At 48.4% G+C, this 143537-nt stretch overlaps 1 protein-coding gene across 1 annotated transcript; it reads left to right on the top strand.

The window, feature by feature from the left end:
• Window positions 1-32746: 32746 nt before the first annotated feature.
• Window positions 32747-117567, top strand: EPAS1 (endothelial PAS domain protein 1). Its single transcript, XM_039245929.1, has 16 exons — window positions 32747-33307; window positions 81804-81994; window positions 90346-90497; window positions 90931-91015; window positions 94410-94528; window positions 94632-94837; window positions 103784-103890; window positions 108997-109144; window positions 109772-109986; window positions 111060-111253; window positions 111726-111836; window positions 112786-113276; window positions 114060-114186; window positions 114393-114516; window positions 114656-114823; window positions 115338-117567. The coding sequence occupies exons 1-16, from the start codon at window positions 33282-33284 to the stop codon at window positions 115487-115489; spliced, it is 2616 nt and encodes an 871-aa protein (XP_039101860.1). The 5' UTR covers window positions 32747-33281; the 3' UTR covers window positions 115490-117567.
• The last annotated feature ends 25970 nt before the right edge of the window (window positions 117568-143537 follow it).

The raw sequence follows: 143537 nt of genomic DNA, 5'->3' as shown, positions 1-143537 counted from the left end.
ATGGCACATCCATGAAATGGATGGACTACTGCTTAGCAATAAGACAGGAACAAAGAAGTGGTTCAAACAACACAGATGAATCGTCAGTGTATTTTATAAGTGAAAACAAGCCAGAGCCAAGAGGCTCCATATTGCATGAGTCTGTTTCCATGACATTCCGAAAAGAGCAAAAACCACACTTTGTGTTTTCCAAAACCCATAGAACTGAGCATAATAGCAAGTGAATTCTATGATATGTAAATTAAGAAAAAACCAACCAAGCTACAGGACTAAGTCAACATAGAATACTAATCATAACAAATGAACTTCAGTGTATTATAAATGAATAACATCACTACACTGAATGGGGTAGAAAAGAAAAGACCTCGCCTATGGAATTCCGGAAACCAATATTTTGACTGGATGTTGTCAGGCTAACGGGAAAATAGACTGTACACAAATACTGTGGTTAGTAAATTTGTTTCTCATGGGGATGTGCTTTAGCAATTCTGAAAATGGCTATACTTATGTTGGACGAGCACGTAAACACATTATAGATAAGGATAGCCCGATGTCTCCCTGTCAGAGAAAAAGTTACAAATAAGGAAACGGGGAAGGCCCGGACGAACGCTGTGGTGTTGGGTTAGATTCAGGGGTATCAGCACAAACTCATGTTTCTTTGTCTGCGTGGTACATTATGACATAACATTTACCATTTTGCCCATTGTTTTAGCTTATAAAATTTTAAACATTTACTTTTGAGAGAGAAAGAGAGAGTGAAGGAGGGGCAGAGAGAGGGGGACAGAGGATCCAAAGCAGTTCTGTGCTGATAGCGCAGAGCCCAGTGTGGGGCTCGGACTCACAGACTGTGAGATCATGACCTGAGCCGAAGTTGGATGTTCAACCAACTGAGCCACCCAAGAGCCCCACCATTTTAACCATTTTTAAGTTTTAAAACTCATTGGCATTAACTACGTTCATAACGCTATGCAGCCATTTCTACTGGCCATTGGCAGGACTTTTTCTTTACTCCAAACAGAAACCCTGTAAGCATGAAATACTAATTCTCCATTCTGCTCTCCCTCCATTCCCTGTTAACCTCTATTATACCATTTTTATAGATATTTCTATTATAGATACCTCATGTAAGTGAAATCATGTAATATTTGTTCTTCTCTCTTGCTTATTTCACTTAGCATACTACTTTTTAGGTTTATCCATATTGTAGCATGTATCAGCATTTCATTACTTTTTAAGAAAATATTTATTTATTTTTTGAGAGAGAGAGAGAGCAGAGGAGGGGCAGAGAGAGGGAGACAGAGAATTCCAAGCAGGCTCCACGCTGCCAGCTTTGAGCCCAACGTGGGGCTCGAACCCATAAACCATGAGATCATGATGTGAGCTGAAACCAAGAATCAGAAGCTTAACTGACTGACCCATCCAGGCACTGAAGCATTTCATCTCCCCTCCTTTTTTGAGAGAGAGAGAGAGAGAGAGAGAGACAGAGAGACAGAGCATGGGGGGGGGAAGGGCAGAGAGTAAGAGAGAGAGAGAGAGAGAGACAGAGAGAGGAAGACACAGAATCCAAAGAATGTTCCAGTCTCTGAGCTGTCAGCACAGAGCCCGATGCAGGGCTTGAACCCACAGACTGTGAGATCATGACCTGAAGTCCGACACTTAACTGACTGAGCCACCTAGGCACCCCAGCATTTCATTCCCTTTTTAAGAGTGAATAATATTCTACTGTATACCATAATGTCTACACCATGTTTTATTTATCCATTCATTAGTTGATGGACACTCATGACTTCTTAAATTTATATACAGATAGGTAGCTACAGACATAAATATGGGGACACGAGTGTCCATGTATTTGTACATAGACATATTTCCTGTCTCTGTCCACCGAGAGGGCCAAGAAGCCACTATACTCCAGGAGCAATGGACATACCTAGCATCCACATCTTGGTTTATAAATACCATTCTACAGTAAAAGGATCCAGGGCTCTTTGGAGAAGTGGTTGATTGCAGGCCTGGGGCAGAGAAAATGTGAGATGATTCTAAAGCATCCTGTGGACCCAGAGAATTAGGAAATGCTTTTAAAGGGTTGGGAACATGTCAGGGAGCCTGGGTGGCTCAGTCGGTTGAGTGCCTGATTTCGCCTCAGGATCTCATGGTTCGTGAGCTCGAGCCCCACATCGGGCTCACTACTGTCAGTGTGGAGCCTGCTTGGGATTCTCTCTCCCTCTCTCTGCTCCTCCCCTGTTCATGCCCTCTCTCTCTCAAAAAATGAATAAACGTTTAAAAAAATAATAAAATAAAAGGTTGGGAACATGTCAAAAAGGCACAGGAGCCAAACTGAAGGAGCTCCTGGTAGCCAAAGCTGGAACAATTAAAGGAATAAAATAAATAATAATCTTAGATTAAAACCATATCCATGAATTCATACCGGTATGAATAATTGAATAAATAAGTAAATGGCAGTGAAAGGACAGCTCCTCCTTTCAGAAGAATTCCAACTAATAAACGCAGAAAGAATGCAGAAATGTGGAAAGAATGAAGGACATAGAAAAACCACCATTAGAACACCACGGTCATAAATGTTACAGGCAAACGCATGCAGATGCTAAGGTTAGCGGGCAAAAGTCTGAGGAGAAAGTCCATCTTATGAGTTTGCATAATCTCAAAGCATCTCTCCCAAGATATTTGTCATGTACGAAGGGACAAACTACAGCGTGACAGTGCGGAAACCTAGTAGTCACCCCCGTAAGTAAGGCTTCGAGTAGACGTCACCAGTAAGGCTTCAGGCGGGCATCACGGAGACCCTGATACCATTCGCTGGCAAGAGCAATTTATTCTTGCTGAAAATGCAGAACCACAGGAAACATCGTACAAGTCCGAATGGGGGGAAAGTCTACAAAATGTCACAGGCAGGAAAGACCAGGAAAGGCAGAAGCGATCACAGAATGGATGCGGGCAACAAAGGCAACACGAGAAGGGAATGCAGTGTGGGATTCTGGACTAGCTCCCAGAACAGAAAACGCATATTAGTGGGAAAATGAGTGAAAATCCAAATAAAGTCTGTAGTTTGGTTAAAAGTATGGTACCCATGTTACTATCTTTGTTTTGATAATTGTCCTATGATTATGTAAGCTATTAACATTAGGAGAAACCGGGGAGAAGGGTGTGTGGGAACTCTCTGTACTATTTTTGCAACTTTTCTGGAAGTCTACATTTTTTTTAACATACAAAGTATTAAAAAAAGAAGGAATAAAAGCTTTACTGCTCTCACACATTTCAAAATGCACATAATGTGTTCCTATAGTGAGATATGTGCATTCATTTATAAATTAACAATTATAAGGGCACCTGGGTGGCTCAGTCAGTTGAGCCGCCAACTCCTGATTTCAGCTCAGGTCATGATCTCAAGCTTCATGAGATCTAGCCCCACGTCTGGCTCTGTGCTAACAGCGTACACCCTGCTGGGGATTCTCTCTCTCCCTCTCTCTCTGCCCCTCTCCTGCCCTTGCGCTCATGTACTCTCTCTTTCTCTCTCTGCTTGGGATTCTCTCTCTCTCTCTCTCTCTCTCTCTCTCAAAGTAAATAAATAAACATTTAGGAGCGCCTGGGTGGCTCAGTCAGTTAAGTGTCTGACTCTTGGTTTCAGCTCAGGTTATGATCTCACACTTTATGAGTTCAAGCCTCACATGGGACTCTTCGCTGACAGCTTGGAGTCTGCTTGGGATTTCTCTCTCCCTCTCTGTCTGCACCGCCCCCACTCACGTACGCTTGCTCTCTCTCTCTCTCAAAAAATAAATAAACATCTTTAAAACATTAACAATTATGGCTACAACGGTGTTGTGTACGCAAACTTATTTAGTTGATGGGAGTTCATGGTTGGAAAGATTTGGAGACCACTGTCCTTCAGCCTGAGCAGAAAGTACTGGAGATACCGAGTATTTCAACTCACAGAGACAAAAAGTAGGGGGTTGCCAGGCGCTGGGGAGGAGGAGGGAAGAGATGGGGAGTTCGTGCTTAACGGGTACAGTTTCAGTTTCACAAGATAAAAAGGTTCAGAGGTGGATGCTAGGGCTGGTGGCATAGCAGTGTGAATGTACTTAATGCCACGGAACCGTTGGCTTAAAAATAGCTATAATGGTGAATTCTATGGTATGTATGTTACCACATTTAAAAACAAAACGAAACGAAGGCTGTAGGGTTTATGGTCCGCTCTGCATTATCTGGCTTCTACATCTTTCTCGAAGGTTAGATTTTTCTTCCCAAGAGGGCTTCCCGTGAGCTGGGTCTAGAAGCCCACTTGTTTTGTGAGGCTGGGTATTAGTTTGTGTTTAATCCGTAGATAGGAATCGACAGGGGAGGGAGAAGTCAGAGTGCAAAAAGGAAGATTCTCTTGGGGGGGGGGGGCTCTGAAAGGAGGGACTGAAGGTTATCTTAATCTCCCAGAGACAAGACGAGCCTTCCCTCCATCCTCCTTCCCCGCCTCCCCGAGGGTCAGCCCAGGGTATGTGGGCTCTGTGGTTCTGTGGGATCTTCCTCCAGGATCTATGCGATATTTATGCACAAACCCATCTGTACAGGCAAGGTTATGTTGTGCTAATAAACAGCCCCCAAATCTCAGTAGTTTAAAACATTAGAAGTTTCTGTCTTGCTCATTCTGCACATCTTCCACAGGTTGGCCAGAGCCCTTCTCTGTGTCATGGCCCCCCTGGGATCCAGGATGATGTCATAGCCACTCTCGGAAACACAGTGGTAACTGTGGGTGCTGGTTCTCACGGCCTTTGCCTGGAAATGACCCAGGTTGCTTCTGCTCACATTTCATTGTCTAAAGCATGACTTAAAGTAGGTGGAAAATTATAATCCTCCTGCAAGGAGCGCACTGACTATTGGGGAAGAGGAGTACAGTCCACCACACTGACCCAGCCCCCCAACTCTTCCCCACCCCTGGGGTAAGAAATCCAGGGCTGGGGAGAGCGCCATTCCCACCCTACCCACCCCCCATGCACTCCGCCCCACCGAGAGAACTCTTAACGCCTCTACCTCCTGCAGCCGAGGACTCCAAGCCCAATCGGGGGAATCTGTTTTGGGTGTAGAGGTCTCAGTAGGTCCCCTCCATCTCTGTTCATTTCCTGTCCCATTCCCACACTCCAGCTGGGGCTGCCCAGATGGTTGTGAGGGTCCCGCCCTGCTCCTTCTGAGAGTAGACTCACGGTCCTTCTGGAGGAGCACATGTGGGCTACTCACAGGGGCCACCGTGTGACTCATGTGGCTTCCCAGAAGATAATCAACCAGCTGCTGATTAGTGATGCACCAGCCCGTTTTCCCCTCTGCATCTACTGGAAATCAGGGCCTGCAATCCTGGAAGATTAGGAGAATCCCTATCACTTATTTGCATTTTGAAGGGCAATAGCACTAGCAGTGAGTTTCTTCTCTCTTTCCCTTTCGGTAATGTGATATAATCTTTATGTAAGATGAGTCCCTTAGCAATAGGTAGAGATATCTGCAGGAGAGTGCAGCGAGTCTGTATCTGTGTCTGTGATTTATTGGATCACCTTACGCTAACTTAACAAATTACTCACTTTCTATACAAATTCACAGCATTCTTAAAATAGCCAGTTCCCATTGTGCATTTAAAATACTAAATTGTTTTCACAAAACTCTGATTTATACCCAACTTCTCGGGAGCATTGTTCCTTTATAAAGCAAAGCCTTTGCTGATGTTTCTCAGCAAATTCCTAGAACTACAGACAATATGGAAATGGAAGGTCCTGGATACAACAATTGTAATATTTATGACTCACCCAAACCTTGCTTCCCTTTTGGGACGGGGGATTTCTGGCAGGGAGGAAACAGATTTATTCATTTGTTCAACAAATACTTGTTTTGCTAAGTGGCTTCTAAGCGCTGAATGCTCTGATAAGGACTGTAGAATTTGCAAGGAAAGATTAGCACCCACTACCCCCTGGGCAGGGTTCACAACGTGGCAGTGTGATTGCACGTCATTTGCGTGACATCCTCCAGAGGTAGCTTCCGGCCCAGAGACCAGATGAAGAAACCGAGACCTGGATTGGCCAGGCCTCCAGCCCTGTCCCACACAGCCCCTCCTGATCCTCCTCTCCACGGCACACCTCCCCTCAGCAGCCCTTCCTGGCACGCGCAACTCCCTCGACCAACCCCGTGGCCTCCAGGACCCTGCACTGGGGCATTGGCCCCAAAGGAGGCAAATCAATCTGACATATGGAGCATTCAAACTTGGGCTTCTCTTTTTGCTTAAATGAACTCTTTGCTATTGTTGGGTATTACCGTCGAATTAAATCTGGGCCGGCCGTACGTGTGTGTGCTGGGAAGGGTAAAGGATTTGCAGCGCTGGGCAGAAGACTGCGCGAGCTCAGATGCCGGCGCTGTGGTTTGCATGGGGCCAGTGGCTGTCGCAGCAGCCGCGAGCTGTTCACCAGGATCTGGGAGACCCAGTCAGTCACACGGTCACACAGTCACACGGTCAGGCGGATGAGCCTGTGTGACTGAGAAAGGTCCCTGGAAAAGGTTGGCCCCTTCTCCAGGGTGAAAGCACTTGTTGCCCCGACAACAATGACCTCTAGGGCAGATGATTCTAATATTCATGGGGGGGCGGGGAGGGAACCTTCTCCTGACCTGCCATTGGTTGTGAGGCCTCCTCTGTGGAACAGTTTAACCAAAGAGTTAGGAAGCTGACCTTGGTTCCTTGGAGGCTGAACCGAGGCCCGCCATATTCTGCTGGCACTTGGGGACAAGGTTGTCTCAGAAAGCCAGTGAGAGCACCACATAGGCAAGGTGCAGCCATGCAGAAAGCAGTTGTGGCCAGTGCAGAGGTGCGGCCCAAAGCACACGGGCTGACTCAGGACCCATGCGGTACTATGGTTTCTCTCCCTGGGGGATTATTGCTCTAAACATAACACTCCTGCGGTTAGTTACAATTTGGGATTTTTTCCCCCCTAAAGTTTATTTATTTATTTGGAGGGGGAAAGGGCAGAGAGAGAGGGAGAAAGAAAATCACAAGCAGACTCCATGCTGTCAGCACAGAGCCCCACGCGGGGCTTGAACTCAGGAACCATGAGATCATGACCCAAGCCAAAACCAAGAGACGGATGCTTAACCGACTGAGCCACCCAGGCTCCCAGGTTGGGGCTTTTTAAGAGCTGATCTAACAAGCACAATCTTCTGCCTCTAGACAGGATGTTATTTAAGCTTCCTTCAATGCTTCCAAGCTTTGCCTCTGCCTCAGGGCTCCCTTGTATCTGCTCACCTTTAGAATGTCCCCTGTAGAAACGCTTCCCCTTCACTTTCAGCCCTTGATTCATACCTCGACTCCAGACAGCACAATGTGACCTGGCTCCAACTTTCATGGAGCAGAAATGGGAGGGCCGTGGTGGGGCGCGCAGAAGGCAGGAAACTGCCATTCTCACGGGGGAGCCCAGACCCTGGCATCCCAAGTGGAGACTCAGGCTGCTGTGGAATTGAGCTGAAGGCTTCCTCCCTGCCCCGCCCCGCTTCCCTCCGTGACTCCTTTCCAACATTCCCTGCCAATTCCTCACCAAAACTCTTTACCCCGAATCTCCAAACTTTTTTCTTGGAAATAAATTACTAGATAGGAGTTGGCTTCTTCCCCACTCTTGGGGTTTTTTATAGGAAGGAATTCTACGTCCCTTCCTGACTGCTTGCATCACCCAAGACCCCCCCCCCCACAGATGGGAGCGGGTTAGCCGAGCGAACAGTTAAGGAGGGAGAGCATTGTCCTGCCGGGAAATAGAGCTGACATTTTTACCTCTGTCTGCTGTTTCTGCATTTTGGAATTTGTGTGGGGAAAACATGGGGAGTCTATATTGACCTCCTCAAGCCCCCAGCAGGCCCAGAAAAAACCCACAGAGACATCTCCAAGAGCTGGCTTGTGCCCCAGAGGCATATGGTGAGCTGGGCGCCCAAGGCCTGGCGCTCCGTGTTACCAAGTACCTGTTTGGGTCTCTAACCCCATTTACTGTTGCACTATCTCCCCAGAGCTTCCTGACATGTATGGGTGCCTGGCTGGGTCCCAGGAGCTGCAGAGTGTTGATTATTACAGCCCTGTGTAATTATCCAGAGTCAAAATGAGTCAGCAGGCAACCCGGATTAAAAACTGTGGCTCCCCACTCAGGCCTCCTGAGTGCCCATAGCCTGCTGAAGGAAATCTCTGAAGGAAATCTGGGGTGGGGGGTGGGGGCAGATAAAGAGTAGCCACCAAGGACCCAGACTAGGGGTGAGGCAGGAAGGATGATGAGTGTCTCAGGAAGGAAGTCAGGACCCTCTAGCACCCATTCTGCCTTTGTAATTAAAACCCCCTCCCCCATTTCCTAACCCCCAATATCCTCGCCCCTGCCCACACACACACTGCAGCTCTCTGCTCCAGCCTGATTCCCTGGACATCAGAAGTACTGGTCAGTACCTCCTGTTCATAGCAAACATTTGCTGTGGATGAATTCGGTGCCCAACCCCAACCCCTGAAATGCTGTCATACACAGGGCCATGTGAATCTACATAAAACATGGGGTTTTTTAAGGATTTTAGGCCAGGCTACACAGCCTATTTTCTGAATTACTTGTGGAGGATCACTTAGCCTTCTATTGCCCAAAGGAGTTGACACTTGACAATGAAGCAGTAATCGAAAGAATATTCCTGTAAAAAAGTCCTGAAATTTCCGAGCCCCATGTGAGCCCAAATTAAACACTTTAGGAGTGTTTGACCAACTCTGTGACCCAGCTGACCAGGAAATCAAAAGAGCTGGGTGATTTTATAGCTTGGGTAATCCCAAACTGTCGTGCCCATGTCTAGTGGATTGATCCCTTATCCATCTTTAGGGGTTTCTCTAAGTCCCCTTGGGAGCATCATTGACATTGCTTGGACCTGTTCAATCAGAGAGTTCGATCAGGAGACCTATGGGAGGAGCCAGGGCATTTAGCCTAGAGAAAGGAATACTCAGTCTATTCATATGGGAAGAGTGCCTTGTGGACAAGAGCAGACTGTTTTCAGTGGATGGAGGTAGTGAGTTTCCTGTCACTGAGAAAGTTAAAAGGCTACGTGTGCATCAGCCAGAGGGGCTGTTTATGTCACCCATCAGGGCTGGTCCCTAAGACGCTTCCCACCTGTTATGGACTGAATGTGTCCCCCAAAATACATTTGTTGAAGCCCTAACCCCCAATGTAGTGGTATCACGAGGTGGGAACTTCATAGGGTAATGAGATTTAGATTAGATTTAGATGAAATCATGAAGGTGGAGCCCCACCCCACCCATGATAGAATTAGTGCCCTTATAAGAAAAGGAACAAACACGAGGGCATCTTTTCTCTGCCATGAAGTGAGAAGGTACTTGTCTGCAAGCCGGGAAGCAGGCCCTCACCAAGAAGTGAATTGGCAAGCACTAGATCTTGACCTTGGACTTCCCAGCCTCTAGAACTGTGAGAAACAGCGGCTGTCAGTTAAGGCACCTAATTTATGGTATTTTATTATAGCAGCCAGAGCTAAGACATTAGCAGAGTCATTGATTTCACGGAACTTCAAGAGATGAGGTGGAGTCTGCACTGACCTTATGAGATCCTTCGAGATGCCCAGAACATTATAAAGTAGAAAGAAAAGGCTTCTCCCTTGTCCCCTCACGGGAGCAGATAAAACTATGGTCTGTACTTGCGTTGCATTGTGGATAAACAGAATCTGCAAAACTTTCACGTGCTTTCCTGGGATCTGAAGGGTGCTATTTAGGGGTCCTGGGTTTCACTGCATGTTAGGAGTTTAGGAGCATCCTTAGAAAGCCCCCAATCACTTGGAAATTACAATGATAGATAGAGACCGGGGTTACCTGGACGCGACGATGGCTGGACTCCTCTTGCCAGAGACCACCTCTCAGATGCCATTTTCTGTCCATCCACCGCCTCCACCCTCTAATTCGCCAGGCGACAATCGAGTTCTAGCTCCAAGGCAGAAAATAAAACGCGCAGGAAGCCAGGGAAGCAGGACCCACTCTTTATGTGGAAAGGGCAGGTGACTCTCTGCCTGGTGAGACTTGAGAGACCCTTAGAGAGTGTCTCTGCCTCCCACCCCTCTCCCTACCACACCCGGAACCCTGGCAAACCCTTTCTGCCCACAGAATTGTTCTGGTGCCTCCCTCTCCCAAAGGGTTAAACAGCAGCACCCAGGCAGGAATCCAGGACCTTCACTAATTCAGCCAACCTCCAAGTGGTCATCACGAGAAAGAGAATATGAATCTGGTCCCTCTTCCTTTTGCTGATTTTATTTTGACTCGAGCTGTTTTAAAGTCACAGAATAATGTGACCAGCACCCAGCGCTTCACCACTTAAAATGTAAGCTAAGATTGGTTTCGCCTTTGCTTTCAATCATTTCATTTTGTAAGAAATAAACATCCCAGGTAAAGCGGAGTGCCCATGCAGTCAGGAAGCCAACCTTCTTACATCTCTGTTTGCGCAGCCCGCGTTCTGTTTGTGTAAATAAAAATAATGGGATTCTAAAATTACAAATGGGGACCTGGTCTCCATGAGATTTTCAGTGCTTGGGGCCGCTCGGGAGCGTCTGGGGCCCGCTGACCCCAGGTTCTCCCTGCCTCGACGGCGGGGCGGGGCGGGGCGAGAGCAGCCGGCGAAGGGGAGGGGGGCGCTTCCTAGAAAAACCCGCCCAGGCTTCCGCGGCCTTGGCCGCCCCGCGGCGAGCCATTGTGCGCGCGCCTGGGGACCGCGCCGCCGGCCGGGGGGAGGCGTTTCCGGGACGCGCGGCCGGGCAGCCTGGCAGGGCGGCCCCGCCGAGGAAGCGCTGGATTCTCTGAGTGGCACGTTCGCCTCGGGCCGTGCCAAATGCCCCGCTGGGCGGAGGTGAGGGGGGTGGCGCCACGCTAGGGTCCAGATCAGGCCGTGGGGTTTTGCAGGGGCAGCCCGGTGCGCTCACTTCTTGGCCCGTTTGTTCGTTCCTTCCTTCCCCTGATCATTACAGTACTTCCTTCTGCCAAGCTCTGTGTTGGCTGCTGGCGCTACAAAGACGGTTTCTGCTTCATTCATTCATTCATCCATTCATTCAATCATTCATTGGCTTATGCATTCGTTTCAGAAATAGTTACTGTTCTTGTAACTGGCCAGGCACTAATGGGTCAGGCACTGTTCTAGGCGCTGGGGATACAGCCAGGGATCTTTCCCCCACGAAAGCTTTCATTCTAGCAGAGAGACAGACCATGAATAAGTAATTCTATTATACAGGCAACAAGTGTTGCGGAGGGAAAGAAAGAGGAGGTGGGGAAATCAATAATGAGAGAAGGGGTCCAAGTTGCCAAACAGCTATCTGAAGGAAGAACATTCTAGGTAGAGGAAACAAGCAATGGAAAGCCCTGAAGTGGGAGCTTGCTTGGCAGAATGTGACTTATACAGAGACGGGGTTTTTTTTCCCTTAGCCACTGTGCCTCACCTGGACCCCCAGAGCTCAGCTGAAGGGGAAAAAACTCTCCTTGAGGCAGGGCCACCGTGAGTGGCCACGTCTGTGCTCCAGTGGCTGCCCTGGGGCTGCAGAATAACAGCGATATATCTTGGGATGCCCACCGGTACCCTCATTATCTGGGTCTTCTTTTTGTCTCCAGTCCCACGTCTGAGCCGTCTCCATTTGCACTGTGCCCAGCATGCCCAGTGACTTGTGGGAGGTGCTACACCGTGCTGCTTCAGGCCCGGGCACATGGCATCCCCAGGAATGCCACACACATTCCTCCTACCTGCATCCGCCTGACAAGCCCTTACTCTCCCTTCAAGAGTCAGTTCAACATCACATCCTCCATGCAGCACCCCTTTTCACTTCGCCTTGAATGTGCCAGCCCGTCCTCTGCGTATGTGATGCCTGGCACAGCTCTCGACAGGCGAGTGTCTGGCCACGGTGCAGTTACGTGTTGACTTGTCGGTGGCCCAGTGAGCCATGGCTCTCTCTCCCTCACCTCTGTATCCTCAGCATTCAGCCCCTGCCTGGCACGGAGTAGGGGCTCAGTAAAGGCAACTCTACCGAGTGAGTGAGCAGTTCTTGGCTGCTTTGGTTTCCTAAGTGCCCTGGGGCTTGAGTCAATCAGTCCCTGGCCTCCCTTGGATATTTAACAGACTGTATTCACAGCTGTGGACTCCCGGGTTCCGGATTTCCTGTGGGTGAGGGACTAGCCGGGAGAAAGGCCTTCATTTTAACAGAAAATGGCAGGCTCACACTGCATTGTTGTCCAAGAGAATAGGAGAGGCTGCCCCTCTCCCTGACTCCACCCCAGCCTTGGGTGCCAGTGTGTGGCTGGCCACACAACTCCTGGAAACCCTGGTCAGAAATGGGCTTCCTCTCCCTCCCACCGGGACTCTGAGCACTCCCAGGGCAGCGGCACTTACAAAGAGGGCAGTGGAGGGGCACCTGGGTGGCTCAGTCAGTTGGATGTCCAACTTTGGCTCAGGTCGTGATCTTGCAGTTCGTGGGTTCGAGCCTCGCATCGGGCTCTGTGCTGACTTAGAGCCTGGAGCCTGCTTTGGATTCTTTGTCTCCCTCTCTCTCTCTCTCTCTCTCTGCCCCTCCCCTGCTGGCACTCTGTCTCTCCCCCAAATAAATAAACATTTTAAAAAATTAAACAAAGAGTGCAGCGGACTGGCTGGCCGGCCACCCCTCAGCCCCCAAGACGTGCCAGCCTTCCCTTGAAAACTATTGTCCTTTTCTTCCTTTTCTGACATCCACAGTCCTAATCCATGTCCCTGTCTTCTCACGTGGATGGCCCAGAAGGCTTTCTGGCTCACCACCTTGTCTCCATCCCCTATCACTTCCAACCTTCTCCATCCAACGTTAGAAGTGTTTTCAGACACTTCTGTTTTCCAAGTCACCTCTCACCTCCACTGAGAGAGGTGACTCTCAGTGTCAAAAGACAAAATCTGGACATCCAAACCTGGTGTCCTGGGTCCTCTGAAGATTGACCCTAACTCCCCTGTGTCCCCCCCTTTTTTTTTTCCTCTTCCCCATCACCAAACTCTGTGCAACAGTCTACTTACTGCCTCTGAAGTACTGTCCCAGCTTTGGGCTTTACCCGTCCTTTCCTGTTCCTCACCACCTACCCAATCCTAACAAATGCTTCTCTATACAAACCTGTCCAGACAGCCCTGGGCCACCCATCTCTGAGCCCTGAATCACATATGCTTATTACTTCTGTCAGTCATTTAATAACTAGACAGTTGACCCTGAGAGCTTTTAGAGTCCCTTCCGTGCTGCACTTGTATTACGACCATGTGATTTTGCTGTCATTTTTTTTTTTACAAGTTTACTTCTCTACTCCTAGAGTAAGAGCCTTAGGGACCAGATCTTGCCTTTGTCAATTGGCATATTCTAGGCTATAGCAATGCCTGGTACACGGTAGCAGACTCAGTGTGGCTTTGCTGATGGGAAGTTTCCAGACTCCATCCCCAGCTATTCCTGTCTTCAGTCGTTCCCTGTGCAGCTGCCATGTGCCGAGGCTGCTTCCTACATGCTTCTGAAGGGGAGCTGATAACTACACGCATATTGAGGGATCAGGGATTTCGAACGTCTGTCCTCCAGGGGGATTCTGCATTGCCAAGAGGTGGCTGGAAAGAGCATTAGTGAACCGTCACTTAGCTTGTATGGAGAAATGCCAGCTATCAACAAGGGAGGAATGGTTGGCATGGGAACCGTTCTTGGAGCCATTCAGTCATATCCTCCTCTCCTTGCTTTCTTTGCCGCAGTGTGCTGCTGGTTCTAGACAGGGCACCGGGGCAGGGCCGAGGGGAGTAGGGTGGGAAGAAGAGGAGGGAACTTACAAGGAAACCCACCTCTCACTCCCTTACTGCACGCAGACCTTGCTTCCTTAGATCTCTCCCTGAGAAACCTTGTGGGTGGGTGGTCTGGGAGGAGGGAAGCTGGCGACATCCCTGCTCCTCTGTCCCTGGTCAGCCAGGCTGCCCAGGGCTCCTGCCAGTCCCCTGCCCAGAAGGAAGAGCTGTCTAAAGGAACTAACTCAGTTCTCTTGGACCCACAGATCCACCGGAGACACAAATGTTACTGGATTATAGGCGAGTGGGACAGGCTGCTAGTTGCGCCTAAGGATGAGAAAGGTGGGTGTGGGGACTGAGAGGGAGGGAAGGATGAGCTTGCCTTTACTAAGCACCTATTGTGTGCCAGGCACTGTGCTAATCGCATTCACATCTGTTACCTCACCTAATCTTCCCCCAAATCTTGGAAGATAATTGTCATTAGCTGCATTCCCCAACATAGTTTATTTCCTCTCACACCCTTTTACCATTGTTCTTTTTCCTGTTTTTTTTTTTTTCTTTTTTGGTCATAAAGTAATTCATAGTCATTATAAACATGGTATATGAAAATAACATAAAAGTGCAAGGGAGAGAAGAAAAATCATCTATAATCTCATAACAAAGATATAACTATTATTAGCACTTATATATGTGTATATTCCAATTTTTAAAACTCATTTTAAATATACATGATATTATCTTTTACCTACAATTTTCTATTCTTTTTTTTTTTTACTGAACTTTACCACAGAAATATTTTTATGTCATTAAAAATTCTAGAATAGCATCTGTAGTGCCTTCATAGTGGCCGTTCTGTGAATATACAACTAATTTTACTATTTCCCAACTACTGGGCATCTGTCTTTCTATCTTTTGAAATTATATATAATGGTTCAGTAGCATCTTGGTACCAACATCTTTCTATCAATTTCTGAGTTTGTTTTTGTTTTTGGTTTTTAGTGTGGGTTTTTTGGATTTGAAAAAGAATAATTAGGGGTCAAACAATGTAACTATGATTTTGAATAGTAGATTTACTTTCTGACTTCAAAAGTGAGAGTTGTTTTTTGTGAAAAATTTGGAACACATAAAGAAGAAAATATGTCATAACTTTTCAAATAGCTGTTATTAACATTTTGGGGGTGTTTATTTCTCAGTGTGTTTTCCAATGACAAACATACATAAGCATAAATAAATATAGTTGCAAAAAAATTGGTATTACATAGTATATACCATGCTCCAGACTGCTTACCAGCAAGCATTGTATTGTTAATTGTATTTAAATTATCTTTGGCAATATTGCTTTTAGTAGCAACCCAATTTCACTGTAAGGATACAACATGCAAATGGAAGCCTTCTTTTATTCGTGGTCACTTAGAGTTTTGTTTCCCAAAATTTTCTATTAGTAACTGTCTTATGAATATCTGAACATCTTGAACATCTGTAAATATTAATCTTTGACCTCATCTCTGATCATATCCTTCATACACATTCCTAGAAGTGAAATTACTAGGTCAAAGGATACAAGCCTTGTCAGAGCTGCTGGCACACATTGCCAAATTGCGTTCCAAAATGTATCCTTGTATCCAGAAATAATTGTAGTACTATTATCCATTTCTTTAACTTTCACTTTTCTTATTAATGATAATGTTTTGAAATGTTTATTAGCTACTGATAGTTCATATTTTGGGGTTATCTATTCATGACCCCTATTCGCCTTACTGTTTTTGTCTTAGTATATTTCTTTATGTTTTAGATGAACTCTATGTTTTAAAGATATCATCCCTATGTTTATCATACTCGTTCTTGGAGAATTTTCCAAGTAAAGAAGAAAATATCTCCATTTTGACAGATGACTAAGCCAAGAGTTAGTGATGAAGTGAATTATCCAAACCCAACTGGCAAATGGTCTAGCTGGGATTTGAGCCCAGGTCTTAGTGGCTGTAGAACTCTAAATCAGGAAGAAAAAAAAAGAAGAAGAAGAAGAGTAGAGGAAATGGCAGCGGTAGCTGCGGAAGCCTCCGCGGTGGGACTTGAGTATATTCTGTTAGGATGGGTAGAAGTCAGATGCTGGAAGAGTTGGAGATGTTTATGAAAGAGGAGAAGGAACACAGTACCGGGGGAGTTGGAAGACAGGAAGGGGTCTGGCCTGGTGCCAGCTGTGTGACTTTCTGATCATTGCTTCTAAGCTTCGGGACACCCTTCTGGCATCTTTTGTACTTTTGTGACCCTTCAGAGGACTGCCTCCAGCAATTACCCACATCCTCTCCAAATCTGTTTGCCGCACCACAACCTTTGGTTTGTCCTCACCCGTATGTTCCTGGGTCTTTGAAAGGCCCCTTGTTACCTCTTACACTGATCTTTAGAGATGAGATAGGCCCTGGAGGCCACATCCTCAGCAGAGTCCAGAATCAGAGGTCTTCTTTGGTCATCTTTTCTTACCCAGTTACACTTATTACAACCCTCAGTTCTATCTGCTAACTGCCAGGGAAAGAAAAGGGAAGAAGGCAGAGGGGAGAAGACTGGATTGTTGATTTCCTTACGATGGGTGCACATGGTCTCCTGACTAGCACGTAAGCTCCTTGACGTCCATGCAGTCTTCTCCACGTTTCCTGCACCAAGCACAGGGCATGTGCTGCGATGGGCTCAGTGAATGCCTGTGAATGACTGACAGGGGTCCACGCTATGCTGAAAGGCTGTCTGCTCTCCTTCCTCCTCCAGGAAAGAACATATAGGAGAAGAGTACATAAATGTAATAGTTTAATTTTTCATTCTGGGGCCAAGCAGATGCCCTTTAGAGTAAAGGCAGAGGCAGGGAAGGAGGAGGTGGCATAGGAAGAGGAAGGAAGAGAGGCCCCTTGTTACTTGCCCTCTCCTCTTTCATGCCTGCATCAGGACCCATCCTCAGGGAGCTTGGAAATGCTTAAAATTTCATCTTGGCAGTTGACTGCATGATGGGGAATGGACGGAAACTTGAAGATTTTGGAGCCTTTGTGGAAGCAGAGATGGAAAGACAAAAAGGCTTCAGTGTCCGTGAGGTGGGAAGAGAATCCCACCTCACCATGGTGGTATTCTGTAGGTTGAAGGGAAGCAGTCATGGAAGCTTAATCTACAGAAAAGGATAAAGAGCATCAGAAATTGTAACTATATGGGTAACTCTAAGAGAATCATCTTTCCATTCTGAATTTCTTTAAAAGGCCATTGTCAAGGGGCACCCGAGTGGCTCAGCTGGTTAAGTGTCCGACTCTTGGTTTCAGCTCAGGTCATGATCTCACGGTTCATGGGTTTGAGCCCCATGTCGGGCTCTGGGCTGCCAGCGCAGAGCCTGCTTGGGATTCTCTCTCCCCTCTCTCTCTCTGCCCTTCCCCCACTCATGAGCTCTCTCTCTTTCAAAATAAGTACTTAAAAAAAGTAAAAAGAAAAAGACAATTGTCAAAAGCAACAACAACAACAATGTACCCTGGGGCTTATATTCAAAGCATAACATATAAGACAACAGAACAAAGGGTGGGGGGTGGGAAAGGGATCTGTGCCGGTTTAAGTTCTCGGATGCAAATTCCAGGTAAAATGTGATAAGTTAAAGATGTATATGGCAATCCTTAGAACAAAAAGTTAAAACGTCTCAGGTTTATTTACAAATTCAAAAGGGGAGATAAAATGGAATATTAAGTTCTAATCCGCAGTTGATCCGAAAGACTGCAAGAAAAATGAGCAAAGAACCAATGGACAGATAGGAAAGCAATGATAGCATCTATTAATGGTAATATCATCCACACGGGAAAAAATGAGATAATCTCTAAGACCTTTAGCAGCTTTTGTTGTTCACACCCCCATGACAGCATCTCCCGAGGCCACGTTTGTTATGATGGGTCATGGCAGAGTCCAGACGAAAATGAGTCCGCCATTTCTGGGTCTGAGAGTAGCCCATTGAGACTATAGTTATGGGTCTGCCATGCAACTTGAGGTGATGATTCGGGGCAGGGGACGAAGTCAGGGAAGATGCCAGTGCTACCAGTCAGACCTAGGGTGAAGGCCCGATTTACAGTCAGCCTGCTTGGCATTATTGTTGGATATGGTCTGCTGGCGAGCTCCCTGTGGGGGCTCAGGAAGGCTCGGTTGAGTGGGACTGGGCTGGACTGACTGGGCGAGGCTCCTGTGGCCTCTCACAGCAGCTGTTCCCTCGGGGGAACTGAGGCCTTTGTTTCCCATTGTTAATAACCTCTCTCACCCAGGACTTTTCCCCTGTCTCTTAACAATGCAGTGCAATAGCCGTTCATTCAAAAACCTTTACTGATTGCCTGATCTTACCAGATTACCCACCCGGTGCTCTGCTAGATACTGGGGATACAGCACAAACAAGACAAAGCCCCCGAGCCCACGGTGCCGCTGTTCTGATGGTGGGAGATGGGAGCAAATGTGAATTCCGGGAGCAAAAATCCGGGGATGCATGGACATCAAGAAGCTTAAGAGCTAGTCCGGAGACCATGTGTACCCATCCTAAGGAAATCAACAATCCAGTCTTCTCCCTTCTGCCTTCTTCCCCCTTTCCTCCTGGCAATTAGCAAGGATCAGTGGGTGGAAATGGGGAAGCCCTGTGACTGGTGAGGAGAGGGCTGTGAAGGCCAGTGGGGAGCTCTAGCAGGAGGCCTGGAACCCTGAGCCTCGAGCGCAACACTGCCTGGGCGGTGGGGAGTGGTGAGCAAGATCAGAGCTCGGAGAAGGAGTAGCAGCTGTACCAGGAAGGGATTGTCTTCCATTTCGGATAGAAGCCAATAGAAGCCACGTGAGGGTGTAAAGAGAGGACTGACATGGCTTCAGCTGAGATTTCAAAGATGACTGGCTGCTGTGTGGAGAATAGCCTGGAGCAGTGACAAGAGAAAACCAAACAAAACAGGACAATGGGCAATGAGATAGGAGTCTTGGATTCCTCAGCGTGCTGTGTGTGATCTTGGATGCATCACTTAGCCTCTCTCCGGTCTTATCTGTCTGTCAAATGCCAATAGTAGTATCTAGGCTGTTTACGTCATAGAGACACAACGACAATCAGTGATAGACCATTTAAAACATTACCTTTAAAGGACAAAGGGCAGTACAAAACAAAGACTGTGGCATCTTCTTGCCCTTCAGTATGTTAGACATGCCTAAATGCAAGAGATGAAATGGGGTCTGCGTAGTAAGAACTTGAGTTCGTTTCCTCCATGAACATCATGGCGTCTGAGTTTTCACTGCCACAGGGGCTGGCCAGCTAATTTGGTTAATGAGGCCAAACTCAACCCCAGAGCCTGCCAGATTCTTTCCCTCCATCCCCCGGCCACGACCAGATCAGAGGGCTTTCAGCTGGATGTCACTGGTCACCACCGGCCCCACCAAAGCAGTGGCCACCCCCACCACGGAGACAGCCTCTGTGCAGGGGAATGAGCACCACCAGGGGACTGAAGATGAGTTTCAAACCAGCCATACGGCTGAATTGCTTCACTTCTCTTAAGAATGGGGAGTAGGGCCTTGTCCCGGTTTCTCCCGGGGTGGGGGTGGGGGGTGTTGTGTGTTGTGGGATCCACAGAAACCCCCGAGGAGGGGCTGGAGTGTGAGTCGTGTTGCTGCCGCCGCCAGGGGAACTGCCACTGTTGTCACTGGATTGGGAAAGAAAGCCTGTGACACATCAGGAAAGATTATTGTGTCGCTCCAGCCCTGCAGGCTGGATTCCAGCAGGAGGCCATTTTGTGAAACGCGTGCCCAAAGCAGAAAGCAAACAAACAAATCCCAAACCGTAAGAAGCTAGAGTCTAGAGGCACATACGCTTTGGGTGGAACTGAGGGGATGTTTGTGCCTCAGCACTGTGAGTGCCTTAATGCTCACTTCATCCTCACGGCATCCTTCCTAGTGGATATCACCATCCTCAATGTACGGACTGAGAAACTGGTAGTTCAGAGAAGGTAATGGATTTGTCCAAGGCTGTCAGGTGGGCTGCAGAGCTGGGAGTCAGGCCCCGTCAAGCCAATTCCAAGGCCTTGTGCACCCCAGCCCTTAGGCTCACAGTCCTAAAGCATTAGGGTACCTCTCCGTTGTTCTTTCCATGAAGGCCAGACATTCTGGGAACCCTTCGGGCCAGATATGATTGAGGACAAAGTCAGACCTCTTGGGGCTGGTTTGTCATTCAATCCATCGAAAGACAAATGATCAATCAGCCAGCAAATGTTAATGAAGGGTCTGGAGAAGAGGCCCGGCAGGCAGGCAGGCAGGCAGGCAGGCAGGCAGGAGGCGTGCAGATCCGAGAATAATTTCAGAACCAGATGGCACCATGTCTATGCCCAGAGGAGAGGCAGGGCTGGCCGCCGAGAAAGGAACTGACTAGGGGCTAACGGTGAGTCAGGGTCCACGCAATGCAGACAGGTGGAAGAGGGTGATGCTCTGGGCTCAGCTGCCATGATGGGAAAGCCTGGGACTCAGGTCCTGTATCTCTCTGGAGCACAGCAGAAAGCCGGGGCTGGGCCACGGGAGTGCCCAGCACAGACCACACGCACACCAAGGCTAGCCCAGGTGCCCCAGGCCCTGCTGTCCATTTTCCCTAGAGAGCCATTCTCTCAGAATCGCCAGCTCCTAGCTGCTGACTGGCTGAGAGACTGAGGCTGCCCAGGGCCCAGATGCAGGAACCGGAGAGCTAGGCGGAGAGATTTTTCTATGTCAGGGGAAGCCCCTGGGGAAAAGGGAAAATCAGTGGGAAGGACACATTCTTGTGGTAAGTCTGTGCGGGGCCAGTGTAGTGCCCTCTAATGTGTGAGATTGGGCCCATGCTCCTCCGGGGTGACAAGGTGACAGGGTGTGGGGCTCAGCTGCTTGGCCTGCTTTAGGACCTCAGGCAGGGAGAGAAGAAGACGAACCTGCCCTTCCTGTCATGTGGGCCTCCCTGCCTGCCTCCCTCCCCACCCCCCTCTCTCAACACTATTTTAAAAATGTGACTAGAGGCTTACCTGATCCCCACCCATCTGCTCAGGGAGAAGGGAAGGGAGTTCAGCTTGATGGCCCTACCTTAGTGGGTGGGGAGGGGGAAAAGTGGGGCCTCCCTTCTAGAAGTAGGCTAATTCAGCAATGGTGAAGAGCAGAGGCAGGGGTCTTTACCGACTCTTAAAACAATGCCTCTTAATTTTAAAATACATTGATTTAAAATCATATTGGATAAATACTAAGCTTTCAATGTATGGGATTTATGTTAGTATGCAAGATTCAGAGTTGTTTTGTTTTTAAGTTCATTCTGAGACGATTTCATCTCGCTAATGCATTCCCTTTGGAAGTCCGTAACGGTATGAGAAACTATGGTATTGATAGGACATTAATCATCACATACGTATCATAGTTTATAAGGTGCTTCTGGGCACAGTATTGCACCTGACCCTGTCCCTAAGTTTGTGAAGTAGGAACCCTTAGTATCCTTCTCTTCCACACGGGGACATTGGGACTCAGTTGAACGGATCAGTGACCACCTAAGAAGTGGAGACCAGAATCGGGGCTCCGGGCTTCAGACTCCCAGCCTGGCATGGGCCCTGCGCACAGCCTCTGGGCCCGCGGAAGCAAAGGGCGCCTTTGGATGTGCCTTCTGTTCTAGCCCTAGCCCAGAGCACTGAGCTCACACAGACCCGGTTCGGTCAGGTCAGCCCCTTATGGTTATAGAGGGCTTTAGATTTCCCTCATTCCGTGACTCATTAACTTCTTCACCATTCTTTTAATTTGGAAGAAAAATAAATGTAGGAACAAATGGGAAATGGGATATGTTTGTTCGTCATGCCTTCTCTTGAGGTCTCTCAGTCATACCGGTCCAGCACTGGCGGTCCCCATGCCCAGCCCAGTGCTGGGTCGTTCAGCACTGGCCTGAGTGACTTCAAGCCACAGAAGCCGGCTAGAGCATAACCTCCCACGTCTTTCCCACCAGTTCATCCTGAACAACCCAGGCCGCACTGCGCAGACGGCATCTCAACTGTGCTCTCTCTTATGCAGGTACGAATGGAAGTGGCCTCCTTATCGCTGTGATCATCACGGCTGGGAAAAAGCATGGTCACTGAACCCTCAAACTCAGTAGAAACTTCTGGAGAAAAAAAGGTGTATTCACTGGGAGAGTGGAGTGGAGAAAGAGAAAGGAAGCAGTAGGGAGAAGAAGACAAGCAACAGGCATGGGGAGCCGGTAGGGGGTGGGGTTGCCCATGGCAATGGAAGACATACAGTAGAAACTTGCAGGGCCTGTGTCACCCCTCCAGGGACCTCCTTCATGATGCTTACACATAAATATCCCCTGAGCTGGACTGTGGGGAGAGCTGGATTTGCCTTCGAACCTACTTAACACCCCCAAGATGCTATGGCCTCCACAGCCACCTGTCTACACTCCCAGGGCCATGCATACAGACCAGAGTCCCCTCAAATTTCCGGGCTGTATTAGTTGGCTCCTTGCTTAGAGCAGGTGTACCCGGGAGATTCTAGAGCATACAGGAAGTTTGCTCTGGTGTTAATGCCTTTTGTGCAAAACTCTAGTATAAACTGAGCATGAAGGTTTTGAAGAAAAAAGGGGGGGGGGGCGCTGAACAAGAATGATAAACTGTTCTTATGAAAGACTGGGAAAAGCTACCTGGTAACCTGAGCCAAGGGCTGCCCAGGTCAAGGACATCCCACTGCTTTCCACATGTGTTCCCAGAGTTTGCAGAGAAATAGTCACTACTTTTTTTTTTTTTAATGTTTTATTTATTTCTGAGAGAGAGAGAGACAGCGTGAGCAGGGAAGGGTCAGAGAGAGGAGACACAGAATCTGAAACAGGCTCCAGGCTCTGAACTGTCAGCACAGAGCCCGACACAGGGTTCGAACCCACAAATCATGAGATCATGACCTGAGCCAAAGTCGGACGCTTAACTGACTGAGCCACCCAGGCGCCCTGAGAAATACTCACTAATGTATAGTGGTGTCGTTACTGCCACGATGGCCACCAAATTATTGGGAGCAAATTCATGATGGGAAAACTGAAATGTCATGGCTAAAAGATGAGGGTCACGGTCTCTTCCTCAACAGCATAGGTGTCTCTGTCATCCTCCAAAGGCCCCATCAGGCATGAATACAGGTGGTCTAAGTGCCCTACAGAGCCAGTAATAGCTGATGATCTCAGATGACAATAATAACTAAACCCCACTGAAGGGTCTTTTGTGGTTTTTCTGTATGCCCTGCCCTTTGTTCTGAGAGGTATAAGAGAAGATTCGGTCCCTACTCCCAGACCAAAATGCTCTTCTACCACTTCTTTGACTGGCAAACTCCAGGTCACCCTTCCAGACCCAGCCAAAATGTCACCTTTCCTGCAGACTTTCACTGTCATCTTCCTCCACCCCCCTCCCCCACCAGGCTGACAGAATCATTCTCCATTCTGAATTCCCAGAAAAACAGAAACAGGTGTAAACTTACATGTAGGGTTTTGTCCATTTACGAGTTTGTCTCCAACAGTGGACTGTGAGTTTAGCGGGTAGGGCTGTGCTTTATTCATCTTTCTAAGGCGAATTTCAACCACATTGATGAGTGTCAGCTGGACACTCAACAAATGCTTAAGAATGAAAGGATGCACAACTAAAATTAATTAATTAAGCATAATCAGACTTTGCGCGAAGGGACGGATGCCTCGCGTGCGATGCGATATGAGGAGAGAATTTGGAAAAGGTACATTTTTAAACACTGTAGTTTTATTACTTTTAAAATGTGCTATCTGTTCTTAACTGGTAAAGTTACTATGGAATTGTCTTTAGGTCTTTCCAATACTCTTTTAAGTATGGCCTTAATTATTGAACATTGGGAATATGAGCTTCACTTTCATATGCAATGAACTCTGGGCTCTCTGCCTTGAAGTCATACACTTAGAGCTTTCCCACGGGCATGTTTTTATGTCAGAAGGCATCTCTCTACCTTAAATTCCTATCTGATCAAGGTTTACTTTAATTTAGCCTAAAAGAGAATAATCAGGAGGGCTAATCTGCTATAATTTCAAACTACCAAGATAAAGCATGCCAAGACCCATTGTCTAAAGGTTTTGAAATGTCTGTGCCTCCCCTTCCATCGGGGTACATCATTGAGCGTACTGGTCATAGCTGGGCTTGCAGTTGCAGCTGTCATGCACCAAAGTCTGCAACCCTCTGAAGCAGACCCAGAGAAAACCCTCAGAGTTTAAAATCTTAAGTATTTATAGGCACATTCTCAGCATTGCATCCTGGTTTTCTTCAAAGGACTAAGACAGAGGAATGCATTCAGAGAAAATCAAACATTTCAGTGAGGTTTGTGTGGGAACTTATTTCTGGGCTTGGCACCTGGGGAGATAACTGTGCATGTATGTGGGTGCGCTTTGGGCCATGTTGGTGTGCGCCCCTGACCCTCTCCTCTCTAACATCAGTGCTACAGAAGAACCCAGCTTCAGTCCCAGAATGATAGCAAAATGCTTTGCATAGTCATGGAAATCATAAAGGGGCAAATGTTTCTCATTCCCTGTACATTAATAAGTTTAAAAACCAACTCCTAGAGGGGCGCCTGGGTGGCTTAGTCGGTTAAGCGTCCGACTTTCGCTTAGGTCATGATCTCGCGGTTTGTGGGTTCGAGCCCCGCGTCGGGCTCTGTGCTGACTGCCAGCTCAGAGCCTGGAGCCTGTTTCAGTCTGTGACTCCCTCTCTCTCTGACCCTCCCCTGCTCACGCTGTCTCTCTTTCTCTCTCTCCTAGAAATAAATAAAACATTAAAAAAAAAAAAAAAACCTCCTAGAGTATCCAGACCCCCAAAATGCCATGTCACCATCCTTCTCAATTAAAAGTCTCAATGATGTCTTGCTATCTCTGACCATTTCTTGAATCTGCAGGTGCCGTGTTGGGGAGACAGGATGATGAGTTGCGGGGAAAGCCGTTTGGGAGGTCGTGAGGCTTTTTCCTCCCATTTTCCCTTGTGCTTCTCTTTGCTTCAATCTGAGATTTAAACCCGGAGAGAGTGGGCCAGACAACACTATGATTTTCTTTTAGTAGATAAGCTGTGCATAGGCGTTGCTGTCTGCCACAGGGATGGGCTCGGGCTGGCCAGAGAACTGCTCTAAATGAGATCAAAAGAAGGTGGGGCAAGAAGATGCTGGAAACCATCTCCTGCCTAGTCAAACGTTAGTCAAGCACTTGCCTAAATAAGAGGCCCAGAGTGGTTAGTTTCCCGTGTGGGAAATGGAAGCCCTAAAGACACAGTTTATGGCCTGGCCCTAAGTAATCCACAGATGGTGTCACATGTCAGCCAGCTGAAGCTCACGGGGTAAAGACTTCAGGTTAATTGAATGATGCATAGCCAATTCCAACATCAGAGCCCAAAGTATCTAAAGATCCAGCCCTCTCACTTTAAAGAAAAGGAACCTGAGGGCCAGAGATAGAAAATTCATTGTCCAAGTTATCTGCCTGTAAGTTCCTTGAGGAATGGAGCATGTCTCATTGATCTTGGTATCATATCACCAATGCCGAGCAGGGTACTTGGCATATCGTGAGCATTCAACAGGTGCTGGTTAAGTAGATACTGTATACAAATGAATGAGTGAATGAATGAATGAATATATCAGCCGAGGTTCTTAGCTGCAAGTAACAGAAATTCTCTCTAGCAATTTGAGAAGAAATGATTTATTAAGAAGGTTCTGGTTGGCTCACACAATCTTGGGGTAGGCGGTGGTAACTGAAGAGTCAGGGTCAGAGGTTGAGGCAACCAGGAACAAAGCCCCAAACTGGAACCACAACCGCACCACAGTTGCCACCGCAGGTGACTGCAGTTCGCATGGCCAACCTGCCAACTCATGACTCTGAACGCTGACGCCAGAACTGCTGGCACCAAGATGGCGGCCACTTTGCAAGGTGCCCGCTTCCCTCAGATTCAACTAGGTTTGAGGTCTGGGGAGACATGTCTGATTTAAAGAACCTGAGTCACATGTCCATGCCAAGGGTTCTAGGGGGCCTTGGAATTTTTTTTACTTTCTTTCGTGAAAGGCAGGCCTTACTCCATAAGGTGAGTAAGGAACTCCCCAGTCATGGCAAGGTACTAAGGTTTGGAAGTTAAGGAGCTAAGAAGAAAGAAAATATTCATTACCACAAATAAATTAAGAAAATGGAGGTGCGAGATGTAAATACATTGTGCATTTGGCCAACTCTTCTATTTCCTCAGTTTGACTGACGCTTGCTGCGGGATGCCCCCCCTCCCCCCAGCTTGCTCCTCAGTCTCCCTGTTACTCATTTTGGGGAGTCCCTGGAGCTTTTTTTCATAAGTTCTGCCTTTGCTGCCATTTCCGCCCCTAGCCTTTTACAACCCTTCCTGTGATTTCCATAGTTAAGGCCTTCTGCAAAATTAGGTCAGTACATTTGCCACTGCCTCCTGGGCCCACTTTTTTTCTGGGCCACCTCTTGTGCCCTTTCCAACGAGTCACTAGCATTACTGTGGCTTCTGACATTATCCACACGCATAGACCTGAAAGGGGCCTCAAGACCTCTGAAAGAGTTACACTGAACAAACAGGGTGCATATGACACGATCAGAAAGTAACATTATTGTCTTCTTCCATTAAACTTTTAAGTAGTCCATTTGATGGATTATTTAATTCCCACTTCGAAGAAAATCTCAATCAGGTCCCAAGACTTTTTAAATCACTCTTTAGTAGTAAAAATAGAAATTCCTTTGCTCAGACTAAATAAATATCTGAGTCCCAGTGGATAATGAAAATCCCAAACTTCACCCCAACTTCAAGCTCTGTGCTCCCCAATTCAGACTTCCTTGAACCCAGAAGCCTATGCAGACAGGAGGAAAGATGCTATCTGTTGCTTACACCTTAGAATCTTGACTGATCCATTCGTGTGTTCATTCATTTATACGTTTGCATATTTGTTTGGTCAGCATTTACTGGGTGCCCATTTTATGCCAGATGCCCCCTTAGGCACTGAGGATGCTCAGATATTTCCCTACCTAGCACCTTACACCTAACACCTCTACTAGCCTACGTTGGCTCCTCTAGGCTAGGGGAGAGGTAAAGTAGGAAGGAAAGGTCTTCTTCTTCCTCCTCCCCCTCCCCCTCCCCCTCTTCTCCTTCTCTTTCTCCTCCTCCTTTCCTGTTTCTTCTTCCATCTTCTTCTCCCCATTTTTCCTCTCCTCCCCCTTCTCCTCCTCCTTCACTAGCATGAGTGTAATTTCTCTTTGGTTTTCTCTGGCCATGGCAGCTATTTGCCTCGTTGGTATCTTTGTGGATTCCTTGGATATTCCCTCTTACAGTCTCCTCCGACTGCAACCCCCATGGCTCCAGAACGACCCTCACCAGTGGATCACTTGTGATCCTCCTCAGTTTCTGCCTCCAATGGTGTCCCCCATCTTTTTCTGTTGAGACCTTGAAGAAGTACATGTGGCAAGATGCTCTTAAAAATCCTCAGTGGATTCCACATCTGATCTGTAAACATCATGCTCTGTGTTGGGCCTCTGAATCCCTGCTCAGACCCCCCCTGCAGGAATGAAGGCCTTTCCCCTCTGGCTGCTATTGCCCAAGGCCACACCCCTTGGCTAATCAACACAGAGGTAGAAAGGCCTGGCCCCTTCACCTCACTTTGGGACTGTGTAGAGCCATTCCAGCTCCAGACCCCCCTGAGGGGTGGGATGAGGCCTCTGTTGAGGCTCCACTTCTCTCTCTGCCCAATCCTACGTCTGTCCCCCAAATGTGGATCCAAAGAGTGCTCCCTCATAAACCTGCTGAACAGTAACCTCCCCCGCCATTGGCTTCCAGGGAATCCGGACTGCAAAATACACCATTGCCACGACTAGGTGAGGGGGAGTAAGTCCCAAACCCAGCCCTCCACCTGGCTGCAACGGCAACTTAAGCCAGCTCTTCCCCGGGGGCAGTCTCCTGTGTCCCTCAAGCTACAGGGGACAGGCATCAAGCTCTCATGTGGTCTCCAGTAAGCCCCAGTCACAGGACTTGGAGATAGCTGAAGAGCATTCCTTTGTCCAAGGTGTAGGGAGGGGAAATTCCCTGATGTTGACAACTCTACCCCAGAAACTGAACTCTTGGTCTCTGTCCCTCTCAGTTCATGCGCTCTCTCAAGGCGGGCATCGACTAAAGCAGGCAAAGCCATTTTCAGAAGTTCTCTGCCCAGTTCTGTATTTCTGTTGTTTGAAACTGAGCTAGAAAAAAGGCCCCTTTTAACACCCTATCACAGGCCAAAGCCGCCCTGCAGGAGCGGGGAGGGTGTCTCTGCCCCCGACTCTGTGTCATTCTTAGTTCCCAGACTTCAGGGCAGTGCTGCGTGGGGCCCAAGGTCATCATTTTTATTGACAGAATCACCTTCATCTCTGCCTGTGCCCTTTCCACTCTAAGGTGGGGCCGGCACATCCTTCCCATAGGCCATTCCTCCCACGTGTGTGTGACTTTACCACCCCAGAGCTGGCACCCACCAGCCGGGCAGACGGGCCAGTCTGGGCAAGGCATCTCTGAGTCCTAGAAGTCAATATGGCTGGGACTCGAGCTTTACCTGCCTTCTTGTTCACTCTCCCCGCCCCCCCACCCACCATCACCAGATCCTCACAATACCTATTGCTTAGAGTATATGATTTTGCTCTCAATTTTTATATTTAAAATGTTTTAAGAATACATTAGTTATATACATGTATATGTGAATTTAAGAGTAGTTTGGGAGAGGAAGACTCCTTCACTGTTTGTTGAATGACAAAGTGATAAACACACAAGACCTTTCATGGGCAAAGACGTTAATCTCTAAATCACTGATAATCCACATGTGGGGGGAAAGGTGGGGAAACTGCTTCTTTTAAGACTGGATCCTTCTTCTTAGTAAGCACTGAGAATTCAAGTGGGGGCGGAAAAAGCTCTCCTTCTCCTCCCCCTTTCTCAATAAAGAGTCCCAGAACTCTTTGTGAAAGATGACAAATTCTGGATTTTGTCAAAAGTCACATTTCACCATAGATATAGCACGTGCCTGTGTGAAACAGCCCATGGCGCTGGCCTGAAGCCAGACACTAGGGGTGTGGTTTTCTGGTCATGGAGTTCATTGACGAGGGGTACAAGGATAGATTCGTTAAGTCACAATTTAAGAGTCAGTTTTGTTTGGAGAACTAACAGGCAAAATGTGAGGGAACCAGTGACTGCCCTTCCAACCAAATAAACGGCGAGACTACGCCAGATGGGTATGACGGGAGACGACGTATGTGGCGTGCCCAGGGCTGGTGCCACCCTGACCCTAAATGCCTCCTTAAATTTTGCACCCCAGCCCTGACCTGTGACAATACATTGAAAGTTGTAAAATACTAAAGAAACGGCCCAGCCTTCCAAGGTCTCTCTTGTTAGATACCACTCATCCCAAGCTACTTTCCAACCATATCCTGGGTCATCGTGTTACTTTAATAGGCTTTCTCTCTTCCACCTGCCCACTACCTCCCAGTGCCTGCTCTGTACCAAGTTGGTAAGTTCACTCTCTTACCTATCCCACCCTCCTACGGGTGTGCTCTCCAGAGGACGGAGGAAGCTAGAGACCCAGTCTTGTCTCATATTAAAACAAGCGGGTATTCGCCTGGGGTCCCGGGCTTTGTTGCCAAGAAGTCCAGGCTAGAGTTGGGGGACAGGTAGGGAGCTGTTCCCATTTTAAGCAGCTTGGGAGTTTCGCTTAGTGATGCCCTCTGCTGCCCTCTGTGGCCAAAACGTCAGTGTGTCTAGAAACACTCCTCCAAATCCTGAAACCCATCTCTCTCTGCCACCGTCTTATAAAGCTCTTCTCCTTCAGTGCTCCGTGGGCATTAAAAGCAAAGTGGGACACTCCAGCCACAAGCCAGTGTTGCGTTTACACGCTCGGGTCCTTCCTGCAAAGGCCGTTGAACTGAATCCTGGAGGAAATCTTAAAAGGTCATTGGGCTGCTCGGCCCCGCTCTAAGCAAGGCTGGGACCAATCCTTATATGTAGGGCTTCTGGGGAGTCTCTCAGATACTGCCCAAATCCCAGACTCTTCAGAGTTACTCACTGGGATTTCCACGAAATCCAGCCAGTTGTTTATCAGAGCTTGAGGACCTTTCACTTAGAGGGCAAAATCCCAATTAGAAAGACGGGCAGCCTGGCCTTGGGGAAGGAGTAATATTGACATGGTAGGTGTGTTCTTGAGTGACCCTTTACCTTTCCTCTTTCTTTCTTTCTTTTTTAACATCAAAAAATCTAATTTCAGGAGCTCAGCACTACTGGAATGTTCTGTGTAGGTTAGAGGTATTGCTCTGTGACTTGAGAGCGCAGCCCAGGACTCCAGAGGTTTCTCCTTGCTCTGGCAAGTGAACCACTCTGAGCGCCTGGAGGCTGCCAAAGCACCCGTTTCTACCCCCACTCCTGAGCCAGGTGAGATAAGGAGGCCCAGTGTTGATTAAGGGAGCATCGTGTCTTACCAATCTCCTTGTTAGGCTTAATAAACGTGTCCACCAGGACCGGGTGGCTAGAGAAGCCCAGTTTGAGATCACTCAGTTTCCGAAACCCAGCGGCCCCAAGAGAGGTTTGCAATCTTTGTTTGAACCCCTTCACTGTCAGGCGTGACGTTTGATTTCAAAGTCTGTGTACACGGTGCTCGGCGGCTCTAGGAAAGAGAGAAAATGTGCTCGGTTCTCCGGTTCTCAGCAGGTTTTCTTCTCACCCTAGTCTCCTTTCCGATGCCTTCCAAAGGCCCCTGAAAAGTATTGCCACCCCTGCAGATGTGCAAGGGGAAAATACGTTTGCTTTGTGTTTTGGTGATGATACAAACCTATGCCAGAAAAAGTTCCACTTATGATTTTTTTCTTTAATTTTAACGTTTATTTTTTGAGAAAGAGAGTGCAGACAAGGGAGGGACAGAGAGAGAGAGAGAGAGAGGGAGGGAGAATCTGCAGCAGGCTCCAGGCTCCAGTTGTCAGCACAGAGCCTGATGCGGGGCTCGAACTCACGACCCATGATATCATGACCTGAGCTAAAGTGGGACACTTAACTGACTGAGCCACCCGGGTGCCCCATGATTTTTTTCTTGTTATTTATTTTTGTGTTGTGGTAAAAAAGCATAGCATTACATTTGCCACCTTAACTATTTTTAAGTGTTAAGTTTGGTAGAGTTAAATATGTACACATTTTGTGCAACAGATTCTAGAGCGTTTCTATCATGCAAAAAAGCAAAACTGTACACCCAGGACACTAATTCCCATCCCATCCCCTCCCACACAACCACCTTTCTATTGTGTTCCTATGAATTTGATTACCTCAGATACTTCATGTAAGTGGAATCATACAGAATTTGTCCTTTTGCGACTGGCTTTTCTCACTTTGCATAAAGTCCTAGAGTTTCATTATGCAGATTATTTAATATAAAATATGGCAAAGCTTATGGGAAACCTAGAGCAAGGCTTTGGGTACCTGGCTACCAGTTCTGTGGGCCTTCCTCTTCTTTTCTATTCACACCTGTGAACCCCACAGGCTTTTCTCAAATCTTGGAAGACAGCCTCTCCTTCCCTTGCTGCTATCCTGATCAACCTAATGTAGGCAGACAAACTGGTGGGATTCTTGGGAGAGCAGATTGAGTTCACCAAGTCACATAGAACATTGGTGTCTGCGCCAGCACGGATTGAAGGCAGCATTTAATTTACTTTAATGTTTATTTATTGTTGAGAGAGAGCACCAGCGGGGGAGGGGCAGAAGGAGAGAGGGAGACGCAGGTTCCAGGCTCTTAGCTGTCAACAGAGTCCCTATGACCCTAGCAGAAGTCCGATGCTTAACCAACTGAGCCAGCCAGGTGTCCCAAAGGCAGCGTTTAAGGCACATTTGGAAAATCCCTGAGCTCTGACCGCTTGCCCCTTAGATCTCTGATCTCCCCACACTCAACACCTGCAGTTTTCATGTTCCTAGTGCTTCAATAAAACCTTGGAGACACATAGGGCAGGCCTGAGATCCTGTGATTTGACGACACGCTGTCAACTCTTAATCCCAAAATCACACTGGGACGCCGGACCGCCTTGGCCAATTCTGGAGTGGCCCAGGCCCATGCTGTGGTGGCCAGGTGTTGAGTGTACGGAGCAGCATGCAAGCCAGACAGCTGGAATGGAGGACCCTCCTCTGCTGCATCCTCATCAAGGTCACAGGGTCCAACGCAACCCCGCAAGCAAACCGGTGCATCAGTTGGAAGGGAAGAGCTGGCGAAGCCCTAACCCTGCTTCACCGAACTGTTGCCCCCAGACCCGACAGCTGCAGGTGATCGGTTTCCCCGCCTCTGCTTCCAGACGGCAAAGTCAGCTACGTTCTGCCTAGAAAAGTGCATCGCCGAGGCTGGGAGCGAGGCTGCCGGGGCCTGGGAGTTATCCCCATCGCGCGAGGGTACCGGGCAACAGGGAGAGGGACGCAGGGGCGCCGAACTTCGGAGCGGCTCTGCGAGGCCTGGCAGAGCGCGGGACCCTCCGAGCTCGCGGTCCTGCCCTTGTCCCAAAGGTATGGCGGAGGTGGAAGGACAGCGGGTGCAGAGGGGCGCTCCCGGCGCTCGCAGCGCTCCCGGGGACCGACTTCTCGCTGCCGGTTAGCTCCACTTAAGCTGCGCCTGCCCGGTCCCACCTTGCCACCCGCCACCCCGGCGACCTCATAAACAACTTCTGGAACTGCGAAGGGAGGAGGCGGGGCTGGCGGGCCGCGGCGGGGCCGAGCGCGGGGGCAGGGGGCGGGCCGGGGTCAGGGCAGAGGCTGCGGCCGCGCCTCCCCATTGGCCGGGACGCAGTGGGCTGCCCGGGCGCGCGGCGCGGCGCGGCGCGGCGCGGGCGGGGTGGGCGGGGGCGGGGCCTGCCGGCGCATGCCCGCCCCCGCCCCCGCCCCCCCCCGCGCGCCCGCGCCCCCGGCGCCCTCCCCCGCGCGGCCGCAGGAGTTTTTAAAGTGGGCTGGCGGCCCCGGGCGCCGGACATTCAAGAGCGGTCCGCGACACAGCCTCTGCTCCCAACACAGCGCTATCCTGAGGGGGCTGTACAATCCTCGGCAGTGTCCTGAGACTGTACGGTCATATCCACGGACGCGCCTGCCGGGCCCTGGGCCACTTTTTCTTCTCTTTCTCTCTCTCTCTCCCTTTTTTTTTTTTGTTTTGAAAACCCAGAAAAGTGACTCCTCTTCGTGAGAAAAAGGAACTTCGGTCCCACTCTCGCTGCCCTCCTTTTGGGTTTGACAGCCTCCTCCCAGTCCTTTTCCCGACCCCGCCTCCCCGTGCCGGTTCCTCCCCGTCACCTTTCTCCACCCTCCTCCCCCGCACCTACCCAGCCGCCCGCAAACTTCCACCTGACAGTGCGGGGCGCCCGGGACCTGTGATCACCTGGGACGTTTAACACCGGCCGGGGCCGCGAGGAATTGGCGAGGGCCACAGCGGAGGCGGCGCCTGCAACCCCCACCGGCCGGGGAGCCCAGGTGTCCGGCGTCTCGGAGCACCACGGCGACCATGACCACTGACAAGGAGAAGAAAAGGTAAGCGGGCGTCCGAGCCGGCGGAGGAGCTGGTTGGAGGGGGGTGGCCGGGCTGCGCGGGGTCGGCGCGACCAAGAGCGGCGAGGAGACGAGTGCGGAGAGGTCTCTGAGGCGGGAGGGTCGGTCTGGAGGCGTTCGAGACCGAGAGCAGGTGCCCGGTCTCTGGACGCGGGCGCGGGGCTGCGGCTTCGCGGGGAAGGGTTCCGTGGCCCCTGAGGAACTGCGAATCGGCGCGCGCGACGAAGCCAGGCGGCCCAGGGAGATGGCCCTGGAGGTCGGGGGGGCTCTGGCGCGGAGCACCTTCCCAGACCGCCGCCGCCCCAGCCCCCCGCACCAAACTCGTGTGGCCAGCATGTTGAAATGTTTCTGGCTTGACTCGACTCAGGTCAACTTTCGACCTTCTCGGGTCTTGCATGTGGGGCACCACCATCCACTCGTCTTCTTTTCCCTGGGACCCCTCGGGTCCTTCCAAATGAGCTATACTCGCCCTGCGCCCCGAAATTAGTCAGGGGCCAGAGGCGGAGCGCGGAAGGGCCAGAACGCAGCAAAGGGCCCCGCTCTGGGTTTGCAGACCTTAATGAAGCTTGGAGAAACCGCCTTCCTGACCCCGCGCCTTGACTCCGGAGGGTACTGGGTGGTGGGCCGGGTTGCCACCCAGGGGGCAGGTGTGTTGGTGTGCAGGGAGGGAAGGGCGACACCGGGTGACCCCGGCAGGTCCTGGTGTCTCTCCCGCAAGAGGACAGAGAAGGGCAGCCACGATCTGCCCGTCTGCCCTCGCTAGCTTCTCGGTTCTGGGTGAGAGGCAACTCCGGCCAACTCTCACTGCCTTCCCGCCCCCTCCCGGCCGCTCCCCGCCCGGCCCTCTCCGGGTGGGGGTGAGAGCGCATGGCGCGGCCGCACAGCGTGGGCACGGCCTCGCCTGCAGCAGTCGAGCGAGGCTGGCTGTCTAGACCCCAACTCGTCGGGTATCCCCTGGGGCTGCCCGGTGGGCCGGCGCTTTCAGCCTCGCCTCGGCGGCTTGGCGGGGCTGGGTTTCAGGGGAACCGAATCGAACTCGCGGCCCGAGCCGGGGCAGATAAGCTGCAGGCTGAGGGGCGGTGGGTGCAAGGATGGAGGACCGAGCCGGGAAGGCGGGAAGCGGGGGTGGGGGGGTGGGGGGGTGACTGACCCCGAACCGAGGCCGGGAGAGCTCCGTGCGGGGACTGATTTGCTCTTGTTCTGACTTCCACTGTGGGACCTGCGCCAGAAACAGTGTATCTTATGGTCGAAAGCGGCGGTTCCCACCTCGGGGCACCGATAAGGATTTGATAAACGCGAGCGAATCGCGCGCGTTCTGGCGGGGCGCCCGGCCGGCGCTCCGGGATCGCCGGGAGAGGGGACTGAGCCCGGCTCCCCTCCCGCGTCACTGCGGCGCCCCCGCCCCACCCGGCCTGATACGGGTGAGGGAGCGGGGGCCCGGCCACCCTGGGTCCTCGGGGCCTCGCAGCTTCTCTGGGGTCCTGTGCCTTTTGAGGGCCGCAAAGCAAGGAACCTCAAGATCCCAACACATTTTGTAAAACCAACACAGCCTGCATCATCATAATGCCAATAATAATGACTGATCAACCAAAAAACGAAGTTGTAGTCAGCTCTTATGAGCGCGCTCTGGGCTTCAGAGCCGGCGAGGGAACTTATGGTACATCTTACAACTGTGATGCCTATCGGTGAATGTCGCAATCGCGGAGGTGGGGCCTGATGGTAATCTTGACAGATGTGTGAAGTGTCGGCTTCTCCCCGCGGCTCAGCGCCCGGGTCCTTGTGTTACGTATTTTAATGTTTGCAAGAAATTTGGGAGCAGGGGAAATCATGACTTCGACAAGCCGGGCCGTTTTACCTCTTTCGTTAGTGACGGAGGGTGCTAGGAGGACAGAAAGTGGATAATCGGACTTGGAATTAACTCTCGAAAACGGCGGGTGTCAGAACTGCTGTGGGGACGGCCCGAAAGTCGCCTTGAAGGCCCCCGCGGGGCCGTGGCAGAACTGGTGATCCCCCCGAGTGTGTCTGAACCTCTGTGGCTTCCTTTGATTTTTGTGTCGCAGACTGACAGGATACACAGCATGCCCCCCACCTTCCAGAGCTCCGCTAAGGCTTGCCCAATTCCTGTTGGGTTAATTGTTTTGAGATGTATTTACTTTTCGCGCCCGGCTCTGTTTGTTCTCTGCAGGCTCCTTGCGGACCAAGGTGTAATTAAAGCTTGTGAACCAATGCATTTAAAGTTAGTGTGTCATCTCAGTGTCTGTCCTTGGCTTTACAGACGTGCCTCCCAAGTGATGCCTGCCCAGGGGGCTCTCAGGATGATGATTCTACACATGGGCTCTTAAGATGTGTAATTTTTCTGGTTCAGCAGAACCACTTCTTTCCCCCAAATTCAACATATCAGAACATTTGCAATGTTCCTTCTAACAGCAGCCCTTCTAGAAGTGGGCGGGATTATTTTGTTCCAAAAACGTTCATGCCTCCACAGATATGTTAATGTTTAATAGTAAAGAGTTTGCTTTCTAACCGTTGGCTGGCTGGCCTCCAGGGTGGGTATCAAACTGCGCTTTTTTCGTGGTAGTGGGTATTCCCATTGATTTCAGAAAAGGTCAGAAACGGAAGCTAGGTAGGGGTACTGCACTCGACCTTTCTGTATCAGTCTGTCTTGAGCAAGTGGGGGTCTCATTAAGTTTCCTGATTCTATGAAAAGATAGAAAGTGTCTCACCTCCTGATAAAACCATTCCTGAGCCCCTTCCCCGGGAGAGAAGAGTTTGGAAATTCTTAGCGATGTGGGGAGTGGAGAGTGGTTCAGGTAAATGTAAATGAGATCTTTGGATAATCAGGGAGCAAAGTCCACCCCAAAGCCAGACCCTGCTCAGAGCACCTTTCTGGAATGCATAGGTCACTTAGCACAGGGCCAGCAGTGGAACAGGAATTGGAGACATCTGGACCAGGAGTTTTCAGACTACCTCCCCTCCCCCTGCCAGGTGAACTCGGTTGTTCCTCTGGTAAAATAAACTCAAAGCCCATCTTTTCCCAATTCTGATGGGGAAATTATTGCTAGGCAGTTTTTCTCAATTTAAGTATACATCCTCTAAATATTTATCATTTGCCATCTCTGTCCACCGCATGACCAGAGATTACCAGACTGCGGAGATGATAAGGAGCTGGTTTAACTCAATAGGTTCAGGCATTTAAAGTTTAATTCATAGGGCTTTCACAAAGTTCAAAGGGAATGCCGTGGTTCAGGTTTTTTTCAGTGTCCCTGAAAAAGAGGAGCTTAAGGATCATTTTATAAGGGGTCATGGAAATCATCTAGTACGGAGGCCCAGAGTTAAGTAACTTTTCCAGTCCCGGGGAAAGTTAGTGCTGGTAAGAATCAGAACCCTGGTTCATTCCTTTCATTAATTATGTATTTTCCTATCGTTGACCAAATAGTATCCCCAGTCCTGAAACGCCTCTAAACAGTGAGGATGATTTCCAAAGGATTACAGTGCCCTCTCCCCCACCCCTGCCAAGTCACTGAACCTTGTAGAAAGGAGATTTGCTCTTCTAGATAATTATAAAAGACTCCAAGCTGCAGCAGGAGCGGTTCTGTTTGCTTTTTGCGAAATAGGAAGCAGGGTTGGGCCTGGTTCCATTGTCTATAAACTCAGGGAAGTATGAATTCAGTTGTTTTAGCGCTCTGCCTTTATTTCCCTTAGAAAAAAATTTACTCATGTGTGGACCTCATTAAACAAAACCAGTGCAAGGACTGTTGACAGATTGCTTTGTGAAGTAGTGAGCCCCCTGTCAGCAGAGATGTTCAAGCAGCTACTAGATTGATTCCTGTACGGAGGTGGCAGAACTAAACTGTTTAATTCACTTGGTATGTAAATCAGTCAGTCTGTGTGTGCGCGCATGTGGGTGCCCTCAACCTTGTAGGAATTTATTGTATAAAATGTTTACAGATAGAAGAAAACAATTAGATAATGCTTAGTGCTCCGGGATTTTAGCCCCATACATTTGAAAATACTTGCCATCATTACGTATCTCAAGATTCAGGTATTTTCACTTTTTAAGAAATCTATCCAGTCCTCTTTGCTTTTATTGTATTTTCCCCAGTTCTGTTTCATACCGACATGACTTTGCTTTTCATTTTAACCTAATGAATCCTCCCTTTTGCAATAGTACTGCCCATTACTATTAGTTCATCACTGACCGTTTGCTTGGTAGGGTGTTTGCCAATACTGTGAAGTTAGCAGCGTTGGCTCAGAGAGCCCACCCCCCTGTATCATGAGGTCAGCTCTCCCTATGGAAACCGGCTCTGCTGTTTACACTAGGATGTAAATCAGTAAGATGACAAATGCGTGTTGAACACCGGTACCTACTCTGGAGAAAAATGCGAAACAAGAGACTAAGAAATAGGGGACATGGTCCTTCTAGTTGTGGGGAGAGGAGGACACCTAAGGAAGTTTGTTTACCTAAAAATATAGTTAGGTAGCAACTCACATGTAATTTTTTTGTTGAGATCAAATCCTTCGAAGCTAATGAAAAGAAGCTCAGGCAATAACCATACACACAAGCACAATTATTGAAGAGTATTGTGTGGGTTTGTGGGTGAGAGAGTTGGTTCATAGCTTCTCCTGGAATCATATGTGCAGATGCTGACCACTGGCATGGAGACTGGCTCTGGTAGGGTCAAGTGGGGTGGTCAGTGTTGGGGGTAATGAGAGAAAAGATAAAACGGAGGATTCAGGGGTATTTCCTGTTGTGTACTTCCACACTATCGACAGAAAGGCCCCAAAGATGCATGTTTGCTGTTCTTGAAAACTTTCGGGTGAGGGGCATGGGAGGGGTGTCTAGTAGGGGCCTGGGAGTGATGGGGATAGAGGTTGTGGTCCCTGTCCCTCTGAGGATGACAGTGTAGACAGCTGTGACTTCAGGAAGTCCAAGAAGAGAGAGGGAGCTGCTGCTGCTGCCTATTTTTTTTTTTAATGTTTATTTATTTCTGAGAGACGGAGGACAAGTTGGGGAGGAACAGAGAGAGAGGGAGACACAGAATCCAAAGCAGGCTCCAGGCTCTGAGCTGTCAGCACAGAGCCCAACGTGGGGCTCGAACCTACACACTGAGAGATCATGACCTGAGCCGAAGTCAGACTCCTAACCTACTGAGCCACCCAGGTGCCCCTTGAGAGAGAGGGAACTTCTTAACCTGGGCTTTGTGAGTAGGCTTCAGGGGATGGTTTGTGAGCCTCTGAAATTGGGTGTAAGATATGTATATAAGCCTTCCCCCTACCGTCCCCCCCCCCCGGGGGGGTAGTCTGTTCTGCTCTCAATAGCCTTTAAAAGGTTCTATGATCTGAAAAAGGCAAGCCCTTGTTCTTCAGTGCCTGATTCGGTGACTGCCTTACATTTGAGGATCTTTCTGTTCGGTTCCCAGTTTCTACATTTACTGCCACTGTCTCTCACCATCTTGCAGATGCGAGAGGGGTTTGGTATGTGCATCTAGGAGAGATTTTGTGGCGCACCTCAACCTTTCCTGTCCCTGGCTGTCCTCTCTATCCACCTACATGTCCGCCTTCGGTGACGGAAGGAAGGGGTGCTGAGTGCACAGCACAGGGTTAGCTAGCTCTGGGGTGATTCATTTTCTTAATGCTTCTTAAAATAGCCGTGAAAATGTATCCTTACATTTTCCATCATCCTCAAACAGTTATTTGAAGACCCTTTTATGTAGTAAGAATGTGGTGTCCTTAATAGAAACCATATATGCAGTAGGACAAAACCATAAAACCTGAACATTTTAGTCTTATTAGGGAAGGCTGTGTTCTCAGAACTTTACACGGATTAACTCTTTTAATCCTCCTAACAACCCTGCGAAATAAGCCCTGTTATTATCCCCATTTCACCGATGGGAAAGCTGGAGTGTAGGAAGGTAACTGCCAGAGGTCACATGGGTGGGAGTGGGATTTGAACTGGGCAGATGATCTCCAGAGTCTATATTCTGAGCCGGGGTCCATTCCCCCTTACCTTTTCAAAGCCGTCTAATACCGTGCCTGATGAGTGGTGAGTACTCTTGTAAATGATAACTGCTTTTGCTGTTGTATTTACAATTATTACAGCTGCTTTTTTGTGACTCATCACTGGATTGAACCTCACACACAGGCAGGGATTGAGGATCTGAAGGGTAGACTTGGAAGTCCTGGAAATTCTTACTTTTCGTTCATTTTCCGTAGCTCTGATAGGAGGTGGTTCTCTACTGCCCCCGGCAAGTTCAAAGCTTTCCACCTCCCACCCTTCACTGGTGGCAAGACTTCAATAATTACTTTAGCCTTCAGACCCCATTGTGCAGAAGAACCTGTTAGAAGTTTTCCTCTGTGGCTTCTGAAGAACCATCTCCAAATCAAGATGCACAAGACTTCCTCTGGCTCTTTTGATCTTTTGAAACTGTGAGGACAGGAAGGAAAGAATGGATGGGGGGAATTAAGAATAGCTGTGACCGCTGCAATGATAATACTTCGCGTTTTTCTAGAGCCCTTTCTCTGAGGAGCCCCGAGCTTTTTCACAGCCATTGCACCATCGGCTTCTCGAGTTTCCCCCGTGCTGTAGACCATCAGTGCACCAACACATACCATCCCACGGAGAGAAGCGGATCCTACTGGCCAGTTGCACATCACCGTATGTGTGGTAGTCGTGTGTGGGCATGTGCTACTCACAGCATCTGTGATTTTCAAGCAGAGTCTGGGTGTGATTTGTTGCCAGTTGTCTGGTATTGAAAAGTTGCAGACTGATCAGCAAGTATGGACCCAGGAGAAGTGGTGGAGGCCCTTGGAGGTCTCTGGAGCCAAGGAGGCAGGTGCAGAATGGGTCAGAATGTCATCTATTTCTAGGTGGCCTTTTTCTTTCTTTTTTTTTTTTTTTCTAGTTTCTCTAGAAATACTGGTTTGTTTGACTGCCTTGGGCCCTTCCCAGGGGCCACTTGTACATCAGCAACACTCTGATTATGTGGCATGGCCACCAGAGGCTCCACGCATTTCCAGGAGGCACACATTTCCCCCTTCATTTGGAAAAATTCTTCCATTCGAAGGTTATGAGTCGCTTCTGTACAAGATAATGACTCTGGGAAATGGTTCCTTTTCTCACATGGGAGGGTATTTCAGAAAGGGTGATTCATGGGTAAGGAAAATGACCCCGTGAAAAGTGTGTATTGATCTGCCACACACCCATCTGGCATTTTCCCAATTCTACACAGCCGTGAAGTGGATTGTTAGGACTCTCCTCTTATATTCCTCTGGTCACTTCCCCTTTCCATGCCACCCTTCAATAAAAGAGGTCAAAGTTGAGAGGTTCTAGGAATCTTGGCAGATTGGTGATTTTAGTGGGTTAGGCTGTGTAATAAAACACACGAGTGGGGAAAATGACTCCCCTGTGCTATACTCACGCCATCCCTTGGTTGGCTTCCTACAACTGCCAAAGGTACAGGCAATATTATAGTCTGTGTAGAAGCTTGGCGACTCTGACAGCTGTAGTTGACTCTCTGGGTCTTATTTTCAGTCTAAGGCTCCTTTCTCTCATGGAGAGTCGGTGGTTTGCTGGGCATAAGAGACACTGGGTTCTAACTGAGACTGTTCAGAAGCCTTTTATAAATCCTTTAAAATACATCAGTTAAAGCGTATGGTCATTTTTGGTGGCAGTCATTTAAATCACTGTGCCGTGTGTCTTGCCACGCAGTGCTCTTTCTCTGTGTCTTGATATTGTCTTCACAAATACATGTATTTTACTCTTGATATAAAATTTTCAAAAAAAATTTTTTTTGGTATTGTAACCACCTTCTGTAGCACTGGTCCTGACCGCCCCTGAGTTGGGGGCAGAGGGAAGGAAGGGCAAAACGTTATCCTAATTTTATACTGGGAAATGGAGCTGCTAACAGAAGCAAACAACGCTGTCTGCAGTGAGATCTACCACTGGACCCAGGTACCCTTGGTGAGGCCGCACCCCTAGGGACCCCCTCAGGCTCCCTATCTAAGGTAATAAGAGCCAATAGCACAAAAGGGGTGACTCAAACTTTAGTGGTAACTATTCTCATTACTAATGAGTAATTATAGCAAATATTTACCGGCCTTCTTCCTACCTTTACAACTTCCTGTTGCTGAAGCACTTTGGAGTATTGAGAAAGATTGTGCTGGAAAAATACGTCATACATGGTTGCAGGAAAGAGTGGCTTTAAGCACACACCAAAAAATCGGTCACTTGGCTCTATTCATGAATTCCACGTGGAAACAACAGAAAAGCATGCTCATGAGGGGCAGTTTCAGGATCCATTCCTTGGAACTTTAAAACAAATTTTAAAAAAATCAACTCTGGATGATCAAATACATGGGGACATGGGAGGTTTTTTCAGAGTATTCTAGAAGGAAAACGACTTTGCAAAGAAAAAGTTTTGAGTTCAAGCACAGGTCGTTTGGTAAATATGCTTTCATGAACATGATGTCTGCAATATTTTTCTGAATGAAAACAGCTGTGCATAATGGGGTAATCAAGATGTATAAACCATGCCATGTGGGGATTTCAGGGAGCAAGAAGAATATCACCCACTTAATAAAGATTCCGGAGTCAAGCCTGATAGTGCTCATTTCCTACAATTGGTTTAAAGCGCACTTCACTGAAATTGCTCTCTTCAGTGTCTGCAAACCACTGTACCCTTGTGTTTCTCTCCCATGTTTCCAAGAGTCCTCAGATACTATTTTAGAATGGCAGCTTTCACTCCAGCACTGGCTAAGGTTGACGAAGCTAATTTTGGTGCCCAGGGTAAAGGGAAAGAGAAGTCCTCTGCAGAGTCAAAAGGGCTTTCTGGTGTCTGGGTTTGGGGCAGCATGGTGTTGCCAGACACCCCATGTTTCACCTTTAGAACCTTTATTTGTGTGCTTGCACAACAAATGTTTACCCAGATATTAAGATAAGAAAAGTATGAAGGTCACATTTTGCCAATGACAGGAGCTTCTATAAATGTAACCATATCGCCGTGCAGCAGTCGTCTTTTATTCTATACCAGGGACTTAGGGGAATTAATGGTGGGTGGGGCATGGGAACCAGGCCCTTCTTGGTTTTTTTGGCTTCCTTGCCTGTACTCAGCATGTCCTGGCTCAGCTGGCATGCCCCTCCCATTAGACGAGGCCCTGTGTGGTGGTCAAGAAGTCAGAGGAAATCGTGGTCCACTGTGGGGCCCTGCTCTCAGGAGTCTCAGGGTGTTCCATGGAAATTGGTGCCCCGTGCATTTACCTGCTATCTGACTGGCTGGAGGCAGCCTGGCTACTAAAATAGCTTTCCTAGCCTCTCCGAAGAGGTTTGCATGGTGCTGATACTGCCCCTATTTTAGGCAGGGTTGTCATGTCCTCAGAGCACAGGGAGTCTTCAGGGTGGGAAAAGGGTTTATTTTGTTGTGGATCCGACGGTTTCTCATAAAGATTTCGAAGGGTTAATTTTGCACAGCCCGAAAGAAGGCTTGGATGCTTGGCCTAATTTCCTTCCCAGGGGCAGCCTACATGGCAGTGGAAGTTCGTCTCACTGACAGTGAGGGACCCCATTCCAGTCCTCCCCCCTCCCCCCTCCCACCATCACCCAGTATGCCTTCTGAGCCCCAGCTGTGCAGACTCCTCCTCCCCCTGCCCCAGTGACTTGTTTGCCTGTGTCACAGGCTCCTTGGCACCTAGATTCCCTCACCCTAGTCCTGCTATCTTGGATGCTCTTTCTGCTCAAATATCTGCCATTTTCCTAGTGTGAGCCCAAGTTCTCGGGCTCCAGCAAAGCCAACTGTAGTAATTCCCATGCTGGCACCCCCCCCCGCCCCCCCCCCAACACACTGTAGCTCTTCCTTACGCTTACTAAAGAGGCTGCCCAATTCTGTTTCCTTGTTATCCAACGACATTTTACGGGGTCTCATCTTTCCAACGAGATTGTGTGTTGCCTAGGGGCCAGGGGGTCTAATTTTCTGCCATGTTCTGTAATACTTCCCATATTTTGAGTCCCTAAAATCATCCTTAACTTTAAAAAATCATAGAATTGCTTGGTTGCTGTCCCTTGGGTCCCTGGGAAAGCCCCCCTCTTGGGCTCTGCTTTTTTCAGTCCTGTAGATTTGAGCCCCGGATTCATTTTCCTGTAAAAAGATAGGAAAAGGAAAAGAAACACTTGGAGGAACCACACGCAGGTCTTGTTGATACCTGATTTTACATCGGGTGTAAACCTCAGGCTAGTACTAGGTCAGTGCCTCACTTCAGGAATGCCCAATACACCAGGGCAAGGGCCAGCCAAACAACAATGGACTCCAGTTTAGTCTCCATGTTTAAAAGGCCAGACTGGAAAGCGTGGGCAGAAGAGGACACTGCTCTCAGTTCAGAAAAATCACCTCCTCTGAGGAGCCTTCCCCGATCAGCAGCACATTGGTTACTTCTGTATTTAAATGGTTTTCAGTCTGTATTTTATTGGTATGATGCTTTCACAGCTTGCTATTGAGTGTGCGTATGTGTGTGCATGTGTGTGTCTATCTCTGAAAACATGTAGGTGGTAAGACCTTCATGAGCAGGGACCAGTCATCTTTTTTTCTTTTCTTTTCTTTCCTTCCTTCCTTCCTTCCTTCCTTCCTTCCTTCCTTCCTTCCTTCCTTCCTTCCTTCCTTCTTTTCTTCCTTCCTCTCATTAAACTTGTGGTTTTACTCAGATTTGATGTTAGCAGACATGTTGGGGAGAGAGCCCACAGGAAAGGGTTAAGCCGGTGGAGACAAGGCCCTCCCAAGTGCCTGAGGAGGGGGCAGATCCCCTGCCCTCTGTCCTCTTCCTTCCCCAGCTAAAGGGATTTGGGGAGAGACTTAGGGAGGGGAGGAAGCTGGTGCCCAGTCTGTGGAGTGGTGTTTGGGGTAAAGGGCCATGGGGAGCAAAGGGCAGTCACCTTTTTCTGTTCTTTCTTCCCACAGCACCCAGAGCAGAGGACCACATTTGGGTTCTTTGTAGACTCAGTAATTCTATGTCTGGAATTTGGGGGACTTACAGAAGGTTGGAGACACAGGCAGAAACCTTTGCTCAGATCAACTTTCCCATTCTCCTTGGCCACCCACGATGCATGTAGTGAGGTTTGTGTGTAAGCATTTATAGGTTCCCTACCACATTCAGGTGTCACGCCATGCGGTGAGGTTCCAAAGAACCATTAGATGGACCCTGCACTCAGGAGAATTACAGCCTAGTGTTGAGGTTAAAGAATCCCTAACATTGTTTGTTTAAAACATTGCAAGATGGTTATGTTGATGGGGATCCTAGGCCCCTTTTTAAGATTTATGATCTTATTTGGTGGTTGAAACTAGCTCAGATAAAAGATTGACCAAACAGTGAAATATTGGTAGTAATTAAATGAATGTGAATAAGGGTAAATAGGTCTTGTGTATTATGAACAGGTAGAAAGGGAGGTGGTCAGCATTGATTAGAGGGCCGTTTAACAGAGGAACGTTAAGATCTGGGTCTTGAATGTTGGGTAGAACTTGGGTAGGCATGTGAGTATGGGCCATTCCAGTTGAGGTGAACGGCTAAGTCAAGCCAGGAGGCGGGAAGAAACAAGGTGTGCATGCCAGGGCTGGTGAGCTGGCTCCTCACACAGCTGAATCCTGAGCACTGTTAACAGACAGGAGGTGAGGACCAGGCCTGGGCTGGTATAGGGAAGTTTAGGAACAGTTCTTCCTGAGTCATCTTGCAATGGAATCGTTGGACTACTTTGGGGCCCCAGGAGCAGCACATGTCTCTCTTGAGAATTAATGCAACATGAGAGAGCTGCTCAGGGCACCTCTTTTATCTTCCAACCAGGAGCCTGGCTCTTGTGTGAACACTGTAGGGTGGCTGGAAGAGGTTGTGATTGTTCTTTTTAAGAATGACCTCCAAGACTAAAAAGTCCCACCATATTGCTTAGGAAATCAGTCATTTGCCAGTGTGCCCAAATCACACTGGAATGTGTATATGTATACATTGGACTGTATCATCGCTCAGGGGCATAAATACCTCCCACTGTACAAAATGGGAGCTGGGAGGGGTCAGCTTATAATAGGCTACAATAGTCCCTTTAGGCTCTGAGGAGAGGTGCAATGACTCTTACGCTGTGTTCTCATTTTTGGTGGTAACGTCTTTGTCCCCTTAAATTTGATAAAGGCTGTCATTCTATCCACTCTTGCTCTTTCTCATTCCACATTCTAGGCCTTTGAGTCTGATTATTGTAAAGCCCCTTCAACACGTCCCTACTTACAGGGAGAGAGACAGCCAAATCCAAGTCAGACCACCCCTCTTGTCAGTCTCTACCGATTAATATCATTCCTTGTACAGAGAAGTACAGCCGAGCCGTTCCTTGACCTTCGTCTTTCCTGTTGTGTGGCTGCACCACTCCCTAAAGCCTGAGCTCTGATGTTCTTGGGCAGATGCTGCCAGCAGAGAAAGAGAAGTTCTCTTTCTAGAGTCACCTGGTGGGTAGGGTGGCTGGAGTTTTTTCACTCCCCCAGCAGGTATAACCTTTCCTTTGGAGGTATTAGAAACACTAGAGGTCATGGTTGGACACTTGTGAGCATAGCCATGATCAGAGAGCCCGAAGCACTGGAGATGCTCCCACACCAGGGACCAGCAGAGTCACTTCAGTGCACGCTGTCCAATGGCACTTTGAGGGAGCCGGTAGCTCCCGAATGTTCTTGGCTTGGAATTAATCTCATCATGACAACTGCATGTCTTCATCTCTTATTCCTTTTCTATCCCCTCAGTAATCAGCAAATGGTAGTCAAACTGGGAAACTGCTACCCAGTGCTAACATGAGAGCTTTATTCAGTGGTGTGCTCAGTAATCATGTCAATACCTACCCTGTGCGGGCTGCCGAACATTGGGCCTGAACCCAGAGAAGGGCCTCTGGAGACAGGTGGAAGGATGCTTTCTCACCTGGGACTGTAGGTGACAGACAAACATTGAGCCCTGTGCAGCACAGACATAGTGTTGTCTGGGGCCACGGGCAGTCCTCAGGAAGTTGCCCTGGGGACTTCCTAAGAGCCCCCATTGGCCAGAAAGTGGTGTTTACTCGAATCTGGCTAGCGCTAGAAGGTTGAGTTTGGCATGTACCTAACCACAGCTCCAGGTAGGCCTTCGGAAGGAAGAGGAAGGTGTCTTAAATGAGCTAATCTGTGACTGCACCACTGGGGTCTGAAACCTGTGAACATAGCATATCCATCCCTTTGTGTTTTTTCTCTTTTCTCTTCCATTCTAAAGTGAAAAATTCTTTTGAAAAATTTCAGCGTTGCTTCTGAGGAACTCCTAGCAAACTGTTCTCCCCAAGTAGGTCAGTGAGGACAGGGGGCCCAGGCAGTTGTAGTGGTGGTGAGGTCACTACAGCCTCCGGCCAGCTTCGGACCTTGGGAAATCCTGGTGACAAGAGAATGCAGGCAGAAAGGAGTCTGAGCTCACTATGAACATTGATCCCTTCTTTCCTGGGCCGTTCATTCAAGCACCTTTGAAACCATTAGCATAAGCCTTGTGATTCTGGTCCACCTGTACCTCCTTGTACGGATTCCAATTTTACAAGGGTTATGACGACAGCTATCATTCTCCTTGAGTTAGATCTTTTGGGATACAGCAGGGTACGTGTTTATTTTGGAAAGGGACACACTTTCACTCTCTTGAGTTTCTTTGCCTCCAAAATTAGTGTCAAGGAATGAGCACAAGAGTTACATATTTCTTTTTTAATGTTTGGAGAGAGAGAGAGAGACAGAGAGAGACAGAGAGAGAGAGCAGGGGAGGGGCAGAGAGAGAATCCCAAGCAGGCTCCAGTCTGTCAGTGCAGAGCCCAGTGTGGGGCTCTCCCAGTTCGTTAGATCATGAGCTGAAACCAAGAGACAGACGCTTAACTGACTGAGCCACCCGGGTGTCCCAGGAGTTCCATATTTCTTAGACATTGTTTTGCCAAACAGATTATAAATGCTCCAGGGCCACCTTCATTTGTTTCGTGTCCCTGGCAAAGCTTGCCTCCATGTGAAGGTCAGAGGAACTCTCAAAAGTCTTGAGGAGTCTGAAAGACCGTTCTAGATCCCTTTCTGACTTGTGTGATCAAAAACCAGTAATTTAACCTCTCTGCGTGTCTCTCACTCCTAAATGGGGATTAGACACACTGATTGCTTTCTATGAGTGCTGTCGTGAGGTTGAAATGAGCTGGAGTTTAAATAAAACCATCCATTTTAAAAGCATATTACACTTTAAAATAATTTCTGCAGCCATTATCTTGCTACAAAGACCTTTGAAAGTATAAAGTGCAGACTGTGAAGGCATCATGACTAACAAGCACAGCAGTGTAATCGTTCGGCACATTGTTACCTGTTGGCGTCATTTGACTGCAGTTGGAAGGGAGTCTCGGAAGAATCTAAAAGAAGATGCTTTTCAGGATTATGGGCTCCTGCCAATAGTGATTTCAGGGCATGAGTTATATTTTTCCCATAGTCTGAGATGCGAGGAAATCTGATAACCCCAAGAGACGAAGGAACCTTCCAGGACTCCTGAACAATGGTGTGACTTGAGACATGTCCCATGCCTGGCCTGTCTCCCGTTGCCTGTAGAGACAGAACGGCTATGCCAGTTGCCATCCTATTATGAGTGGGTATTTCCCTATGACTTAGAACCCCCCAGATCTCGTGATCTAAAGGGCTATCTCCACATCACATCTGCTCAGGACCTACCTGATGCTTTGCATCTTACAAGCAGAACCTAGTTATGGACTTTTGGTGGGAGAGAGTGCCTGGCCCAAGGTCTTTAAAATAAAGGTCGGGCAACTTCTTGGAAGATCCAGAAATGGGCGGCATACCACTGCCTGGATGATACCTGGGCCTCCGGATGTTACCAGAAGTGGGAAGAGGCTTGGGATGTGAGGACCCTGGCTCTGCCCACAGGGACCATGATACTTGGCCTCAGATCTGCAGCACTCCCGATCTCTCTTGTGCCTGAGCCTGCCCTTCCTGCCAGCCAGCTGACTTAGGTCTGAGGTCTCAGCTTAAGTATCATCTCCTTGGGAAGCCTTTCCTGACCTCCCTCAGTTAATTTCCATCCTTCTGTCCCTGTTCTATATATATATATATTTTAAACAATACTTCCACATGCTGTTCTTTTTTTTGTCTACCTATTCTCTGCTGCTCCCCTCTAGTTTCACGATCCTGGAGGGCAGGGATCATGGTGACGGGCTTACCATCATATCCTTAGTGTTTCGGGAAGTGCCAGGCACCTATTAGTAGCTCCTTAAATAATTGCTAAGTGAAATAATTAATCAAGGCTTGCTGGGTCCTCACCTCTACACTTTCATTTCTTATATTCGTTTGATTCTTAATTTTGCCCCCCAAAGCTCATGATATAAATTAATTGTCATTCTCATACAGCATAAAAATGTGATCACAAAAAGTGGTAGAGCCCATGTTAACAATCCCCCAGCCTCTGTTTACTGATTTTTGTGTTGTGGTGCTGTTATTGTTTGTTCTATTTGGCAATGTTTACACCGGAAGAGTAGGGGCCATTGTGTGTTGGTGGCGTCTGGAAATACACAACAGAGTCCCAGGAGACCTCCACTGTTGGTGCTTACTACAATCAGCAATTGTCAGGCCGGGAGCAGTGGCTGGGTGGGTGTTGTTCCCTATGTGGCTGGCTCTGCGTGTTGCAACACCATTGCCTGCACCCAACAGAAGCAAAGGGGAGTGGGAGTCCTAGGACCACAGCCCCATTGCTGCCTGGTCCTGTCTATCCCACCACTCCCATCTAGTCCCCTTCTGCTACCCAGATCCTGTCTGGGTAGCTAGTAGAATTTCTGTGGCCTGGTGGTGTTAACTGGCTGAGTGACCACTGGGCCTCAGTGTCTCCCCACCTTTAAAATGGGCCAGTAGGTGGCAACCAGGCACAAAGATGCCTTTTAGAGTTCTGATTCCCTTGTGACGTGAAGTCCAAGTGGAGCCTGGTTTCCAGGTGCTTCCTTAGGGAAGGGGGATGGACATTAAAGGTGATCAGTGGGAGCCTGGAGGAAGCCTCTCCAATTTCCCCGAACCGCTCCCTGCCCAAGAGGAGGTTCAAGTGGACAGGGGCAGAGGCTTGGCAGTCACTGTTGGGAATGGTGTGATGCAGAGAAGGGCTGGATCCACTTCCACGATAGCAGCAGGACTCCCTTAAGTAGGAGGGGGGTGAGATGTGACAGAATGTGCACTGTCCACTGGTTTCTACAGAGGGAGCAGCTGTGCTGCCAGGAGGGCCAGTGGCTCACCTCTTCATGCCAGAGAGGCAGGAGGTGGGCTGCTGGGGTGAGTGGGAGCACCTTAACTAGGAGACCGGGCTCCCAGCTGCCACAACCATGCTGCAGTCGGTCATGGACAACCTTGGAGCCTCAGTTTCCACATCTGTTAGATGGCCACTGTTTGTCTCTGCCTGGGCTGGGAAAACAGGAACTGCTGCAGGAGAGGGTATTATTACTGTCACGACTCCCATATATACAGAAATAGATATTTGTGTGTGTGTGTGTGTGTGTGTGTGTGAACACAACTGGGGTGCTCAGGCTCGACACTGTCAAGAGATGAGGGACACAAGCCCCTTGAAAGTACTGGTCTGAGGCAGTGAGCAGGTGGTCCGAGTCAGGAAGCAGTAGCCTTGAGAGGAACAGGCTCAAACATTACTGAATGGAGTCGTGTTGTACTGGGGGGAGGGGAGCACGGCTGTGGGACAGAGGTGAGTCACAGAGCATGAGTGTTGGGGAGTCACCTTGAACTTGGGCCAAAGAAGTAGAAATATTGGGATTTGGGTTTATCTGCCTTTAATCAGGTACATCAAGTTCTGGATGGCGGCCCACTGGCCGGAGACCTGAGGTGGACGGCTCTCCCTTGTCGCCCTGGGAAGGCTCTCCGATGGCCTCGGCCCCGCTGAGCAAAGTCCGCTTGTTCACTGGAGTTCACACAGACTCCTTGCCAGGCCTGCCCAGAATCCTGTCTCCTCTGACTTCCTGTGCTCTTGCATAATATTTCCTTGCTTCTTGAATGACTGCCCCCAGCGCAAGGGGCAGCCCAGTGACGCTGCTGCATGGAGGGCAGGATATGGAGGGAGGATGGGGATGTGTAAACATCACCCAGGAGTGCCCTGGGCCCGTGGGTCGTAGGCAGGAGGGATAGTGCTCCTCATACTGGTTGGTGGGAGATGTTAGCATAAGGGTAGCTGGGGGGGCTGTGGGAGTATGTTCATGTGTACACACACACACACACAGAGCAGCTCCCATAAGTTGTGTCTCCCGTAAGATTATTTTTAAACTAGCTAAGTTTTTTATTATAAAAAGTATCCACGCTCCCTATAAAAAGTCACAACACAGGAGGGCATCATGATTAAAACTGCAAGATTTTACCACCCAGAGGTAACACTGTTAACGTTTTCTTGAACATGCCTCTATATATTAAATATAGATATGTAACTGTAGAATGCTATTATATCTTGTTGTGAAAATGCATTTTCTATACAGCAGTCTATCAGGATTATCTCTGAGCTCTCATGGTACATAGATTTAATAAGTATTTGTATTAAGTCCCACTTACAGATGTATCATAATGCAACCCCTGTTCATTAACGTGTTTAGGCTCAGAAAACAAGCTGTAACCAGCCCAAACATCACTCTCAAACCTGAAAAACAGCACCTCTTCCATGTTCCCGACCAATGTATTAGCTCTGGTGTCCCAGAAATAACTACAAATTAAAAGGGTTTTTTTGGTTTTTTGTTTTTTTGGTTTTTAACCCATGTAAGCTTTTCTCTAGGCTTAGGATAATTCACATGATTGCATAGAGGAGGCTGAGGCCATAGTGCTGTCAGGGCTGGGCTTGGTCTCACTTTGGATGAGGTGATCTCCCAGTGTGGCCCATGTGTCTGCTTTGAGCAAGGAGCCACTAGCTGGGAGAACAAGTTTTTCTTCAGTGGCATTCCCGTGCCCAAGATTTCAAATAAGCCCCGTTTAAAATTTTAATTGGTTATTGCCTGTCTGAAATTTTGTGATACAATCTGTATCTTGTTAAAGGCAGCCTTTCCTCTTCATACAATAGTGTCTTCATGATATTGAAAACTTAAAAAAATTTTTTTTAATGTTTTATTTATTTCTGAGAAACAGACACAGCATGAGCAGGGGAGGGTCAGAGAGAGAGGGAGATACAGAATCCAAAGCAGGCTCCAGGCTCTGAGCTGGCTGTCACCACAGAGCCTGACGCAGGGCTTGAACCACGAGCCATGAGATCATGACCTGAGCCGAAGTCGGACGCCCAACCGACTGAGCCACCTAGGCTCCCTGAAAACTTTAATGTGTATACAGTATTATTCGGATATGTTAGAAGATTTTTTTTTTAATTAGCTGAAATAAATGGTATCAACACGATGTTTCTATCCCGGCCCTGAAAGCTATATGTTTTTAAGGGTGTGATAAGCTATTTTTCTTCCATTGCTGACGGCGGTTGGAAGTGTGACATAGATTTAGTCCACTTCGACATAAAGATGTTTCCTGTTCATTTGGGGGCCAGGTGTCTCCAGCATTTGCTTGTTTTCTTTGAATGACTTTAAGCTGGTTTGGCTCTTTCTTTGATTTCATCAGGAGTTTTAGTATGAGACTGGGGTTCATTACTTGTGGTTGGAAATTGCTTGTTAGGTTTACTCATGAGTCAAGACAAATTGTTTCCTAGAGCTTTCTGTTTCAGACTTTTCTTCCAAATCTAAACCTTCTGAAGAATGATAATGCTAGTCAATTGAAACACATTTATTTAAAACTTCTCAGGCATAATTTTAAAAACATTGCCATCGAAGTGAGCACCAATAGAATCCAAGTATCTTACCCATTTCGTTTATAGTTGTCTGCTCTCTGGGCAAATAATCTATTACAGCAAATTTGTGTAACTCTAGTTTCCCCTCCCATCTCTTCACCCTGGATTCATTTTTCTAGAATTACTGGCAAAATGGTTATTACATCAGATTCCCTGACTGTACTCCTGAGGAATTAGGATAGGGGTCAGAGATAGAGGAAATACTATATTGCCAGCTTTACAGCATTTTCAGTACGTAGACATTTAGCTGGTTAATTTTGTCATTGCTGTCTTTCTTGGTCATTTACCTGATTTCGGTGGGGTCTTTGCCCTGTGGGCACATTTCGGAAGTGGGGAGGGACAACAAGACTGAATTGGTCCTCAGAACTATGAAGCAGGACTTTGTTGAAATTGATACTTCTGTACACTGAACATGGAGCAGTGGTTGGCATGGCAACCCCTACGTGGAAAAGTGCACGCTGCTTGCAGATGACTTTTGCAGTACTCAGTGTTAATCTGATAAATGGCTTTTTTAATAGTAGTTTGTGGGCTAATGGAAAGGTCGAAGCAAACCTTCATTAACAGAAAGAAGGATGGGGATTTCGAAGCTACCGAGTGAACACATTGGAAAGCCACAGCCAAATCTCCATTTTCAGCTGAGTGTCTCTTTCTCACGTCGGATATGCTCAGAGTTTGCAAGCCACAGTGAATTGGGAATACTGTTTGTCTTGAAAAGGTGTAGCTGTCACTATCATTTTAGATTTCAAACATGGAGACACTGGGAGTCCTTTTTCTTCAAGACGTTTACTTTGAGACTTAAGACTACTGTGCAAGGTTGACATTGTGGCCTCTTTTCCCTTCGGTGACGGGGGTGGGGTGAGGGTGGTTAATGACTCTTTTTTATTGTGGTTTTATATGTGTATATATATATATATCTCCCCTAAAATTTACCATTTTAACCACCTTTAAGTGTATAATTCATTGGCATTAAGTGCATTCACACTGTTTTGCACCACCATCCATCTCAAGAACTTCATCTTCCCAAATTGAAAAGTCTACATGCATTGAACAATAACTTCCCATCCCCTACTCCCCCAATCCCCTAGTAACTCCTGTTCTACCTTGTCTATGCATTGGACTACTCTAGGTACCTCACGTAAGTGGAATCATACGAGATTTGTCCTTTTGTGCCTGGCTTATCTCACTTAACCAGAATGTGTCCAAGTCTCATTCATGTTGTAACACATGTCTGCATTGCATTCCAATTAAAGGCTGAATAATATTCCACTGTGTGCCTGTACTGCATTCTGTTTATTCTTCCACAAATGGGCATTTGGGCTGTTTACACCTTGGGCCATTGTGAATAATGCTGCTAGGACCATGGGTCTACAGATATCAGTTTGAGTCCCTGCTTTCACTTCCTTGGGGGTATAAACCTAGGAGTGGACTTGCTGGGTCATATGGTGATTCTATGTTTAAAGTTTTGAGGAACCCCCAAGTGTTTTCCACGGCCCCGGCACCACTGTACATTCCCACCGACCGTGCATAGGGACTCCGCAGTTTCTCCACATTCTCGCCAACACTTGCTGTTCTCTGGTTTTTTGTTTTTGATAAAAGCCATCCTAGCGCGTAGGAAAAGGCATTTCATTGTGGTTCTAGTTTGTACTTCCCTAACAGTTAGCAGTTTATTTGCCTTTGCGCATGTAGTTGACCCACGCACAATGGCTTGTGTGGCAACGGAAATCACGGCCTCATTGTTTATACCTGTGAGACGAATGAGACTCTCCGTGCAGTGACACTCGGAGTAGGAGGTGGAAGGGAAGGAGGCACCCACCGAGTGGTTATTGCCTGGGCGTGTCCGCAGACCACCTACCTACTCTCAGAGTCTGTACTGTGGAGCCAGTGAAACTGTTAAACTGGAGACCTTTGGGACTGAAGTAATGGCAGTTCTTTGGAGGAGATTTAACAAAGGCAAGCCCTCCATGGGCCGGATCTACCCTCTGTAAGCCCTCCTGCTTTAGCATGATGTATAGGCATACGTCTCTCTTCCCTGAGAATAATCATTGTTGGCACTGGCTACAGTAGCCTGGGCCCATCTTCCTTCCTTTTTCCGGGGGGGGGGGGTACGTCTCCCAGATGACTTGCCACAGGGATGTCGGTCTTTGAACCAACTGCTGTCTAATTCCTCCACCTCAAACAGTATACACGCTCCTCCTCTTACCTGCCCTCTGAGTTCTTGTGTTGGCAGCTTGTGTTTTGGCAAGAAAGGGATCAAAGTGAGAGCTGAGCACTCGTGGTAAGCCTGGCACTTTGCCGGTCACTTTGTAGCAGATGAAAAACATGACTTCTGTCCTTAAAAATAAGTTACTCTAGGACTTATAACTTAAGGAGTCAGGTGTCTCTTTACAGCGGGGGTTCCAAATGTTAGCATGCATCACAACCAGAATTCCCAGTCCTGGGCCTCCTCCCCAGAGTTTCTGATTCAGGATCTGGGGTGGGGCCCGAGACTTTGTCTTTCTAACACGTTCCCCGGCAATGCTGCTGCTGGTGGTCTGGGGACCGCACTTTGAGAACCAGTGTTTATATCAACCTTGTGAAATAGAGGTTATTTCCGTGTATGGATGAAGAGCTGAGTTGTAGAGAGGAAAACGACTTGCCCCAGGTCAGATAGAGCGCCGGACGCCCAGGTTTGAAGCTGGGGCCCTCACTCCAAAGCCTCTGTTGTTTCCATTGAGTCAGCAGTGGCAGGTGCACAGCCTTTGAGCACCCCTCATCCAGCCCACCCCCAGGACAGGCGGTATTAACCAAGCATAGCATATCAGAGCACAGAGGTGGGCTTGGAATCCTTCACACGCTGCTGCCCATAACCATACCTTGCCATCAGCGGGAGCTGAAATAAGTTAGCCCTATACCTAAAATAGAGACATTGCCAAAAAGCAGTGTGTTAACATCTGAAGAACCGTAGCTTGAGCTCCAGTCCCCACTGCTTCGGAGGGAAGTCATCGGTGGATTTGGAGCTGTGGGAAGCCCAGCCATCCCAAACAGTTGCTGGCACCTCACTGGTCACCAGTGAGAATCTTCATTCAGCACCCAGGCAGAGGCAGGATCCTTGGGTAGGGTCCCTCACCCATAACTTTTAAAATGTTGATGACATTAATAAGGAGATTTTTTTTAAAGCTGCATAATTCGTTTAATTCATCTCTACTATATTTTACTCAAAAATTAGGTATTCTGTTAAAGCAGAGTTTTACAAAAGTCAAGAGTGTTCTAAACTATATACGGGAACGATCAAAGTAAACTGATTATGTCAGGTGTGATTATCCTGTCTTTTTTTTTTTTCTTAAATAGTTTATTGTCAAGTTGTTTTTCATATAACACGCTCATCCCAACACTCATCCCAACAAGTGTACTCCTCCCTGCCCATCACCCCCCCTTCCCCTCTCCCCCACCCCCATCAGTCCTCAGTTTGTTCTCAGCATTCAAGAGTCTCTCATGGTTTTCCTCCCTCCCTCTGTTTTTCCCCTTCTTCTCCCCTATGGTCCTCCATTAAGTTCCTCCTATCCACCTATACATGCAAACATATGTGATTATCCTGTCTTCTGAAATAACCCCACCACCACCTCACATATGTTTCCACCAGCCCACACAATGTCTGGCCCTCATAACCACCACCAACAGATATTTAGTCTGTTGCTATTATGTGTATAGGAAGATCTTTTGGTCTTTTGGCTATTTGTTCACTGCCTAAAAGGAAGGGCAGGATGATGAATTATGATTTTATACATCTTGAGTGTCCCATAGTATTTAGCAAGACTTTGTGCAATACTCAATAAAAATTCATTATCTGAAAACACAGATCTTTTCTTTTTTAAATTTGAGGAAAAGATACAATGTAATGTCCATAAGCATACATATAATATGGGTGTATATATATACATCTACCTTGTATATCTAACGTGAGAGTAGGTGTGTGTGTGTGTGCGTGCGTATTCTTTTTAAGTGGATGGGTGACTTTGCATTTCAGATCTGAAATGGACATGTGATGGGGTTGGGGGGAAGAGTGGGGCTGAGGTCCCATGTACAGGGTTGAAAAGAGCATCAGTCAGGAGGGTGTATGTATGTTGGAGGTGGGGAAAAATAACTGTCCAAGGCTGTCTCTGGCATAAACCAAGCAGTTATGGAGAGCACTTCTGTTTATTACCTTGAAGGGCCTTCCTGGGTTTTGCCTTCTGGATTGTTTTAAAAGGAAGCACTCTGTGGTACTTGACCATCTCCATCTTGGAATCTCCTTTATAGAGAAAAAAGAAAACTCAAATTTCTCTTCCCATTCCTAATGCCAGTGTTGCTATATAAGCCTGCTTGTTGTCCTAGTATCTTTTTTTTTTTTTTTTTTTTTTTTTTTTAATACCACCTGTGTAGCACACTGGCAAAAGGAGAAAGAAGATTTCATCCAACAATCTGTCTGGAGATAAGAAAGCTTTCCAAGATGTTGAGTGGGTCTTCAATGAAACCGTATGGGTCGGAAGTCAGTTTCATGCAGATACACAGTGAAGACTCAGTTCGCCATTGAAAGGCATTGGCTATGGCTGAGCAGGTCAAATGAAGTAGATCAATAAGCACAGATGATTTAATGGTTAAAAACTTGAACATAGGACCTCTAGAGGAAAACAGAAAAGGCTCCTTCATGATGTCCCCTGTTCTGGCTAATTAGTATACATGCTTTGAGCCGTCCATCTTGGTCTGGGAATAGCATGTAGATATTGGAAGCACAGGAAAAGGAATGACATCATCTCTGTCCATTTTCGCTTGATGATGCCCCATGGTAGGCAAGACTGGGGCTGCTAGAATGAAAATTGGTCATCTTTGGGCAATTCCTAGATGCCAAGGTTTTTCCTTTCCACGGTAAGTTTTAAAGCCATGTATTAAAAGCAGCTACATAAGTGGGAAGCTGACTGCACCTAATAAAAGGCTTAACAGGAGAGGCAGAGTCCTCTCTTTGGAGTCTCTTTCGTTAAATGTCAAGGGTAGGGAAATTCAAAACCAGTGAATGTTCCTGCTCTGCACTGAAAATGGATTTGGCCGGAGTCGGGCTCACAGCCTGCACAAGCCATACTTTTGTCCTGCTTAGTGTGGGTACAGACTTCAGCTGTATTGCTAGATTGGGAATTTCCTCATCGACAGAGATTGCTTAATATTCAGTTATGTTCTGTAGTTCGAACACCAAAAGAAAAGAAAACAGATCCAGTTTATCTTTTGGGTGGATCTGAACTTCCCAGATGGAGCAGAGAAGCCCCCTAAGGACAGGCTGCTGGGAAGAGCCCACCTCCCTACTTAAGCCCAGAGAAGAAGGCTACCCAAGGCCAGATGGCCCACTGCACTCCACTGGGCAGCGGCTCTGGATGTGCAAAGGCCAGAAAAGGTGTTAAAAGTCATAATTGTGTTAGGTTATAGTGTTAATGTCCTTTGAAATGTTTTAGATAGTTATTCTTTGGAGGGAAAACTAGTTTGCCCCATCCACTGGAGATGGGAGAGGAGCATGTAAAACAGCATGTGAGCTTTACTGGTGTGTTTACGAAGGGCTGAGAGAGCGGGAGAGATACCAGGGGTGTGCGGCCTTAATGGTAAAATCTATGATAGTCTCTGTGTAAGAATGTCCGGTAAGCCGGTGGAGGATGGATGAGGTGAGACACTCTGGGGGTGACCTCCTGGCGGTTCAGCTAAGAGTCCAGGTGAATCGGGTCAGTAGAGGTTACTTGTATGGTAGCTGGTTGGCCTCTATGTTGCTCGGCAGGAGAATTCCAGTGTTTTCAGGCACGTGTTAGAGGACTCTGAGTTCTAGAACCAGTTTTCTCTGTTCCTGCCATCAGTTACATAAAACAGCACCCTCACTTCCAGTAGGTCTTATTTACGTTTAGCCGGAGCTGCTGTATAGATGAGGAATTTGGTGAAGAACTTGAAATTCCATTACCATGATGGTTTTCAGAATTCCTGTTAGGGCTCTTTGCTTTTAAAACAAGGATACAAAATATAGAAGAAACAGAACGCTATATATACAAGGTTAATGAAAACCCCTCATTCCTACAGCATTTAAACCCTTAACAGAGAAAATAGCTGTAGCGATCACTTCCTCCAAAGAAAACTGTTATCATGGGGCCCAGTGAGTCTTCATAAGGGGCAGCCTCAGAGTAGCAGGGACACTGTTTCAAATATCGAGAAAAGAGTGGGGTTCACTGTGAAAGGGAAATGACCCCATGCTGCTGAGATTGGGGCAGTTCCCTCCGGGCCTCAGTTGTCCATGGGGATAGCCCAGCTCCCTATCCTGTGTGGAGCTGGGAAACACCCAAATCCAGTAGTCACTGCTGACTGTCCCACTAGCAGGGGACCAACTTAAGTTCCTGGGAGAAGATGGGGGATGGCGGGGCTGCCTTCACGTTAGCTTCCTACTGAATATTAAGGGGAATAAAATGTCTTGGAGTAGTGAGTAGCTTCAGGATGTGGGCCAGGACGGAGTCTTCTGTACAGAGTGAAAGAATAAGGGAAGGAAAACCATGAATAAGCTGCAGAAAGGAGTGGCTGATCACCTGCCTGGAGGACGAGCCTCCCATGTGACTCCATGGTTGTGCAAGAGTTGTGCAATGTTTGGTGAGGGTGGAGAGGCCTTGGCAAAGGCGTTCACACTCCTAATAGATGCCTATACCCTCCATGGGGAAAGCTGGTATGAAAAGTTCTGCACAGGGGCACCTGGGTGGCTTCGTTGGTTAAGAGTCCAACTTTAGCTCAGGTCAAGGTCTCATGGTTTGTGGGTTTGAGCCCTGTATCCAGCCCTGTGCTGGCAGCTCAGAGCCTGGAGCCTGCTTTAGATTCTGTTTCTCCCTCTCTCTACCCCTCCCCCACTCACACTCTATCTCTCTTTCTCTCAAAAATAAACAGACATTAAAAAAATGTTTTTTAAGTTCTGCACAGCATTCTAGGAGGAAGAAATTTATTGCCTTATCTAGTCTAGCACATTTTATTTGTATTTTCTTGGAGTTTTTTCCCATAAACATCCACTCTAGGGAAGGCACTGAATGCAGAGACCTTGGAAGGTTCAAGGAGAAGACGACACCTTTCTTCCTGCCCACGAGAGCCGCGGTCTAGTGGGGGCTGGGTAGGGGAAGACAAGCATGCAGGTGGTCATAGTCAAGGCAGGAGATGGTAAATGCCCTGATGGGGAATGGGGAGGGGATGGTGGTGGCTCTAGGGGTTCTGGAGAGGAGAAATGGGATAGAGTGGTGGTAACCATGTAGGCCCTGGAGCCACATAGCCTGTGCTCAAGTCCTGGATCTGCTGTTTATTAGTGGAGGCATCTTGGATAAGTTGCCTAAGCACCCCCTACCTCTGTTTCCGCATCTGCAAAATGAGGGTCATTCTAGTAGTGTCTATGTCAGAGGGTGTGTCTTAATGGCTTGTAAAGTTGGTCTTAGCTCCAAGACATGAAAACGAGGGTTGTGCTGCCTGAGTCAGTGAATGACGACCTCCAGGCCTCAGTTTCTTCATCTGTCCATCAGAGGGACCTGATCGGACTAGATACGTGCTAACATTGTGTGTACTCTAAAATGCTGTTGTTGGGGCGCCTGGGTGGCTTAGTCGGTTAAGCGTCCGACTTTCGCTTAGGTCATGATCTCGCGGTTCGTGGGTTCGAGCCCCGCGTCGGGCTCTGTGCTGACTGCCAGCTCAGAGCCTGGAGCCTGTTTCAGAGTCTGTGACTCCCTCTCTCTCTGACCCTCCCCTGCTCACGCTGTCTCTCTCTCTCTCCTAGAAATAAATTAAAAAAAAAAACATTAAAATGCTGTTGTTCTGTGATTGAGTATGCATTCAGCGCTGATGGTACGCTGCTCCCAGTACTGGCTGAGCATGGTGGGAAAGAGAAAAAGTAGAATATATGACCCCAGCCCTCAAGGAGCTATAGTCTAAGACAAGAGAGGATATTAATATTCAGGAGAAAATTAGAGAATGAAAGAACATTAGAAATTTAAATCTTGGCGGTATGGATGGTAATGAGAATAGAGAATATCGAGGGGCCCAGAGCAGTCAGGAGATTTGTAGCAGCCACAAATCCAAGACAAAGACTGTAGACAGGAGCTCAGATCTGCTTCCCAAATCCCAGAATTCTTCAGTTTGGAACATTGCATTCATATTTAAAGGAGAACCATAGCAAAGCCACGATTACACATCAGGATGGAGACAGGAGAACATCTAGAAAACTCCTTGCACAAAGCACTAGTATGGACTGGAACTGTAGGGAGGCACACACTGGTTTTCCATATCTTCTTGGACAATCATTCCAGCAGAACACAGCGGCTGACACAATACAATCATGTGTTGCACGACTTGTGGGAGAGCCCAGTGCTGTGTCCTGGGAGGCTTCCACAGCCCGGGTGTGCTGGTGGTGTTCTCAGCCCCTCCTCTAGAGGGCAGCGCTCAGAGGCAGCCGTGTAGAACCTGCCAGCCCCAGCTTTGTCAGAGCTCGTATCGCCTCATGCCTGCCGAGCCATCCTTATCAGAGATGAGTCCACCTGTTTCCTGAGGGTCCCCCTTCCCCCCCACCTCCCACAGCAGCGTTGGAACTTAGGTTTTGAGGAAACTTGGCAAAAGCCTACCAAATTTCTCCTGCGCCTGACCATCCCATAGTTCCTCAAGGTTGATATGCAGACTGGGCCCTGATTTCCCCTGACCTACTGACACAGGTGACAAGAGACTTAACGATACTTGGCAGAGACCGCCACATGACAAGAGTGGTGTAAACAGTACACGATGTCAACCCAGCCAGGGAATGGGGGAATCTCCTCAGAGGGGTGAGCTGGGGGCTTAAGGAACAAGTAGAGGCCGGGTCAGCAGATGAGATGGGTAGAGGCATCAGGTATTTGTATGCCCCCTACTCACACTCCCATGCTTCCTCCTCACCAGCCAACCATGGGAGGTGGTAGGACCTGTTAGATCTGGCGCTTTATCCTGGGGGAGGGATATGAAATAGAAATGGCAGACGAATTTCAAGAATGAACTCCCTGGCCTCAATCGGTCACTGAGAACCCTTGCTCAGCCCCCAAGCCATCGGTGATGGCCTGGCTCAGTAGGCCAGTTGGTGACATCTTAGCTTCAGATGAACAGAGCATAAACCCTCACACCAGCTTTCTGCTGAATTCCCTTCACAGTAGAGAACCCGGAAACCTTGGCAATCCCTGTTGGTAAACTTTATTTATATAGCACCCTCTTTGAAGGCACATGCTTGTACATTTGCCATCAGAGCACACATTCACACAAGCACCCACAAAGATAGGGGGACAGATGGGGTCACAGAGGCTCAGAAGAGCCAAAGGTACAGTAAGTTGGCCTTAGAGGCCTTCAGAGAAAACCAGAGATGAAAAATGTTCAGAACTTGAGCCTGCCCTCCAGGCCAGTATTCTAAGTACCTTTCTTTTCTCCCAAATTTTACCCTCAGCTCATCCCCCGCCCCCTCCCTTCCTTTCATAAAAAAAAGTTATTTTTTTTCCCAAATAAGCAAGATGGAATCAAACTTTTCAACCCCAAATGTATGAAATAAACATTATTCCTAATGAGCCTCTGGGAAAGTGCTCACCTTTGAACTTGGCCAAGGATTATGGAGGAAAGGAAAAGTCTTAGGAACTTGATAGAGTGTTAGAGCTTCCTGGATTTTTTAAGTTAAGTTACATATTACATTTCCTTAATAAGGGCAGTCCCAGAAATCCTTCCTGGATGATTAGACCAGAGGCCCCAAACCAGAGACCTCTGGATGGTCCCCGATGCTGGTTTCGGGATTGTCATCTGGGTGCCAGGCAACAACAGGCCAGGAGGTGCTGTTTCTAGAATGCTCCTACTTTCCTAGGAGCCCCAACTCTCTGGATCCTTGCAAGGCAGGAGAGGAACATGTAGACTATCCTGCAGAATGGGAGGCTACTCAAGGGAAGCTGGCAGTGAAAAGCAATAGGACTGAGGAGCCCTCCCTCTACATGGCAAGTTTTTTTTTTTTCTTTTCCTGGAGACATGCCTGTTCCTTGGCCTGTGCTCATCCCCGTCCCTATTTCTATCTCTAAGAAAATTTTAAAAATAGTAAGATTTTTCATTAAAACACACACACACACACACACACACACACACAACCTTCCCTAAAGCTAAAAACACCACTGGCTATCCGGATAGCCTCTTCATGGAATATTACACATTTCAACTTCTCCAGCCATCCCCTCACAGCCAGGAAGTTCACTCATAGGCATCAAGATGAATCATTCACAATGACTTAAATCCAACTAAGAATGTATAACTGCTGACCATATTTTGATGGAGGACCCAGAACATATGTGCTGCCCTACTTGTTGTAACATGTAGAAAAAACAAGAATATTTTCATTGCTTCCCTTTTCTTGAAACTTTTCCTCCAACGTTTCATCTTCATGCTTTTGATCCCACAAGAGTCAAGCAAGCGCGGGGCTCCCCACTCCTTTGATGTGAGCTGCACTGGACATTCCTAGTCCACAGAAATCTGGGGCGAAATCCTTTATGGAATCCAGAAGTACAGATAACCATTTCTTTTATTTAAAAATTTTTAAAAATATTTTATTTTTGAGAGACAGAGAGCATGCACGTGTGGGAGAGTTGGGGAGAGGCAGAGAGAGAGGGAGACACAGAATCTGAAGCAGGTTCTAGGCTCTGAGCTGTCAGTGCAGAGTCAGAGGCTGGGCTCGAACCCATGAGCCATGAGATCACAACCTGAGCCAAAGTTGGATGCTTAACCAACTGAGCCACCCAGGTGCCCCCCCCCAACAGATGACCATTTCTGAGCAGTTACTGCCCCACGACAGAGGGTGCCTTTCTCTTCACTCAAATCCTTGCACACGAAGCTAGGCACAAGAAGACGTTAGTGTGCCACCCTGAGTTGAAACGTTCCCGTACACAGACTGTCTCCTACCCAGCACCTGTGCAGCATGGCTTATCTTTTAACATAAGCCATCCTGCAAAGAGCAGGTTCCCTGGTGGCCTTGGGGTTTGTTGGAGGCTCTCTAGAATTGGCAACTCAGCGGTGACCTCAGAAGTCTTGGCTCTGGCAAGGCGAAGTCTTTGCACTAAAACAGGCTCAGTGCCCATGGAGATAATCACCTCTTGTAATATCCACACAATCATCTCATTGTCAAAATGCAAGGAATGCAAAACTAGAAGAAATGCCGCAACAGGGTTGCCCCATGGTCCAGTGGAACCAGGGTTCTGCTTTTGGCTGAGGGCGCCTTGGGACACCTTGGGAGCGAGGGTCCCCAACATTGTTCTAGACACCAGCCCCAATTAGTAAGGCCCGTGCTTCTAAAACCTGAGCCAAGCACCTCCTCGTTAGACCTCACCCTGCCTAACTGTGCTCTACTTCTTTTTCAATTTTTTTTAATGTTTTATTTATTTCTGAGAGAGAAAGAGAGAGACAGCGTGAGCAGGGGAGGAGCAGAGAGAGAGGGGGAGACAGAGAATCCGAAACAGGCTCCAGGCTCTGAGCTGACTGTCAGCACCGAGTCTGAAGCGGGGCTTGAACCCACGAACCACGAGATCATGACCTGAGCCGAAGTCAACACTTAACCGACTGAGCCACCCAGGCGCCCCTGTGTTCTGTCTTCTTGAGACACTTTTACCATGTCTTTGTCCTGGCCAGCTCCTGTTTGTCCTCATGGTCTCACTGAGAAAGCCCTCCGTGAGGCCCCCCTTCTCCCTGCCTTGGGTCATGCACCCTCTGTGCTCCCAGAGCACACACTACTGACTTCTGCAGCAATGCCTTCAGCACCGCCGAGCACATGGCGTGTGACAGACATGGTTCTAAGCTACATGCATATGTGTTCTTCTGCACAAAAGCTCATGGAGGCCAGGCCTTTTAGAGTAACTTTTTTGTAGGACACTGAGGTTTAGAAAAACCTGAGGAACTCTCGCTGGGTCACAGAGAGGGTGTCTGAGCCCCAAAGCCCAGGCATTCCATCTGGCCATGTGCCCTGGTTTGTTTGTCTCCCTCCCTAGGCTGTCAGCTTGTCGAGGGCAGAGCCCTGTCTTTCCTTCTGTGTCCCCAGTGCCTTGCACTGGGCAGACACTCAGTAAATGTTCAGCTAATGAAAGCTAAAGTTCACCGAACATATAAGCCAGGTGGGATTTAATTTTCAAAGAGCCACACTCCTATCAAAAATGCTAAAATGCAAAGGAGTACTTGCCCTTTTAGCCAAGTAATAGTGGCTTTGTAGACCCCTGGCTGCTTTAGAACTTTCTTCTAGGTGCTACAGAGTTGTGGCGGGTGGCCTGCCGTAGTGTGGGACAAATGGGTTTGTTAACAATCTCTAAGCCAATCAGAAGGCACTCAAAGCTATATCTGGCATTTTAAAAAATAATTAGGAGAAACAAGCAAGCAGCAGTGCAGAAAAGAGCATTTCTTTAGTTGATTCGGGAGAAATGGGCCTCTTCCTTCCACACGCTGGCAGCCAGGTTGGGAGTGTCCCGGGCATAGCTGAGAGACACCCGGGAGTGTCACTGGGGCTACCCAACCACCCTCTGATCAGGTCTCCCCATACTAGGGCTAATCTTGTAAATCGTTTAATCGAAAACGGTCCAGCCTCTGAGGCTGCAGGGACTCAGGGGCTGTTTCTTCCCTGGGCTTAAGGTCTTTCTCTGCTGCTGACTCATATGTTAATTACCGCTTTCCGCAAAGTAGAATTAACAGTGCTGCTGCACTCGCCGCCTGGATGTCATACAATCGTTTCATCTGCCGGGGTGCAACTGAGCACGCGGGACGGCTGCGGCCCCGCCAGCAGGCCCTTCTGGAACATTCGGGGCGGCGGGCATCAGAAACACAAAAAAACCGCCTTGGCTCTGTAGCCACGACGGAAGAGGCTGCTGGGGTGCTCTGCTCCTCCCAGGAAACAGGGGGTTAACTGCCCAGTCTTCTGCCCAAAACTGTGGCCAAAGAGTTTCAGTTCGCTGTCACCTGTCAACATTAATGGCCAGAACTGGTGTTTCACAGAAAAAAATAGCAACTTGTGTTCTCTTTGACTGCTGGGCTGGATAATGAAGTAAAAATGACATTATCTCTAATAAAAGTGATCTGCAGAAATCACTGATAAAATATCAGTAGCAGAGATTTGCCATTAGCAGGTTAGCCAGATAAGGGGAGCAGCTGGATTCTATTAACCCCCTCCTGGTCTAGGGTGTGTGTGTGTGTGTGTGTGTGTGTGTGTGTGTGTGTGTGTGTGTGTGTGTTGAGCGGGTGGGATTGAGGTTTGGGGACTAGATTTTTAAACACTGAAATTTGGGCTAACACAGGTTGTTTATTCCAAAGTGTGGCTCGTTCTTGAACCCTACTTGTTGACCTCCAGGATATCCATTGGATTTTACATTTGTTTAGTTTTTGTCTCGTAGGATTTTTGCCTTTTGAAGCTTTTCTGTGTGTGGGGGGGGGTAGCGTGGCCCATTTTCTTACTCCAAGTGACATCACTAAAGGGGTGGAACCCTGCCCAAGCCCTGGCATCTTCCTCGTTGGAAGTCTGACTCCAAAGGCATCCACGCATGTGACGCGAAGGTTTTGGGCAATGGGTGGTGTTGGGCAGCAAACTGTTCTGTTGTGCCGAGGAGCTGGGCTCAGAGACAGAAACCTCCCCAGTCGCATCCGGTGGGGGGGAGGGGGCACCTCTGTCCAGGCTCGCACACTGTCAGTGAGAGCTGAGTGACATCTGGCTCACTGAACACCCCCTGTGATGTGGATAGCAGGCAGAGTCAGCACCTCCAGTATGAAGACGTCCCTAGCATATGGGTACCTGTTTCCTGGGGCAGGGAGGGATTCTCAGATGTTTGGTAATCTAGTGAGGAGGACAGTCGCCATCGCTCCTCGTTATTCACCCGCTTCTACTCACAAGGCACCAAAGCATTACAAATCTGCAGCCCTAATCCTGTAGCTGCGGGGTGGGGGGGCGTGGGGTGGTCCCGGCTGCTTTGGCCTTCACTCCAGCTCGCCATGCTGCATCTGAAAGAGATGGACCTCTTATTTCGGGAGTAAGGTACAGTGCCAGGCTGTGTGTACATAAGAACTTGCTCGTTTGCCTCTTCCCTCAGAGAAGGCCTATAAGATAAGGAACAATAAGGTGATGCTATCTTACGGGTAAGTGGTATTGATCAGCTCTCCACATGTTCAGGACAGGGCGGGGGATCAGTGTGGGCTGGGTACAGTGAGCAGAAAAATCTCCATGGAAGAAGTGGTTTCGAAGGTATAGATAGGGTTTGGAATAGGAGAGTAAAGATCCCATTTCAGGCGGAAAAAAATAACTGGGTAGCAGAGGGGGGTGCTCAGTGATAGGGGGCAGTATGGAGTGTGGTCTAGCTGGAGCAGGTAGGGTGCTGCTGGCTTCTGGGAATAAAGGCAAGAAGGCAAGGTCGTGGCTAGGTGACCTCAAGGGACGTCTTGAGCTGGGGATTCATCATGAGGGCAGTAGGGAGCCAGTCTTGTTTTTAAAAGGGACGGTAACATGCTAAAATGGTCTGGGGGCCAGAGGAGTGGACTGGCGAGCTGTTCCTTCTCCAGAGGTCTGATTGGAATTGTATTCTTCTCGATCAGGAGGCAAGGGGAAACAGCTAGAAGATGGGGGCTAACATCTTTGAAAAGAAACAAAACACCATGGAGCCAGAGGAGGCGTGTGCCCTCGGTGAAGTTTGTTTTTCGTCCCATGGGTAGCGTTTATGAGTTACTGTTTAGTAAGCATGCCTTGCTGAGGTCTCTGTGGGCTGAGCCAAGGCTCTAGCCTGTGGTGGCCCACAAGTTGCTGCCATATTTAGAGCTTTTAATAAAGGGACTCATGTCCTCTGAAAGAGGGGTTCTCATACTTGCTGTCCAGTGTGGCAAAAGCACACGCTTTTGGGGACCCAGGTTGGGTTCTGCCCTGCCCACTGCCTGGCACCTCAGACACTACCAGTCAGTGGGGTAGGCAGGTGTCTGACCGTCTGACTTTATTTCCCTGTCCTTTGGTTGCTGAAAGCCCTCCTCTGTGCTTGGCGCCTTGTGGATACTCGACGGTGTTTGTGGAATGAGTGCATCTCCCCACTCTGACTTCTCCAGCCTCGTGCCCTGCTCCAGCCTGTCTCCTGACCCCCAGCCTCCCCCTGCACTTCCCCAGCAGCATCTTTGTCCTTGTTGCCCCTGCTGCCCTCCGATCGCCTCCCTGTACCCCCTCCTGCTTCACATCCTCCTCCAGCACCAGCTTTCCCCGTATGTTCAGCCTGGCACACTTTGTCCTGGTGCACTCACGTCACGACGGCTGATGGCCCGCCCAGCCCTCGAGAACTGGACTCTGTGCTTCTCTGCAAGCTCCCGGAGGCCAGGAGTGGTCATTCCAGGTTTCATTCTACTGCTCTCAGCCTGAGCACACAAAGAGGGGTTCATAAATACTTGTGGAGTGAGTGGAGAGGAAAGGCTGTTGCCGGGGAGAAAACCCCATTTCCCAAATTGCTCAATATTCTCATCTGAGAGCATGATAGTAACTTGGGGAAGACTTTGGCATTTCCCGTGGCTTTTGATGACTTCTCTACAAAGGAATGGAATGTAGCTTCCGTTATGTGCATGAACATCTCCCTTATCATCATAGTATGGCGGGCAGAACTGGAAGAAAGCAAGGACTGGCACTTGGCCATGAATCAGATCCCAGAGCCTGGACATTTAACTGTGCAACAGTCTGAAAATAGGATGAAGCCCAGGACAGAAAGGGTCATCAGAGATTTTCTTTGGGTTCCTTTCTCTCTCCTTTTCTTTTTCCTTTGTCTTTGCTTGTGTTCTTCTTTTTTTTTTTTTTTTAATTTTTAATCTTTATCTGAGAGAGAGCAAGCGCATGTGTGTGAGCATGAGTGGGGGAGGGACAGAAAGAGAAGGAGACAGAATCCGAATCAGGCTCCAGGCTCTGAGCTGTCAGCACAGAGCCCGACGTGGGGCTCAAATCCATGAACCTTGAGATCGTGACCTGAGCCAAAGTCAGACGCTTAACCGACTGAGCCACCCAGGAGCACCGCATTCTTCTTTTTTCAAATAGGGAAGAGAGAGGGGGTTATGGGATTGGGGGAGAAAGTAAGAGATTCTGTCTCCCCACCACTGCTTTCTCCTTCTGTTTTGAAATACTTTAAATACCAGACACCAGAAATTCTGGCATCAAATTGGGATTAGTAAGGCAGAGCCTAAGATATTTCACTATTAGCATATGATAAGCGTCAGTCCCAATTCAAAGACTAAATGAATGCTATTTCCTTTGAAATTAAAGTGTCTGAAATAGGGGAGAACGGAGCCTTAAAATCATATTCTGTTCAGGAAGAGAGTTCTCTCTGACAACCATCTACTCTAGTTATAGCATTTTACTTTCTTTCACCCAGAATGTCTGATGACACTGCCAGGGAAGCTTCTGCCCCCTCCTTCCTGCATATGCCCGGCACTGGCCCCGGAGGCGGCCCAGTTCTGTTTTCTCATGACACGGTGATTATTTTTGGCACTGCACATATTTTCTCTAATGTTATTACTCATCCTCTCCCCTCCATTGCCTTTTTTTGGGGAGCAGTTGTAGGGGCAACTCCGTGCACATCGGGGGTTAATTTGGCTCAGCATGGTGAGGAGGGGGAGCGGGCAAGAGGAGGAGTTCTGCTTTTGCACCCACTGGGCAGCACCCAGCCCCTCTCCCCTGCTCATGAAAGAGCTTGCTTTCACTAGGCTCTGTGCTCCCCATTCATCCTTTGTGCCGGGGAGGGCCGAGGGGATATCTAGAGGTGAGGCTGGGGGCTGCGCCTCAGGGATGGCATTTTAATGGCTTGACTTGGCGGGCGTTAGAACAGCCCCATTCAGAGTGAGTTCACTCCCTGTGCAGTTGGCTCCCTCAGCCTCTGTCCATAGATGTTCTCTTGTTCACGCTGCATGAGGAAATGGAGGTTTCCAAGTGGGAAGCAGCCTTCCCAGTGCTTTAACTCTTCACTGAAGGGAAGAGGAGCTGCTGAGCACTACACAGTATCTAAGCGGGGCCCAGCCACTACTCCTGAGAGAGGCAGGGCCCCGGGACTGGGGACGAAGGCCAAGGCGGCTGTGATCACACTTGCTTTCGGCCCTGAGAGGGAAAGGAGAAGAGTAAAGGGCACATTTGAATTGTCCTTATAATCAGTTCACAAATATTTACCCAGTATGTCTGCCCTGGGCCAAGGTCCCGTGAAGGATGCACAGAAGTAAATGTTGTGTCTGCGCCCCTTCTCCGTGCCAAAGCACAAAAGTACTTACAGTCCCGTTATAGCAACGGGGCGCTGGCTTAGGAAAGCCAGCAAGACAGGGGGGCCTTTAATGAGGGCCAGTGAGTAATGCAGGCAGAAAGCGCCTTGGAAAAGGAAGTGAGGGTGGCTGGGGAAGCATCTGCGGAGAGTAGGGCTCAGACTGGCGCTGAAGGAAGCAGTTTTAAGAAATAAAAGGGGATGAGGTGATGGAGGGGAAGGGGTACTCAAAGGCAGGTGGGGATATCCAAGTGGAGCCAAGTGAAATATCCTATAAGAAAAGATAAAAAGAGAGGGAGATTCTTCCTGGCAGAAGAAAAGATCTGACTTGTTGGATTTTAGGTGGCTTTGGATAAGGATGGCATCAAGGGTAACACTGACCCTGTCAACATTGACATCTCCATTGTGTCCCTGGCTGTGGTTAGTGGAATCAGCAGCGTCTGGAAGGTTGTTAGAAATGCAGAGGTCCCAGCCTAGACCTCCTGAGTCAGAGGCTGTAACAAGATCCTGGAGTGACTTGTGTGCACAGTCAAGTTTGAGAAATGCTGGTCTATGGGACCCCATAGGCAGCTGTCAGCACTACTAGTTCAAACCCCAGATTTCATTCAAAGAGTTGGAAACACACACACACACACACACACACACACAAACATCTTGAAGTATCTCTGTGTTATGGCTTTTCTGGATGGAAATCTTTTATTCTAATTGAGAATTGGATTTGAATTCTTACAAAAGACCTAGAATAGTGAGAGACTTTGAGGAATTCACAGAACAGAGATTATTCCAGTGCTTTTTATCCAGTGTCTCCAGTTTGTACTGCTTTGTACTATTTATGCTTTAGAGGACACCAGCAGAAGAGGTGATGGGTCCCTTCCCTGGGGAATGTGTGGTCTAGAGGGAGAGACAAGTGCTACAGAAGTGATATAAAGAGAAAATAAACACCAGGGCTGGATCATGCCATGTAAATCTCTGATGCGGGATGTTCAGAAGTCTGCAGAGGTGAGGCCTTCCTGGAGGACATGGACTAGAGGAGGCCCTGAGAGATGGATATCGTTTAGCCAGGCCAGGTGGAGGAAGGGCATGTGTATCAGATGGGATGTGGGACAGGGAAGGCCAGGCGCTGGCCTTTAGAGGCTGGGGTCACTGAGGGTCAGCTGCCCCCAGCTCCCTCCAGAGAAAGTGCATGCTTCGTGCGTGGGAATCCATTCACATCCCATTTCGGGCACTTTTCCCTTTGTTTTTTTGCTCTGTCATTTCTTCAGTTTTCTTGGCTGCACGCAGCGGTGTAGGATTGGGATGGCTGCACATGCAGAATGGCTTGAGCAAATCACCAATCATGTGGTTGGAAGCCTGTGGGACCCAAGGGAAGAAGGCTACTGATGGATAGACACTTTAGAGAGAGACCCTTGAGTGCGGGCAAATGGTCTCAAGCACAGGGAAGTGGCACCAAGGAAAACCGTGTGGGGACTAGACGTCTTGCAGTGAACACTCTGCAGTGCGTGCAGATAGTGATTCATTCTGAAACAACAGGTCAGTTAGACCTCAATAAAAATGTTTAATGACAAAAAGTAGGATGAAACACTTTACCTGTGGTGTCTGCAGACTCTGCTAGCAAAGTAAGAACTTTTTTTTTTTTTTTTTTTTTTTGAACACAGACATCTCCAAGCAGAGAAAATCTATCCCACTGGGCCTGGTTTAAAAGGGGCTGACCTAGGGCAAGAGGGTGGCCAGGATGTCCCTTTTGGTGCTTCCCAGATCGAGAATTCACCTAATTAAGTATCCTTAGAGGGAAAGCTTCCCCCCCATCCCCCCCGTACACCCAGCTCAGCTAGCCCATTTGAACCTGCAAGAGGGATCTGCTTATGACCTTTCCCAGACAGTGACAATGCAATCAAGAGTGTAAGATTTATGCTTAAATGGCAGGTATGAGGGGCACCTGGGTGGCTCAGTCACTTAAGTGTCCGACTTTGGCTCAGCTCATGATTTCAAGCTTGTGAGTTCAAGCCCCACATTGGGCTCTGTGCTGACAGCTGAGAGCCTGGAGCCTGCTTCAGATTCTGTGTCTCCTCTTCTCTCTGCCCCTCCCCAACTCACACTCTATCCCTCTTCTGAAAAATAAACATTAAAAAGATGTGTTTTTTAAATGTTTTATTTATTTTTGAGAGAGAGATAGAGACAGCATGAGCAGAGGAGGGATAGAGAGAGGGAGACACAAAATCTGAAGAAAGGCTCTAGGCTCTGAGCTAGCTGTCAGCACAGAGCCCAGTGCGGGGCTCTTACTGTGAGATTGTGACTTGAGCTGAAGTCGGATGCTTAACCAACTGAGCCACGCAGGCACCCCTAAAAATGTTTTTAAATGACAGGTTTGAGTGCTGGCTCCATCACTGGGTGACACTGGGTACGTCACTTAACATCCTTGCAATCTATTTGCTTCTGTGTAAAACGGGATGACACCAGACCTATCTTACAGGACTGTTTCAGGATTAAATCGAAGGTAGTATGATGAGAGTCCTCACAACAGCAAATATCTCACGAGAGTCCTTTCTAGTGGTAGCACCAGCGGCAGCAGCATCTCAGCTCACAGAGGTTGATGAGTCCCTTGGCTGGAGTCTGTACAGTGTAGGGGGTCGGGCAGTAGCAGCATCAGAGGCCAGAGAGAGCCATGGAGATCCAGGCGGCTGCCCCTTGCAGCTGCTTGCTTTCCTCCCCTTCCCATGGGTACAGGTGCCCCGGAGCCTCCTCTGTCCATGCATTGGCTGTGCTGAGATCAGAGTAGATGGAAAGACACTTTGCTTTTACAATGGGGAAGGAGGTCCTGCTGACCAACAAGAGTGACCATCTTCCAGAACTGGAGTCCCCAGTCCCAAGTCAGGTGGCCATCTGTCTTCAGTTGCGTTAACATGAATATAGCCAGAGAAAGAGAAAGCCTAGGGGTGCTGGTGACCAGGCAGAGAAAGTGGCCGAGACCGTGTGCGCATCCTGCTTTCCCGCCCCTGATCCTTCCCTCTGCGGCACCGGTCCTGGGGGCCCTGCCTTTACTAGCAGCAGTCGCAGCCCCGGACACGCAGATGTTGTCCAGTCCTGAGCTTGCACAGGGAAGTGTGTGCACAGCTGTAGGGAGCTGGTGGCCAGCTGGACACATGTCCTCTTTTATCCCAAAAAATAAAGTAGAAAGCAACACCTGATACACAGTCACCACAGTATTGCATATAACACCTAGAAATTAGAAACCATAACTCAGCAATAGCTTCGTGCGTTTTGATATGTATGCCCCACATGATATGACTGCCGGTTGTGAATATCTTTAAAGAATTCTTTAAAATGTGATAAAATATTAAGAAGCCATAAATCCAATGAAATCTCAGTTTTATTTATACCTTTCTGTACTTTTAAAGTTGCCTACACCAAATGTGTATTACCCTTATCTTCACCAAAGCATTTTTTAAAAAGGAAATGATTTAAGATAAGCTGGGTTATAGAACGGTAATGAATAACGAAGGTCTATTTGCACTTGTGTGACAGGTCCTGTGCTGACTGGCAGTGGGCTCTCCATTCGTGCGTCCCTGAAAACCTCAGAGCTCAGGGCTTCTGTTCCAGCTCTGCACATTGCCATTACCTTTCTGAGCTTCAGTTTGCCTTCTCTCTCAAATGGGGATAACGGTCCCTGCTCCTTCTACCCTGCAGGGTGAGATTTACAGACTAGCTTATAAAGTGCTCTATAAACCATGGTGATTGGCACAAATGTAAAGTGGTATTCCTCCTAATATGTCGAATAAGGAAAACCCCACTGAGGATTGGGCTCGGCGAAGCTAGGCGTGGCAACAGGTCACCACTGTGACTCCTATACATGCCTGGCTTTCCCAGCTGGGCTGGGGACTGCACATGTCCTCAGATTATATAAGGAGCTGGGTCATCTGGAGCCCCGCCTGGGCTATACCTATGGGGCTGCTTGGTAATTGGGTCTGCTGCTCTTCTCCCAGGCTGCCTGGGGCCCAGAAGCCCACCAGATAAGCATCTCCAGCGGGCTGTAAGCAGAACTGAGCATTAGAGGGCCATGTTGGGTGGGCCCAGACATTAGTGTCAGCTCTAAATGCAGTCCAGGCCCGCTCTCCAGGGGCACAGACCATCAGCGTGGGTCAAGGAGTCAGGGGCTCAGCCCAGTGGAGGGGAGGTGGGGAGGGTGAGGTATGAGACACTTCCCAGGATTCCTCCTTCGGGGCAGGGATGAGTGGGAGCATCTTCTCACTCTAGCCCTCACCTCTTCTTTGTATTCCCTCTTTTAGGACTTTTGATATGCAAATCTATAGTATTAGTCTTCTCTCCAGGGAGGCTTGGTCTCTTTTGGGGCAGAGCCCATGCCCCTCACCAGGGGTGTGTACAGTGAAGCTATATTAATGCGGTTTTTCCCCTTGCAGAGTCTGTCTGATATGCCCAGCTCCTCCTGAGTTTGCAAGTTTAATTTCTTCTATTTTGACTGGTTGACATTGACGCCTTTACTCCCCTCTGTAATAGATTCATATACTAATCACTACTCCCTTTGGACACACATCCAAATACACCCAGAAAATTGGTCATGAGAATACCACCCTCTTTGCACATTTTTGCCACTCCTTTAGAATTGTCTGTAGAGGCAAAGACTATTCTTTTGAGTAACTTCAATTGTGGCAAGGCCTTATCTCAGAGGGCACATTTCATTCTTTCAAACAACCGACATCCATCCACAGCCAAATCTGGTGACTAAAGGGGGCGGGCAAACAGGATGACATTGTTTGGGGTTTAAAATGAAGTATGTTCTATGAAGTGTTACCACTGCTTTTCTTTTGTGGCTCTGAAATTGATGCTAAAAGGCCTCCCGAAATACTTAGAGCAATGGTTAATTTCAGAAATAGACCTGGGTCTATGGACAGTCCTTTGAGGACATGTGACCACAGGAGTTGAAGCCTGCGGTTTAGGGAGCCCTCCAGGTGATTCTGCTGGAGGCCAAAATTGACAATCACTGCTCTGCAAACACCAGGGCCAATATCGCCCCTTAGTTTAACCAAGGATCAGATGAGATTGTCCATGAAATGCACTTTGCCTCAGGGCACAATAAATATCAGTTTCCTTTTCTTCCACAAAAACCAAAACCAAAACACAAACCTCTTTATTTTAAGCTGAGTGCTTTGCTACAGTGGTTCCCAGACCTGGGTGCACATGGGAATCATGTGGGAAGCTTTAAAATCCCCGATACCCGGACTCCACACCATTAAATCAGTCTATTAAACCAGACTCTAGGGGGTAGGGGACCCAGGCATTAGTGTTTAAGTCTCCTCTGATGACTCAGGAGAGCAGCCAAGATTGAGAATCCCTCACTTTGACTCTGCTCTGCTTTCATCCGTGCAGTTATCAACCCCTGGGTGTGGGGTCCGTCCTGATCTCTGGGACCCGAGGCTATTCTTCTTCCCTTTGGGCAGTCCTTGTACAATGGTCACACAGCTTCACGGAAGGGTCACAAGAGCCCTTCCAATGGCATTTGACCTTCATTTCCTCTGTTACAACCTCCTGCGATTTGGCATGAGCTTAGATTTTGTCACCAATGGGACACGTAGGTGGCTTAGTCGGTTGAGTGTCCGACTCTTGATTTAGGCTCAGATCATGATCCCAGGGTTGGGGGATTGAGCCCTGTATCAGGCTCCATGCACCTGCTTGAGATTCTCTCTTTCTGCCTCTCTCCCCCCCCCCTCCCCTTCCCTTGCTCTCAAAAATAAACATTTTTAAAACAAAGAATTTCACCACCAACCAGTAGACTGATTCAAGCTGGCGTAATCAGCTTCAGTCTCTCTCCCTACCTGCTGAAATCCATCGTGCTTCTAGGCCAACTGACCTTATAGGGGAACAGGCAGAGTGTTTTGGTGCCCTGGTGGCCCTCAGGCATTAGGCAAGGCGTCCTGTCATACTGCAGGTCAGAAGAGGATAGCTAATTAAGCAACCAGCCTCACTGGTGCAGCTGGGGACAGCTTGGGGGCCACACCGGGCTCTATTTATCTGGAAGTCAGCAACCAGAATCATCTTGACCAAGAGCTGATAATGGTCCTGTTATTGACTTAAGCCAAGCTTGGACCAATTACCCAGAATCTAAGGAGACACTTTGAAGAGAGCAAAGCTCTGGACACAGTTCTTTCCTGGCCAAGTTGTGGCATACACCCACTGAAGCTTTATGTCAGTTTTGTTTTGCTTCCTGAACAGCTGCCTGGTCCTTAAGTGGTCACTTCCCTCGGTTGGGACCAGATGTGAGTGTCTACCTCGGGGAGAGTAAGTATAAACTTGTAGGTATTAACATGTCAAAAAAAAGAAAAGAAAAGAAAAGAAACAAGTTCCTCCCCTGCAGCGTGAAGACACACCTATCTGCAGGCGAGTCCTCTCAAGCAGTCCCCCCTCCCCACCCCCCCGAGTGAGGCCCACAGCACTGACCCCTTCCTCCTTCTCACACCCAATGGGAACACGGATAGTGCCTCTTAATCTCCTCCTGAGGTTTCAGGTCTTTTCCCCAAATGAGTGGGTGCTCATTTAAGGACCGAGAATCTTTATGTCATAGTGTCCTTTTCAAGTTTCAACCCACCTCTTCTCCTTATAGGGTCTGTGAACATCCACTTTGTGGGAGAGTGTCTAACACAGCACAGCAAAGCTGTGCAATAGACACCAGTTTCTTCACTGCCAGTGGGAAAATCCTTGATCTTGGACCCAGAAGAACTCCGTTTGAGACCATATCTTTTATCAAGTTACTTAATCTCTCTAAATCTCTGCTTCATCTATTAAGAGGGGATAATAGTTCCTATCCCTCGGGGTTGTTGCGAGAATCAAATGAGATAGCTCATATATGAGCGGGGAGGGGGGAAGCGGTTTCTGACCCTCAAGCCATGTAAGGATGGTATTATGTGTCCTTCTAGGATCTGCTGAAGTCCTGCCTCCCTGAGTAGCATCTGTGACCTTGCTCATACCGGCTCCTTCCTTATCTTAACCACTTAGGCTGTTTACTGCCTATGCTTGCTCCTATGGTTCACAGAGGTGTTTCAAATTATTGTCTCCTTAATGAAACTGCATGTCCTTGACAACAAGGAATGTGCACCTTACCCACTCTGCAGTTTCACGAGGTCCAGCGTGAAGTTCAGTAAATGCGTCTGGGTCAGCAGGAGGACACAGTGACCCAGGGCCACATGTACGGAGTGCATTCTGGATACCAAGTATTCTTCAGGACCACCCTGTGGTTGCAGGAGGGCCACCCAGAAAGACAGGAGTGGGCACTTTGTAGAAGGAACAATTTGGAGTAAGAAATAAATTTGAGTCTTTTCTGAGGATTTGGAAATCTTAACATAAGCTGTCTCTTTATGAGGAAGCAGAGAATTCTAACATGCCACGTCTGGGATTGTCACGAAAGCAAAAAATGCTGGTCTATATTGCAGGTCATTCTAGGACCGATCGAGGGAGAGAAAACAAAGTGCAAGAATTTTAGGAAATGAAGCCTTGTTGACCTAAGAAGGTTCAGCAACGTAACACGTACTGGTCAAGATCAACTTGACCCCCAATTACTCCTCCAGCCCTGAGGCAGCATGGATTCGGTGATTAAGACCAGCTGTTATGGCCAAACTCTGTGACTGACACTCAGATTAGCCAGATGACACGATGGTTTTCATTTGTGGAGAAGGTTCTAGTACTTCCAACCCTTGTGCATTCACTTCCTTCGATCCTGACAAATAAATAAGACATGAGACCTTTCCCATTTTTCAGATGAGGCTATCAGAGCACCAACAATATATTTCCTCATCTGAATCAGATAGATAGTCTTGTGACCAGTACATTAAAACACCAGTCCTGGGGCGTCCAAGGTGGCTCAGTGAGTTAAACGTCCTACTTCGGCTCAGGTCATGATCTCACAGTTTGTAGGTTTGAGCCCTGCATTGAGCTCTGTGCTGACAGCCTGGAGCCTGCTTTGGATTCTGTGTCTCTCTCTCAAAAATAAATAAACATTTACAAACAAAAACACCAGCCCTCCTAACTTCCAGCCCCCTTTTCCATTTGCTAAGAGGCTCAACCTGTGGTCAGTTGCGTGAGGAAGTAGGCTGCAGATGCATCAATCAGGGAGGTCTTACCTTCACACTTATCGTTAATTATGCTGCTTCTTCAGTGTTGCTAATTAAATGAGAGCAGTGTTACACATTTTTGTTCTTCTAAGAGTCAGCATTAGACAGATATCCCTGGGCTGTGTCAAGGTTAACTAGATAATCTAATTAAAGTTATACTAGCCCCAGAGTGCAACTGTAAAAACAAGGTAGCTAACGTGTAGCTCATGACTTTTGAAAGAGGCTGCCTGAGATTCTCAGTCTTTGTTTTTCTAAATGTTAAGATTTTGTGGTTTCTTCATTTCTCACTAAAGCCACGACCTCCTGCCATTAAGCTGTGGGAAAGGGTATTGGCCTAGGAAGAGATAGGTTCTAGCCCTAGTTCTGCCACTGATTAGCTCAGTTGTCCTAGGTAAGTTACTTAGCATGGTGGGGCCTCAGTTTCCAGATCTGTGAAATGGGGGCAAGAGTTGTGCCTGTCTTACCCATCCCCCACGCAGGTTGTAAAGACGAAATGAGACACGGAGCGCCCGTGTGTCTTAGGACTTCTAAGTATCTGCCCGGCTGACGGCATGCTCTCCAAGGGTTTAGGCATTTACTTTGTGACCTTGGGCAAGTTGCACTTCACGTCAGAGCCCTTGTTTCCACATGTATAAACTGTGCCCACAGTTTTGTCGTTAGAATTATTATAAGGGCATATATGTAAGGTCCTTGGTGCAGTTTTGAGGCACAAAAGGAGGTGTGAATACATATTTGTGGGGTTGAGGGGACATGGTAGGACCCAAGTCCCGAATGTCATTGCCAGGCACAGCATCGGCTCCAGCCTGCCTTTGGTTTGTTTCATTTTTTTTTTTTTTTTACACCCCTGCTTCTCCCTCTCTACCTTGTCGGTTTCCTTGCACTCTTAAGAAAGGGTCAGCATCAAAGGGAAGCTATGTGCATGCAGATGTTGGCATTATTGGCCCAGCCTGTGCTGGCAATCCGTTCATCCCAGGGTTGCTTCTCTAGAAGCCTTATTGACTGATAGTGTGCTGATGATGCTTCTGTTGGGGAGTCCGGGTTGGTGCCAGAGCGTGGAATCCAGCATCTCAAAGGCCTGGCGCTCCTTACCTGCTCTCATGCCTGCCTGTCATGAGGTGTACAGATTTAGTGCCCTGTCCCCTCCCAGCCTCCTTCCCCATGCCGGGATGTCAGCAAGCCCTGAACAGCTGATTTTGCTCCATGGTCAGAGGTCAGGACTAACATGTAAGTGGGAGGGACTCCTACACAGACTACTGTTAAAGCTCTCATGCAGGAGCAGACCGGTCCTGACAGCCGGTTCTGAGAGGTGCAGATGGGAGGGGATGGAGTGAGGGCTTGGAGAATGGATGTGCGGGGAGCCAAGGAAACGAGAGTTTGGTAAAGGAAACAGAAGAGGGAGAGAGGACGGGAAATAACTATCTAACCCGTTTCACAGTTTTCCCGAAAGTTCTCCCTGTCTATCCACAGCTGTTGGACCTTCTTCCCACGGTCTGAGTATGTGATGCTAATCCACCCAGGGAGCTGGACGCTCTGGTTTTAAAAAATGAAGCATCTTGGGGGCGCTTGGGTGGCTCAGTCATTTAAACATCCGATTTCAGCTCAGGTCATGATCTTGTGGTTCGTGGGTTCAAGCCCTGCGTGGGGCTCTGTGCTGACAGCTAGCTAAGAGCCTCGAGCCTGTTTCAGATTCTGTATCTCCCTCTGTCTCTGACCCTCCCCTGCTCATGCTGTCTTTCTCTCTTTCTCAGAAATAAAAAAAAAAACATTTTTTAAAAAGCTTAAAGACTGAAGCATCTTGTAAAGCCTAACAGTGCCTCTGCCTCAAATCCGGAGGTCTCTGAGAGACATGGCAACACTCTGTGAATCCCCAAATACCGATCTTCTGTCCAGATAACAGTCTGTAGAACCAAACACAAGGGGAAGCTGTGGCCGGCTCTGTAAGATCCCAGATGGGAGGACAGAGGGAGCAAGTTGGAGCTGGTTAAATGAGGCCTTGAGAACCATTAACTACATTGGAATGTTTATTTTATTTTATTTTATTTTTTAAAATGTTTTATTTATTTCTGAGAGAGAGATAGACAGACAATGTGAGCAGGGGACGGTCAGAGAGAGAAGGAGACACAGAATCTGAAACAGGCTCCAGGCTCTGAGTTGGCAGTCAGCACAGAGCCCGATGTGGGGCTTGAACCCACAAATTGTGAGCTCATGACCTGAGCTGAAGCCGGATGCTTAACAGACTGAGCCACCCAGGTGCCCCTGGATGGTTTATTTTAAAATCACAGAATTTTGGGGGGGACACCTGGGCGGCTCAGTCAGTTGAGCATCTGACTTCAGCTCAGGGCATGATCTCACAGTTCATGAGTTCAAGCCCCACATGAGGCTCCCTGCTATCAGTGTGGAGCCTGCTTTAGATTCTTTGTATCCATCTCTCTGCCCCTGCCCTGCTTGAGCTCTCACACACAAAAAAACAAACATTAAAAAAAAAAACTTTAAAAATATATATAAATAAAAGAATTTTAAAAAACTTGTTTACTAAACAAGCAGTACAGGTTATTTATAGAAGCATAAGAAAATACAGATAAGCACTAAAAAATAATAATCCCTCCACTGACCTCACTGCTGGATAAAAGCCTGGCGCAAAGCCACTTCCACACTTAACCTGACCAAGGGCTGCAGGTGAATTATGTCACCTCTCTGGATCTGTTTCCTCATCTATAAATTAAACACAACAGTAGTACTATTTCCAAGGGCAGTTGTGAGAATTCAAGAAGCTAATATAGGAGTGCTTAAAACATATCCTGGAATATAGTAAGCACTACATATGTAACAACTGTAAGAATAATAGTTATTTTTAGGGGCGCCTGGGTGGCTCAGTCGGTTAAACATCCATTTTAAGCACAGATCATGATCTTGCAGTTTGTGAGTTTGAGCCCCACATCGGGCTCTGTGCTGACAGCTCAGAGCCTGCTTCAGATTCTGTGTCTCCCTCTCTCTCTGCCTACCCCTGCTTGTGTTCTCTCTCTGTCTCTCAAAAATAAATGTTAATTTTTCTAAAAATAAGTTATTTTATGTTTCTAGATTTTTTCCTATGTAATGTATAAGAAGTATTATGTATAATACTTACCTTTCTATGAAAATAAGTTGTACTGTACTCTTGTGTAACACTTTTACTCTCAGGATCTTTTTTTTTCAGATTTGTTATTAATATAAGCTAACATTGATTGCTTACAGTTGGGATAAACCTGTTGTAAAGGTTTTATATACATTATCACATCCAATCCTCACAATAACTTGGTAGGGTAAGTACTATTAGTACCATTTTGCAGATGAGAAGACCGAGTCTGAGCAGTCTAAATAATTTAGGTGTACTGAGCTGGCCCCCGGAGAAGCTGGAATTTCAATCCAGGTGGGCTGGCTTTTGAACCTGCTCGTATTAGGACCTAACATAGGCTTTATAAGATTTAGGATTTCTGTAGGATTTCCTGAAAGAGGCAGGTTTGGCTGTGTGTCATCCTTCCTTTCTTCCGTCCTGCAAAGAAGAGGAACGTGAGCATGTGACAGGCTGCTAGCCTATGCTGGCAGGGTGAGAGAGGAGATGTGTTTGTGCACGCTCCTTTTTAACCCTTGCCAGGCACGCGCTTTGGGACATCAGCCTGACAGATGTCTGGCTGTTTCTTCCTGGGCTTTCACGGCCTTTTCAATGTTTACTGAGGAAATTACTCTTTGATACAAAATGGGATCTAAGGTTCCGTCCCGGGCTTAGATTTTTCTAAGTGCGCTTTATCCAGAGAGAGGGCTTTCGTCTCGTTCTCCAGATCCTTTGACACAGCGCTCTGGGCCAGTGGCCACAGCTTCCTCATACTCCCCTCACCATCCCTGGGCACTCACCTCCGTCCCCAGATAACCCCGGGACCCATCCCCATCTTTGCCAGTTGATTAATTGGCAAGTCTTTGCTCCAAGGCCCTGCATGTGAAGCCCTGGTCTGGTGTAGGAGAGGAGGGAGGTGGTTAGAAGCACGTGAGCACGCACGCGTACACACACACACACACACACACACACACACACACACGAACATAGAGCCAATAGTATACAGCAGAGGTTGTGTGTGCTTGGACGACAGGTATCGGCCCACACCCGGTCAGCAGAAGAGTCTGGCCACACCATGGTTTGTGGCCCTGGGGATGTCCTGACCAGAGGCATGATGGATAGCATGACCGTTACCTTTCAGGAACTAACCCCCTTCTCTCTGAACTTAGGAGTAGCTCGGAGAGGAGGAAGGAGAAGTCCCGGGACGCGGCCCGGTGCCGGCGGAGCAAAGAGACCGAGGTCTTCTACGAGCTGGCCCACGAGCTGCCCCTGCCTCACAGCGTGAGCTCGCACCTGGACAAAGCCTCCATCATGCGGCTGGCCATCAGCTTCCTGCGCACACACAAGCTCCTGTCCTCAGGTGAGGCCTGCAGCCCCCCGGGCCGGTGTGCACAGCGGCCTCGCCGGCCTGTGCTCACACGTGGGAGGCCCAGTCGTGCGGGAGGCCCCCGGGAAGGTCTTCCTCCGCACAACCCCCACTCTGCGGGACCCCCCCACACACAGACGCCATCACTGGGGCTTCCTTCCTTACTTCGTGTTGAACTCCTCCTGTCTGGCAGTGACCTTTACAGTGAGAAGTACCATGGGGTGAAGAGCAGGGACAGGACTAAGGAGGCGCGTGGACACCCGGAAGCTGAGGACAGAAAGGGCTGGGGCGTCAGGAGCAGCTTTCACCAGACTCCTGGGTGCCTGGCCGTCTGGCCGCCAGAGCCACACTCCACTCCAGAGCATTTTCGTGCTTACCTTCCAGCTGCCTTCTCCAGAAGGGCAGCAGCTGTGCCCGCGTAGTCTTTCCCCTCTCCCCAGCCAGGATGCCGGGTCGATGCTGTGGTGTCTCTGCTCTTGGTCTGCTCGCCTCTGAGAGGGGTGCAGGCCACTTGCCGCACAGAGCATCTGTGGGACTGAGAGGAGGCCAAGTGCGTAAGGCACCTGAGCGGGCCACGCTCCTTCACCCCGCCAAGTCCTCGGCGGGTAACAGCCTTCCTGGAGCCCGCCCACCCTCACCCTGACTGGCATCACTGCGAGTCTCCAGTTCACCATACTTTTGGGCTTTTTTCCCTCCAAATTCACAGTCTTCAGAAAAACCTTTTTCTGTGAGTCCTGACCAGAAAGCAGCAGCCTGGGGAGTTAGTTTTCCAGTTTCAGATCCTGTGTGACAGTCCCATCTGGTCTGGTCTGCCAGTTTCATGAGGAAACTGGACGGCAGGTAGTGCCTCTCTCCACACGACTGAGGCGTCGCGGTGGGCAGCGTCCCAGCCAGTGAGCTCCAGGGAGGCAGGCAGGCAGGGGAAGGTTCTTTTGTGGTTGGCTTCCAGTTTTCCTGAGCCAGCCTGGGAGCCGGTAGAGTCTGCCATCCTGTTATGAAGGGGCTATTCTGGGAAAGAAACCCAGAGCAGAGGGAATCCAGCACAAGTCAGGGAGGCCAGACCAGCATGTGCTATTCTGGGCCCTGAAGCACAGGAAGGATATGGGGAAAGAAAGACCTTCAGAAAATAGGATGACACCTCGGTGGGTCCAAGGGTCGGAGTGCTAACCCTGTCCTGCAAATCTAAAGAATCTCCGCAGAGCAGACAGGAGGGGGAGAACTAAGGGCAAAGTCATGCTCTATAAATACTTCCAAAGAAACAATGCCACGGAATGGCAGGTTTGTTGCAGATGCTACTGAAAGCCAGGACAGTGGCTGGGAGGACCCCATCAGAGGGCACATGTGGACCTCTTTCTTTTAAAGAGGCTTCTCTTTCTGGACAGGTGAGGGCAGTGTCTGGGAGTGTTGGAATCATCTCTACATATACAAAGAGTCTGCAGTGGAGGATTTAATGACCAGACAGAGACGCTTGCCCCACACCCAGAAGTATCTCCTCAACTTCCCTGTTATGATGCTTGAAATTCTGCTCTTAGACATTAATTCCTTTGGGTAAATTATTGCTTCCTTCCATTGCAAGCCCCATCCCTCCACCAACAGAGACCCCAAAAGGAGTAATATATTCATTATCATTGGGACACTCTCTAACTAATTCTGGACTTGTAGAACATTACAGAACTTGTAGAATGAGGAGAAGTGAGGTACAGAAAAGGTCACTCAAAGTCACACACTTAGCACCTGGTGAATCTGCACCTGCAATGCAAGGCCTCGTGAGTCTGTGTTTGTGAGAAAGACGGACACAGGTGGGCAGAAGCATTGTGCAAACCTCGTCAGGCAAAGACCTCAATGAGGATTAGGCGTCAGGGGAGGGTTCTTCCTTGGTAGGAGAACCAAAGATGAACAGAGGCACCTGGGGGCCAGCCCTGAGCAGTGGGGTGCAGCGATGGCCCTCACACATTCCGTGACTTGTGTCTGTTCTTTCTCATGATGTGTGGCTTTGATTTCCATGCTCCCCCACGTACAGTCATCCTTCTCAGTGGTCAGAGGTTGGCTTGGTGAAAACTGGATATCAGAGGCCAGGTCCCCTGAGCACACCCACCTGCCTGTGTGCTGGAGTGGTGTGAGCCCCGTGTGCCGGCGACACCCAGGGAGATGGGACCACAGGGAGCCCGCACGCAGCCCGCTCAGGAGCTGTTGCAAGTTGTGCACACAAACTGCCTGCCCTCTGGCTGGGCTTGGCCCCAGATGGACCAGCGCCCTCAGCATGTCAGCTCTGGCCCTCTCCGTCCTGAGGAGAGGACTGACGGAAAATGATAAGAAGTGTCTACATCTGGCCATCGGGTCCTGCTGTCCTTGATGGAGCACTTCTCATAAAACACGCATTTCCCAGGGGAGGAGGAGGAGGCGGATGGCTTTTCCACATCCCCTTTCTCTGCCTTCTCTTCCAGGCTCCAGCCGCACATTCTTTAGACTGATTGTTGAAATGGTCTTCAGGAATTGCATGTGAGACAGGATTTTTTTTTTTTAATCACATTTTGCTTTTTCAAAATATGCAATACAGTGAAGAGGAGTGTGGGATTTGTGGGCACACAGACCCACACTGAAGCCTTCTTTCCAAGTTTGTGAGAATCTCTTCACTGCCTTCGAGCTTTCCTTTCTCGTCTGTACGAGTAGGGTGACAGTACTTGCTTGGCAGTGCTTTTGGAGGATTGAGCTAAGTGGACAGAAAACCCTTATCCTCTCGGCTGCCACACAGGAGGCTCTCCACAAGTTACAGCGTAGAAATAAAAGTCATTTTGAATAAGCAAACTGATTTAGACGAAGTATAGGCTTCTGGAGAAATGGCATGAACAGCAACCCAGCAGAAAGTCCTCTTATACCCACCTTACAGCAACGCCTATCAAAATGCCAAGCAGCCTGGTTTTTCCAAGTCAAAACAAACCACAGATTCATTGTTGAAGGCTTTCTAACAAAGGTGAGCTCCCGGGTTGGCTCGCTTTAAAATCGGAAATAGCCAGTTGCATAGCTCAGAGTTCAAACGGCTAAAAAAGACCAGGTTTTACTTTAGAAAAGTTTCTGCTTTACTTAGTAACATGCTTCCCTTTGATTTTCACAGTAGGCTGTTCTGTGTGGGAATGTTGGAGAGGAAAACCTCAGCACTGAGAAATTCAGCCTGGGAGTCGGGACAGCCCAATGAGATCCGTATCACAGGAAACAAACTGAAACAATAGCTTTATGATATTAGCTTCCACGCTGGGCCGAGAACAGAACACACTCTGACGGGAACATCAGTGGAAGTACTGCTTGATTGTCTTAAATCCTCTTTCAAGATGGTGCCCGCAAACCGGGACCAAATGAGGGTAGCTCCTGCGTTCAGGGGGCCTCAGACAGCAGTAAATATGCAAAATCGGCTTTTCACTGTAAAATTGAGTTTTGGCCTCCCCATACTCATACAGGGTGAAATCAAATTGATTTACGCAGTTGCTGGAGGTCATCATGTAGCAAGGTTTTAAAAGAGAAATGTTAGGTTTATTATCGATTCGTTGGCATGAATGAATCGATTCATTCATTCCTTGCCCCATTCACCTTCCACATCAAGGCTTTTTTCTGTCCTGTCTGGAGAGGAGCTGAGAAGCTGATTCATACTAGGATGTAAATGGCTGAAAGCAGCTAATATACAAACTCTTCTGGAGATACTGACCTTGTTCAGATCACTCCCTTAACTGAAACCAAAAAGTGGGGTATTCGCTGGACCCCAGCCATGTGCTATATCTTATAAAGGGTAATACAAAGACGTAAGATAGGATAATAAGTTATGTAAAGAACAAAGCAATGAATCTCAAATGGTGGATGTTCAAGGCCCTTTGGGAAGCCAGCAAGATTGGGTAAAACACAGTGCCTTCTGCCAAAGATGTGAAGATAGCCCATGCTTTCTACCTGGTGACAGCAGTGGTTGGTCTATGGACCTGGGAAAGTTGGAGGGGAGGAATTAGTTTTAAAAAGAAAGCCCTGTAATAAAACAAAATGGTGAGCGCCAAGCACATGTGAACTGGGAAGATCACATCAGTATGGTTTTAGGAATGGTCAGAGCAGTGCTGGAACTTTTCAGGGTAGGAAATAAAGAGGGAAGATGACTATGGTGGAAAAAAAAAATGCATCCTGACCAACAGTACCTTGTAACAGTCTGGTCTCAGAGACCTGGTCGACAGTGTCTGCCCTGCCACGCCGCCGCTCACCCCAGATGCCCAGCTCCTGCTGCCCATGGGGTCCCGCCCCACATGGGTGGTGCTGCCTGAAGGAAATGAGCAGCGGTGCTCCGGAAAAAGTGCTCCGAAACCTCAGCCCGCGCATATCCTGGCTGTGGGGAGTCGTCATCAAAGCCTGTTTACTGGAGCTATTTTTAGCATTAAAGAATCTTGTTGTGCTCCCCACACTGAGCGTGCCTGTCTCAGCAGAGGGCCTCTGATTCTGATGACCTGCCTCTCTCTTCTGGGGGTCAGACCCCGAAGGGGCCTGGGAAGCGAGCAACTGAGACCGTGAACCCCAGGTGACTTAAAGACCCCTTTGGGGGCTTCGTGAACATCTACTAGCTGGCTCCTCTTTATTTAGCACCAAGGATTTCTTCTGGATTGTTGTATAACCTTATGGTGGTTTATCTTTTTCTTCCCCACCCGTCTGTAGATTCCTTGAGCAAAAAGATTGCTCTTGGGGCACCTGGGTGGCTTAGTCAGTGAAGTATCTGACTTTTGAATTCGGCTCAGGATGATTTTATGGGATCGAGCCCTGTGTTGGGCCCTGGGCTGCCAGCATGGAGCCTGCTTGGGATTCTCTCTCTCTCCTCTCTCTTCCCTTCCCCAGCTCATGCATGTGCATGCATGCACACGCTTGCTCTCAATAAAATAAACTTAAAAAAAAGAATAGAAAAGATTGCTCTTCAACCTTTCAGGATCCCTGATTCTCCCTAGGACAGGGCTGAGTACATAGTGACACTTGTTAATGGATGGCCTGACTGATTTCCTGCCTGGTGCCTAGCCCAGGGCAGACACACAGTAGGAATGTGATAGTGGAGGGTGATATGCATGCGCCCCTGGCCCATAGGGTGAAGGTGTGCCTCCAGCCCTGCGTTTTTCACCCTGGGCTCCAGACTGAAGCGAGCTGGCCGGGTTCCTTCAGAGTCCCCGAGGAGGAAAAGCAGGTGCTGCAGGAGCAAATGTCCCACAAAGGCAAGAGGCCAGCTTGTCCCAGGGGCCCCTCGGGGCTGGCCTGCCGGCTTCCTGGCCCACCAGCCATTGTGATTTCAGTCCCAAGATGTTCTATTTCCATTCATGGTCCCTGAGTGCCCCTCTCCCTTCCTCCCAGAGGCCGGCTGGCCAGCTGCTACAGCCAATCCACCACCTCCTGGAAGCAAGTGTACTGGGCACGGATGGAAACCAGTTTGGCTAGGTTGGAACTGTTAAAAACAGGAAATTTTAAGCAGAACTATTTCCTCTGGGCCTAGTTAACCCAAATAGAGCTGTCTTGGGATTACACCAGATTTTGATGTCAGTGTTGCCACTGAGATCAAAGAAATTGAGGAGGAAAAAAATCTTCTCAATAGGCCAGGAATCACAGGGCTGGCCTTTGCTGTTCGGAGAAGGTAGTCACCTATCTGGTGTGATTTAATGGTGCTGGAAACCTCTCCTCACCCATCCCCAAAATAGGTCACCACCTGCCAAAACAGTTTGGTTTTCCCAGCACTAAGGGTCACTCGTAGGACCTTGAGTTGAGGCAGTGATTCTCAACCTGTGGCCGTAAGGCCAGCCGTGTCCACATTGCCTGGGAACTTGTGAGAAAAGCGGGTTCTCCGCCCCCACCCGAGCCCTATGCAATCCGTGGGGAAGGGCCTGTCCGATGCCACATTCGTGAGTGTGTGCCCTGTGCAGTCCCCCAGGGCTCCACACTGAGAGGGGCTCTGGAGATGGCTTCAGTTTTCAATGAGAGGTCCCACATTTTTGCTTTGCCCTGGGGCCCATGAATTATGTAGTAGCCCTGGGCGCCCAAATGCTTGCTTTAGTAAGCCCTGCAGGGGACTCTCTCTGGTGCACGCTCAACTGTGAAAGTGCTGAGTTCCGTCACCATCTCCTAAAGCCCCGGGTTAAATATGGCTGTTGACCGGAACCCCAACATTGGCGGTAATGACATCCATACCTAGAACTCTGGCTCATTATCATCAGTTCAGCTGACTAGTTGGTGGGCAGAAACCCTATGCAGGGATCGAGTGTGGGTATGCGTGTGGCATCAGCCGTCCCCAGATGGTCTCCCCTCCCAGGCTAGCTAGGGTGTGAAGGGGAAAGAATTTCCCTCATTGGTTCCACCATTTTCGCAAAACAGAAGGGAAGCCACGCTACTACTGTCTGCAGCCCAACTCTTAGCTCTGAAGGCTGCCAGCCTGTGCCTGGATGGGCCTGTTCTCTCAGTGCCTTGGGCACGTGTGCCTGATCCCGTGTCCTGGAGGTGGCTGGTCCCCAGGGGTGCCACCGAAGCCCCTTGGTAGAAACATCTCCTAATTTGGATTTGTTCTTCTTGAGGAATAACAGCATATAGCCCAGAGCTTAAATTTAGGGGCTCCAGGGAAAAGAGAACCAAATAAAACCAAACTAAACCAAACTTCATTTCACAGTATCCATGCGTTCCTTGCCAAGTGGGCTGTAAATCTAACTTCATTTCCCATTCCCCAGAACAGTCTCATGTTGGAAGACTCCTTTTAGTTAAGTGAGTTTTCACTTTTTCTAAGGGACAAATTACTCTCTAATCCCCTTGTAAGTTAAATGAGGTCTACTTGGCTTGATGTTTGTACTGGACGAATAAAGTTTTGTTAGTAAACGTATGTTTGGAGTTAAGTAATGAGGTAGGAGAGGCAGGGCTGAAAGAAAGCCCGTGTAGCCCGAGGACAACAGCCAAGGGGCTGGGGCCCGGAGCTTTGTGTGGGACAAGAGCTGAGTCTGCATCTCCTTGGCTGTTCTGCTGGCCACAGGGGTGCACTTGAAAGGCTAGGGCTGCTCAGAGTGGTTGGTGGTGGGGCGGGTGCTTCCCCGGGGTGCCCCTAGCCACCACTTCTGCAGCCCGCCATGAATGATGCGGTGGCCTCCTCGTGCGATCTTTGCGCCTCTGGTCTCCATGGCCTCTCTCCAAACCGTTCAGTGTGCCATTGCCGGGTAATTCTCCCAGAGCAGTGCTCTGTGATGCCACTGCTCCAGGACCCTGGGCCCCCTCAGCAGCCCAGTTACTGAGACTGGGAAATGGAGCCTTCTCTTCAGCCAGATAGGTGCTCCTCAGTCCCTGGGAGTGGCTTGCTCCAGGCCATGCCACCTCTGTGTTTTCCCAGTGTCTGCCCAACTTGTTGGGGCCCAGAAAGTTCTTTCACCTAACAGAGTGAATCCCTGTTTTCTATGAGCCACCTCAACTGCCCTTGTTTGGAAGAGTTGTCTCTGACAACCCCAAAGTGACCCCCTCTGCCCCTGAACCCTTGAGCACTTGCTGTCTATATTCCTCCTTGGTCATCCAGTTCTGCTGCTCCTGAGTTTTTACTTAAATTTGTACCTCTGTGTGCTACACAGCCCCTATGTAGGCTTTGAGCAATTTGGGGGGAAGGGGTACTATCCTAGAGGGAATGGCAGAGGGAGAAAATCATAATGATTGGTGGTGTTTTAGTCTTCTTAAATACTTGCTTAGTCCTTACTACTCAAAAGATGGAAATTATTATTTCCACGTGGCTGATGAGGAAACTGATATTCAGAGAAGTTTTTAGCCAAAGTCATAGCCTAAATGGGAGGAATAGAACCCACGTTTAATTGACTCCATAGCCTATAAATGGTTAGGAGTGTAACTGCCGAATGCAGCTATCTGAGCCAGCTAACCACAGTCTTTATAACCTCGAGCCAATGACTGATTGCGTCTCTCTCAGCCTCTTCTATAAAATGAGGCAAAGAATAGTACCTACAAGACAGGAATTGTAAAGGTCAGATAGTATGTTCGGCACAGTACCTGGTAAGACAGTCATTGCTCAATGTACATTAGTGGTCAAGGTTATGGTTTCTAGTACTGCTGTGACTGCTGTCATGTCTATGATGCCAGCTGCCACCATTACCCTTGGTGCCACAAGCATGCTGCCACTACAGCCACACTCCTGCAAAGTCCCATACTCTGTGTAGTGCTTTGGCATGTGGTGACACTTAGATGTTGGCAGTGTGAGTTTCCAGAAAAGTCCACTTAATGCTTTTGATCCATCCCTGGCTGGTGTTCGTCTGTACCAGTCACATCTGTCTTAGGACCACATTCATGTAAACCATACACCCCCCCTCTCTTTCCAGTTTGCTCTGAAAATGAGTCTGAAGCTGAGGCTAACCAACAGATGGACAACTTGTACCTGAAAGCGTTGGAGGGATTCATTGCCGTGGTGACCCAAGATGGCGACATGATCTTCCTGTCGGAAAACATCAGCAAGTTCATGGGACTCACACAGGTGATGCCCTCCTCTGGCTCTTTCAGAAAGGGAAGGTGTTTGCATTTGGGGGTAGAACTGAATGGAAGGTTCTGGTCCCATCCATCCTGACTTCTCCCAGCCTGTGCCCACCCCCACTCACTGATCTCAGGTTACAAGCCTCAGGGACACACTCTCAGCCCCTGGTGTTGGGTTTGGCATTGCTGATGGACAGGTCTGCTGACTAGATTAACAGACCAACCCTGTGAATCCACTCTCTGTCATCAGTGGCAGTCTTGTATTTATTATGTCCATGTGTCTGTGGCTTGAGATCTGGGCAGACCTAATTCAGCCTGCTGTCTGTCTGTCTGTCTGTCTCTCTCTCTCTCTCAACCTGGAAGGCAGCTCCGCTGGCTCTTGGAGACCTCTTCTTCACCATTAGGAGTAATGAAGCCCAACCTTGTTTTTGAAACAGGTGGAGCTAACAGGACACAGTATCTTTGACTTCACTCATCCCTGTGACCACGAGGAGATCCGTGAGAACCTGAGTCTCAAAAATGGTAAAGTATTCTTCACTCTGTCTTTTGTTCCTTCTTACATCACTTGGGAGGGTCTATGCCTTCCCTTTGTCTACGAATGTAGGGCTGATGGATTGTGGTCATCGTGATCCAGAAAAAAACTGGCGTCCATCAAATGCCCAGCATGAGATGGAAGGCACAGGAGGGACATGGTACTCGGAACTGTGTCTGGCCGGCCCTTCGTGGGGCCTGATGCCATGCTAGTAGGGCAGTCCTTTGGGTTAGGACACCGTCTCTAGCAGGTTTCACCACCTGCGAAGCCAGCACCTCTGCCAAATGGGGCCACACAAACCAGTACACTCGTCTGTGCCCAGATGTTCATGGAAACTATTGCTCTTACCTGTTGTGTAACAAAGCACCCAGCGCACAGCAGCTGAAATGATCATCTTATTACTTGTCATATTCTGTGGGTTCTGTGGCCAGTTCTTTTGCTCCACGTGACATCAGCTGGGCTACCATTGTCTGGGGGCTGGACTGAAGGGAATAACGAGGATGGGTCCCCCACTCGTCCGGGCCCTGGTGGCCAGTAGCTGGAGGCTGGCACTCAGCTGGGCCACCGGCAGCGCTGGACCTCCTTCAGCTGGACCTCGCCATGGGGTCTCAGAGCCTCTCCCTCTCCAGACTTTCTGACACAGCAGCTCAGGGCTCCCAAAGGGCAAAAGCAGAAGCTGCCAAAGTTTCCAAAGCCTTAGTCCTGAAACTTGCACCGTGTCACCCTGCCCCATTCTGTTGTTAGAGGGAGTTATAAGCCAGTCCCTGCTCTATGTGGGAGGTGAATACACAGGCTACGGGGTATCGGGAAGTGTGGTTCATGGGGGCCACCTTTGGAGACTAGATAAGGAGTGGATCTGGTCCCCTGGTGATGAGATGCACAACAGGGAGTTTTTGATGGAGACAAGATGGAAAGCTCTTCCGTACTGTATCCTGCCTGTGGGGGTATCCAGCAGATACCGTGGACAAAAGGACCCATGTAAGCTGAAATCACTTTGCAAGCACAATCGGAGCTACTGCTTCGTGTCTTGTAACTGGGGACCTCCAGGCACAGGCACAAATTGAGGATATTGTCGAGAGACCTGAAGCTTCGTGCAGAAATGGGGCTCCATGACTTTCTGGGAGATTCCGTCACTGTCCTGGGCAGATGGTGCCCACAGCAGCCCATCCCCTGTAACATCTCTCACCTGTCGCTGCCGTGGGGTATGTACTCGTCCAGCCTGAGTGACAGAGGCAGCGCCAAGCCTGCAAGATTGGGCTGCTGTTCCCGCACACACCGCAGGAGCGGGCGCTTCGCAGGCCCGCCTCCACCCTTCCTACAGACGGAGCCTGCAAAGTGCGAATTCTAACCCCATCCCCCTAGGGTTCTCACCCAGCCCCTCTGCTCTCCCACCTCAGGGCCTTGGTCCACCTGGCTCAGAGTACAAAGGCTGGCGAGCATTCCACAGGCTCACCAGTGTCCTATCTGCGCTGCTGAAAGATCTTGTCTGTTCTCTGAGGAAAGGGGCACCAGACTTTCTGAATCTCTTTCTAAAGCAGGTGCTGGAAACCTGCGAAATGAAAAGTCTCCTACCCTGTACCCAGAAACGTCAGCCCTTAGGTTGTCAGGCTGAGTTCAGCCACTGACCTAGTCTCAGTCTGACTGTGAGACCTGATCCAGGCCACTTCATTGCTCTGTTCCCCACAGCCTCTCCTTTCAGACTGATGGTATTGGACCAGGCAAAGTCTAGGACCTTCCACTCGCAAGTACTGTGATTCATAGCATGATTCTACTCTATTTATCTGAGTAGAACTTTAGGTCACTTGGTCCGTATGTCAAGGGCTTGGGATCAAGTCTATGAATCAGCAAATCCTCATTGAAGGTGCCGGCCTGCATGGACTCACGATCTGGAAGCAAAGGGTTAGCATGAACACCGAGAAGGAGATAAGGCCATGAGGCAGATTGTGGAAGGCTTTGAAGGCCTGGTGGAGGGCCTCGAACTTTATCCTATAGACAGAGGGGAGCTTTTGAAAGTTTTTGAGTGGGGATGGGGTAGTCTGATCGGAGCTATGTTTACGGAGATTAATTAAATGGCAAAATGGGGAGAACCTAGAGGTTAGCAAAGTTAGGAGGCCACAATAGTAAAGTATGGCACAGCCACAAATGAGTCCCTCCAGTGCACTTATCAGCAGCACCTGAACGGGTCTTAATGGTGGATCTAGGCCCCAGGACACAAGACTATCTCATGATATGTAGACCCCACCAATGAAAATTAAAATTGTAGGAAACATTAAGTTCTGGAGAGATGGTTTTATAGGTTTTAAGAGGAATGTTCTCTCTTAAAAAAAACCACACACACACACACACAACACTTTTGTTCTCTTATTTCATGGGCTACACATCTCTTAGGGATGCTTAATATAGATTCAGATATCCCAAAACTTCATTTGACACAGTCCTTTGAGGATACATCAATCAGATAAATCAATGGCCCTCTAGAGGTTTATGGAGGGCTGTGACTATTTGGAGGAAAAAAGGCTCTGGATTGTTCTGTGATGCTGGGCAGGGGGCAGGAGTGTACCTGGGAAGGTCCAAGTTGGAGATGGTGGTGGTGTAGGCAGAATGTAAGCACTGACGAGGGGGACTCGGCTGGTACTCACTGCATTCATCACTATTCTGTGGAAAGTGGGAGAAGTCCTGTGTGGGCAGCATCTGGAGACTATGGGGAAGGAGGCTGTGGTGTTGGTCCTGGTGATTTCTTTAATTCTGGCCAAGAAAGGATAAGATCCGTGTTGGGGTCATCTTCAAAGTGAACTTGCACCCCAAACCCAGGAGGCTTGGACCAGAGGTCTCTCTTGAGCCCTGACATAGGTTACTTTAGGGGGAAAGCTGGTGGCGTGGCATCCTGAATGCAACTACCTCAGGTTGGAAATAGGGCCCTGGAGGATCAAATTACTGAGGGGCAGGGGTGAAGAAAAAACAGTTGTGTCTGAGAGACATTTCTAATCTGAGAGATTTACCCCTTTGAGGGGACTGGGTCTCGCCCAGACTGTGCCTTAGAATTCCTTCTAGGGGACGTGGGCCTGACCCAGGAGAGGCGTGCCGAGATTACGGCTACTAGTCACTGCTTGCTTCGCAACCTTGCAGTGAGCACAGATGTACTGGGCGCAGTGGGAAACAAAATGGTGGAATAGCCTTCTGGAGCTTATACTCCAGTTGGAGAGACCAGCCAGGGATGAGACAACGTTAGTCCACAGGCCGAGATGGTCCTGAGCCCCCACAGCAGGCCTACAGGTGCTAAGGGAGCAGGTCCTCGTTGCCCGGAAACACTGCCTCAGGGCCCCTCTTCTGCATATACACATAAAACTCAAAGTCACCTGGTTCCCTCCACTCTTCCCCCCTCAGGCTCTGGTTTTGGGAAGAAGGGCAAAGACATGTCCACAGAGCGGGACTTCTTCATGAGGATGAAGTGCACAGTCACCAACAGAGGCCGGACCGTCAACCTCAAGTCAGCCACCTGGAAGGTAGGATGACAGCAGGCTGGAGCCGGAGTCCTCCCGTCCCCCGCCCCGCCCCCGCGCCCGCGCCGCTGGCCCCACGTCTGACCCCTCCGTGGCCGGTCTCCAGGTCTTGCACTGCACCGGCCAAGTGAAGGTATACAACAGCTGCCCCCCTCACAGTGGTCTCTGCAGCTTCAAAGAGCCCCTGCTCTCCTGCCTCATCATCATGTGCGAGCCCATCCAGCACCCATCCCACATGGACATCCCCCTGGACAGCAAGACCTTCCTGAGCCGCCACAGCATGGACATGAAGTTCACCTACTGTGATGACAGGTGGGGGCCCCAGAGTGCGTGTGCCGTAGCAGGGCTAGGGCTCACCCACACGGGCATGTGTGCGTGGCCATGCCTGTGGGAAAGCTATGGGTCTGGGTCAGGAACATTGCATTGCTGGGCACCAGTGTGTGGGCCTATGTCACTGTTTCATCCCCTCAGTGTAGCTAAGGGGCTCCGAACACCCTATTTGGTGGTTCCCCATTGCTGCGACGTCAGGGGCTAACAGCAGAGCCTTTCTGCTGTGTGGCTCCGTTGTCCTTGTTGACTGCTGTGTTTGTGTACGTAGTCCTCCGCATATGTGTCAGGCTCCTGAGTCCTGAGCAAATTTCTCGGAGCCTCATTTCTGGGAGACTGGAGTCTAGAGATCTCCATCAGCACTCCCAGTTCAGAGGCCAGCTGCGAGCTTCAGGGACTGGCCTGGAAACTGCCCCATGGCTGCGCGCCTTCCCCTTGTTCTCTTCCATTAATGAGCTCTTCCTTCAGGCTTTGTTCCTGCTGTGTCATCTTCATTCCTGCCACTGTCCAGGCTAATTTTGAAGGCCTTTTGATGGAGGAAGCTAAGCTAGACTCTAACCCCCGAAACCAGGCCCCACTGGAAACTCTCCTACAGGAGAGGGACGTGCTTCAGAGTGTCAGCTCTGAAGGGATGGCCTAGGATCAAGTCCAATAGGAAATGTTCAGTGTGAGCTGCTATCCTCATGCTAAATTGTTCTTTATTATAAGTTGTTGAAAGAGTGCCTAAGACTGCCTATGCCCCTTCTTAGAATGGGCCTCCACTCGAGGCACAATTGAAGGACTTTCATGAGAGGGTCCTTGAGTCATTCCTGGCCCCCTCTTCTGACAGCCATGGCACGAGGACCCAGGATCTTAGAGGCGGCAGGTAATACTCTAAGTAGAAAGAAGTGCTTGGGGCACCTGGGTGGTTCAGTCAGTAAGTGACCGACCTCAGCTCAGGCCAGCTCAGCTCTCGGATCGTGAGTTCGAGCCCTGCATCAGGCTCTGTGCTGACAGCTCAGAGCCTGAAGCCTGCTTTGGATTCTGTGTTTCCCTCCCTCTCTCTCCCCCTTTCCCCCACTTGTGCTCTGTCTCTCTCTCAAAAATAAACAAACAGTAAAAAAAAATTTAAAGAAAGAAGTGCTCTAACCTCATAGGGAGAAAATGCCACATGTGAAGACTTTTGTCCTGGAACTCTGACACAGTCAGTGTTGATTACAGTGGTTAATAGTGTCATTATTGTGGTCAGGATGAAGATTGGAGATAAAGATTGTCCCAAAGGCAGGCATTTGAGAAATCCCTGTTGTGTGTAAGGTCATCTGTCAGATGGGGCCTTTGCATTCAAAGGAATATTCTGGGCCGAAGACACAGGCCTGTAACGTGCACCTGTCTCTAGTCTCTCGAGATGACATGGGAAGTCCCACTGAGCAGCCCCCATGTCTGGGCTCTGGGGTGGGGCGGGGCTCTGGTGCCTGGGGTCCTGCAAGGTGCAGGGAGCCCCTGTGAGTGAAGCTCACCCCTGACGTGACCCCACAAGCTCTAGAAAAAGCCTGCAGTCCGAGAAAACAATGCAGCATCTCTAGTTAATAGAAGAGAGGGATTTTTTTTTTTTAAAGCTTAAGACCTTTATCCTTGTTAAAGTGAAGAAAAAAAAATCTTCCAGAAAGAGTAATCTGAGGTTGTCCTCCGCTCATTCCCTGATTTGAATGGGTCTCCGGTCATTTCCTGAAAGCAGCTTTGCTTTGGATAAAAGAAGAGATGACAAAAAAGGAGGAATTGGCCCAACAGCGGTTGAGGAGGAAGTGGACCCAGAGTGGGGAGAGCTCCCCTGTGCTGACTGCTTACTCCGGCTCAGGGCTTCTAGGTAGAGTCGATACTGGCTGCAAGGAACCTGTGATTTAGAGCTTTGTGACTCAGAGTGTGGAGGGGGATAGTGCTTCTAAGTTCTGCTGGACACATTGCATTTTCAGCAAAATCTTGCCTTTCAACAAACCTAATTACATGGCCCAAGCTCTGAGTTCAGTGGGCTGGAGGGATGAATACAGAGGCCCTTTAAATATACAGAATGCTGTGCCTCACGGAAGTTGTGTTTAACCGATTAGCAGATTAGTTAACAAGGGCACAGACACGGCTTAGACAGTTTATAAAGTGACTATTTTAAGTCCTTAATCCTTAAGTGCTATTTCTCTATTGCTTTGATGAGGACTGGAATTTTCTGGGTTTGGTAGCTTGTTTTGTTTTTGCTCTTTCGTTAGAATAGGGAAAGGTGCGCGCGCGCACACACACACGCATGCAGGCACACACTCTTCTCTCTCTCCCTCTCTGCCTCTGTCTCTGCCTCCTTATTACCCTTCTGAGATCAGTGTTTCAAAAACCAACACTTACATATGATAGCTTTTGGGTGTGTGTGTGACTACTCTCCATTTCCCGTTTAATTTAGGAATTCCCTAGATTTGATGACATCTAACACACTCTGAGGGGCTATGATTTCCCACCAAGGGAATTACTTTCCCATAAGGAAAAATGAAAGGATCTGATGAAAATATAAGACAATCGGAATCCACAAAATCACTTTTTAAAGCTGGTTGAGTACTTTTTCTTCGGTGTATGAAGACCACAGGCTGATGATAATCAAACAAAAGAAGAAAAGGGGGTTGGAGAAGAGGAGAAGGGAGAGGGGAGAGAAATAAAGCAGGAAGAAGGGAGAAAAGCAGGCTGTAATCCCACATTTACCTTCTGGCTTCCCAGAGGCCGTGGGACCCAGACACCCGGCTCTGAGGCAGCCGCAGCTGAATAGAGACAAGCAGATGACTCAGAATTCATTGGTCCCGTGCCTCTTCCTAAAGGGTCAGAGTACCGTATTAGGTCTTGCATCAGTTATCTAAAGAGTAAACATTTTCAAAAGTAAATTTTGTGACGCTTTATGTCAGTCACATTTACGTATGTGTGGCTGACTGCTCTTGACAAGGGGAGCAAAGTGGCGGCAAGGTTAAGGAAGGAATGTCCTGATGTCATGATTATCATGATGACCAACACTCTGTCTCTATATATGACTCCCACAGAGCCACTCTCCTCCATTCCCTAAAATACTGAGCAACCGGTGAGCCAGCTGTTACTTACTGAGCATGTGCTATGTGCCTGATCCTATGCCGGAGACCATTCTATCAAAGAAGTAAACAGAGATGGTTCCGGATCTCCACGAGTTTAGATATTGAGACAGCAGCAACTTTATGAACTGCAGTAGATGGCACAAAACAGCATTCCGTTCACTGGAAAGGGGGATAGAGGTTATTCCCAAGTAGTTAGACTCTAATAGGGGGTGGTTCTTAAATTCGTGTGGAGGTGCCACCTAGTGGTGACAGGGAGTCACTGTCAAGGGAGCCAGGTATCCAGGGAGGTGGGACCGACTTTGTTATTCACATAATCCTACTGAGATTTGTGCATGAGTGTTCTTGTGTCTGAGAGGTAAAAGCAGATTGTGGATAGGCTCTGTATCAATAGAGAGAATATGGTATCAAGGTTACAGTGAAAATTTCAGATGAACAAAGAGGCTTATGTAATCTTTACAGGTAAAGAATTTGAAGGCATTGGATTAAGACAACATGAGGTGTAACTGGGTAAATTAAGATGCCTGTGTTTCAAATTCTGCAGGTCAAAATTATGATGAATTCGTTTTGTAAAAAAAGACGGGGGCATCTGGGTGGCTCAGTTGGTTGAGGTTCTGACTTTGGCTCAGGTCATGAACTCATGGTTCGTGAGTTCAAGCCCTGCATTCGGCTCACTGCTGTCAGCACAGAGCCACTTTGACTCCTCTGTCCCCCTTTCTCTGCCCCTCTCTTACTCTTACATGCACTCTCTCTTTCTCACAAATAAATAAGCATTTAAAAAAAGTTGGGAATAGGAAAGGTAACAGTAGTGAGAAAATTGGGGATCACAAAGAGAATGTGAGTGGAGAAAATTATAAAGAGCCATGAGTCATGAAATACATACACATCAAAACACCTGGGAGGCAGAGTATTGGAATCTGAGAAAAAAATGGCTAATTTCAGTGAAATTAACAGTAAAAGATTATTTACTTTCATTGTATCATGAGATACACTTAATAAATTATTGTACTTAGAGGGTGGGTGGCATTTGAAAACTGAGAGTGGTCTTTCAAATGAATACATTATACGTAGTGGTTTTTTTAGTACCATATCAAGTGTATTGTAAGCATCTTTGCACCCTACACACTATTAGCCTTTCTGCTCGCATCTCATAGAAGAGGGTATAGTGAATTTCTTTACATCTTTGAGTGAGAAGAAGCTTTAAGTGCTCTCCTTGGGCATCTGTGTCTCCTCCAAATGACAATTTCTGAAATCAGCCCAGAGTTTGAGCATATGTACGAGACATGCTTATACAGTATCCTGCCTGGCCTGGTTGAGGGACTTCCCTGGAGGAGGCATCCCTACAAACTCTCTTTCCAGTTTACTACGAAGCTGAATCAACCTCCTAACTCAAAAAATATTCCCTCTACATGATCTGCTCCTCCCTTGCTACAATTCAAGGCAAATTCCTTCCTGCTGCTTGTGGGTCCTAAGGTAATAATAGGCAGCTGTGGCGTTTGGTGGCCCTCAGAGCAGGGTCAGCCCAGGACGGAGTCAGGGCGGTCTTTCTAGGTATAAAGTCACCACACCTGTCGCACATCACACCAACAAGATGAAAACTGCCCCTTAACTACAGAGCTGGTTGTATAGATTTCCCATAGCCACAGAATATTTGAGGAAAACACAAGGCTTAAGGGCTACCATGTAAAGCAAATAAAATCTGGATAAAAGTATATGAAGGCAGGAGACATTGAAATCTGAGTCTATGAGCAGTCTGGATATTATTAAGGAAATGCAGCTCCAAGGCTTCTAAACCTCTGTAGTAGCCAAACTGAGGTGAATCAGGTTGCCGGAGAACGACCACAGCCAGAAAGGGTAGAAGGAGAGAAAACAGACTTTACTAGAAGTATGGTTTAGTAGCACATGCATTCTTTGGAAACCAAATAGGTGGTTACAAAGTCCTTAAAACTTTTATCCTCTTAAATAGTTTCAAATACCCTCTAAACATCTTGTGTACATGATTAATTGACTTAGCAAATCCTTTACCTGCGCAGGAAGCAGGGGTAAAAACGGAGGCCAAACCTTGTCTGACTCCAGGCAGTGGTGTCTAAAGTCAAGGAGTTTGCTGCCTTGTCCCCCATGCACATGGGGTAGCACTGTTACCCAGAGGAGGAGCAGGCCATCTCAGGGCTTTGGCTGGGTGTCCGGTGCCCACTGAGGCAACGACTTGGGCACGGTACCAAAAGAGTAATTTTCTTCCTGGCACTCGGACACAGGTAATCCATGTCAAAAAGAACTTGTGAGCATTTAAAGGTAGAGAACAGTTGAAGGACAATGTGTCACTGTCATTTTACATTATGAAGACACATCTAATTCTGAACTCCAGAGCCGGGCGATCTGACCCACATACTGACTTGGCATAACACTTCACAGTCTAATGGCTTTTCTCCCTCTGTGTTTTCTGTTTTCTTTCTTCTGTCTCTGCCTCCTGTGGCTGCCCATCTATGTATCCGTCTCTGTGCCTCATCCTTGATCTGGTTCTTCTGCTACTTTATTGTTAACGAGTGACCTCTCCTCTTCTCACTTCTGAAATCTGTTCAATTAAGCCCTTTTACACCCTCCTCTTCTCTAAAACAGAATAGCCCTGCCAAATTGACTTGTTAAATTCATGGGTGACCCCAGACTGATTTTTTCCCCCAGTGAGTCAGGGCTCTTAATTAGAAAGGAAGAAAAAATAGTTTTCCCTGCCCCTGATGGAGAGAGCAGATGAAACCGTTATCACAGCCCAGCACCACAGGCTTCTCTGGGACACAGGGAAATGAGCTGCAAAAGCCCTTCTGTGCTGTCGTAGCTGACCCTATAAACAAGCCGGGTTCATTAACCTCCCCACTGGCGTCTGCGTGCCTGCAGATGGAGGGGAATGACCATTAGCTTGAAGTTGGGGTTTCCTGGCTTTGTGAAGTTTGACAACTCGAATGTTCTTCAATTGTGTTTGGGGTATGTGTATTTCCCAGTTTTTATAGTAGTCTGTTTAAAGGAATGAAAGAGACATTAAATATTTATTTTAGTTGACAAGATAAACGAGAAGGCCACTCCTGGGAAGCTAGCTGGCAATTCCGAAATCTACATTTGTTTGTCTCCTTCCAAAACATGCCCATTGTGTGCCTTTGAATGCATGGTAAAGTAATTAGATTTTTAAAATGTTTTATTATGAGGCTGATTATAAAAAAAATTTACTTTAAACATTTTAGAGATTCTAATCTTGAAAGAAAAATTAATTTCTTCAGGGAGTGGTATCCAATCCTTTCCATGATGGCCTCATTTTTGAGGGTCTCTAGAAAATTCTAGCCCTGTCCAGAAACACAAGCAATTTATCTGGCAAACCGGCAAGCCTGTTAATGGCCGGTCCAGTGTCAGCAGGGCGCACTGGTATAATTCCTGTCCCCAGGCCTATGCTCAAAAGGCCCCAGACCTGACAGGAAAGCTGTGTGGTTGCAGGGAAGGAAGGGCCAGCACTGTTCTGCCATCTCTGTGTTGTCCCCCAGGCTCCACCTTGCTATGGTGCTGAGGCCACCAGCCCCAGGGTCAGGCTGCCAAGGAACATGTCTGTTGCCGACACGTTTAGAGGCTTCTCTGCTCCTGGCCAAGTGAGGCACAGATCCTCTGGGTGGGAGACCAGCTGGCTGGCACAAGTGAACTGCCGGGATCTTGCTGGAGAAATCTCCATGGGGGTGGAATCAGCTGAGGCCTGAGCGGTTCAGCCCTGTTGGGCTGCCCCCCCTTATCTGACCAAGGCTTTAACCCCTGAGTCTCACCAGTGACCACGCCAGCCACAGCTTCCAGAATGGAGAAAGGATGGATTGAATACCACAAGTGGTTCTGCTGAGAGTTGTGTGCGTGTGTGTGTGCACACGCGCCCACATGCGTGCGCTTGCACTGACATGCCTTGAGACAGTTACTTGTGTTCTGGGAGAAAAAGTTGAGCTTTATTGCCCAGCTCCTTAGCGGTGCTGGAGTGGACAGGGCTCTTGTTGTACCTTAGGTCCTAAGAGAAAATCAGTCCACCACTCAGCTACTCAAGAATTTATCAAGTGCCTGTTGTAGGAAAGGTCAAAGGAGGAAGTGGTCCCTGAGTTCAGGGGGAGGCAGACTAGGATGTAGGTAATTCTTTGTGATGTTGTGTTCACCTATTAGGACTCCATGAGAAGGTGACATCGGTGAGGGCTGGGGGAATTGGGGCTCCATGGAGAGGGCCAGGCCTGGGGCTGGCCTTGCAGTCATCAGGGGAGGAGAAGGCATCAAGGCTCTGCAGCAAGAATGGGTCTGCCAGGTGTGGGGCACTTTGAGGAGAGCAATCTGCCAGGGCACGGGGTGTAGGACACGCTGCAGGTTAGCTGGAAATCACATTGCTTGGGAAGCTGGAGACCAGATTCCACGGGGGGTCTTTGAAGTTGGGCAGGGTATATTTACTCTTGATCGTGGTGATGACCGTCTTTGATAGCAGATGGTGATATGAAAAGCTGTCAATGCTTAAAATAGGGGAACGACAAGATGGAGGTAATATTTTAGGATGATTTGTTCTGGAAGACATGTGCAAAGGCCCTTCAGAGGTGGGAGAGAACAGGGACGGGGAATCAAGGAGCTGCTATGTCTGCTCTCTGCTTCTGCATTCCCCTCCGTGTTATTAATTTCCAAAGTGGAGAGATGATGGGGTTTTACTCAGAAGTCATGCATTCTGAAATAGAGCTCATAATCGTAAGAACATAGCCCCACTTCTGACTTGTGGTAGGCCAATTAAACAAGACAATGAGCCCATTAGAAAAGCTGCCAGAGATAATAAAGATGACAAGAAATATAATATTTAGGTGTGATGTGGGAAAGCAGCTAATCTGGTGGTTCTTGGGCAGGACTTCTTTATTTCAGTGGTTCTGGTACAGAGCGAAGAGTCCTAAGAGTGTTACGTGACACTTCGTGGTTCTCCACACTTGTCTGCTCTCTGCCCACTTCCCGTCAAACCCAGACCCCTTACAGGGGAAGACAGGGACACTTGGGACAGCCGAGCTCTGTCATTTCAGAGCTGCCCATTTATCAGAGTGTAATGAGGAGGCACTTTTCCACCACGCTGCTTTTATATTTCTTCCTCTCAGCACTTCCCACTCAGTCCCCCCCTTTCCTTGAAGTAGGTAGGGGCAGGTAAAGTACCATGTAAGGCAAGCCTAGTGTCCAAGAGGTACCTGAGGTCACCAGGCAGGGCCTGAGGAAGAGCCCTTGGAAAGGTGAAGATCAAGCAGAGACGGGGTCTCCCGCCCACTCTCCCCCTCAGTCACTGCCCAACATGCAGACAAAGGCCGACTCTGCACTTTTCCCAGTTTGACGCCACATCGTCTTCACTGTGGTTTATATCACCCTGTACTGGCACAAGCTTGGGCCGGCCATGGGGAGCCCTGGTTTTCATTCTTGGTCTGTTCCTGGACACTTGTCTGCTCTCTGTGGATCCCTGCTCCCTCATCTGCAGAATGAGATGGGTGGGAGAGCCCATGAGAATGAGAGATGGGTGGGAGAGCCTGGTCCAGGGGTTGTGGGAGGCTGGGTGTGTGTGTATGTTGGGGCTGGGGCACAGGGGTTCCCTGACTCTCCAAACCTGAGTTCAGGAAGTACAGGAAGAGTGGAGGTTGGGTGGAGCCACAACTGCAGGTTGGCCACCATGTTTTTTTTTTAACTTGGATGAACAGTGTGACCAGGAAGCCTGGAGTGTTTTCATCAGAATGTGTGCATTTGATTTACCTCCCGGATTTAGCTCCTTGAGCCCCCGCCCACATTCATATAGTGTCTCTTCCCACGTAATTTTTTTTTTTTTTTAATTCAGAATCACAGAGCTGGTCGGTTACCATCCTGAGGAGCTGCTTGGCCGCTCAGCCTATGAGTTCTACCATGCCCTGGACTCAGAGAACATGACCAAAAGTCACCAGAACCGTAAGTTCCTGGAGCGCCCTGTGTGGCTCCCTTGTATCTGTGGAATATAGCCTTGAGTGAGGTGTGACCAGTGATCTAAGAGAAGACCTGTTGCCTCCTTCCCAGACATCACATCTTGTGTGGCAGACAAGCCCCATGTCCGCAGGATGGTCAGAGAACCGAGGCTGCCACCAGCCCATGTGACAGCTTCACACAAACTAAAAAGAGGGCACACACCGTTCCTTGGGGGGGACACACCCATGCCAAAGCACACAGCTTGGCAAATGGAAGGTGGGCTGAATCTCAGTCCCCATGGGCCACCTCCACCCAACACCTACATGCAGTCAGCAGTCTGTGCAACCCTGTGGGACAGCTCTGTAGAGAGCAATACAAGACACATGTGGTCAACTGGGTTGTGTGCTATCGAAGCAAGTCCACCTGTTCTGAGAAGAGGAAGCCTGGGAGAGTTAGGGAAAAGGAGAGGATGGGGCACTTGAGTTGCACCTTGAAGGATGGGGGGGAGAAAGGGGCTAAACAGGAGAAGGTCGCAGGGCACAACTTAAATGCTGTGTTGAGGTAGGCTGTGGTTCTCCCAAGAGATCTTGCCAGACCAGAGAAGTCAGTTGGAGGCTGTCCCGGGCATACCAGTGATGTCACAGGGACACTGTGCTTGGCACCTTGAAAGAAAACCTGAATTGTGAAGGAGATTCGGGAACAGGACTGTCCAGTGGAACTTTCTGCGTTGGAAGTGTTCTGTATCTGCATAGTCCATATGAAATGTCTAGTGCACCTGAGGAACTGAATTTTTTAAAATTTTAATTAGATTTAAATAGCCACACCTGGCTAGTCGCTACCATATGGGACAGGGCAGCTCTAATGCATTCACTTAGCCATTTTCCCAATTCAGACTTCCTCTTTGCAGTTGATCCAAGACAACCATGCAACCCATCAACACACAGGACTCTGGGTCTGTCACCCTATATTGGCCCACTGGGGGACATAGAAATTTCTAGGATTGCTCCCCGGTTTAAGGGATTTTGTTCTGAAGGAAAAGGAGGGTGTGGGCTCCGTGGGAGCAAGGTGGCTCTTTAGCCTCAGCGTCTAATATAGTGTTTGCTAAAATGGAGGCTCTGAGTGAGTGATAAACCCAGGGCAAAACACATATTTGGGAAAGAATGCTTCAAAATAAGTGGCGACAGTGGTACAGACCAAGGTGCTGAGAGGATTAAGAGGAAGATTAAAAATGGGTGAGGTAAGTCTAACAAGGTCCCCGGTGGCCCTGCTGCTCCGAGGCCTCCAGCGTTAGCTGTGGCATGGGGGTGGCGTGAAGAAAATGGCGGTGCTGCTGTGTGTCCATTGTTCTTAAATCCATCGTCTGTCCTAAGGTTAGGAGAGCTGAGCTCAGAGCAGCTAACTGATTAGCAACCCCTATAAACTGTATGGGAGCACCACTGATCATTCTTATGGAGTGAGATCTTCTCTTTCTAATTGGTCTCTCTGCTTATTCCTCACGGCTTGGGGTTTGAGCTGACAGTGCAGCAGGGCCCCTTAGGATATCTCAGAGAAGTTTCTAACTCTGTCTCTGGCAAAAAAGACAACCAGCCCAACCAACCTAGATTCAGTCCCACTCAGGGACCCAGAGATGAGGGAGGGAGGTGAAGGTACTCCTGGGTGCCATGGATGGACCCAGCCCTAGCCTGCCCCAGCTCTGAAGCTGTAGGATGTGGTTCCAGCCTTCACAGTGGGATTCCCCATGCTTTTCCGTTACATGGTGGGTCTTGCTCCCAGAGTCATTCCAACAATGCGACTCAGGGACCTGGGTCTGGCCCAGCAGACCCACTGATTCCCCAGGGCCTGGCTTTCTGGGCATTTTCATGGGGGGGGGGGGGGAGTCCAGCTTTTATTTTTTATTTTTTTCCTGAGCCAAGAGTGAAGTCAATGCAAGAGACAGTACTAAAAGTTTCTGGGAATTCCTGGAGGACAGTATTATACTTTGTCTTCTGGGGTGGAAAAGTGGAGGTAACTGCAATCAAAGGGAACAAAAATAATGACTTCTCACAAGTCATATAAAAAGGATTTTTTCTCTCTTCTTGGAAAATCTTGGATCCTTAAAACAGCGCTGGGATAAAAATTTGTCATATCAGTTTCTTGCTGATTCCAGGGAAAATATGGTGCTTTTTATTGAATCCATATATTTAAGCATTAGGCACACTTAAAGGTAATTCATGTCCCAAATAGAAATCACAGGCTCCCTTCTTCCCCTGCTGGAGCCAAGTAAAGCTGCTCTGAGCTCACAGGCAGTGTACCCAGCCGGCAAACCCAAATCCAGCAAAGGGAAATCTGCATGGGTTGGAAATCGGGTTAATGCCGGCTAAAACAGAAGCATCTATTTGTATGTGCATGTGTGTGTGCACATGCATGCATGTGTGTCATTGGGTTTGTGCAAATAAGGTTGTGGCACAGACTCACGCCAATGCTGTGGAATAACTAGAGGCCTGACTTTGAGACTGGTCCAGGTTTATACACCAGCATCCTGAGTTTCCGCGTGTATGTGTGTTGTAGCCTGTGAAAGTTTACCGTTGAAATTACTGGGGAAGCTCTGTCCCCAAATCAGATTTAGATAATTGAAAGCCATCATTTCCAAATGGATTAGTAATTTATACATTGTTACTCTTGGGGATAGGGGTGGGGAGAGTTGGGGGGAGTCGGTTTCTCTTTGTTGTGTGAGGACATTATGTGCTCTTAGGAAAACAAGATTAAAGGCCATAAAAGGCCTATCTACCAAGGAGCAGGCCCCTCACCAAGGCTGGCATTAATGAGCAGATGGTTAGAAAGCAGGCGTAATTATATTCTACTGACAGAGCAGGCCCTCGCCTGCAATCACTAGAAATGTAGTTAAGACCTTTGCTCACTGTACTGTTGAATCAAAAAGAATAAGAGCCCTGAACTTTGTCTGCATTAAGATCCGTCTAAATAAGTTAACTCCAGTCACCTGAAATTGTGCAAGAATCGTTTCTTTGCAGCCAGGGAGCCTCAGCGGGGCACATAGAGGGACATTCAGGAGGAGGTGATTTCTTTGGCCAAAGGGTCCCTGCTGATATAGGACCAGAGCAACAGCACATCGAGTCTTCCCAGCGAATAGCAGCTTGGGGTTGTAGTAAGAGAGCGTAGTGCCAGGAGTGCCATTGTCCAGTCCAGACTGGGTCAGCGTTGTCCTGCGTCATGTCAGGAAGGTCACCATCCCTCTGGTCTTAGTTTCTTCCTGTTAAAAGAAGATGATATCTATCCTCTCTGCTGCCCAGGATGTTGTAAAAAGATTAGACGAGGGCGATACACCACTTTGGGAAGTAACGTGGCTGCTTCTTGTGAAGGAAGTATGCACTTAGCATGTGATCTGGCCATTGCACTCCTAGCTGCACCCACAAGATGTGTCCGTACAAAGATCTGTACACAAATGTTTATAGCAGCTTTACTGGTAATAAGCAAAGAAACTGAAAACAACTTACACATCCATCTACAGGTGAATGGATAAACCAATTATGGTACCTCCATACAATGGAATACTACTCAGCTATAAAAAGGAACAAACCATGAATACCTGCAGCACCATGAGGAATCTGGAAAACATGCTGAGTGCCAAGAAGCCAAACACAAATGAGTACACACTCTTGTATGGTTCCACTTACATGCAAATGGACAGAAGAGCAACACGCAGTGACAGAAAACAGATCAGGGATGGCCTGGGACCAGGGGCAGCGACGGGGATTAACTGTCAGGAGGCATAAGGAATTTGGTGGTGGTGTTGGGGGATGACGGGAAGGTTGTTTACCTTTGATTGTGGAGTGATAGTTGCAAGAGTGTGTGCATTAGTCCAGACTCACTGAATCGCGTATGTAAAGCAGGTGCATTTTCTATTGAAGGTAAATTCAACCTCACTTCAGTTGATTTTAACAATGAAAACCGAACCACAGAAGCCTAGATTAGGAGTCTTTAATTTGGGCTGTGATCCTGTCTACTGTCTCCATTGAGGGGAACTTTCAGTTGGTCACTGGATAGTTCAAAGCCTCTGTTTCTTCAGAAGTAAAACAGGAATCACGGGAGACACCTCATGGTGTCACCGTGTGTTACACGAGCTGACGATAACACTAATCCTCACTGATGACTTCACGTGCTGGGCCTTTCTAATTGTTTTGCAGCAGTGCATTCATCTTGAGAACCTGCAAAGCATTGCACACATGTAAGTTAGTACTTCTCGCACCCTGGAGCTGGTGCTTGTTCAGTTTTTGACCAGGGTAAATGTGCCCAGAAAAACATTAATGCAAAAGACCACAAGTGGTGTTAGCATGAACCACCCTGCCTTCCTCCACCACACAGGGGTGGTGACTGGGGAGGTGGCCCATGAGCATTTCAGGAGAACGGGGGCGATTCTCCGCCTTTATGGAGAATCTGGATATCCTCCATGGGGTCCCTCACAATGTTATCTACAGATGCAGGGAAGAGGTGGCTTTTCCTATGCAGCTTTTGTCCAGGATATTCAGTCAACACTCCTGCAGCTGATAAGCCAGACAGGCAGATGTTGTGCTCCGTACGAATAGCAGTGGTATACGGGTAGCTAATAATGGTAATTATTATCATTACTACTATTTTTATCGACACCTCATTGTGTCGATGAGGAAACCAGAACTAAGGGAGATTGTTCTTTCCCTAAAGTCTCCATGCTAGCCAGATTTTCTAATGCTTCGTCGTGCATCTTTCAGTTCTCTGTGATTTGAGAAGTTCTGAGCTAGGATTCTGATGAATGAATTCCCAAGGAATGAAAATGTATAGGTCCAGGTCATAAAACTACCAGAAATTCTAACATTAGACTTTAAAGAGATTTACTGATTCCTCTTTAATGAGAGCAGATGAAGAATTCCAGACTGGGGAATGTGGGAACGCCTTCCCAGTGCTTTCATACAGTAAACAAATGTTAAATGAGCACTTAGATCGATCTGGAGGAGGAAAGAAGTCCTAAGCAGGTCCTTGCTGCCTTAGGGGCCAGTCTTGTCGGTTTCCCTACAGACTGCCGTCCCCGTGAGGTCTTACTCCCCAGCCTCCCTGACCTTGGCTCCATTTCTCTTCCCACAGTGTGTGCCAAAGGGCAGGTGGTGAGCGGCCAGTACCGGATGCTTGCAAAGCACGGGGGCTACGTGTGGCTGGAGACCCAGGGGACGGTCATCTACAACCCTCGCAACCTGCAGCCCCAGTGCATCATGTGTGTGAACTACGTCTTGAGGTAAGCATGTGCGGGCTCCCTGGACTGAGGGCAGCGGGCCCAGGCCTGCCCGAACCCAGGTGCTACTTGTGTGGACTCTTTGCAGTGCTGATCCTTAGGACCCAGAGGATTCCCACGGCTGTCTCAGGAACTATAGGGATTTCCCCTTCAGTGTTGTTTTTTGCCTGCCTCTTTCCCCCGCTTGTCCTGTGTGTCGCGCCCCTGACCCACTTGGGGAGGCAGAAAGCAGAGTTGTCAGTAACTATTTTCTAAATGGGGGACAAGGAAAGAGGATTGCTCATGCTTTCCGGGAGAAGATGTAACACCTTCACTCCATAGTATCTGGGAAGAAAGTTGGGGGCGGTCACACTTCTAGAGTAGCAGAGCTCTCCAACCTGTGTACACAGTGAGCCCACACACAATAGTAAAAAGCATCCAAGACCCATCCACACCCAGACGGCACTCTTCAGGATGGCTGCCGCCATGACTCCAGGCGTCATTGTGTGGTGCCTTACAAAGTGCTGGCACGGGGGCAGGACCCATGTGCTTGTCTGAAAGGCTTCGCTCTCTGGTATTCCATGGGTCCGGGGGCAGGAAAGGATTTTTCTGGAAAGCATGGCAGGTCTGACAGATCTCTCATCCCATCAGTGAGATTGAGAAGAACGATGTGGTGTTCTCCATGGACCAGACGGAATCCCTGTTCAAGCCGCACCTGATGGCCATGAACAGCATCTTTGACAACAGCAGTGAGGTGGCCGTGTCTGAGCAGAGTAACTACCTGTTCACCAAGCTGAAAGAGGAGCCGGAGGAGCTGGCCCAGCTGGCCCCCACTGCAGGGGATGCCATCATTTCCCTGGACTTCGGTGAGTGCTTCTTAGCTGAAAGGGGCCAGCTGAAGCCCCTCCAGGTGGGAGGCAGTTCTCACGCTAACAGGCTTCCCTGGATTCCTCTCTTCCTTAACCCCCGCCCTTCCCTTGAGTCTTGTGAATGTGGCGGGACACATTCACATGGCCCTGCTTCTGCCCTTGCAAAGTACAGAGCGGGGTGGGGTTATGGGGGACTCTCTCCTGAGGAGTCGGCTCATTTTCTGGCCCAGGCAGGGAGAGGCTGAGGTGAGGGAGGGGGCAGCAGGAGAAAGGCCCTGAGGCCGCTGGCACATTTTCACAGAGGGCAAATCTCCACCTGGGCCTTGAAGGACCGATTGCTTGTTTGGGTAGAGGGCTCGGCTGAAATAGCATAAGACCCAACTCCAGAAATGTGGATGGAGAAAAGCTTCTGGCCCAGGATGAAGCCCTCACATGCACGGTTTCTTTAAAACGTCTGCCTGTCCAGTGGGGAGGTGGGTCCTGTGGCCCCAGGCAGAATTTTCAGGCCTGGCCCCCCTCCCATGCTGGAGGCACCCTCCACAGGCACAGGGAAGCCCCGCGCTCCCAGGTTGGGACCCTGGTCTTCCTCCCGCAGCTTTGCATGGCTGCCCCCAGGCCAGCAGCACTCCTGTGCTCGCCCTGCACTGTCTCGGCCCCTTTAGAAGAGCCCCGGAGAGGTCACGTGAGAAACTATAAAGGGCAGCGGCCCCAGGACAAGCAGTCTTGCAGCTTCTCTATTTTGTGGCAGAACTGAGGCAAATTGTCCAGTTTTCCTCTTACAATCCCCTCCTCCTCAACATTCCCAATCGCCTGGGAAGTGGGTGCTAGTACCAGTTGTCTCTGAAAGCGAAATGGTCCAGGAGGGTGTTCCCTTCAAAGGGAGCCTGTTCATGGACTCACAGACCCAGTAATGGACCCGTGGTCACAGTCGGGCGTCAGAGCATGGGCTGCCTAGCCCGGGGGCACCTTCAGACCCTCCGAGGACTCTCTCGGCTTCCTTTGGGCTTTCTCTGCCTCGGGGTGAGCCCAGGGGTTGTGGGGGTTACCCAGCCGGGTCCTTGTCTCCACAGGGAGCCAGAACTTCGAGAAGTCCTCAGCCTACAGCAGTGCTCTCCTGCCCCCGAGCCAGCCATGGTCCAGAGAGCTGAGGAGCCATGGCACCCAGAGCGAGGCCGGGAGCCTGCCCGCCTTCACCGTGCCCCAAGCGGCCGCCTCCGGGAGCGCCACCCCAAGTGCCACCAGCAGCAGCAGCAGCTGCTCCACGGTGAGCACCCTGCCTTGGGGTGAGGACACTGCAAGGGTGGGCTGCTCTTTCTGGCTGCTGCAGGATGGCTGCGTAGACGGCCCACCCACACCTCCCTCAGGTTACCCGGAGTCCCCCAGGCGGTGGTGACCCTCACCTGCTGGCTGTTTGCTATTAATATCTGTCTGCACCCCCCCCCCCATCTAAATAAGTTCCTTGAAGGTGGGGGCTGAGTTGCTCACAGCTTGGAGCCCATGGCTCACTCCTGTGCTGGGCAGTAACTGTCCTGCTCGAGGCAGACAGCTGTACAGTCTCCAGAACCCCCCCACCCCGGCCACAGCCTTCTTATAAGGAGCGGTCCCTCTACACATACTTGTTCCATGAAATGGAGTTGAATCTGTGGGTCCAGAAATATATTTCTCCTTTCACCTTGGACTTCCGTGAAGACCAGTGTCATACCCTTGACTTGGTCACCCTCCTTCCTGGCCCCCAGCCCAGCAGCCCCGGAGACTATTACACATCTCTCAATGATGACCTGAAGATTGAAGTGATCGAGAAGCTCTTCACCATAGATACGGAGGCAAAGGACCAGGGCAGCACCCAGGTAGGCAGGCCGTGAGGGCTCACCCCCTTCTTCCAGCCTTGTCCCTTTTTGCAGAGACCAGGGGGGGACAGTTGGCCAAGGCCCTGGTCTTAAAGAGGCAGCGGAGCCAATGGTTAGCCTCTCCTCTGCCTTGCACACCTAATCCAGCTCTTGCATTCTTTAACGAAGCTCTGTGTTTCAAGAGCATATCCAGCTTTGTGAGCTGTTTATAAGCAATACGGAACAATGACTCTCCTCACAAACACCTTCACCTTGGGATTCTGTAATTTTTGAGATGCCTTTAAAAATGATAGGTGTCTGACACATGTTCATTTCCACACAACGTTTCAGGAACACACTTCTTACAGAAGGGCCAGTGTTCTTGAAAACATGTAAAAACAGGGAGGGGGAGGGGGGATGTTTCACATGGCCCCAGGAAGAATTCTTAATCCCCCTTTGCCTCAGTCATTCTCACAAATCTCGCCTGGCCTCTTTGTCCTGCCTCATACAAGCAGCTGCCGCAATTCTGCAAAACCTCCTTAGTGCTTAGGCCGGTGCTGGGGCATCTAAAGCTGTTTCTGGCTCCCAAGAAGCCCCTTTCTGTGCCCCACAGGTAATCACCATGGGTAGGGCAGTCAGGGATGGCTCTTGGGTGCTGGGGAGGGGACAGTCTTACTGGGGCCACGGGAGAGAAGAGGGTTTTGGACAGGTAGACTGGAGAGAGGATGTTTCGGGTTGGGGGAGGCAGTGACACCAGTGTGGAGCAGTCTGGGGCCCAGGCTGAAGAGGAGGTTAACCCCTGGCAAGGTTAGCATCACCTGCGGGGAGACATGTACATGGGCAACGAATGGAGGTGCTGAAGCATGGGAGGGACACTGGAAGTGGCACAGGAGATGGGGGCCGGGGGCAGAACTAGTGCTCTCAAGGAGGCACTGGCCTCACCAATCCTTCGCTGCTGCTCTGTCCTCAGACGGACTTCAGTGAGCTGGACTTGGAGACCCTGGCCCCCTACATCCCCATGGACGGGGAGGACTTCCAGCTCAGTCCCATCTGCCCCGAGGAGAGGCTGCTGCCGGAGAAGCCACAGTCCAGCCCGCAGCACTGCTTTAGCACCATGACGAACATCTTCCAGCCGCTGGTGCCCGGGGCCTCCCACAGCCCTTTCCTCCTGGACAAGTATCAGCAGCAGCTGGGCAGCAAGAAGACAGAGCCCGAGCACCGGCCCATGTCCTCCATCTTCTTTGATGGTGGGAGTAAAGTGTCCCTGCCACCATGCTGTGGCCAAACCAGCACCCCTCTCTCCTCCATGGGAGGCAGATCCAGCACACAGTGGCCCCCTGATCCGCCATTACATTTTGGGCCCACGAAATGGTCTGTCATGGATCAGCACACGGAGACCTTGGGGGCATCACCATTGGGAGCCCCCATCAACTCACCCCATCTCACTGCGTTCAAGAAAAGGTAAGGGGTAGGGACACCCTCCCCCCCACTGTCAGAGGTGGGGGTGGGTAATCCTTGGGGCCCCAGCAAGGCTCCTGGACTCCTCTGTACTCAGAGTCTGGATGCTTTGGGGGAATCACCCCAAGGTATGTGAGGCCTCAGGCAGGACACATTTCTATCCGCGCTGGAGACCAAGAGAAAGGGCCTTGAACCCCACTGTCTGTCCCTTCAGACCAGGATTCCTCAGCTGAGCCACAGAATGCAAAGAATGATTTTAGTGGCTCTGTTCTTAGTTCTCTCCTGGAACCCGGGGGGGGGGGGGGGTGCGCGAAAAGCAAAAAGAGGCCCTTGATTCTCCCTGCCTTTTGGATTCCCAAGGTCCCACTGCAACATCTTTGGGCTCCTTTAAGTCTCCCCCTCAAGCCCCGAGGTGTGGCTTCTCACTCCCAGGGCCATGGGTTATGCTTCCCTGGGGCACTTGCCCATCCCCGCTCCTCGGTGGGGAGGGGTCCGGGCAGTGCAGGGGAGAGGACAGAGGTCTTAAAGACAAATGCAATAAGGGTAGGCCTAAAGGCTGCCGGGGTACCGCTGGGCCAGCAGGCCGATGTGGAGGGGGTACAGGTGATCTGAGCCATCAGCATCTTAAGCCCCCAGCCCCTCCTCTGGGACGCTGCCCTTTGGGCCTTAGAGCCAGCACAGTCAACTATTAGTTCTGGGAGGGTTCCCAGAGGCCCTGAGAGCAGGGCAAGGCCCTGGGTGGGGGGCTCCTCACTCCTTCACAGCTCATTCTCTTGGGCTTGGCAGGTCTGCAAAGGGCTTTGGGCCCCAGGGCCCGGATGTGATGAGCCCGGCCATGGTCGCCCTGTCCAACAAACTGAAACTGAAGCGACAGCGCGAGTATGAGGAGCAAGCCTTCCAAGAGCTGAGTGGGGTGAGCCACCTACCTGGTGGGGGCCGTGGATGCAGGGTGCAGGGACAGCCCAAAGACAGAGGTCCGGCCTGGATGGACACTCACGGTGGCTGTGAGGGCTCCGAGAGCCCATGAAGGGCAAGAGGGAGGGATGCAGCCTTTCAGCGAGAGCAGCCCACCCCCGCGCCTCAGTCTGAGGACCGGCTCTCTGGCCTTCTCGCCTCCAGATGCAGGGGGACCCGTCCGGCAGCAGCACTTCCCATCAGCTGTGGAAAAGGATGAAGAGCCTCAGGGGCACCATGAACTGCGCTTTGATGCCCGACAAGCTGCTGAGTGCAAGCCTTCCCCCTGGTAAGCAGCAGGCCGGGTCTCCGGGGGACAGTGTTAGTGGGGGAACCCGGGTCCCCCCGAGCACGTTCTATGAAGCAGGGGGGACTGCTGGGGGGCTTCACAGCCCCTCCCTTCCCTCACACTGGCCTCGGTCTTTCAGACGAGTTCACCCACCACCCCATGAGGGGTGTAGGGCAGCCCCTGAGACATCTGCCCCCACTGCCGTCTGCCCTGAGCCCTGGGGAGAATGCCAAGAGTGGGGTCCCCCCACAGTGCTACGCCCCCCAGTACCAGGACTACAGCCTGCCGTCAGCTCCCAAAGTGTCAGGTGAGTACACTCGGGAACTGGAGCCACCTCGCCAGGCCTGAACTTCCCGGGGGGGGGGGGGGATGGGGAACAAGACTGCCACCTTGAAGGGTGCCAACCTTTTGCCCACAGGGCTTCAGAAGGGGCATCCAGGGCTCTTTGGAGCCAGCGTCTTTGGCTCAGTCAGGGTTTCACGTGGCCATATTGCCCACTGCTCACTCCCATAGCAGGGCCGCCACCCTGCCTTCACTCTGAGCAGAGGACGTGCCCAGAGAACGTGCTGCTCGGGGTGGTCCCGGGAGCTCTGCGGGGCGCGCCCTGCTGAACCCTGTTCTCTGGGAGGGTTAGCCACCTGCCGCCCGCCCTCCTCCCTGGGCCACCCGAGAGTGCCACCATCTTGCAAAACCCAGACACCATCACAAAAAGGTAGTTTGGCATGAACAGAATTCATGGTCTGGGAGAACCCTTCTTCTAGAAGAGACCCTTTTTGGAAGGTCTGGTTGGTACCTTGTTTTGAAAACTCTCCTTGTTGCAGGCATGGCAAGTCGGCTGCTCGGGCCCTCCTTTGAGCCCTACCTGCTGCCCGAACTGACCAGATATGACTGTGAGGTGAATGTTCCCGTGCCAGGAAGCTCCACGCTCCTGCAAGGGGGGGACCTCCTCAGAGCCCTGGACCAGGCCACCTGAGCCAGGGCCCTCCCCCGGGCAGGGCCCCCCTGCCCGCATCGCCCTGCCAGCTTCACTCTCTCCGTCTATTTTTGCAACTAGGTATCTCTAACACCAACACACTTTTTACAAGATGTACCGACCTGGCGAACTCGCCCACGTCACCACGTAGTGGCCTTTTTCTAAAGATGCTCACTTTAGTGTCTGTATTTTTAAGATCCACGGTTGTTTTACCTGCTGTGTTTTATTCTGTCAATGAAACGTTCTTAAATTTTGTAAGATTTTTCTTCCCCCACATTCGATTACTTCTAATTTATATTATTTGTGGGTCCCTCTGTCTCGCTGTCTCTCACACACAACACCCATACTAACGAGTTTTGTGTACATTTGTTCTCTTGTAGGGAAAGCTTTGGTTTTGTTTAACTAAAAAGGTCTGGTTGTTGTTGCCAAAGAGAAACAAAATTTTGCTTTCTGAGCTTGGTTTTCGTGGCCTCTTCCTCTTGAAGCCCTCTCCTTTCTTTTTTAAAACTAATCACCATATAATAAATTCCCATCTTCTCTTCTCTTCTCAAGCTGACTCTGCCTCTAATTTTGACACAACTTTTGGGGGGGAAAACAAAGAAATGTGAAGGGTGAACTCCAGCGTATGTGGTGATCTGTGAAAGTTGCAGAGCATGGCTTTTCCCTCAGTGTGGTTTTTCTCCCACATTTAGTGGATTTGCTTGGTGATTATTATTCAAAAATATAACAGAGTTTTTTTAAAAAGAAAAGTTCTATCTGGGTTAAGTGTTTATCATATATATGGGTACTTTGTAATATCTAAAAACTTAGAAACGGAAATGGAATCCTGCTCATGAAATCACTTTCTCTATCCCGGTGTTGATGACGCTGCAGACTGAACAGAGCTTCTGCAGGCTGTAGGAGCATTGCTCAAGGCTGGTGGCCTGTTGCTTGGGGGATATTGCCCTGGGCGTGACAAACAATCCAAGAGTGGAGTCCTGAAGTGTGGGAGCACTGCGAGCTGTCTTCTCGTGTTCTATATGTATTATGTATGTATGTATGTATGTATATTATTATTTCTGCCAAGAGGGTCTGATGGCATGTCATGGGGTGGGGGTGAGGGTGGGGTGAATCTAAGGGAGGGGAAGTGCTTTAATTTTTCTTCAGATTTTGTTGCTAGCCCTTCAAGTGCACTGAGCCATGGGACCCTAAAGGTCTTTCACATGGCACATTTGGATATTTCCAGAATTACCGTGAGATGGGTTCAGGGGGAATTCACGAAAGACAGTGAGGATTCAGAAATGGGGTCGTGATCCGGCCATGGTCCTCCCAGCTTACCAGCCCGGAGCACATGGAGCTGGCCTGAGAGAGGGTGTGGGAAGGGGGCACAGTGGCCCTGACCGGCTGCGTACCCCTTCCTCAGCCTGTTGTCAGGTGGCCGGGCGAGGAGCAGCAGGTAGACTTCGTGGATGGCCCCTAGCCTCAGGCCTTCCCGAAGGTCTGTCTGTCACCTGAAGTGACTTATTTAGGTAGGAAGCACTGAAAATCAAGTGTTCTCAGAGCACTTTGTAAATCAATGGGTAAGAAGGATGACACCTTTTTGGTTTTTAAGTACCAATCACATGGAGCTTTTCTGTACTGGGCACAACAAGGAAGTTTCTAGAAACACAAAAAGCACAGCAGGTGAAGGATTTGGTAAAGCTGGATGGACGTATTGCCAAAAACCTGAATTTCAAAAGAAATCTCTGAGAAAAATGACCCGGTCGCTGCACTGACCAAATCACACTTTACCACCACCGCTTTGCCCCACGCACGGCGGCAGAACTTGAAGGGTTACTGACGTGTAAACGCTGGTGTTTGGTGTTTGATTTCCTGTGTGTTGCCTCAGCATTAAGGGCATTTTACCCTTGCAGTTTTACTAAAACACTCTGAAGAATATTCCAAGCTTCATAGTAACCTTACCTGTCAACGTAACGAATTCATGAACATTATTGTATTGTCAAACTCCTACTGACAACATTATTACTATAGGGGAGCTTAACTTTATAAAGAAATGTATTTTGACACTGATATCTTATTAAAGTGTTCTGATCCTACCACTGCTGGTGGCTCTTGTTCCGTGTGGATTTATCATGGGCTACACCGACGTAAAGCAAGCAATCTATTAAATAGTTTACAGACAAGGAACACTGGCACTGATCGCTGTGAGGCAACAGAGGCCAGCCGACAGGAAGAGCAGAGCAATAGGAACTCCTAGGAACCGCTCAAGCCCAGGCGCCATGTTGCATCATCCATATTTCCACATAGTTTTCTGTCTGCTCCTGGGCCCTTTCTCATGTCCTAGGGGGCCCTCAAGGACAGAAGTCACGGCCCTGCTTTCAGAAGACTACAGGAGGCAGTGTGACAGCTGCACGTGCGGTCAGGAAGGACCTCTGGAGGTGGCGGGCTCCAGCGGGGGCTTCCCAGGTAGAATGTGAAGGTAGGACAAAGGGCAAAGACTGCCTCAGACAGACACAGGGCACTATGGGTTCCCGAATTCAGATTTTACTTTTCGAAATCATGACCTGATTTTGGATAGGCAGCTGTCTCCATGCAGCGCTGGAGAGGGAGCCAGCAGCAGCCCCTGCTTAGAATCATCAGTCCTGGCACCAGCCATTCCAGCACATTCTTTGGAATGCTGTGGCCCAAGGGGGAACTGCTTCGCCTCTCTATGGCCTCTGTGAAATCGAAATCCATCCCTTCACTTCCAGGACCACGCAGGCAGGACCCAGGAGAACTTTCAAGTATTCCCCCTACACACATACACACAGGTTGTTGGGGTTTTTTTTTTTTTTTTGTTATACTCATTTGGTGACGTCATGATCTCTGAAAGCGCTTACCAGAAAGCAGAGGAAACAAAAGCAATCCTGACTACCTCCCCTGTGTGAGCTGGTGTACAGTGATGGAGACCCATGGCCCACATTCTCCCAGATAGTCCCTGTCTCAAATACTGTGCTTCAGTGTCCCCAACGACACTCGTACTTGGGCCGAGGACCCCCGTCTTGGGTTCAGAAAACACAAAAGTAACAGATGCAAATGGGCCTCCGTTGCTTTTGGACAGAATCCAGGTCCCGCGGCATGTCAGAGGAGGCCAGGGAAGATCAGCCTGCAACTCAAGAGGGGGGAAGTCCCCACTGGAGCTGGGAGGGAAGATTTGTAAGGTGGGAGTGGCGAGGAGGTCATTCCAAGGGTGGATGAGGAGGACAAAAGCCTAAGTCCAGAATGGACAGCACTTGCAGGAGACCCTGAGGAGCAGACAGGATGCTGGGACGGGGGGAGAAGGCAGCTTGGCCACTCACAGCACAGGCCTGGAGTCACAGAGACCTGAGTTCACGTCCTGGCTCTGCTCCTTCGAGCTGTGTAACCCTGGGGAAGCCCCTTAATGCCCGAGAGCCTGTGTCTGCCTCCCTGTGAACTGGGCAGGATAATAGTCCCTACTTCATGGGTGAAGCCCGGAGATACAAATCTGGGAATCAACAGCAGGCAAGTTATGCTTAACTCCGTAAGACTGGATTAAATTACCCGGGAGCTAAGAGCATAGACAGTACAATTCTAAGGTAGACCCCTTGGCCACGTGAGTGCTGGTCAGAGTCGGAGGAGGAGCCAGCAAAGAGGCTAAGAAGCAGCAGCCGCGAGTAGGCAAAACCCAGGAGTGTCACCTCCCAAAAGCCAATAGAAGAAGGTATTCCAGGAAGCAGGAACAGTTAACTGGGTCACACTCTGGACTGAAATGCCAGGTAAGAGAAGGAAACCAAGTTGGCTCTGGGCACATCACGTCTGGCAACATGTAGATCATCACTGACCTTGTCCAAAGCAATATGGGTAGAGAGCCAAGAAAAGCAACTTGAAGGGAGTAGCTTAAGGAATGAGCTGGGTGGGGCAGGTGTGGGCAGAGACCACAGCAGCACACAACTCTTTCAGGAAGTTTCCCTGTGAAGGGAAGCAGGGAAATGGAGTGAAGCTGGAGGAATGGATTGTTCTGCTTTTTAACATTTAATGAACTCTTATTTTAGAGTAATCTTAGGTTTAGAGACAAGTTGCAAGCATATTCTAGAGCATTCCACCACCCAGTTCCCTCCATGGTACATATGTCACAACTAAGGAACCAATATTGACACATTCTTATTATCTAAAACCTGCGCTTCAAATTTTCTTAGTTGTTGCCTAATGTATTTCTTTTCTGTTCCAGGATCCCACCCAAGATACCCCACTGCATGTAATTGCCATGAGTCCTTAGACTTCTCTAGACTGATAGTTTTCATGGTCTATCATAAGAGTCATTCAGACTTTCTGTGTTGGTGATGACCTTGACAGTTTTGGGGAATGCGATTCAGGTATTCCTTTTTGTTGTTGTTGTTCAGATATTCTTAAATAACATCATCCCTCAATTTGGATTTTTCTCATGTTACGGTCATAGTTAGAGACGATGGAATTGGGGGAGGAAGACTGTGCACAGAGGTGAAGTGCCATCCTTATCACATCATATCAAGGGCACATACTATCAATGTGACGTCTCACTGCCAAGGTTAATATCAATCAATTGGCAGAGGTGGTGTGTGTCAGGATGCTCCCCTGTAAAGTTATGGATTTTTTTCAGGGAAGTTATGTTTCCAAATGAGCTACGGTATCTGGAGTGTTTATACGGAGATGGCAGAGGGAAAAATTGATCAGGAGAGAAAAGAGAAGGGATCAGTTGCAGGAATACCCCACTGAGTAGGTGGGATGGGCACAGATGGGATCCAGTGTAGCATGGAGTGGTTAGCCATGGATGGAAGCATGGGCAGTTGATCATTTTAAAGGAGGGAGGGCAAAGAGTAGAATAAGGCTGCAGCCTGTCAGGCAGAATCAATGGAGGGAAGATGATGCGTAACCTCTAATCGAATTGTTTCCATTTCCCCAGTGATGTGTGAGACAAGGCCATTAGTGGAGAGAATGGGAGGAGCTATCAGTTCTGAGGGGAGAGACGTAGAGATCTGTCAATCTAGGAGGTCAGGCTAATTAATCTAATACTGGTTAGTATTAGCTGCTCAGATGAGCTGTTGGTCACATATTGGCCCATTGGCGCAGTTGTATGTTTTTCTCCAACCACACTGGTCCACCTTAGTGGAGGCAGAATGGATGGATAACTGAGGCTACCAGGTTGGGGGGCAGCTGGGCCAGTATGTCAGAAGCAGTTAGGAATGTTTCCAAGACTATTACAATGGACCATGAAGATTAAGTTGTGTAAGAAGGGAAAAAAAAAAGATGAGGAGGAAGATGATTGATGAAAAATCGGTAAGCTCAGTGAACCAGAGGTCTTAATAAGGTCAGACGGGTCGGAGAGAGGTGTGGAGAAAGGGAAGCACGCAGATAGTCACTGTCAGAGAGGAGAGGAAACTGAAAATCAAAACTTCACTCAGCCTCACATACGACCCAGCAACGCCATACATGAATACAATAGGTATTTATCTGAAGCGAAACCTTTAGATCTACATGGAATCTGCGCACAAACATTGGTGAATAACGCTGCCGTATTTATCGAGAGCTAGAAATAACCCAGATGCCTTTCAATAGTGGTATGGTTTTAAAACAAAACAAAACTGCAGTCCGTCGCAATGATGGAAAACCACTCAGCAATCAAAGGTAACTAACCTGACTCACAAAGCAACACGGAGGAAGTGCAAGGTATTCTGCTGAGTGAAAGAACCAATGACAGGGGCGCCTGGGTGGCTTAGTCGGTTAAGGGTCCGACTTTCGCTTAGGTCGTGATCTCGCAGTTCGTGGGTTCGAGCCCCGCGTCGGGCTCTGTGCGGACTGCCGGCTCAGAGCCTGGAGCCTGTTTCAGAGTCTGTGACTCCCTCTCTCTCTGACCCTCCCCTGCTCACACTGTCTCTCCCTTTCTCTTTCTCCTAGAAAAAAAAAAAAAAAAAGAACCAATGACAAACCATGCATTCTATATAATTCTATTTATAGGACCTTCTGGAAAAGGCAAAAAATACAGGAACAGACGATAGATCACTGGGTGCCAGGGGTTAGGGGTGGGAGCCGCTGAATAAAGGGGCTGCACAGAAGAGTTCTTTGGCATCTTAGAGCTGTCCTACATCCTGGAAGTGGTGATAGTTATGCCAATCCGTGCCTGTACAAAAATCACAGAACCATACCTCAGAAAGAGAATCCTACTTTGGGTAAATTCGAAACTTTTGAAAAGAAGAGCAAATTTTGAGGTTTCAGAGGTGGCGGGATAACACGGAGGGGAAGACGTGGGGAAGTAGGAGGGACAGGTCGACGAGGTGGGGGTCACGAGGGTGCCGAGTGCAGAGGCAGAGGAGAGGTATGAGCTGTGGGCTGGAATCCCTGAAGAGGGAGTATGCAGAGGCCAAGGAGGAGAAAAAAGAGTCCTAGGACATGAAGGGAAAAGGGAGAAGTGGTTTGGAGACAGTCTCCCAGAACTAGGAGGACCCCCACCCCCTCCAGGCCCGGCCTGATATCCATCCCGTAGGAGAGAAACTGTCCCCTCCCCCGAGGGCCGCAGGGAACAGGGGCCTCAGAAGAGAGCCAGGCTCCAGTTCAAGAGGAAGGTGAAGGCACATTCAGAGAAGAGAGGAGAATCTCGGAGGTGGCTGATGTCAGGTTTCCAGGGAGTATGGTGGAAGGATCTGGAGGATGGGGGATGGCAGAGAATCATGGATGCAGAGAGCCACTTGGGGCCAGGGGCCAGGTGGGGACAGATGACCTGGAAGTCCCGGTCTGCCACCAGTGACTGAGGTGGAGAGAGTGAAAAGATGGTGTATCATCCTGACCATCTCTTAGAGTTTCAAGCCAAAGGGTGGGGAGCTGACCACCTTCCTGCAGCCGGCATGGCTTCTCCACCCTGCCTACAGAGCTTTCTAGGCCCCCCCGTACACCCCGCTGCATCTAGCACGAGTGTGCTCACTGAACGTAAGGTGGAGCTGTTGCTTTCTAGGGCAGGTGTGAGGGCAGCCAGGCACTGCCCCCTCCTCAGCCTGCTGGCATCTGGGGTTTACACCCTGTGGGTGGGCCCAGCACTTGCAGAAACAAAGGAAGACGGCTGAGGTTGGAGGACCCATTGGCCAGAAACAAAGGGACCTTCTCTCGCCCTTGTTAGCCCAGTTGAAGCGAGGGCAGCTGAGCATGAACATTGACATCATTTGGGGGCCTTGCTTAAAAGCCAAGGCCGAGCTCCAAGTAAAGATTCAAATCTGGATGAGAGAGAGGGCTTGGAATGGGGTAAATTGGCCCGGATGGGTGTGGGAAATCGAGAGAATGTGCTTCTAGTCCTGCTGCTTCTTAAAACGTGGAGTGGCCGCTGTGCCGACCAGGGTGGGCTCTGCTTTGAGGGCCAGCTCTTCCCGGCAGCCCCCATACCCAGGACCCTCGGGTTATAGGTGCCAGCTGTGAGCCATGCTCTGCTCAGGCCCAGGGAGCTTATAGTTCCATGAGACCATGGGCAAGTCGGCAACCCCAGTACACCGTGGCCCCCTCTAGAATGCACTTTGAGATGTAAACAGGAATTTGTTCGCAGAAGGAAGACTAAAATGATGACAGCACTCACAAGCACGTCACAACAGTTGACTGGAAAAGTTGAGACAGTCTGTCTTGGAGGAAATAAGATTGGGGGGGAGGCTCAAAAGGCCACCGTCAAATATCCAGAGAAGCACAGTGTGTAGTTTTCTGGATGGCCCCACATGATAGAACCAGGCCCATAGATTCGGACAGAGTTCGGCTCAGTGCAAATACACTCAAGAGTTAACCTCACCTCTCTCCTAATGTGTCGGTGTTCACCTGCTCAGTATAGCAGGAAAATAAGGTCTTTACTCTGATCACCAAAGAAAGCTACTTGGAGAGTGATGTCATCTCAGGATATCTGGTCAAGATAAAGAAAAACTGTGATTTCAAATCTTTGCTCAGGTCTTGGTCTGGCCGTCAGATATCGATGGCCCCCATGGAAACTGAGGGGAATGTGCACAGCCCCTTAAATGTTCCTCTTCTGTCTGGGCGGAAGAAAGTGCAAATTTCACTGAATTTACATAGAACTCCCCTAAGACCCAGCAGTAGCACTGCTAGGAATTGACCCAAGGGATACAGGAGTGCTGATGCATAGGGGCACATGGACCCCAATGTTCATAGCAGCACTCTCAACAATAGCCAAATCATGGAAAGAGCCCAAATGTCCATCAACTGATGAATGGATAAAGAAGACGTGGTTTATACATACAACGGAATACTACTTGGCAATGAGAAAGAATGAAATCTGGCCATTTGCAACAACATGGATGGAACTTGAGGGTGTTACGCTGAGTGAAAGAAGTCAGGCAAAGAAGGACAGATACCATATGTTTTCACTCATACGCGGTACTGGAGAAACTTAACTTGCCCCATTGGGCAAGGGGAAAGGAAAAAATAGTTTCAAAGAGAGAGGGAGGGAAACCATAAGAGACTCGTAAATACAGAGAACAAACTGAAGGTTGATGGGGGTGGAGGAGAGGGGAAAATGGGTGATGCGCATTGAGGAGGGTACTTGTTAGGATGAGCACTGGGTGTTGTGTGTAAGCAATGAATCATGGGACTCTACCCCTGACACCAGCACTCTGTACACACTGTATGTTAGCCAACTTGACAATAGATTATATTTTTAAAAATAAAATTGTTTTCTTCATACAGATTTAAAGTGCGTGGTCTTGGGGTGCCTGGGTGGCTCAGTCGATTAAAGGGTCTGACTTTGTCTCAGGTCATGATCTCATGGTTCGTGGGTTCGAGCCCCGCATCAGGCTCTGTGCTGACTGCCAGCTCAGAGCCTGGAGCCCGTTTCAGATTCTGGGTCTCCCTCTCTCTCTGACCCTCCCCTGCTCATGCTGTCTCTCTCTCTCTCTCTCAAAAATAAATAAATAAACTGCATGGTCTCTAAGAATTACTGCTTCTCTTTAGGAGATCCTGCCAAGTCACATCTCAGGGCAGGGAGTAAAACATAAGTCACCCAAGCCAAAATTACCCTTGAGAACCTCTTCAGAAGGTACGACCATGCTGAAAGCTGGCACCCCAGCCAGCCCAGCACAGCCGGCTTTCCCTCCAGTGTGGGAAAACCGTAGTTATTTTGGGCAAGCACCAGATGAAATAACTGGCTTACTTCTAGGGGCCATGTTGCAAAGACAAAGAAGGTCTTTAAACACAGCTACATTCAGAACAGCAGGATGCTCATACCTTGAGAAGGGTGTAGTGACAGACTCCCTGAGGACAAAGCATCCACAGCTCTTTCCCCAACCTACCTCAAGGAAATGTGTCATTTCCTGGACTGGTCAGTGGGCATAGTGACCCACATTCAGGAGCAGATTCTGATTTTGAGGGGCCTGTTAATTGTGTGTACCCTCGACATGATGTGGTAAAAAGGACATTTTACCTCTGTGGTTCTCCCTCCCCCAAATCTATAACGCCAATCTAATAATAGGAAAAATATCAGACAAATCCCGATTGAGGGACACTCTACAAAATATATCCCTAGTATTGTTCAAAACTGCCAGGGTCATCAAAAAAAGTAAACTTAAAAAAAAAAAAAAAAGAGGTATGGGCACCAGGTTGGCTTAGTTGGTTGAGCATCTGATTCTTGATTTCAACTCAGGTCATGATCCCAAGGTAGCGGGATTGAGCACCACTTTGGGCTCCACACTGAGCACAGAGGCTGCTTGGGATTTCTCTCTTTCTCTTTCCCTCTGCACCCCTGTCCCCAGCTCATGCTCATTCTCATTCTCTCTCTCTGTCTCTCTCTCTCTCTGTCTCTCTCTCTCTCTCTCCCTCCCCTCAAAATTTAACTTAAAAAAAAATTTTTTTTTAAGTAAGCTTGGGGTGCCTGGGGAGTTCATCAGTTAAGTGTCAGACTCTTGATTTCAGCTCAGGTCACAATCTCATTGTTTGTGAGATCGAGCCCCATGTTTGGCTCTGCACTGATAGCATGACACCTACTTGGGATTCTCTCTCTCTCTCTCTCTGCCCCTTCCCTGCTCATGCTCTCTCTCTTTCTCTCTCTCCCAAAATAAATAAATATCAGGAAAAAAGTAAACTTGAGAAATTGTCACAAAGGGAGCCTAAGGAGACACAATGATTAAATATAATGTGATTTCTTGCATGGGAAAAAAATGAACATTACATTTAAAAAAAACACGGAAATGTGACTAGAGTATGTACATTAGCTAGTGCAAATGTATCAGTATTGGTTCATTAATTATAAGAAATACATTATACTAATGTCAGATGATAGTAGGGGAAAGTGGCTACAGGGTAAAAGGCAATTCTCTGTACTTTTTCTGCAACTTTTCTAAATCCAAAACTATTCTTTAAAGAAAAAAAAAAGTATTTAATAAAAAAAAAACGATGCCAGATAAAAACAAAGAAATGCAGGAGGAAATGGAGAGCAAAGAAAAGCACAGGTAAATGAATAAATCTAAGTGATTATTGACTGTTCAAGCAATAATGATAATATATTGTGGAGCTTTAAATAACTGATATTAACATATATGCAAATAGCATAAAAGACAGGAAGGAATAAACGGAGTGACTTTCAGTCTCTGCACTGTCCAGGAAGGTGGCAAATGTACTAACTTATATCAGACTTTAATAAGTCAAGGGTGCATAATGTAATCACAAGAGTGGTCACTAGAAGAATTGTAAAATAATGTATAACTAGCAAGCTAATAGATTAGGGAAACTTAGTCTTTAAAAAATACAGGATGACTCCAAAAGACAAGAAAGGAGAGAAAAATGAACAGAGAATCAGTGGGACAAACTGACAACAAATAAGATGCTAGATGTGAATCTAAATATATCAATAATTACATAAAATACAAATAGGTTGAATATTTCAATTAAATGAAAAATGTCAGACTGGATTTAAAAAATAAATATAAGGGGCGCCTGGGTGGCTTAGTCGGTTAAGCGTCCGACTTTTGCTTAGGTCATGATCTCGCGGTTCGTGGGTTCGAGCCCCGTGTCGGGCTCTGTGCTGACTGCCAGCTCGGAGCCTGGAGCCTGTTTCAGAGTCTGTGACTCCTTCTCTCTCTGACCCTCCCCTGCTCACGCTGTCTCTCTCTCTCTCCTAGAAATAAATAAAACATTACAAAAAAATTTTAAATAAAAAAAATAAAATAAAAAAATAAATATAAGCTGCTTACAGTATATACGACTTCTAAATAAGAACACAGACAGGAGGATTCAAAAGGACAAAAAGAAATTAATCAAACACTAAAAAAAAGCCCAAAAAGCTGGTGTAGCAAGCAGACTGACAGCAGATAGGAAGGCTTGAAGGAAGAAGCGTTACTAAAACACGGGCAGACCTCTCATAATAAAAGTGTTAGCACAACAGAAAGATATTATAAGTCTACATCTTATGCACCCATTAAGCCTGAGAAATAGATACTACCACATGGGAAAATAGAAAATCTATAATCATGGTAGGAGATTTTAACACACCTCCCTCAATGACTGATAGAGCAAGCAGGAAAATTGTAAACAATAATCAAGAAAGTAAAAAGTGACACAAAATAGGGAAAATATTTGCAAAATCATGTATCCGATTAAGGAGCTAATATCCAAAATATATAAAGGACACTTAACAACTCAATGAGTAAAAGGCAGATAACCTTTTGAAAATGGGCAATTAACCAATTAAAAATGGGCAAAAGAGTTTAGGCATCCTCCAAAGAAGATACACAAATGGCCAATAAGCATATAAAAATATGCTCAATGTCTTTCGTTGTTAGGGAAATGCAAGTGAAAACCACAATCAGATACCACTTCACACACCACTAGGATGGCTAAAGTCTAAAAGACAGACAATAGCGAATGTTGGTGAGGATGTGGGGAAATTGAAAACCTCACACATTTCTGGTGGGAACGTACAATGGTATAGCTTTTTGCACAGCAGTCTGGCAGTTCCTCAAAAAGTTCAAAATAGTATCACTATATGGCCCTGAAATTCATACACGTACACACACACACGCACATACATATATATGCACGCACACCCAAAGGAACTGAAAACCTATGGTCACACAACAATTTGTACACAAATGTTTATAGCGGCGTTATTCATAATAGCCAAAAAGGAGAAACAACCTAAATGCCCACCAACTGATAAAAGCATGAACAAGATGTGGTACAACTACACACAGTGGAATATTATTCAGGCATATTAACATAATGAAGACATAATACGACACAGATGAACCTTAAAAACATTATATGGATCAAAGATGCCAGACACAAAAAGCCACATATTATAGGATTCCAGTTATAGGAAATGTCCTGAATAAGTAAATCCATAGATACAGAATGTAAATTAGTGGTTGCCAAGGGCTAAAGAAGGGAGAAAAGAGCAGGGTTTCTTTTGGGGGTGATGAAATATTCTGGAATTAGTGGTGATGGTAGCACAGTTTTGTTAACATACTAAAAACGACTGAATTGTACACTTCAAAAGGGTGAATGAATATTATGGCATGTGAATTATAGTTCAATAAAAAAAAGATAATAGCATAAAAAATGAAGTACACAATTAAGAAACAGACCTAATGGCATATGTAGAACTTCATCAAACAACTACAGAATAGACATTCTTTTTTGTGTGACAGAGAGAGAGAGCGAGCGAGCGAGCAAGCAAGCGAGTAAGTTGGGAGAGAGAAGGAGATGAAGACTCTTAAGCAGGCTACAAGCTTATCATGGAGCCCAGTACAGGGCTCAGTCTCATAACCCTGAGATCATGAACTGAGCCGAAATCAAGAGTCAGACACTTAACCCACTGAGCCACCCAGGCGCCCCAAGAATAGACATTTTTTCAAGTGCAGATGGAGAATTTACTAAAATTGGCCGTGTGCTAAGCCATCGTATTGGTGTCAAGCAAAATATTAATATATTTCAAAGGTTTTAAATGATGCACAGTATATTCCATCAATGCAGTGGAATTAAACTAGAAGTCTGTAACCAAACAGAAGTTTATGAACCACAAAGTCTTGAATGTAAGTAATATACAATACTTAGTTCCAAAAAAGTCACATTGTAAATCAGAACAAACATTATTAATGAAAGCAGTGTGTCAAAATGTCTAGGATTCAGTTAAAGCCATGCTTAAAGGGAAATTTATAGCCTTAAATAGATACATTAAGAAAAAATGAAGGATGAAAACCATGATACAAGTATTTATATCAAGGAGTTAGGAAACAAATAGTAAAATTAAACCTAATAGAAAACAGAAATAAGAACATAACAAATATGAGAGGAAAAATATGAAATAGAAAACAAATGTAAAATAGAGAAAAACAAAGCAAAATTAGTTCTTTGAAAAGAATAAAATTGATAAGCACCTAACAAGATGTATCCAGAAAAGGAGACAAATTATTAATACCAACTATACAAGGTATTAATATCCCCCGATAAAGCAAAAGATTATAAAAGAATATTAAAAACTTTATGCCATTAAACTAGATGAAATAGACTAACTCCTTGAAAAAAACAAACAAGACTGACACTAGAAAATAAATAATTCCATATTAATTAAAGAAATTGAATCCTTAAATAAAACTTTCCCACTAAGAAAACTTCAGTCCCAGATGGCTTATTAAATTCTTTCAAATACTTGAGGAAAATCACTCCTCCTCAAACACATTCAGCAAATAGAAAAAGAGGGAATATCTGAATTCATTTATAAGGCCAATAAATCCTTGATGCCAAAGCCTGCCAAGCATTTAACAAGAAAGAAAACTTACAGGTGCCCAATCTCTTTCACAAACACTAATTTCAATACCTTCAACAAAATATTATCCAATCAAAGCCAGTAACATATAAAAAGGAAAATGCACTGCGGGAAAGCTGAGTTTATTAAAGGAAAGCAAAGCTAATTTAACAATTGATCAATGTAACTCACCATATTAACAAAATAAAGGAAAAACTCAAGAGATGTAGAAAAGATGTTTGATAAAATGTGAAATGCATTATTAAAAAAAACCTCTATACTCTGAATAGAGAGTAATTCTTTCAATCTGATAAAGGATATTTATTAAAAACTAAACAAACATCATACTTAGTGGTGAAATTAATACTAACACTAAAAGCTTTCCCCTTGAGAGAAACAAGATAAAGATGCCAACTATCATTACTTCTATTCAACATAATGCTAGAGGATCTAGCCAGTGCAATAAAATAAGAAAAAGAAGTAAAAGAACAAGGATTAGAAAGGGGAAAAAAGCCTGTCATTATTTACAGTCTACATGATTGTGTTTATAGAAAATGCAAAAGGAGTTTCAGATTACTGAATTTAAATATATAAACATCAACTGTATTTTTATGTACCAATAATTGAAAAATAACTTTTTAAAATATGTGCTCTATCAATCAAAACATAATATCCAAACAGACCTAAAAGATGAAATAGAATGCTAAATATAGAACCTTGAAAAATATTGAGAAAAATTAAATACCAAAATAAAAGAAGGGCTATCCCCTGTTCAAGGATTGGAAAAGTCATTATGTCTAAGATATCAATTCTCCTCAAGTTTAGTTATGTGTCAAATGCAATCCCAACCAGAATACTAGAGCTTAGTTCGTGTGTGTATGTGTGTCTGTGGTCTGAAAACCGTATTCTGAACTTTATGTGGAAATGCTAGGAGTCAAAAGTACCCAAAACAATATTAAAGAAGAGCAAAGTTGGAAGACTTACAGTAGTGGATACCAAAACTTATTATGAAATCACAAAAATTATAACAGCATATTATGTAAAGATAGACAAATAGACCAATAAAACAGAAAAGACTGCCCAGAAATCAGCCCACTCATACGTGAACACTCACTCTATGACAAAAGTAATAATACTGTAGAGCAATGAGGAAAGGATGGTCTTTTCAACAAATATACCGTCAATAGGATATCCATATGAGGAAAAAAATTGTTCCTAACTCCTACTTTATACCAAACTTAAGATTTCCAGATGGAATAGAGATCTAAACATAAAAGATATATAAAGCCTCCAGAAAATAACGTAGGAGACTACCTTGATCTCCTCAAAGTAAGACTTCTTGAACACGGAAAGGTAATTCACAGAATAGTAGACGATATTTGCAATTTTACATCTGACCAAAAACCCAAGTCCAGAATTCCTCAAATCAATCTTAAAAACAATAGAAAAAGTAACGAAAGACTTGAAGACATACTTTACGAAAGCTTTCATAGGTGAAAAATGTAAAATAGAGCTCAAATGCAGTAGGCATCAGGAGAATGAAAACTAAAACCACAGTGAGAAACCACTTCCACCCCCAAAGAATGACTAAAAAACTCTGTGAACACCAAGTCCTAGAGAGGACACAAAGCAGCTGGGGCTCTCACACCATGCTGGGCAGCTGGACATAAGCATGCTCCCTTACCCAGCCGCCCTGCTCACAGAAATGCCCGAGAAATTAGTACAGTTGACCTACAAGATAGGCACAAGACTATACGTCACAGCATTATCCTCAATAGCCCAGACTAAGGATCACCCAAATGTCTGTCACCAGCAGAATGGACAAATAAGTCAAGCTATAGGTTTTTAAATGGAATATGCAACGGCAATGAAAACGGATGAGTGACGTTACATGCGAGAACGCAGATGAGTTTCATAAATGCTGAGTTTCATAAGTGCTGAGAAACCAGAAGCAATAGGTTACAAACTGCATAATTCCATGTAAAAGTTTAGCACAGGCAAAACTAACGTATGTTATTAAAGTCAGATATTAAGGGGCACCTGGGTGGCTCCATCGGTTAAGCGTCCAACTTTGGCTCAGGCCATGGTCTTGCAGTTCGTGAGTTTGAGCTCCGCGTTGGGCTCTGTGCTGACAGCTCAGAGCCTGGAGCCTGTTTCTCATTCTGTGTCTCCCTCTCTCTCTGCTCCTCCCCTGCTCACCCCACTCTGTCTCTCTCTCTCTCAAAAATAAACAAACATTAAAAAAGTTTTCTTTTAAAATATTGGGGCACCTGGGTGGCTCGGTTCGTTAAGCCTGAAACTATTGATTTTACAGTCATGAGATCCAGCCCCAAGTTGGGCTCCGTGCTGGGCATGGAACCTACTTAAGATTCTCTCTCCCTCTCCCTCAGACCCTCCCCCACTTGCACGTACACTTACTCTCTCTCAAAAACCAATCAATCAAGTCAAATATTGATTACCCTTGGGCAGAACAGTGAGTAGTCACAAGAAAACATGGGGAGAGGGGGGCTCTGGGATGCTGTTAATATGTTACTTCTGACCTAGAAGGTAGTTATAGAGGCATGTTCCACTTTGGGAAAACACATCTATTATACACTTAATGATTTGATAAACATTATTGGTGCAGGTTTGTGGGGAGATGGGCACTGTATATTGTGGAAGTATAAATTGTAAATATCACTGAAAGGGAATTTGGTCATATCTACACAAATTCAAATGCCATATATATCTTTTGAACCAGCAATCCTACTTCTAGGACTTTTACAGTTATATGTGTATATGTGCACAGAGATACATATACAAGGATATGCATTACAGCACTCTTTTGAAGCTAGGGGGAGGGTGTTGAATAAATTATGAGGCATCTCAACAATAGCATTCTAGTGTCAAAACAAACAAATGTTGACCCAATATGGCCCAAGCCCTCAAGCTTCATTCTAGGTTTATATATACTGAAATGTCTTTGGAGGGACATCTGAGGACCCAGCAGTGACGGTCATCTCTATGGCCGGGCACTAGGAGGCAGAGTCACTATTCTACTTTTGAGTTCTGTACCATGTCAGCAGGGAAATACATCAATCAAAGAGAAACAATGGTGTCCAGGAGTGCCAGCACCCGGGTGCCCGAGAAAGACCAGGTTTCAAAGGCCGTCAGGTCCAACCCCCCATTATGCCCATGAGGACCCTGAAGCCCCCTTGGTCTGCATTCCTCCAAAATGTTAAATACATGGCCTGGGAGTTAAATACACCCACGCACCATCAGCCTTCCACCTGTGTGCAGGCAGAACCAGCAGCCAGCAGCTAAGGCCCCAGGAAAAGTGTACAAGAAAAACAGGTGCTCTGGGGGAGGGGACAGAGTGACAGGGAGGCCAACAGCAAGTGTCCTGCATGGCATCCTGGGCAGAAAAGAAGTGGCAGAAATAGGAGGGAACTCTTGACAATGTTCTCTGGCTCCAAAGTAGGCCTGATATAGAAGAGCTGGTTACAAGTCCAAGGGCTTCTCTCAACTGGATCTTCACTTCCACAGCCATCTGGTCACTCATTTCTTCACTCAAAAGCCCATCAATCTTTTTGCCTGCCTCCTGGGCACTAGGCTCTGGGCTGAGCATGAGGAATATCGCCTTAAACATGATCCTGGCAGAACTTGTGAGTTACAGCACATTCTGGCTAGTTCACAGAAACCATGATGGTCTAGTGAGACCATCTAGTGATAGTCCACAAAGTCGTGTTGTTGTTGTTGCTGTTGTTGTTGTTTTGAGAGGGATAGAGCAGGGGAGGGGCAGGGAGAGAGGGAGAGGGAGAGAGAGAGAGAGAGAGGGAATCTGAAGGAGGCTCAGCACTGTCAGCATGGAGTCCGATGTAGGGCTCGAACCCACAAACAGCAAGATCATGACATGGGCCAAAACCAAGAGTTAGATGCTTAACCAACTGAGGCACCCAGGTGTGCCAAAACCACCTTTTTTTTTTTTTAATGTTCTGTTGTAGTTTAATGAAATGTAAGTGTAGTATTAAAGCATATTTTTGTTCTTTGTACCCACCTGAAATATAGCTTTTAAGTTTTCTCCCCAAATTTATTGTGGTATAACTGAAGTGCACATACTCCAGGCACCTGGGTGGCTCAGTCAGTTGAGCAACTGACTTTTGATTTTAGCTCAAATCATGATCTCACAGTCATGGGATCAAACCCTGCATTGGGCTCCATGCTGAGCATGGAGCCTGCTTGGGATGCTCCTTCTCCCTCTGCTCCTCTCCCACGAACACATGTGCGCTCTCTCTCTCTCTCTCTCTCAAAAAGTGCACATATTCAAAGTACACAGAATGATCAACCTTGACATACACCTACCAAAGCATGACCTCAAAACAGTGAACATTCCCACCATCCCCCAAATTTCCTCATGCCCTTTACATTCCCTCTCTCCTTCACCCCCACCCCCAGGCAGCCGCTGTTCTAGAGAAAGTTTTTCAGGAAATAAGAGTCCTGTTACTACTCTGCTGTGTTCTCGGTCCAGTCGTGAGGGAAAGCGTGGAGAGCGCACAGACTAATGGAATTAAGAGAACTGAAGGGCAAACAGCTACAACAACATATCAGTGTTTAACCCTCGCAAACTTCTGGCTAAGGCACCGTTATCGCCCTTTTCAATGAATGAGGACATGAGCCTCAGAGCAGTTAATGGGCCAATCCAAGGTTACCCACATGGTAAGTGGCAAAGCTGGGGCTTGGTCAGGCCGGGTCCAAACCCCACACTCGCCTAGCTGGCAGCCTTCCCTCCAGGCCCGTGGCCGCCATCAGGACTGGCTAAACTCACTAAGGTCCCCACCTGAGCCCCAGGGGTAGCCTGTCCTGTGCGCCCAGAGCCCAGCTCTATATCCTATATAGATAGGGATTCTTAGCACCCCTCTGTTGTCAAGAATGAAGCCAGCAGGTCTCAGGGGCGGACTTTACAGCCAAGCTGTGACCAGGCAGCCCCACCCTCTGCAAGGGCACTTCCCAGGGAAATCCCCAAGCTTTGACATTCCGGAAAAGGGCCCATGTTGGGGGCGTTTTAATGCTACCTAAAACCAACACAGCCACACACACTAAACATTTTGCTTTTAAAGAAAAAGTCACAAAATTTTAACGTGCCAATCTCAGTTCTCTCCCTGCTCCCGACGCGATCATCTGAGATTGGAGGGCCAAGCAGGAGCTGAGGGAGGAGAGGAAGTCAGGGACGGGGCATGGAGGCTAATGTGGGGGCAGTGACTGAAGGAGGCCTAGGGGACACATCACCCGGGGACCAAAAACAAATAACCAGTGATTTTGCATTTTGGACAGGGCCATTGTGACACATCCATACCAAAATGGCTCTCTCTGGGTGGCTGACAGAATGTTCCAAGCCCTCTCTGAGCTTCAGCTTCCTCAGGAAGCGTGGGGTAGAGGCTGCAGGAAGCACCTGGAAACAACACACATTTAAAGAGAGGAGGCTTCCTGGAGGAAGGAGCCCACACCACCAAAGCCCACAGACTTAGTTCCTTCCGGGAGCAGAAGGACAGCCCGTAAGGAAAAGATGTGTCCAAATCTCGAGTGACTGGCCTTAGAGACAGACATCTGGGAGTGGGCAACGTGGTTCCTCAGCTTCCTCTGCAGAAGGAACATGACCCGCAGCTCCTAGAGTCTCAGTGAGGACTGTGTGGGGTGAAGTGTATACGGTGCCGAGCCCAGCGTCTGGCACAAAGGAAGAGCCTGTTCAGCGGTGGCCCTGGTGCCCCACTGCCCCCATCAGCGCCCCCGAAACACAGGCTGTTAGACTGAGGGAACTTTGAATCAGCCTCAAAACGCCCTGCCTGACCCCGATCCACAGTTTCGGTTTCGGAATGAATCCTTTTTGACAAAGACACCTCCTTCACTCTGTCAGATCCCTTGACTAGAGTTGTGCAGGGGCCGGATGGCCTCTGGTTCTGCATGTAGATTCCTTGTCACTCTTTCTTTCATGTCAGTTGGGGTGGCCGTGGTGACAGAGGGTCATCCTAACAGAACCCACTGCTGGTCTGTCTCCTGCCCTCAGCCCCACACCGTTCTTCACTCTTCTGTCCTGTCAGCTGGGCATGATCTGAGCCCAAACCACCGAGCCTCCTCTTCCCAAACCAAAGAGAACCAGAGTTTTTCTGAGTCGGCTGGTTTCGTGGGGCCCTGCGGCAGCCAGCAGACCTAACCGAGAGCTGACCATATACACGGTCCTGGACAAGGGCGAGGAAGGCTTCGAGCCAGAGGAGAGGGGGAGGGTGGATGAGGCTTCTTGGAGGAGGCAAGTGGCAGATAAGTCTTGGAAATGGGGGGCCAAAGGGTGGAAACAAGGAGGCATCCCTACAGATAACACTTCATTCATGGGTTTTATCGGTTCGTTTAATCAATAGGTGTAGGCATCCACCTGGCACTATGGGCGATGGGACTATGGAAACAAATAGAACGGGGTCCTTTCTCTCCAGAGGTCCATCGGAGAAAGCAATGTGACCAAGCCTGTCACAAAGGTACAGTAGTCATCAGCCCAGGAGAGGGAGCACTGAACGAGGCCTGGAGAGGCGGGGGCTTCTTTGGGAAGTCAGTGCCCGTGAGCGTCATGAAGCGTGTGGTCAGACACACGTTCTGGAGTTGGCTGAGTCAGTGTGCAGCCAGGCTCGGCCAGCTACCAGTTCTATGGGCCTAGTCAACTTCATCAACCTCTGTGTCTCAGTTGCCTCCTTCTGTAAATGGTGCCTACTCCATAAGGTTGTTGAAAAGATTAAGTGAGTCAATACACGTAAAGCACGTTTAGAACCATGTCAGCTACTAGGTCCTCTAAATGTATTTATTACTGTCTGGAAGGGAAAGCAGGCACTTAGCAGATGAGGGAGGGTGTAGGGAAGGTGTTCCAGGAAGAAGGAACCGTATAAACAGGCCTGGGAGGTGGAAGCATGGGCTGTGGTTTGGCGTGGCTGCTCCGTGGGAACATATGGTGAAAGGCAGCCAGAGGCCAGACGTGGCAGGCTGTGTGCACTCTGGAGGGTGGGCTTGGTCCTCTGGGTGACAGGCAGCGACTAGATGCTTCTTTGGGGCGATTGGACAATGGGATCTGGTGGTTGTGTCCTGAGGTGACTGTACTGGAGGAAGTGACATGGGGGGCAAGGAGCCTCTCTGGCAGCCTAAGCGATGGAGAAGAGAAACAAAGGGTCCTAAGTTAACACAGTGGCAGCAGGAATGGAGGCGAGGGGAGTCACTGGGGCCTGGAGGTGACCAGAGAAGGGGGACACATAGACACAGCCCAGGAAGACTGTGTCACCATGGGGCCATTCATCAGGACTGGGGAGACCAGGCAGGGGCAGACTGGAGGGGAGGGAGGTGAAGAAAGAAACAAAATAACTGGCACTGGGCACTGATCTAGGAGCTTTCTACGAATTATTTCATTTAAACCCACACTGACCGTTGGAGAAGGGTGCTGTTCTCATCCTGTTTCCAGGTAGAAATGAGGCAGAGTGACTGAAAATTATCATCATAGCTGTTATAAGACATGACGTGGTTTCCAGAGCCTGCGTTCTGAAGCCCTCTGCCCCACGTTGACCTTGAGCCATCTGAGTGGGAGGCGGTCTATCTAGAGCCCAGTAGAGAGGCCGGGGCTGGAGACTAGGTATACTGGGAGCCACGGGGGGGGGGGGGGGGGGGGGGGGGGGGGGGGGGGAATGAGACCCTCGGGGAGTGTCTGAGAATAAGGAAGGAGAAGGGCAGGGCCGGATGTGGGGAAGGGCTCAGGCATCCAGGGGAGCCCAGGGGAAGATGTCCAGCCAGCCAGGAAACCCCCTCCCTTCCCAGCAGCCCAGAGAGAACACAGGCAGCCCTAGCCCTCTCCGGGTGCCCGGAACCAGTTGCATAACCTCACTGAGCCTGAGGTGGCAAGGATAGCTTTACCTTACCCCCCTCCCGCCCTCCCCCCCCTCCCGCCCTCCCCGCCCCCCCAGGCTGAAAGGATTGGGCTCAGCTTTTAGAAACAAAACTAAGTACTGTAGGTGGAAAAAGGCCAATCCTCCCCAGGCTATTGTGAGGTTCAATTAGGTCTCCCAGTCCACCTTTGGACAGGACTTAGGCTCTGTTGACACAAGTGTCTCAAGGTGTTTACCTCGGCCCCAACAGTGGCTGGTCACTGGCCGAGGTCCCGCTGGCTATGTCACTGGTTCAGATGTGCCAGCCCTCCCACACACACACACACACACACACTAGTCCCTTCCCTGAGTCCCCACAATCCCAGCCAAATTCACCTGAAGGGCCTAGCACTTCCCTCAACACCCCAACAGGTATCTACTAAGAGCCTTGCCTCGTTTGCTAATTCATGTAACGCGCCTCGCCAACTGCTGAGGGGAATTCCATGTTCTGAGATTTCTGCGGTGCTTTCAACCCTGGAGAAGGGGAGAGGATGCGAAAGGAGGGAGAGGGAGGGCCAGGAAACTGAGAAGCCGCTCCCTGTCCTCCATCCACCCCCCTCACTCTGTCCGATCACATATGGCAACAACGTTTGGCCCCCAAAGTGGGGGCAGGAAAGAGAAACACAGAGAAGTGGGGATCAGAGAACATAGAATGTGTGTCCTCAAAGGACCTTACGGATCATTCGTTAGCCTGACCCTCTAGTTTACAGCAGAGGACACTGTCCAGTGGTGAGCCAGGGACAGAGTCCAAGGCTTCAGTGTGCACGCAGAGCTCTTGTGTCTACATCGCACAGACTCCACACTCGGACTGGAAGAGGCTAACCCTATGTCTATCCCTGGACATACCCCCAGCACGTGCCCTTCGCTCCTCCCCCTCAGCGCTCCGCAGGCTGCACAGCACTGCCTGTGGCCTTGTTTCCTTCACCGCCAAGCTTTAGGGGTATGTCCCCAACAGCCCACGTGTGTCTGTCGCAGAGGACTGGAAAGATCTAGAATGGCCCAGGTGGCTGGAGCCAGCCACTGGGAAATGATGCTACCGCCATGTCTAGACAGGGTGGGCCCTTCCCATGCCCTTGCAAATACCCTGGGCGACCTAGGAGTGTCCTAGAAGCACCTGCTTTGTGCCCAGCCCTGGCACACCAAGAAACCACACATTTGGGCAGCTAAGTCTCCAAGTTCTCTCCTCTAAGCACAAGAGTGAACGGCCCAGAGAGGGCAGGAAGGAGTAAACCCAAGAGTCCTCATGCTCCTGATTTAAAACATGAGGTTTTTAAAATATGCTCACCGTGGAAATAATAAACAGACCAAACCTCCCTCCCCAGCCAAATATTGATATTTCCTTTAAATCTGGGCTAAACTATCCACACTTGGGAAGGGAGAGACTTGTGGTTATTGGCCAAAAGCTGTTCTAAGTCATATACAGCCATTAAAATTATGGTTCTCAAACAAAAGTTACAGATTTAGAGTGACTTTCTGAGCCCAGAAGTTATTTTTGACATTTCATTAAATAAACCATCAGACTGACACATGGCATTATGTTGACAATAGAGCCCAAAATAGTTTTGCTATCTTTAGTATTTTTTTATTTTAACTGGATTGAAAACTATGTGATTCATGTATAATTTATAATAAAACAATATTTAATTGCATATGGGTCTTTAGATTTAGGATTTTTAAACAGCCAGCATAAACCAACAAGAACAAACCAGTTATGTATAGTAACGTACATGGCACACAATACATAAGGTACCCTTTCCTGGGATTCTCCGTAGCTGAATGTTGACCGGATCTGTCTCCCAAGAAGTCTGCAGTCCAAATCAGGTAGACCAAGGAAAATAAAAGATAATACAGGACAGGACTCATAGGTTTCCAGTAGTCAGTTAAATAACCCAAGTGGTATCTTTCTTCATCTAACACCATAACGGATTCTGTCCAGAATGGAATGCCAACGAGCCCACTTTTAATAAGTCTTGACCTGACTTGCCCCAAAGTTTGGCACTGGTGACCTCAAATGGGAGAGCTGGGTCTGGAGAAGGCCTGTGTCTCTTGTAAAACACTGGACCGGGCAAAGCCCCAGCTTACAATTTGTTGCAGAAAAACACGTTTTAGAAGCAACGCTCACTTGGCTCACTCAAGCGCACCCACTTTAAGAGGGTGCAGAGTCACCTTTCTCATCAGGGACAGAATGGCACCAGACAGGACTGCCTGTAGAAATGACAAAGGTAAGAAGTGATTGGACCTCAACATTTAGAGCAGCTCTTCATTGGCTCTGGGACAAGACATCTTCTCAAGGTGACGTCATATTTACTAGCAAGAAAATAGAAAACAATTGGAGAATGGTCTGAGGTTCGCGTGATGTGGAGCAGTTGGCCTTGATTTGGTAAAGCTGTGTATTAATGGAGGGCTGAGCTCAAAAATCATAACTGAGGTGAGTCGACCCCAGAAAGCATCCGAGTTACCATACGCTGAGAGGCAGCGAAGCACGGTGCTTAGCCAGACTCCAAAACACACAGCAGGAATTTTCTCTCGGCTCTATCCCCTATTAACGTTGCCACTCTGGGCATGTAATTGACCTCTCTCTTTCTTTATAAAATGGGTATAATAATACCTACCACAGAAGGTTGTTTTAAGGATAAATTTATATGTATAAAGAACCTAGATAGTTCCTGGCACATAACAATCACTCAATAAATGTTAGCTATTGCACAGTCAACCCTATCCATCTTTCACTGGAAGGTAAGTTCCAGAAGGGCAACAATTCTCATATGACTTGTTCGCTGTTGTATTTCCAGTGCTGAGAATAGGGCCTACTGCACAGCAGAGCAAGCAATCAGCATTGAATTCATCTAACAGCATATTTAGGAAGTCCAGTGGGCATCTACTGTACCCACAGCTTTACAAGCAAGGAAAATTTAAACATAGGCCTTAGCTCAAATTGCTATATGTTGTTTCCAGCATTGGGCTAAGCTGGGGACAATGCATGCAGGAAGCAGAATGACAGTATCCACCGAGTTCAAAAGATAGTGGTTAGTGTGTGGAGGCCTTAAAATCAAGCTGAGCTTCTGTTTCTGGCCCCAATAGAGTAATACACACTAGTTTATCCTTGCAGCTTCAACAATAGAAAAAAAACTGGGAAGAAGAAAGGAAACTATAGTTTTCAGATATCAGGCAATGCATGACAGGGATCCCTGAGAGATGGGAAACAAAATGAGGCGAGCCCTATTATTGCCCACGCTTAGTGGAGAGCAGCTCCAGGGCACAGTGCAGGGTGGGGGACTCAGGTAGAGCCGGACAGTCTCTGAGTTGAGGAGGCAGAGCTGGGAGTCTAGGGAGCCCCGGCAGCTCGAGTTTGCAGGGCAGGGTAGCAGAGGAGAGAGAGCTGCACAAGGGATGGGGGGGGAATCTAAAGATCTGCTGACGGTACCCCCCACCCCCACCCCATGAGACTTCACCTGAGACTAAATCAAGGCATTCAGTTGAGAAAATAACCTGCAGCTGGGGAAAGGAGCACTCGAAAAGAGAAAAACCACCAACGGAACTCACACAGGACTGGGTGAAGTCTGCATTCCCCTAGGTCACAATAGAAAGTCTTGTGATTCATGAGATATCAGGTGGAATCAGAAGAGCATCGCTTCAGTGGTGTGGAGAAAGGTAGCCGTAGGCTAAAGGGTATGAGGCTCTCAGCTAACTTAAAGCAAGAGAACAGTATCAAACTTTTTCTGAATTGCAGCATCCCGGATTTTTTTTAATGTTTTATTTACTTCTGGTGGGGGGAGGGTCAGAGAGAGAGGGAGACACAGAATCTGAAGTAGGTTCCAGGCTCTGAGCTGTCAGCACAGAGCCCGACGCGGGGCTTGAACCCACGAACCGTGAGGTCATGACCTGAGCCGAAGTCGGACGCTTAACCGACTGAGCCACCCGGGCACCCCTGAATTGCAGAACAAAATTCAAGAATATTTAGAGGAATGCAGAATATCCAGCACCCAAAGAGGTAAATTTCAAAATGTCTGGTATCCAATAAGTTACCAGGCATGCAAAGAAAAAGGAAAGTATAACCTGTGTCATACTTTACATTGAAAATATAAAGGCTAGCCAAATCAGACTCTAAAAATGAAAACTTCAAAGTCTGAAATAGATACTAGATAAGATTCATTAAAGAAAACTCAGACTGCACCAAAGAAAACATTTGTGAACTTGAAGGTGTAGCAATAGAAGGTATCAAATGTTAAGATCAGAGGAAAATAATCAAAACGAAAAAGAGCCTCTATGAACAGGATGAACAAAATACATGTCATTGGAGAACTGAAGACCGAAGTCCTATATGAAGAAATAATTGCAACAGTTTTGGAAAATCTGGCCAAGTCCAGAGCTCAACAAATCCCAAGAAAAAGAAACAAGAACACCACACCAAAGAATATCGTAATTGAATTACTTAATATCAATAATAAAGAAAGGAATTCGGGCCCAAGATGGCGTCATGGCTGACCTTGAACTCAGCTCCTCCATGAAAACATCAAGTCTAAGTCTGCTTATAGAATACTGCCTCCTAAGACTGAACAGCTTCTGCACAACGACAGAAAGACACACACACAGTAATAAAGGGTAGGGACCCCCAAATGCTGAGAATTGCAGGGAGGAGGGATAATACTGAGGGGCTATGAGCAGATTCATCTGCCCTGGAGCACAGAGAGAAAAAAAAAAAGATGTGGTTTAAAAGGACAACTAGAATATAAAGAAACCAGCCCTAGAACCCTGCCTAAAGGAGGGGGGTCGGGGGAGGGCTGTTGGAACTCTCTTCCCATCGGAGGGGCTGGCGAGCATCACGGTCATGTTCCTTCTCTGCCTTGACAGTGCATCTAGGAACACGGTCTCGATGCCTTCACTGGAGCCCCAGGGCTCTAGTCCACACCAGCCCCAGTGATGCTGCCAAGGTGGCCCAGTGTGGCACACACGGGACACTGCTGGTCAGCACTCACGATAGCTCTGGCCAGCCCACCAAGGTGACGCACGTGCAAAACACACCACAACACTCCTGGCCTGTATCACTTTGGCTCTAGACGGCTTACTGGGGCACCCCAGGGGCAGGGAACCCCAGGGGAGGGCACGCCGGGACCTCCTGGCTCATGCCTGCTTCAGTTCCAGCCACAGCACCAGGCCACCCCCTGTGTAGAAGGCAGCAGGAACCCATGGCCTGTGCCTGCCTTGGTTTCAGCCATCCCACCGGGGTACCCCTTGTGTGGAGCACCCTGGAACACAGTGGCCCACACCCCACCAGGGTGCTCCCTGTGCCTAAGCACCCCAGGACCACTCAGCCGGCACCCACTTCAGCTTCAGTCATCTTTCCAGGGTACCCTACAGAAAGAGAACTGTGGGACCACCCCAGCCCATGCCCACTTCAGCTACAGCTATCCTACCCTGTATGCAGCACCCCAGGACCCCTAGAGCCTACACCCCACCTCAGCTTCAGCTGCCATACAGAGCACCCTCTACACAGATTCTCCCCTTTCCTACAGGAGTGAGCCCCAGCTGCCCTGCTAGGGCGTCCCCCATGCAGAAGGCCCCAGGACACCCTGGCTTGCACCCACTTCAGCTTCAGCCGTCCTGCTGTCTGACCATCCCACCAGGACGGCCCCAGCACGGGGTGCCCCAGGCCCCCAGCCTACACCAGCCATAGCTCCAGCCAGTCAGCCATGGTCACGGGGCATACAGTCTCCACAGGGCACAACCATACACAAGATTCTTCTTCCAAGTTTAGAAGAAGGAACAATACTGCCTAATTCAGAGAAACACATACAGAAAGTCAAGCAAAATGAGGAGACATAAGAATATGTTCCAAATGAAAGAACAAGACGAAACCTCAGAACAAGAATTACGCGAAATGGAGATATGCAATGCGCCTGATAAAGAGTTTCAAGTACTGACCATAAAGATGCTCCCTGTACTGAACAGAAGAGTGGAAGAGCTCAGTGGGAATTTTAGCAAAGAGATGGAAAATATAAAAAAGAATCGATCAGAGTTGAAGAATACAATTAACGAAATGAAAACACACTAGAGAGAATTGACAATAGATTGGCAGATGCAGAAGAATGGAGTGATATGGAACACAGGGTAATGGAAAGCACCCACACAGAGCATCAAAAAAAAAAAAAAAAAAAAGGAATTTCTAAACAACTTGGGATGTGAAGAGATCTCTTGGAAAACATCAAGAGAACAAGCATTCACATTATAGGGACCCCAGAAAGAGAAGAGAAAAAGGGACAGTAATCTTAAAGAAATAATAACTGCAAATGTTCCTATCCAATAATGTTGTTTGTCTTTCGATTTGCTAAAGTCTAATGTTCTTGAGGGGCATTTGAAAGTTCTCTCTTATAGATCTTGTGCATTTCTTGTTATA

The sequence above is a fragment of the Hyaena hyaena genome, unplaced genomic scaffold (assembly GCF_003009895.1).
Source record: "Hyaena hyaena isolate Hyena2069 unplaced genomic scaffold, ASM300989v1 scaffold_274, whole genome shotgun sequence".
Lineage (NCBI taxonomy): Eukaryota > Metazoa > Chordata > Mammalia > Carnivora > Hyaenidae > Hyaena > Hyaena hyaena.
Note: the sequence above shows the minus strand (reverse complement) of the source record. Positions and strands in the feature narration are given on the sequence as shown.

Excerpts from the sequence above, each read along its gene's own strand:
- EPAS1 (XM_039245929.1), top strand. The coding sequence starts at position 33,282 with ATGACCACTGACAAGGAGAAGAAAAG. Across the intron at positions 81,995-90,345 it reads ACACAAGCTCCTGTCCTCAG|TTTGCTCTGAAAATGAGTCT; the intron begins GTGAGGCCTGCA and ends CTCTCTTTCCAG. Across the intron at positions 113,277-114,059 it reads CTCACTGCGTTCAAGAAAAG|GTCTGCAAAGGGCTTTGGGC; the intron begins GTAAGGGGTAGG and ends TGGGCTTGGCAG.